Below are 125,527 nucleotides of genomic sequence, written 5' to 3' on the forward strand. Positions count from 1 at the left end.
CTACAGCGAGTATAAGAATTCTTATGCCCAGTCTGGGCTATGCTGCCGCTGAACTAAGAAGCGGACTTAGCTAATCATAAATTAGATTAAGCAATTATTTCTTCAGTTTTTTTCTAATTGAAATAACAGTTCAGTAGTCTGAAAAGTTTCCATTTTGTAACAATGGATATATATTGATTCAATATTTTTATACTCAGCTGAGCAGAGCTCGATATCGAAAATTTCGAAAAATCGAAAAAGTGCGATAATTCATTACCAAAGACGGATAAAGCGATGAAACTTGGTAGGTTGGTTGACCGTATGACGCAGAATAGAAAATTAGTAAAATTTTGGACAATGGGGGCGCCCACTTTTAAAAGAAGGTAATTTAAAGCTTTTGCAAGCTGTAATTTGGCAATCGTTGAAGATATCATGATGAAATTTGGCAGGAACGTTCCTACTATTACTGTATATACGCTAAAAAAAAATTAGCAAAATCGGTTGACGAGCACACCCACTTAAAAAAAAAAAAATTTAAAGTAAAATTTTGTATATAAGTATATTATGTCAATATTCAACTCCAGTAATGATATGGTGCAACAAAATGCAAAAATAAAAAAAAATTTCAAAATGGGCGTGGCTCCGTTCTTTTTCATTTAATTCGTCTAAAATACTTTTAATGCCATAAGTCGAACAAAAATTTACCAATCCATGTGAAATTTGGTAGGGGCATAGATTCTATGACAAAAACTGTTTTTTGTAAAAATAGTCGAAATCAGCTAAAGCCACGCCCAGTTTTTAAACACAGTCGACCGTCTGTCCTTCCGCTAGGCCGTTAATACGATAACTTGAGCAAAAATCGATATATCTTTGCGAAACTCAGTTCACGCACTTATCTGAACTCACTTTGTATTGGTATAAAAAATGGCCGAAATCCGAAAATGACCACGCCCACTTTTTCGATATCGAAAATTACGAGAAATGAAACAGTATTCCTGCCATGATTCCAAGGGCTTTTGATTTCCGTCCTGCAGAACTTTTTGATTTTCTGCTACTTAATATGGTAGGTGGCGGCCACCGTGGTGTGATGGTAGCGTGCTCCGCCTATCACACCGTATGCCCTGGGTTCGCACCCCGGGCAAAGCGACATCAAAATTTTAGAAATAAGGTTTTTCAATTAGAAGAAAATTTTTCTAAGCGGGGTCGCCCCTCGGCAGCGTTTGGCAAGCGCTCCGGGTGTATTTCTGCAAAGCTCTCGATGAAAACTCATCTGCCTTGCAGATGCCGTTCGGAGTCGGCATAAAACATGTAGGTCCAGTCCGGCCAATTTGTAGGGAAAATCAAGAGGAGCACGACGCAAATTGGAAGAGAAGCTCGGCCTTAGATCTCTTCGGCGGTTATCGCGCCTTACATTTATTTATTTATTTTTTTTAATATGGTAGGTGTCACACCTATTTTACAAAGTTACCATGTTTCATCTCTTTTTTCATATTTGGTATAGAATTATGGAATTTTTTTCATTTCTCGTAATTTTCGATATCGAAAAAGTGGGCGTGGTCATTGTCGGATTTCGGCTATTTTTATACATATATAAATAAATTAGCGGTACCCGACAGATGATGATCTGGGTCACCCTGGTCCACATTTTGGTCGATATCTCGAAAACGACCTCACATATACAACTTGGCGTCACTCCCTTTTAAAACCCTCATTAATACTTTAATTTGATACACATATCGTACACACACATTATAGAGTCAGCCTTGGTCCACCTTTATGGCGATATCTCGAAAAGGCGGCCACCTAGAGAACTAAGGCCCACTCCCTTTTAAAATATTCATTAACACCTTTCATTTGATACCCATATCCTACAAACACATTCTAGAGTCACCCCTGGCCCACCTTTACGGTGATATCTCGAAAAGGCGTCCACCTGTAGAACTAAGGCCCACTCCCTTTTAAAATACTCATTAACTCCTCTCATTTGATACCCCTATCGTACAAGCGCATTCTGGAGTCACCCTTGGTCCACCTTTATGGCGATATCTCGAAAAGGCGGCCACCTATAGAACTAAGGCTCACTCCCTTTTAAAATACTCATTAACACCTTTCATTTGATACCCATATCGTACAAACACATTCTAGAGTCGCCCCTGGTCCACCTATACGGCGATATCTCGAAAAGGCGTCCACCTATAGAACTAAGGCCCACGCCCTTTTAAAATACTCATTAACACCTTTTATTTGATACCCATATTCTACAAACACATCCTAGAGTCACCCCTGGTCCACCTTTACGGCGATATCTCGAAAAGGCGTCCACCTATAGAACTAAGGCCCACTACCTTTTAAAATAATCATTAACACCTCTCATTTGATACCCATATCGTGCAAACACATTCTAGAGTCACCCCTGGTCCACCTTTATGGCGATATCTCGAAAAGGCGCCCACCTATAGAACTAAGGCCCACTCCATTTTAAAATACTCATTAACACCTCTCATTTGATACCCATATCGTGCAAACACATTCTAGAGTCACCCTGGTCCACCTTTATGGCGATATCTCGAAAAGGCGGCCACCTATAGAACTAAGGCCCACTCCATTTTAAAATACTCATTAACACCTCTCATTTGATACCCATATCGTGCCAACACATTCTAGATTCACCCCTGGTCCACCTTTATGGCGATATCTCGAAAAGGCGCCCATCTATAGAACTAAGGCCAACTCCCTTTTAAAATACTCATTGACACCTCTCATTTGATACCCATGTCGTACAAACGCATTCTGGATTCACCCTTGGTCCACCTTTATGGCGATATCTCTAAAGGGCGGCCACCTATAGAACTAAGGCCCACTGCCTTTGAAAATACTCATTAACACCTTTCATTTGATACCCATATCGTGCAAACACATTCTAGAGTCACCCCTGGTCCACCTTTATGGCGATATCTCGAAAAGGCGCCCACCTATAGAACTAAGGCCCACTCCATTTTAAAATACTCATTAAAACCTCTCATTTGATACCCATACCGTGCAATCACATTCTAGAGTCGCCCCTGGTCCACCTTTATGGCGATATCTCGAAAAGGCGCCCACCTATAGAACTAAGGCCCACTTCCTTTAAAAATACTCATTAGCACCTTTCATTTGATACCCATATCGTACAAACACATTGTAGATTCACCCCTGGTCCACCTTTATGGCGATATCTCGAAAAGGCGTCCACCTATAGAACTAAGGCCCACTCCCTTTTAAAATACTCATTGACACCTTTCATTTGATACCCATATCGTGCAAACACATTCTAGAGTCACCCCTGGTCCACCTTTATGGCGATATCTCGAAAAGGCGCCCACCTATAGAACTAAGGCCCACTCCCTTTTAAAATACTCATTGACACCTCTCATTTGATACCCATGTCGTACAAACGCATTCTGGATTCACCCTTGGTCCACCTTTATGGCGATATCTCTAAAGGGCGGCCACCTATAGAACTAAGGCCCACTGCCTTTGAAAATACTCATTAACACCTTTCATTTGATACCCATATCGTACAAACACATTGTAGATTCACCCCTGGTCCACCTTTATGGCGATATCTCAAAAAGGCGTCCACCTATAGAACTAAGGCCCACTGCCTTTGAAAATACTCATTAACACCTTTCATTTGATACCCATATCGTGCAAACACATTCTAGAGTCACCCCTGGTCCACCTTTATGGCGATATCTCGAAAAGGCGCCCACCTATAGAACTAAGGCCCACTTCCTTTAAAAATACTCATTAGCACCTTTCATTTGATACCCATATCGTACAAACACATTGTAGATTCACCCCTGGTCCACCTTTATGGCGATATCTCGAAAAGGCGTCCACCTATAGAACTAAGGCCCACTCCCTTTTAAAATACTCATTGACACCTTTCATTTGATACCCATATCGTGCAAACACATTCTAGAGTCACCCCTGGTCCACCTTTATGGCGATATCTCGAAAAGGCGCCCACCTATAGAACTAAGGCCCACTCCCTTTTAAAATACTCATTGACACCTCTCATTTGATACCCATGTCGTACAAACGCATTCTGGATTCACCCTTGGTCCACCTTTATGGCGATATCTCTAAAGGGCGGCCACCTATAGAACTAAGGCCCACTGCCTTTGAAAATACTCATTAACACCTTTCATTTGATACCCATATCGTACAAACACATTGTAGATTCACCCCTGGTCCACCTTTATGGCGATATCTCAAAAAGGCGTCCACCTATAGAACTAAGGCCCACTACCTTTTAAAATAATCATTAGCACCTCTCATTTGATACCCATATCATGCAAACACATTCTAGAGTCACCCCTGGTCTACCTTTATGGCGATATCTCGAAAACGCGCCCACCTATAGAACTAAGGCCCACTACCTTTTAAAATACTCATTGACACCTCTCATTTGATACCCATGTCGTACAAACGCATTCTGTAGTCACCCTTGGTCCACCTTTATGGCATATCTCTAAAGGGCGGCCACCTATAGAACTAAGGCCCACTGCCTTTGAAAATACTCATTAACACCTTTCATTTGATACCCATATCGTACAAACACATTGTAGATTCACCCCTGGTCCACCTTTATGGCGATATCTCGAAAAGGCGTCCATCTATAGAACTAAGGCCCACTACCTTTTAAAATAATCATTAGCACCTCTCATTGATACCCATATCGTGCAAACACATTCTAGAGTCACCCCTGGTCCACCATTATGGCGATATCTCGAAAAGGCGCCCACCTATAGAACTAAGGCCCACTACCTTTTAAAATAATCATTAACACCTCTCATTTGATACCCATATCGTGCAAACACATTCTAGAGTCACCCCTGGTCCACCTTTATGGCGATATCTCGAAAAGGCGCCCACCTATAGAACTAAGGCCCACTCCCTTTTAAAATACTCATTGACACCTCCCATTTGATACCCATGTCGTACAAACGCATTCTGGAGTCACCCTTGGTCCACCTTTATGGCGATATCTCTAAAGGGCGGCCACCTATAGAACTAAGGCCCACTCCATTTTAAAATACTCATTAACACCTCTCATTTGATACCCATATCGTGCAAACACATTCTAGAGTCGCCCCTGGTCCACCTTTATGGCGATATCTCGAAAAGGCGCCCACCTATAGAACTAAGGCCCACTTCCTTTTAAAATACTCATTAACACCTTTCATTTGATACCCATATCGTACAAACACATTGTAGATTCACCCCTGGTCCACGTTTATGGCGATATCTCGAAAAGGCGTCCACCTATAGAACTAAGGCCCACTCCCTTTTAAAATACTCATTGACACCTCTCATTTGATACCCATATCGTGCAAACACATTCTAGAGTCACCCCTGGTCCACCTTTATGGCGATATCTCGAAAAGGCGCCCACCTATAGAACTAAGGCCCACTCCATTTTAAAATACTCATTAAAACCTCTCATTTGATACCCATATCGTGCAAACACATTCTAGAGTCGCCCCTGGTCCACCTTTATGGCGATATCTCGAAAAGGCGCCCACCTATAGAACTAAGGCCCACTTCCTTTTAAAATACTCATTAACACCTTTCATTTGATACCCATATCGTACAAACACATTGTAGATTCACCCCTGGTCCACCTTTATGGCGATATCTCGAAAAGGCGCCCACCTATAGAACTAAGGCCCACTCCCTTTTAAAATACTCATTGACACCTCTCATTTGATACCCATGTCGTACAAACGCATTCTGGAGTCACCCTTGGTCCACCTTTATGGCGATATCTCTAAAGGGCGGCCACCTATAGAACTAAGGCCCACTGCCTTTGAAAATACTCATTAACACCTTTCATTTGATACCCATATTGTACAAACACATTGTAGATGCACCCCTGGTCCACCTTTATGGCGATATCTCGAAAAGGCGTCCACCTATAGAACTAATGCCCACTACCTTTTAAAATAATCATTAACACCTCTCATTTGATACCCATATCGTGCAAACACATTCTAGAGTCGCCCGTGGTCCACCTTTATGGCGATATCTCGAAAAGGCGCCCACTTCCTTTTAAAATACTCATTAACACCTTTCATTTGATACCCATATCGTACAAACACATTGTAGATTCACCCCTGGTCCACCTTTATGGCGATATCTCGAAAAGGCGTCCACCTATAGAACTAAGGCCCACTCCCTTTTAAAATACTCATTGACACCTCTCATTTGATACTCATGTCGTACAAACGCATTCTGGAGTCACCCTTGGTCCACCTTTATGGCGATATCTCTAAAGGGCGGCCACCTATAGAACTAAGGCCCACTGCCTTTGAAAATACTCATTAACACCTTTCATTTGATACCCATATCGTACAAACACATTGTAGATTCACCCCTGGTCCACATTTATGGCGATATCTCGAAAAGGCGTCCACCTATAGAACTAAGGCCTACTCCCTTTTAAAATACTCATTGACACCTCTCATTTGATACCCATGTCGTACAAACGCATTCTGGAGTCACCCTTGGTCCACCTTTATGGCGATATCTCGAAAGGGCGGCCACCTATAGAACTAAGGCCCACTGCCTTTAAAAATACTCATTAACACCTTTCATTTGATACCCATATCGTATAAACACATTCTAGATTCGCCCCTGGTCCACCTTTACGGCGATATCTCGAAAAGCCGTCCACCTATAGAACTAAGGCCCACGCCCTTTTAAAATACTCATTAACACCTTTCATTTGATACCCATATCCTACAAACACATTCTAGAGTCACCCCTGGTCCACCTTTACGGCGATATCTCGAAAAGGCGTCCACCTATAGAACTAAGGCCCACTCCCTTTTAAAATACTCATTAACACCTCTCATTTGATACCCATATCGTGCAAACACATTCTAGAGTCACCCCTGGTCCACCTTTATGGCGATATCTCGAAAAGGCGCCCACCTATAGAACTAAGGCCCACTCCCTTTTAAAATACTCATTAACACCTCTCATTTGATACCCATATCGTGCAAACACATTCTAGAGTCACCCCTGGTCCACCTTTATGGCGATATCTCGAAAAGGCGCCCACCTATAGAACTAAAACTCACTCCCTTTGAAAATACTCATTAACACCTTTCATTTGATACCCATATCGTACAAACACATTCTAGATTCGCCCCGGGTCCACCTTTACGGCGATATCTCGAAAAGACGTCCACCTATAGAACTAAGGCCCACGCCCTTTTAAAATACTCATTAACACCTTTCATTTGATACCCATATCGTACAAACACATTCTAGATTCGCCCCTGGTCCACCTTTATGGCGATATCTCGAAAAGGCGTCCACCTATAGAACTAAGGCCCACGCCCTTTTAAAATACTCATTAACACCTTTCATTTGATACCCATATCGTACAAACACAATCTAGAGTCACCCTTGGTCCACCTTTATGGCGATATCTCGAAAGGGCGGCCACCTATAGAACTAAGGCCCACTGCCTTTGAAAATACTCATTGACACCTCTCATTTGATACCTATGTCGTACAAACGAATTCTGGAGTCACCCTTGGTCCACCTTTATGGCGATATTTCGAAAGGGCGTCCACCTATAGAACTTAGGTCCACGCCCTTTTAAAATACTCATTAACACCTTTCATTTGATACCCATATCGTACAAACACAATCTAGAGTCACCCTTAGTCCACCTTTATGGCGATATCTCGAAAGGGCGGCCACCTATAGAACTAAGGCCCACTGCCTTTGAAAATACTCATTGACACCTCTCATTTGATACCTATGTCGTACAAACGCATTCTGGAGTCACCCTTGGTCCACCTTTATGGCGATATCTCGAAAGGGCGTCCACCTATAGAACTAAGGCCCACGCCCTTTTAAAATACTCATTAACACCTTTCATTTGATACCCATATCGTACAAACACAATTAGAGTCACCCTTGGTCCACCTTTATGGCGATATCTCGAAAGGGCGGCCACCTATAGAACTAAGGCCCACTGCCTTTGAAAATACTCATTGATACCTCTCATTTGATACCTATGTCGTACAAACGCATTCTGGAGTCACCCTTGGTCCACCTTTATGGCGATATCTCGAAAGGGCGTCCACCTATAGACCTTAGGTCCACGCCCTTTTAAAATAATCATTAACACCTTTCATTTGATACCCATATCGTACAAACACATTCTAGAGTCGCCCCTGGTCCACCTTTATGGCGATATCTCGAAAAGGCGCCCACCTATAGAACTAAGGCTCACTCCCTTTTAAAATACTCATTAACACCTTTCATTTGATACCCATATCGTACAAAGACATTCTAGAGTCGCCCCGGGTCCACCTTTACGGCGATATCTCGAAAAGGCGTCCACCTATAGAACTAAGGCCCACGCCCTTTTAAAATACTCATTAACACCTTTCATTTGATACCCATATCGTGCAAACACATTCTGGAGTCACCCTTGGTCCACCTTTATGGCGATATCTCGAAAAGGCGCCCACCTATAGAACTAAGGCTCACTCCCTTTTAAAATACTCATTAACACCTTCCATTTGATACCCATATCGTACAAACACATTCTAGAGTCGCCCCGGGTCCACCTTTACGGCGATATCTCGAAAAGGCGTCCACCTATAGAACTAAGGCCCACGCCCTTTTAAAATATTCATTAACACCTCTCATTTGATACCCATATCGTGCAAACACATTCTAGAGTCACCCCTGGTCCACCTTTATGGCGATATCTCGAAAAGGCGCCCACCTATAGAACTAATGCCCACTCCCTTTTAAAATACTCATTAACACCTCTCATTTGATACCCATATCGTGCAAACACATTCTAGAGTCACCCCTGGTCCACCTTTATGGCGATATCTCGAAAAGGCGTCCACCAATAGAACTAAGGCCCACGCCCTTTTAAAATACTCATTAACACCTTTCATTTGATACCCATATCGTACAAACACATTCTAGAGTCGCCCCTGGTCCACCTTTATGGCGATATCTCGAAAAGGCGTCCACCTATAGAACTAAGGCCCACTCCCTTTTAAAATACTCATTGACACCTCTCATTTGATACCCATGTCGTACAAACGCATTCTGGAGTCACCCTTGGTCCACCTTTATGGCGATATCTCGAAAGGGCGGCCACCTATAGAACTAAGGCCCACTGCCTTTGAAAATACTCATTAACACCTTTCATTTGATACCCGTATCGTACAAACACATTCTAGAGTCGCTCCTGGTCCACCTTTACGGCGATATCTCGAAAAGGCGTCCACCTATAGAACTAAGGCCCATTCCCTTTTAAAATACTCATTAACACCTCTCATTTGATACCCATGTCGTACAAACGCATTCTGGAGTCACCCTTGGTCCACCTTTATGGCGATATCTCGAAAGGGCGGCCACCTATAGAACTAAGGCCCACTCCCTTTTAAAATACTCATTGACACCTCTCATTTGATACCCATGTCGTACAAACGCATTCTGGAGTCACCCTTGAGCCACCTTTATGGTGATATCTCGAAAGGGCGGCCACCTATAGAACTAAGGCCCACTGCCTTTGAAAATACTCATTAACACCTTTCATTTGATACCCGTATCGTAAAAACACATTCTAGAGTCGCTCCTGGTCCACCTTTACGGCGATATCTCGAAAAGGCGTCCACCTATAGAACTAAGGCCCATTCCCTTTTAAAATACTCATTAACACCTCTCATTTGATACCCATGTCGTACAAACGCATTCTGGAGTCACCCTTGGTCCACCTTTATGGCGATATCTCGAAAGGGCGGCCACCTATAGAACTAAGGCCCACTGCCTTTGAAAATACTCATTAACACCTTTCATTTGATACCCATATAGTACAAACATATTGGAGATTCACCCCTGGTCCACCTTTATGGCGATATCTCGAAAAGGCGTCCACCTGTAGAACTAAGGCCCACTCTCTTTTAAAATACTCATTGACACCTCTCATTTGATACCCATGTCATACAAACACATTCCAGGATTACCCTAGGTTCATTTTCCTACATGGTGATTTTTCCTTATTCTGTCTCCAAAGCTCTCAGCTGAGTATGTAATGTTCGGTTACACCCGAACTTAGCCTTCCTTACTTGTTTATATGGTTATGAGACCTAGTTTACATATAACGAGATTATCTTCATTATCGTACTTAACCTCAATCGTTAATTATATAACTAGATTCCCCAAATAAATTTTTCCCTCGATAATCGGTAATTATGAACAAATTTTGGGGATGCAGATTTTTTCATAGAAAAAGTTCCGCCTCTAGAATGTAATCTCTAATTGGAAGCACCAAATAATAGAGAAACGTGTACACTTGAAAAAAAATCTACATATTTCCAAGGGATGAAGTAAACACGTAGACTATCTATTGATGATTTATTGTAGATTAGGGCATGTGTAAACGTGGCCTTATGCACATTTTTTTAAAAAATAGGTTTCAAATGTGCCTTAGTTAGATGGTATAAAAACGCCAGACGAACTTTTTTGATTGGAGGCACGAGGATGGAAAATATAGGCGAATGGCCCGTAACGGTTCTTAGTATGAGAGCCAACGAGTGACATAAATGTCAAGTAAAGCTGTGGCTTAATACCACAATAGTCTTGAAATTCCTTGAAGTCATTGATTTGTTTCGGGCTATATGATCAATATGTTAATATGTCATTCTATTTATATTTAATTATTATCTTTATTTCATTTTGTTGTACTATAAAAGATGATAGATCTTGTTGTACTAATATCTTGGAAAATAAATGAAATTGAGCCGTTCTATTATTGAAACTAAAAATATTTGAAAAAGCTGTTTCGGTTCGCTTGAAGCACGCCTTTAGCAACTTTAAGATCGATGACTAAATGTCAACGTAGCCAATCAAATATATCCAAAAATAGATCTGATTAGATTTTTTTCTTTCTGTTCTCAGTGAAGTGTTGTACCTGATGAATTTTTTAAATTTCTTGATTTCAATGATTGGCATACAGGAGCCCTTAAAACTATCCCAACAGCAGCATTGCATGCCATTCTGCCACCTGCGGACATAATGGCCAAAAACATAGCGTTAGCAACTGCAAGAAGGCTTAAGCATCGTGGCAGCTTGAGTGGAGGCCGTATGGTCATAGAAACATAGCGCCATTAAATATAGCGCGAACGGATATGGTTCGTTGCCTGAGCTTCGAAAGAGATCTTGTGGCAAAAATACAGCAGGAAGGTTGGCAGCAGTGCAGAAATGGCAGAACATACTATACACGTGTATACCGATAGCTCCAAATTAACGGAAGAGGTTGGGTCTGCTATTTACTGTGTCGATACAAAAATAAGTAGATCATACATACTGCAAGATCTTTGTAGTGTCTCTCCAGCAGAAATTGTAGCCATGAAGAAAGCAGCAGAAATTCTGGAGGAAGCGTACTTAGCTGCAGTCGCGTCAATTCAAATATCGACAGTTAGGCGGTTATCAGGTCATAACCTCACACAGTGCTTCATCAATAACTGTCCTGAAATGCAAAGAAGCATTGAATAGACTTTGCTCAAGCCGGACCATACTTCTATACTGGGTTCCCGGTCATGATGGGATAGAAGGTAACGAGTAGGCCGAGGAGTTGGCCAAATTGGGTGCAGCATTCGATGGTGGGGTGTCATAAAGCCATAGGATATAAAGTCATATGGCCAGTACCGGTAGGGTACTTAAGTATTAAATGGATATATTTACTTGAATGCTTATAACTTTTGTATTAGTCCATCAATTTTGTTGAGTGAAAGCTTATGTTTTTTTTTGTAATAAAACAGAGCTTAGAGAGAAAAACACAAATCTGCAAAAAATAAAAAATTTTCGAGATCTTCCTCGCAAAGTACAAATTTTTTTTATATTTTTACAAAAAAATGGAAAAAATTCGTAATGATTGTTCGTTATCTTTGAATCTGCCTAGCAAAAGGTGTTGTATGCACAATTTATACCAAATTTTATTACCTTTTCAAAGCTTCAAACCGTTTTGGAATTGCTCAGTTCGTTCTTGAGATATATATGATTAAGTGGACCCAAATTTTTTTTTTTTTTTTTTAAACCGTTATTCGCAAATATCTCAAAAACGTAACCATAGAATGAAAAATAACTTTGATTTTCGAAATCAGGGGGTGATTTTACATAGCATTTCATAATGGCGTCTTATTTGAGCCTAACATAGGTAAATAGGCATATTATGTGAAATAAAGCATTTGTAGCGCAAAACATCAAACATAAAACCACATGGGCTTTATGTCCCATTAGACTAAAATTGGTATGAGACTTAAGGCCATATTAAAATTATGGCTTTATGCCCGTTTCGATTGAGACATAAAGCCATTATTATCGACGGTATACATCCCAATCCATTTGGGATAAATCAAAAGGAGACGGGAGAGCTATATAGAAAGTGCGAGCTGCAAGAAGAAACGGTTGAGCACGTTCTGTGTTCGTGTACTGCGCTCTTGAGGCTAAGGCTCCTGCTAGAAAACTTCTAGTATTTGCCAAGAGGACGGAGTTATTCTACAACATAAGTCCTGGTGCCTAATTGGGATTTTTACGTTTGGTCGTTAAACAAATTTTGGCATCACTATGGACACATACAGTCTATGTGAGGTTTTTACTGACGGGCCAGTTCAACCTAACCTAACATTGACACGTCTGACCATTTACATCAACTCATATTCTCCTTCTGTATGAACTATTTTCGTCAAAGAATTTCTGTTTTCTCAAAAAAATCTAGTTTTTCTATAAACAAGTCTTAGATTGGTATGCGTAATCTACATAATAATTATTCTATGGCGAAAAATCAGTCTCATTTTCCATGCTCTGAAGATTTAATTTTGAGTGGATGCAATCATATTCAAAACAGGAATCTCTAGGTGGAAGTTAGTTCGCCAGTTTGATTGGACATTGTTTAGTCGTATTTTTTCGTAGTGGCATACATAATAAGCCCACTGAAAATAGATTCTCTAGCGGAAATGTTACAACATACAGTTATCCCACATACCAAAATGGAAAGCCACACAAAAAACAACATACCTCAAAAAATTAGAGGGGGTATGCAGACTATCGATGCTTAGCATTACGGGAGCCCTGAAAACAACCCCGACGGCTGCACTGTATGCCATTTTGCACATCCCACCTGTAGACCTGGTAGCAAAGAACAAAGCGTTAACGACCGCAACCAGGCTCGGTGCTTCGGGGGTAGCTTGAGCGCCGACCATATGGCCATAGTAGTATAGCGTCATCAATCACAAGACGAACAGACTACATGATTCCCTATCTGCGCTTCGAGGGAGATCTTAAGGCCACAATAGAGGTGGACGGTTGGCGCAAGGGTGCGCAAATGGCGGACGAGGCGATACATGTGTACACCGATGGTTCCAAAGTAGTGGAAGGAGTAGGGTCTGCGGTATACTGCGCTGATCCGGAAATAAGTAGATCCTACAGGCTGCCGGATTACTGTAGCGTTTTCCAAGCGGAAATATTAGCCGTAACCAAAGCAGTAGAAACCCTGGAAGAGAATAGCTTAAGCTGCAACCGTGTTAACTTTTATATTGACAGTCAAGCAGCAATTAAGGCAATAATCTCGCATAGCACAGCATCTAAATGCGTGTTAGAGTGTAAGCAGTCTCTGGAGAGAATCGGGACAGGGAGAAGCATACATCTATATTGGGTCCCAGGGCATATGGGAATAGATGGGAATGAAAAAGCGGATGAACTAGCTAAAAAGGGCGCATCCCTTGAAGCTTGCTCCGTAGATGTCCCAATTAGATTGGGCGAGATTAAGCGAAGGCGAGAGGTGCACATGATCGACGAAGCGGGAAAGGCGTGGGTTCAAGCGCGTGGCTGTAAAGTGTCGAAAATTATGTGTAGGTCTTACAATCGTAGACTAACACAGTTGCTCCTATCATTAAAAAGAGAGGACTGTAGACTCATGACGGGTATTCTGACTGGATACTGCCTTCTGGCGTCACATGCCTTTAAACTAGGCTTGGTCAGTGATAGCAGATGTAGGAAGTGCGGGTTGGAGGAGGAAACGATCAAGCACGTTCTGTGCTCGTGCTCTGCACTTGCCAGGCTAAGACTCCAGCTATTAGGAGTGATACAGCTGTCAGATCTAGAAGCAGCAAGTGGCTTAAGTCCTAGGAAGCTTCTAGTATTTGCTAAGAGGACGGAGTTATTTTATAACATAGGTCCTGGTTTTTGATAGGGTTTTTCAGTTTGGTCGTTAAAACAAACTTCTGGTAACACTACGGACTCAATCAGTCTATGTGAGGTCCTCGTGGACCGGCCAGTTCAACTTACCTACCTACATACCAAAATGAGTGCTAAGAAAATTAAAAAAAAAAATGGCTCATATAAGCCGTTTATTTTGAAAGTGGCATAAGTCATTTCCAACTCATGGTCTTAAATGCATTGTTATTTTTGAACGAATGCATATATAGATGGTTCTACAATTATAAAATAATAATAAGAATTGCATCTTTTGGATATTGGACTCTAACAAACTGGAGGCGAGGAGAGATACAAACAAATTATCACTGAACCTAAACGACATGAAATGACTTATGCCACTTTCAAAATAAACGGCTCATATATTGCTTCTCGTTGAATCTCTGGTTTATTTGTAACAGAATCTTTATTTGAAAAATAGTACAAATTCATATCTTATTGTGATTTGAAACTTAATAATGATAAGCTATATGTATGTATTTGTATGTGCAATGCACAGAGTAGTAACGAAACGACAAACATTTATTTGTAGCCACATGACGCAGATACACATGCAATGTCTGTTTTTAGTTTACTCTCCAAACGTGCTTGGTTAACCACCTCTCAACAAAAATTTTTATGAATTATAAAACCGCGAAGTCGCTAAGTAACCACTTCAGTTGTTTGTTTGTTTCGCGTTCGAATTGAAGTAGTGGCATTCTTGAAAGAACGACGCGCTTGCGCAGTTAATTACTGTCTATATTTAATTGTACTTAATATTTATGTATATAAAACCGTACTTACATATATACGTATAAATACAACTATGGTTATATAGGCTTGTGTACATTTATAAATAAAAAGTACCCGCTTTGAAATAAAGAATTTAATGAAGTGAGCCGGGCTCTGTTACGGTTTCATATTTATACATACAACACACATTTGTATATTAGTAATTAATTAAATAAAGTTCCGCGTTTATTAAAAGTGAAAATGCATCAACACGCTTTAGACCGTCAAAACAGCATGAAGAATAAATATGGACAACCTGCTGCTCCAGGTGCGGCATTTACAAACGTTGGATTTGCCAATGATGAACACGGTGCAGAGACAATATTTCGACGTAAAAGTGGTAATGCGAACGGTCTGCAATTAGTAGAGAATATCTGCGCCAAGGAAACAGTTCCACAAATTTCACCTTCAATGGATTTCGATGACGTTCTACCATTGATTGGCGAATTTGGGAAATATCAAAAAATGCTCTTCCTCCTCATGATACCGTTCGCAACCTTTGTTGCTTTTGTTTATTTTTCACAAATTTTCATGACTTTGGTGCCCGAGCAACATTGGTGTTATGTTCCAGAATTAGAAGGTTTAACTGTTGAAGAAAGGTAAAGCCGCAAATAATTTAATTTAGGGGTTAATTACTCATCTGAATTAGTTCAATGTGCAACTATAAGAAAATTATTATTACTCAAAAATATATATTTATTACAATACTATCTAGGTAATAATGCATTTTATAAATTAAAAACTCTTATTATTAAGGATATATTTAAACAAAAAATGTCGCAAACATTAAATGATGTGAAAGCTGAACTAAACTGCTTAGACATTTGCAAATATCGTCTTCCATAAAAGGCTAGGACGATTTTTGTTTGACGTATGGCAATTAAAGGGTTGTTGTGAGATTGACTAAGAAATAAGTGCAAAATGATATTAACGACTTTTAAATTTTCTTTTACTAAATGTGGGCGGTGTTATTTGCCAAAATTTTTCTTAATTCATATTTTACGTCATAAAGTTAATTCATAGGCCAAATTTCCCTTTATTAGCATTTAATGCGACCATTTTTAATCCCAAAATGTTTTAAGTTCAGATAAGCTCGTGTACCAAATTATCTAAATTTTTGTTCAAACGATCGTGATAACGGATATACGGAAAGTCAGACGAAAGGCTGGTTAAAGTGGGTGCGGTTTCCAACCGATCTGGTCCAATTCCAGTTATTGTCATAGAAACAATGCTCTCTCCAAACTGGAGGGGCGACAGAGTGCGAAGTAAGGACGCCATTTCACTCTAAGCCGACGGTTCATAAATGAACTGCAGTGTGTGAGCGGGTATCTTCTGCGAACATGTGAGAGTGTCGCTGTCAGTCTGTTTACCCAATTTTGCTAGTATCTTCCAAGCGGAACCTCTAGGTATAGAGAAGGCCTGTATGCTCCTGCCGGAGGACTCGGTGGGCGAGTGCATTTACTCAAATAGCCAAGCAGCGCTCATGACGCTTAACTCCCTTATCACTTCGTCCAATACCGCCAGCAGCTTCAACCCGCAGCTTACTTCACAAACATAGCCCCTATCACCGAAACATTGAGGTTAACGAGATGCATACGAACTTGCAAGGGCAGGAGCACTGTTGCAAGCTGTGGAGGTGGTCGGCCATTTACATCAATCAAAGGAAACAAACATAGCAGATTCAAGGAGTTAGCAGTCTTCAACTACTGCTCCTCGAACGCTTGCAAGATAACCAAGCAAACCTGGCCGAACTACGAGAATAAGAGAACAGGTCCTACTAAATAGGTCAAGGAAGGAAACCTTTATGTTCACTGCCACAATCACGGGCCACTGGCCGCTTGGCCTACGAAATTTCAACAAGACAACTGTGTTCGATATAATAGCAGTGGCAAGTAAACAGGATTTCAAACAACGAAAACAAGTTTAATGTACTAATTTAAAAGATTGCAAGTAATATGGTTAGGTTTGTAAACAAAATTAAAGTTTTCTTTAGATTAATAAAAATATGTTTAATTAAGAGTTTAAGATGTCATTATTAATAACAGTATTGAGAATATAAATTCATTAGAATATTAAAACAAATGTCTCAAATGTTTAATACTTTGTCGATTGGCCATTGTTGGATAATACAACTGCGTATCTCCTCGGCATAGAATTCACCAAACGCTTGCATTTCTGTGGAGGTACGGCTTTCAACGCCTTCTTCACAACACTCCACAGCTGTTTCGTATTTGAAGGATTCGCTTTCCCTACTGCTTCCTTGAGCTCTACCTAGAGATGGAGTTAAGGCTAGGGGACTGCGTCGGCTAATCCAGGAACTAAACTTTATTTGAAAAAAACCAATTTTTTGACAACTTGCTGGTATGCTAAATGTCGTTGTCTTGTTGATAAACCCATTTCAGCGGCGCCTTCCAAACTGCGTGTGGTAGGAAAGACGACTCGTTATTTTACGTTCAATTTGGCAATCATATTCTCTTTTATCCAATATATCGGACCAGTGCCATAGTAACAGAGGCATCCCCATATATTGATTTTGCCTCCTCCATATTTTATCGTACAGGAAACATATCTGAAATCAAAAGAAGCTTTTCTGGCCTTCGTACATACTTTCGGCGTCCTCTCGAACCAGATAAAACGAGTTTGGTTTCGTCGAACCATAAAATGATGCGCCATTTTTCGACTGGTCAATACAGGTGCTCTTCTGCAAATTTAATTCTGGCTTGCACATGTAGAGGTGCCCTTCTTGTGATAGCTGCAGGAAATAAGCTTAGAATTGAGGCTTACTTTGGATGTTTTTGCTTGTGATTACTAAAATACAGGAAACAAAGTGTTTGTTGGAGTGCATATATGTATATACTTTCTATTATATTTAATTTGGAAACAAAGCACTTATATAGAAGTACATCTGTGACGAAATTCTCACGACTTATGTATTTTTTATTAAGGTAGCATAATACAAATCATATCATTTGTGTTTAAATAAAAGTTGATGTCAATATACATACCTCTAGGGCCGGAGAGAGACATCCGGGCCCGGGACTAAACAATTTATGGGCCCCTATAAAAAATGCACTAATACAATAATTGATGGATTACATCAAAAAAAATTTTGCCAAATCAACTAAATGATTTTTGGACTAAGAGCTGAAAATAAAATTAACACAGAATATTTACTATTTATCATATATGTATGTAATACTCCTATAATGCTACAACATGCTTGGTGCACTCACAAACATCAGAGTGCCGATATATTGGTTCCCCCCATTAATTCACAAAACAAAAATTCAGAAACACATATTTTCAGAAAACATTAGTCAGTACTCTTTTTTCAGAAAGCCAAAATTCAGAAGTCACAACTCCGAAACAAAACTCCAGAAATCAATATTCAGAAGTCAAATTCAGAATTCAAAATTCAGAAGACAAATTTCAGAATTCAAAATTCAGAAAGTAATCAGACATCAAAAAAACATTAAATGTTGCGCAAAAAACATTAAATGTTGTCGGCTAGAATTGAGGCATTCAGACCATTTGCAAACCATGTTCCAGGATTAAGGCAAGCACTAAACGCATTACTTAAGCTAAATTTGACTGCACAAGCATACGGAGATGTTACCGGCCTTCTCAAGTACATCAAAAAGTTCGAATGTATCTTGCTGTCCCCAATTTGATTCAAAATACTGACTACCATTAATGAAAGAAACATCGTACTCCAAGCTAGAGACGCCACCATAGTTGTTGAGGTCAAAATTCAGAAACAAAAATTCAGAAATCAACAATCAGAAGTCAAATTTCAGAAGTCAAAATGCAGAAGACAAATTTCAGAAAGTAATCAGACAGCAAAACAACATTAAATGTTGCGCAAAATTTAATGATTTTTGCTGTCTGATTACTTTCTGATTTTTGCCTTCTGAAATTTGAGCAAAGACTGAAATGCACTCTTATCTTTTTTAAAACATCATAATTTAGGGCTTCATTCCATATTGCGATAGCTCGGTCGAACGATTCTCCTCCAAATAATTTCGTTTAGCAATGGTATTCTTTATCATTTCCCTTCCGCCTTTACGTTTCCTACTTTATGTCAGACATAAAGGCGTAAGCAAATGTTATTTTGCCATCGTTCAGCATATTGCAAATATATATAAACATTTGTCTCTGAGGGGACACGAACGTTCCTTTCGTAATATTGAAGGAGGCCCTTAGTTTTTTCATTAAAGAATAAGAATTTAAGGTAAAGGAAAAAAATAAATATTGCTTAAGATGCAACACTCTAATGTAATGTGTTATATGTTATGTACCAACTATCACATCTACGTTGTTTTATTTTTCTCTAATATCAAAAAAAAAGATATTGCGATAATGAAGGGGCGTACCAAAGTAGTAAAAAGGAGCAAGAGTTTCTGATTCTGTTTAACTACTTGATGGTTCAATTTAGTGTATAACATCCAAAGAAAATGTTCATCATACGCCATGGCTGACAACCTTAAAATTAGCCGAATACTTTTTTTGTACAGGGCACACAATAAAAGCAAAGAAGTGAAGTCATAGTCCTGTCATAAATTTTAAAGTAGTAGGGAGGGAAAATTGTTGGTACTATTTAAATACTTTTTTTAATTCCTTAGTAATGTAATGTGCGGAAAAAGGGCAAATTTCCAAATTTCAATCATCTCATTGATGTCAGCAGTATGTTTCCATATACCTTAGTTATATGATAGTCAGAAGATGTTGTTGTTTTTGGTTTTGTAGCGATAACGAAACTCCCCAAAGGTTTTGGGGATGATAGTCCTTTGCCGGGTATATATCCGGTACGTTCCGGGAACAAGCATCATTGCGGTACTAGCCCGACCATCTCGGGAACGATTTAATATGACCACATTGATTTTCTAGGCCATCCCACACCCACACCCACCCCCTAGTTCCATGGGGAACATGGGGTCGCCAGAGCCCCGCCTGCTAAATATGTGAATGATACATATATATTTGTAACAGCATTCGCCTCGCGTAGGTGAGGTCGACAATTAGGTTGCAGAAACTTTTAACTCAGCCTATCAACCCCTTGCATACCTCACTCAGAAGATCTAGCCATACAGTTCTGTAAACTAAAACTTTTCCATTTACTATCAAGAAAAGGAAATTAGCCCTCCCATAAAGGGAAATACGGACCAAGCGTTATTTTCCTGCAGGTTACTTTATATTTCAGAAAGATATTAAAGTAATATTTGTTTATGATACCGAAAAAACCAATGCTGCAGATAAGTCAAGAAGAAACACTTTAATTTATGAGGGGGAGTGTTGTCAAGTGCGACTCCATTTTTTAATATTGACTTCACCTGTCTGATTTTTGGCTTCATGGAACAGATAGAAAAAGCCAAATCAACACAGAATCAAACGTCCCATCCTGGCACACTTTTTGGGTATAAAAGCTATAGGAACTGTATCAGACATTTGTCATTTGGAGACAATTATCCAAACCAATTAGTTGCAGTTCCGTCGTTCAGAAGCGTACCACATTTGAAGTGACATATATTTTCTTAGAATTTAGCGAAATGATTTAGACTGCATGAAAATATTGTAGGATGGTTCTTAAACGAATTTATAAGGATTCAAATTGCGTAAGTTTTATCTCTGGAACGATGTTGTCGTTGTAGCAATAAAGACACTTCCCGAGGGTTTTGGTCCTTTGCTGGATATAGATCCGGTACGTTCCGGTTACAATCACCATTAAGCTACTAGCCCGACCATCTCGGGTAAGATTAAATATGACCACATTGAATCATCTAGGCTATCCCATCACCCCAAAATTTACGATTTGTTAGCGAAAAAATTACCATCTGTAATAAAAAATATCGGATTTGTTAGCGAAAACCTGTCGATTTGTCATCGAAAATTTATCAATATGTTTCCAAAAAGTTATCGATTTACTATCAGAGTTTGACAAATTTGTTATTGGCGTGTTATCGATTTGTTATCAAAATGTTATCGAAAAGTTTTCGGTAATATATCGGAGTGTTACCAGTTTGTTTTCGGCATGTTATCGATTTATTATCAAATCATAACACATCTGTAACCCTTTGAAAGCAAGCTGATAGGAAACAAATAAGAAACCAGTGACTCCGCAATAACAAACCGATAACTCAAAGATATATTCGCTCTCGATAACACTGTATAACAAAACAAGCAAGGACGGTTAAGTTCGGGTGTAACCGAACATTACATACTCAGTTGAGAGCTATGTTGACAACATAAGGGAAAATAACCATGTAGGAAAATGAACCGAGGGTAACCCTGGAATGTGTTTGTATGGCATATGTATCAAATGAAAAGGTATGAGGGAGTGGGCCATAGTTCTATAGGTGGACGCCATTTAGGGATATCGCCATAAAGGTGGACCAGGGCTGACTCTAGAATTTGTTTGTACGATATGGGTATCAAATGAAAGGTTTTAATGAGTATTTTAAAAGAGAATGGGCCTTAGTTCTATAGGTGGACGCCGTTTCGAGATATCGCCATAAAGGTGGACCAGGGGTGACTCTAGAATTTGTTTGTACGATACGGGTATCAAATGAAAGGTGTTAATGAGTATTTTAAAAGGGAGTGATCCTTAGTTCCATAGGTGAACGCCGTTTCGAGATATCGCCATTAAGGTGGACCATTGTTTTTACGATATGGGTATCAAACGAAAGCTGTTAATGAGTATTTTAAAAGGAGTGGGCCTTAGTTCGATAGGTGGACGGCTTTTCGAGATATCGCCATAAAGGTAGACCCGGGATGACTCTAGGCTTTGTTTATACGATATGGGTATCAAATGAAAGGTGTTAATGAGTCTTTTTAAAAGAGAATGGGCCTTAGTTCTATAGGTGGTCGCCTTTTCGAGATATCGCCATAAAGGTGGACCAGGGGTGACTCTTGAATATGTTTGTACGATATGGGTATCAAACGAAAGCTGTTAATGAGTATTTTAAAAGGGCGTGGGGCTTAGTTCTAAAGAGGGACGCCTTTTCGAGATGTCGCCATAAAGGTGGACCAGGAGTGACTCTAGAATGTGTTTTTACGATATGGGTACCAAATTAAAGGTATTAATGAGGGTTTTAAAAGGGAGTGGTCGTAGTTATATATGTGAAGGTGTTTTCCAGATATCGACCAAAATGTGGACCAGAGTGACCCAGAACATCATCTGTTGGATACCGCTAATTTATTTATATATGTAATACCACGAACAGTATTCCTGCCAAGATTTCAAGGGTTTTTTATTTCGTCCTGCAGGACTTTTTCATTTTCTTCTACTTAATATGGTAGGTGTCACACCCATTTTACAAAGTTTTTTTCTAAAGTTATATTTTGCGTCAATTAACCAATCCAATAACCATGTTTCATCCCTTTTTTCGTATTTGGTATAGAATATGGCATTTTTTTCATTTTTCGTAAATTTCGATATCGAAAAAGTGGGCGTGGTATTATCGGATTTCGGCCATTTTTTATACCAATACAAAGTGAGTTCAGATAAGTACGTGAACTGAGTTTCGTAAAGATATATCGATTTTTGCTCAAGTTATCGTGTTAACGGCCGAGCGGAAGGACAGACGGTCGACTGTGTATAAAAACTGGGCGTGGCTTAAACCGATTTCGCCCTTTTTCACAGAAATAAGTTATCGTCCTTGAATCTAAGCCCCTACCAAATTTCACAAGGATTGGTAAATTTTTGTTCGACCTATGGCATTAAAAGTATCCTAGACAAATTAAATGAAAAAGGGCGGAGCCACGCCCATTTTGAAATTTTCTTTTATTTTTGTATTTTGTTGCACCATATCATTACTGGAGTTGAATGTTGACATAATTTACTTATATACTGTAAAGATATTAAATTTTTTGTTAAAATTTTACTTACAAATTTTTTTTTTTTTTTAAAGTGGGCTTGGTTGTTCTCTGATTTTGCTAATTTTTATTAAGCATACATATAGTAATAGGAGTAACATTCCTGCCAAATTTCATCATGATATCTTCAACGACTGCCAAATTACAGCTTGCAAAAATTTTAAATTACCTTCTTTTAAAAGTGGGCGGTGCCACGCCCATTGTCCGAAATTTTACTAATTTTCTATTCTGCGTCTTAATTTCAACTCACCTACCAAGTTTCATAGCTTTATCCATCTTTGGTAATGAATTATCGCACTTTTTCGGTTTTTCGAAATTTTCGATATCGAAAAAGTGGGCGTGGTTATAGTCCGATATCGTTCATTTTAAATAGCGATCTCAGATGAGTGCTCAGGAACCTACACACCAAACTTTATCAAGATACCTCAAAATTTACTCAAGTCATCGTGTTAACGGACAGACGGACGGACGCACGGACGGACGGACATGGCTCAATCAAATTTTTTTTCGATCCTGATGATTTTGATATATGGAAGTCTATATCTATCTCGATTCCTTTATACCTGTACAACCAACCGTTATCAAATCAAAGTTAATATACTCTGTGAGCTCTGCTCAACTGAGTATAAAAATTAATATATTTATTACGGGACATACAGTAAGTTGCAGGGCTAGTCGAGTATACAAAATTTCAAACAAACCTTCAAAAGGGACACAAAAACATTTTTTTCATAGATTGAGTTATTTTTATCATTTATCTATTTTGTTTAATTTGTATTACATCTCAGATATGTCTGCCCATAAAATTAACACTTGTGCATCGGTACACAAATTGTCGTCTTTTCAAAAAAAATTCTGTTTGTAGATTAAAGAGAAAAAAAGGTATAGGCCATTATATAATTCAACCTTAAATCTGAATGACATATATGTAAGTGATGTTATTTTTTTTTTTGCATTGTCCCAAAATATAAATTAATGTGAAATTTTTTAATAAGAGTAATACTTATGTATTTATTGACCGGCCAGTTCAACCTGACCTAATACTTATGAATTTTAGCATTTAACAATTAAGGGATACAACAGCCGTATAATATTTGGTCTATAATAAAATGATTATGGTGTAAGGTATGTATGTAGGTAAGAATATTGGGCCGTTGCCAAATATTAAATAAAATGTTAGCCAATATTTAGCAGTTAAATATTAATGAAGTTTGTTTCATGCTTACGCATGTACATATGTACATGATGTTTACTACAGGTTCTGTTTGAAATTAAATTTTTATTCATTTCACATTATCTTATAGATATATTTTGGTTATTCAACTCACATGTATGTGTATGTGTTCATGCCCTTTTCAATCAATAAGCTACATAATATAGAGCAATGACATTTTCAACCGTTCAACTTTAAGTAGTCACCAATGACACACGCCGTTGCCAATCAATCTTTTGATAAATTTATCATAGAGAACGCTATTCTAACAATGTTTTGTTTGAGAACCATATATTACATACATACGCCATTTTAAAAAATTGGCAGTACTTTATACTTAAAAACTTAAAAAAAGGTGTGAGTACCAAGAACTCATGAAGAAAACTAATGTTTTTAAGGTAACTAGAGCTCGGCCAGGGTTGAAGTAAAACCCCAACAAAGGCAACTTTACCAAAAAAAAATAGTGTCGGCCTTTTGAGAATAGACTCTTATCGGTAACAAACGATACCAACAAGTTACTGTTTTATTATCGGGTTATTTTTTATTGATAGCTAATTTTTATCGTCGATTTTTCGGTTTTTTGTCACCTAGTTATCGAAGGGTTACACATGTGTCATTGATTTTATATTGAAGTTTTATAGCTATTTGCTTCATAAAAAACCGAAGACACGTCGTTAACAAATCGATAGGATGCCAATAACAAATTGGTAAAACTCCGATCAAAAATCGATAGCTTCTCTATAACAAATCGATTCATTTTTTATAGTAAATTCGATAACTTTTTTACATCAAGCCGATAACCAATCTGTTAAGGATGGGGTAATCTGGCCGGTCAATAAAGACCTCCAAACGAAAGAACTCCAATTTGGTGCCGAGACTTATGTTTTAGAATAACTCCGTCCCCCTGGGAAATTTCAGAAGTTTTCTTGGACCTAGTTTAATTGCTGCCTCGAGATCTGGCAACCGTGCCGCCCCTAATAGCTGGAGCCTTGACCTGGCAAGCGCAGAAGATGAACACAGAACGTGATCAACACCGTTTTTTCTGCAGATCGCTCTTCCTTCACTTGCGACTGCAGCCTAAGCACGCTTCCTGCATAATTTCTGTTGGTTTCTTCACGGCTATAATTTCCGCCTGGAATACGTCGCAGTAATCTGGCAGCCTGAATTGGAGGTTCTGTCATTTCTACATTCTGGCGCCAATCCTCCGGCGCTGGACCATATATTCCGTTTTCCCGGTATTAAAACAAATTTGTAAAACTCCGATACCAAATCTATACGTTTCCGGAAACACTGATATCCTTTAAATAACACATCGATAATTTTACGACAATACTTCAATAAGAAATTGGTAACAATCTGATAACAAAGTGTAGCATATTGATACCATATCGATAGTTTTGCGGACTATAATCCATAACCTTTCGATAACAAACGGATAACTCGTTGACTGAAAATCGATCTCAATGAATTTAACTTCATGCAATTTGTTTTTTTTTTTTATTTCTATTCCTGTTTTTGTTTTTTTTTTATTATTACTTTCTTTATATTAGGTCGGTTGAATATTTGTCCACTTTTCATACAAATCTTGCAATCGATTTTTAAGTAACTTCTCTTGAGATACAAACGTGAAACTTTACACATAGGTTAGAACACCGTGACAATGGAACAAAGGGGAAAAACGTCCGTTAGGTGGCGCACGGATCGAAATAATTTGATAAGAATTTGAAAATTTTCAAACCAGCTTTTAAATAATTTCTCGATGAGCTAGAGACTTGAAATTTCAAACTTAATTCTATGCGACACATAGTAGTGGGAAGAAATCCATTTAAGTAAATGGAAGATTATATCGTCAGTCCCATGGAAGACTAACACTTTTCTGTTTTTCACGTAGAAAACTAGCACAGTTAATTATTGACGCGGAAAACTAGCCTAGTTTTTTGTTTGTGTGGAAAACTAGCACGCTTCAATTATTCGTTGCTCCACGCGAACATGTTAGTGTTCCATGTAAAATTGAAACGTGCTAGCAATTAACACGAAGCTCAACCAAGCAAATTTTGGTGTCGCGTTCTGCACTTTTACCGCAGAGAAGAAGAAAGAAAAATACCAAAATTGTGGCCCTTTGCTAAACAGAACCAAAACTGACAAAAAGAGACCAGCGGTCCAAACAGGGTTGGGAAGGACCATTCTTGGTCCAAATGGGTCCAAGTGGAAACCGTGGTGACAACGCTTGCATTCTCTATTACTCCATACAGCATACCAGTACCTCACTCTATGCCTGAATTTCCATTCTACATATACTCTCCACATATCACACCACTTACAAAGACTAAAGTTGTTGAACAAAGTATCACATTATCGCTTTTATGACTAACACGTCCACTGATATAAACATGATTCATAAACTAACTAGTGTGTCAATTAGTATGACTCTGATGCATATACTGGCAAGTATGTCCCCTAGTATGATGCTGATGCATAGACTGCTAATTGCTTTGTCAATCTGTATAGTGTTTAATATGGACAAAAAACCGGACTCGAACTAGATGGGATTTTTAGAAAACTAATATTCATCTAGTATACAACTAGTAGGATTGACTGCGGGGTATATATATATTCTCATTGTACGTACTACATGCATAAGCATGCAACGTGAACATTTTGTTTTCAATGTCAGTTGGCGTTTAACCATATTTTTGGCGGGGAATCGCTCATTCACAGCCGTGAACGAAAGTATCTGGCGTCGCAGTCTCGTTATTATCTTCCCAATTTGTCGGCGATGTGAGTCCTTGAATTCACGAAAATTTAAACCAGCCTGGTCGCAGTACCTTCCCATAAAAAATTTCAGATATTACAAATACCTACAAAACACTCCTCGAACCCCTGGAATCATACAGATACATGATGCTCCAAAATCATTACATTAAAAAATCTATAATCATAGTCCGCAAAACGTTGGCTTCGATCATCATCAGAAAAGGGAGTTCTCATCCACCCGGGGCTTCTTCTGCTTTTGTGATAGTGGTTTTTAAATGACAGGTCCAAGTGACAGCCGACTACAAGCACAAGTCCCTATTAAAATTTAACAAAACAATGAGCATCTTCAAAAAAACCTGGTTTTCTTTACATGAATAAGGAAATATTCCGTTCATATGTAGAACGGTATATAGGGACTTATTAGGCTCGGTGATTAGCTCCGAAAATTAGTTTCAATAAACTCCGTTTAAATAACTTAATTTAAGATATTATTAGCGCACCGCATTATCGGTTCAATCACGATAAAAGTTGCTTAATCCAACAGTCACTCAAAATTACCCTTTAAATAATGAACGTTAATAAAATAATGTATGTATTTCATGTTTGGGAAAGCTAATATAGCAGCTAACTTCACAAATTTCAATTTTTGAAATTCTATAGAGAAATTTAGCTTTTATTCAATTAGGATTTTTCGTTCAACTTTAAAATGTAAAGGTGTATCTTATTACCGTCAATTGGTCATATAATCACGTACAAAATTTTCTGTTGTGTAACCACATTGGCATGTATGCAAGCCCACATACATACATATGGGTATGGGTAAATTAAAGACACAATTATATTATGTATGCACGAAAAAAATATGCATCAACCAAAGATAAGTTTAATACACCAACGTTAAATAAGAAAATATATACATTTTATAATATCTGATGACAAATGCAACTTAAGAAACAAGCTTTTAATATACAATTTAGATAACTAACTTGTTTGGCATAATGACCAGAATAGTTAGCTATTTATGTATGTTTATAAATACATATTTACATGTATATAAACAGAAGTTTTTCTCTTGGCTAGAATTTATATTACCCACATGTGCCAAGTCGTTCAAGATCATTTCAAAGTTTTTTAAGCCTCATGCACCACCTAAGCATGTGCATGTCTATTGATTTACTGCTATATTATACTCAGTTGAGCAGAGCTCACAGAGTATATTAACTTTGATTGGATAACGGTTGGTTGTACAGGTATAAAGGAATCGAGATAGATATAGACTTCCATATATCAAAATCATCAGTATCGAAAAAAAATTCGATTGAGCCATGTCCGTCTGTCCGTTAACACGATAACTTGAGTAAATTTTGAGGTGTCTTGATGAAATTTGGTATGTAGGTTCCTGGGCACTTATCTCAGATCGCTATTTAAAATGAACGATATCGGACAATAACCACGCCCACTTTTTCGATATCGAAAATTTCGAAAAATCGAAAAAGTGCGATAATTCATTACCAAATACGGATTAAGCGATGAAACTTAGTAGGTGAGTTGAACTTATGACGCAGAATAGAAGACTAGTAAAATTTTGGAAAATGGGCGTGGCACCGCCCACTTTTAAAAGAAGGTAATTTAGAAGTTTTGCAAGCTGTAATTTAGCAGTCGTTGAAGATATCATGATGAAATTTGGCAGGAACGTTACTCTTATTACTATATGTCTGCTCAATAAAAGTTAGCAAAATCGGAGAACGACCACGCCCACTTTTTAAAACAATTTTTTTTTTAAATTCAAATTTTAAAAGAAAAGTTAATACCTTTACAGTATATAAGTAAATTATGCCAACATTCAACTCCAGTAATGATATGTTGCAACAAAATACAAAAATGAAAGAAAATTTCAAAATGGGCGTGGCTCCGCTCTTTTTCATTTAATTTGTCTAGGCTACTTTTAATGCCATAATTCGAACAAAAATTTACCAATCCTTGTGAAATTTGGTAGAGGCTTAGCTTCTAGGACGATTACTGTTTTCTGTGAAAAATGGCGAAATCGGTTGAAGCCACGCCCAGTTTTTATACACAGTCGACCGTCTGTCCTTCCGCTCGGCCGTTAACATGATAGCTTGAGCAAAAATCGATATATCTTTACTAAACTCAGTTCACGTACTTACCTGAACTCACTTTGTATTGGTGTAAAAAATGGCCGAAATCCGATTATGACCACGCCCACTTTTTCGATATCGAAAATTACGAAAAATGAAAAAAAATGCCAAAGTTTTGCAGGGCGAAATCAAAAGCCCTTGGAATCTTGGAAGGAATACGGTTCGTGGTATTACATATATAAATAAATTAGCGGTATCCGATAGATGATGTTCTGGATCATCCTGGTCCACATTTTGGTCGATATCTCGAAAACGCCTTCACATATACAACTAAGGACCACTCCCTTTTAAAACCCTCATTAATACCTTTAATTTGATACCCATATCGTACAAACACATTCTAGAGTCACCCCTGGTCCACGTTTATGGTGATATCTCGAAAAGGCGTCCACATATAGAACTAAGGCCAACTCCTTATTAAAATACTCATTAGCACCTTTAATTTGATACCCATATCGTACAAAAAAATTCTAGAGTCACCCCTGGCCCACCTTGGGTGAGCAATATCTCGAAAAGGCATCCACCTATAGAACTAAGGCCCACTCCCTTTTAAAATACTCATTAACACCTTTCATTTGATACCCATATCGTACAAACAAATTCTAGAGTCACCCTGGTCCACCTTTATGGCGATATCTCGAAAAGGCGTCCACCTATAGAACTAAGGCCCACGCCCTTTTAAAATACTCATTAACACGTTTCATTTGATACCCATATCGTACGTTTATGGCGATATCCCGAAAGGCGTCCACCCATAGAACTAAGGCCCACTCCCTTTTAAAACACTTATTAACACCTTTCGTTTGATACCCATATTGTACAAACGCATTCTAGAGTCAACCCTGGTGCACTTTTATAACGATATTCCGAAAAGGCGTCCACCTATAGAACTAAGAACCACTCCCTTTTAAAATACTCATTAACACCTTTCATTTGATACCCATAGAGTACAAACAAATTCTAGAGTCACCCCTGGTCCACCTTTATGGCGATATCTCGAAAAGGCGTCCACATATAGAACTAAGGCCCACGCCCTCTTAAAATACTCATTAACACCTTTCATTTGATACTCATATCGTACAAACAAATTCTAGAGTCATCCCTGGTCCATTTTTATGGCGATATCTCGAAAAGGCGTCCATCTATAGAACTTAGGCCCACGCCCTTTTAAAATACTTATTAATACCTTTCATTTGATACCCATATCGTACAAACAAATTCTAGAGTCAGGCCTGGTCCACCTTTATGGCGATATCCCTAAATCGCGTCCAGAGTATGTCATGTTCGGTTACAGCCGAACTTAGCTTTCCTTACTTGTTTTTAGGTACAGTAGAATCTCGAAACTGTTAACCGAAATGCCATAAAACTAACTTTTTCGAATTAAGTATTAAATTGTTTAAGCAGTTTTAAAATAAAGCATAATACCGTTACAGACAAGCCCCTTTTGCAAATAACACGATAAATTATGGCGAAAATCCGTACACGAAATTCATCCTGCATTTCTCAGTAAATCGGGTATTTTGGCTAATGACGGCATTTGCTCTCATGTCATTAGCAAAAAAAAAACATTTTTGATACCGAATAGCCGATTTGTAGCTTTTGAGTTAAGGTCGCGGTACAATGACATTTTTCATATAGATGCGTTTAACACAAGCTTATGCATTCCCATAACATCGCCACAATCAACCAAGATGTTGCGTTTATAAATATGAAGGAACTTCAGACTTGGCAATTGAGGTTTATTATGCCTTGCCCATTCACATACATAATTTCGCGAAGCACTGTTGTAAGCATTCTCCCTATAGAACAAAAATATTTGCTAACATATTTTGTGTCGTATTCGATTGTTATATTGCAGTTTTTTATTGTGAAAAATGTTAGAAAATTTACCAACCAGTGGGAAAAATAATTTCACTTGCAAAGTGTGCCAACACCCTTAGCCAAAGCAAATGTCAAATTCGTCTTCTTATGATTTGCTTGGAACAAAATTGGGGAGTTGGCTACTTTTCAATATGAGATGGCGCCAGTGTCGCTCATTGAACCATTCTCCATAAAAATACGTGCAATCTACTCATAATGTATAAGCATGTGTTAAACTCATCTATATGAAAAACTGCTTACGTGTCAGAGCTGTTAACCTCCTTGTGCATCTTCGTTTCCCAACAAAAAACAAAAGGTAATTTGAGCAAAAAACCCCTGGAAAATTGGGCGGATTCAAAGACTCAAAATTTCAATGAAATCGGTAATGCAAAATCTATCGGTAAATACGTATACATTAGGGTGGAGTGATACCCTATGGATTTTTTTTGTAATGGACTAGCAATGAAAAGTTGTCTTTATAAGAGTTAACCAAAACCACCAAATATTATTGTCGTAGGATGGCGTTTTGAGGTGCCCCCAGCCCCAAGAAGTTGAGCAAAATAATCGCGATTTTACAAAGTTCATTATTTACATATTTATTTTCATTTCTCTTTTAACTTAACTTTAGTAAAATTACATACTGTAACTAAAAACGACAAATTTTAAGTGGTGTTTTACAGTTTTTGTTGATAATAGTATGTTTCTAATCAAGTGTATAAGTAAAAGTTTTACTGGCTCATACTAGGCCATGAAAATCAGTAGGCTTTGAAATCAATGAGCAAAATGACAACAAGCGAAAGTAAATCAATGACCAAAAACAAAAAAAAAACAAAATTTTTTACCTACCTTTTTTCACAGTTTAGTTGCGTTGGCGCACCTCTAAACATACGATGAGTGAAATAAAAATTTTCAGCCTTATTTCTGGTATAGAAAGGCAACTTTCTGGAGGTCAGCCAGAAAGTTGTTTCGAAAAAAAATAAATTAACTCCACCCTAGAATGCATATTCACACAAACGTACGTATGTACGTCGTCCGCTGTGGTATTCGATTACTGTACTTGCCTACCATGCCAAAGGACATAGTTTAAAAATTAGGGTAAAAGTCTAGTTGAGGGGTCGACTGCTAATACTCTACCAAAAATATCGCGAGAGGTGTCAAAATACGGGTATTCACCTCGATAGAAATAATCCGAAGGCGGAGATATTTGCAGTTGAAGTTGGCGATTGCATGTGGTTGTTGTATTGTTGTAGTACCCACAAAAAAATTGTGAATATAAGTGTTTTGCGCGGATATAGTTTTGGTCTCCAAGGCCGGAGACCGCCAACGCAGAAAGGTGTTCTGCACAAAAATACTATGGATACCACCTCCGGTTTCGGAAGGACCCGCGGGTCATTTTTCGGTTTTTCGTAAATATCTTCTGAATGAGTTAAAATTTTTCTTTTCCGCCTTCGGATTATTAATACTGATATCAAGACGCGTCGTTTTACACCTCTCTCGATATTTTTGGTAGCGTATTAGCTAGACTATTATCTGAATTAGTCAAGTTACATTAAACTTGTAAATTTTGAGCAGCGTATTTCTGCCATAAAAAGGATTTATGAAATAAATTCACTAGGGGAGTTCAGGATTTTGTGCAAAAGCTGAGGTGAGGGTGAGGTCTAGCTTCATTGCATTTGCAGACAGGTGTAGTTTATTTTTAAACGGTTTTATTTAGCTTGACTTGACAGACAGGCCGCACGGCCGCATGCATGGCCGTTGTGAACGAATTTTGTAATTGAAATTTAAGTAACTTCCATAAGCTACAAGCTTGAAACTTGGAATATAGTTCAGAACCCGACGACAATGCAATAATAAGAAAAAATTGCCGCTAGGTGGCGCAAGGATCGAGATATTCACAAAAATCGTATTTGTGGTCCATATTTGGAACACATAATACATACATGAATAAAAACCGACCTATGATGTCCGATTTGGCTCATATTTGGAACAAATATTACACACAGTCCTGTAGAATTGACATCAAAATATTTTGGAGTTGGAGGAGGGACAAGCATACGTAGCGCAGAGTCGAGTAAAGTCTTTGGAAGTATTATGTATTGAGGACTTATATTGTAACAAATTTTCAGGAAAGAGTCCTTGTAATATTGAGTCACTAAATGAACTAAATAGAATGAGAAATAATAGGCAATTAAATAAAGACTAAAAACTTGAAAATAAAATAATTAAAAAAAAATTTTAAGTTAAACGGTTTTATTGAAAACAACACTTACATGAAGTAATAATAATACTAAAAGCTACAAAATAATTACGTAGGTCCTAGGTACTAGTCATCACACTCCTCATAAATCTAGGGCGCTAATCAGACAATTAAATGAAAGCGTTGGACGCTTAAAATTTCTATTGATAGTCATATATAAGACCAACTGAACCTTAATCAGGTTATGCTACGCCTCACATTTTTTGAAATTTCACGTGACCAACGCTTTTATTTAATTGTCTGATCAGCGCCCTAGATTGATGTGGAGTGTGATGACTAGTACCTAGGACCTACGCAGGCCCGACGAGAGGGAGGGGGGAATGGGGGGATTCCCCCGGGCCCGGGGTTTCTGAGGGGCCCGCGATTTAGAGGTACTAAGACATTTTTTTAAAATCAGGAGAGTCTTTAGTTGTTCCATGTGCAATTTTAAAGCCGAATTCCAAAAGCAACGAATATCTGCATTTCGTTTCAATATTATAGTGAAGTGTGAAAAACATTTTGAAAAGTCCTTTTCCTTAAAATTTAAGAATAAATATTTCATTTGGCAGCTGGCTCAAAACGCTTTATAAAGTGCAAAACACCTGAGGGAAACTATATTAGATCAACGCAAGAAAGCCAAGTATTTGATGCTACGCCTGATGCTAGTCACATTGAACAGACTACGTTCATTTTGCGCTACCTCCATTTCAATTCAAGAGCAACAAATTTTACAATTCAAGAACGGTTTATGGCTTTCGTGAATTTTACTAGAGCATACGATTTCTTCTCGAACACAAGCGAGAGTTTCGAGACCCGAGAAATCGAGAACTCGACTTCTCGCGATATTCTCGTGTCTCGAAGTACTCGTAAATCTCGCGAGTTTCTAGACATAAACTTAATAGCTATATGGACAGTATTTATACACTTGGTTTTTTTTCTTGTGACTGCTTGATTTAATTGGTTTCCAATGACACTTATCTCAAAACACGTTTATTATACATATAATTTTGTTCACAATATTTTATTTTTTTAACGAGATATCGAGAACATGGCTTCTCGCGAGATTCTCGACTTTCAATTAAGTCGCTGATTGGCAGTACTCTATAAATTTCGGCGTTTTTTACTTGTGGTTTTGTGCACATTTTCGCTTGTGCTCCAGAAGAAGGCGAGACTCGCGAAAAATTTCTTTTCGAACAAGCTCGAGAAATCGTAATTGTAACCAAAAAACTGGTCAGGAGATCGCTGATTTAATTTGCCATACTCTAGGTAAACATGAAATCATATTAAAAGATTGTCGTGCACAAGGGTACGAGAACGGCGCCTATATGAAAGGAGCTTACAACGGAGCACAACGTCACATTCTCGAAAAAAACTCGAATGCTGATTATTCGCCTTGTGCAACACACAGTCTCAATTTATGTGGTGTTGATGCTGCAGAATGTTGTACGGCTGCAATTACTTTCTTCGGAGTTGTACAAAAATATTTTACTATTTTCAGCAGCACTCCACATCGATGGGACATTCCAAAAAAAATGTACCGTACTCTCTTCATAGTCTTTCAGCCAAAAGCCTAATTTGACTGCGCAAGCATACGAAGATGTTACCGGCATTCTGAAGTACATCAACAAGTTCGAATGTATCTTGCTGTCCTCAATTTGGTTCAAAATACTGACTACCATTAATGAAATAAAGGTCGTACTCCAAGCTAGAGACGCCACCACAGATGTTGAGGTCCGACATATAGATGCCTTATTAGCTGATTTGAACTTAATCAGGAACCAACGGGAAACAATTTTAAACAAATTCAAAACTTACTTAATTGGCGCTTAACCGTCTAAACGGTTATGGCCGTCCAACAAGGCGCGCCAGTCGCTCCTTCGCTCCGCCAACCGGCGCCAATTGATCACACCAAGGGAGTTTAAATCGTTTTCCACCTGGTCCTTCCAACGGAGTGGGGGCCGCCCTCTACCTCTGCTTCCATAGGCGGGTTCCGATAGAAGCACTTTCTTGGCCGGAGCATCATCTTTCATTCGCATAACATGGCCTAGCCAGCGCAGCCGCTGCGTTTTAATTCGCTGGACTATGTTGATGTCTGCGTATACCTCGTACAGCTCATCATTAAATCTTCTTCGGTCATCGCCATCGCCAACGCGTAGAGGTCCATAAATCTTTCGAAGAACTTTTCTCTCGAACACTCCCAAATCCGCTTCATCTGCTGTTGTCATGGTCCATGCTTCTGCCCCATATAGCAGGACGGGTACGATAAGTGACTTGTAGAGTATGATTTTCGTTCGCCGAGAGAGGACTTTACTTTTCAATTGCCTACCTAGTCCAAAGTAGCATTTATTGGCAAGATTGATTCTTCGCTGGATTTCAGTGCTGATGTTGTTGCTAGTGTTGATGCTGGTTCCCAAATAAACGAAGTCTTTTACTATTTCGAAATTATGGCTGCCAACAGTAGCGTGGTTGCCAAGGCGCATATGCGCTGACTCTTTGCTCGATGACAGCAGGTACTTCGTTTTGTCCTCATTCACCATCAAACCCATCTTTACCGCTTCTTTTTCCAGCTTGGAGTAAGCAGAACTAACAGCGCGGGTGTTTAGGCCGATGATATCAATGTCATCAGCATATGCCAGTAATTGCACGCTTTTATAGTATATTGTTCCAGTTGCTGTTCAATTAAACATCTCGCCAAAGTTTCCGGACATTCGAAAGATAAAACCAAAAGACGTTTTGAAGATAATCGAAATGAGATGATTGCGGAGTGTCTGATTTCAAAAACCATACATTCTTGGTGATGGTTGATTCGGTAATCACTGGCATTACTGAACGATTTGCAGACATGGATGAAACTACGGTTCGGGAGAGCGCAGAAATTTTTCCGAAAAATACAGGTCAGACGGGTCTCAAAGCTTAGAATGCGAAATAATTCACTTGAAACATATTTACGAAGCAAATTTTGATAAAGGTCTGTCACCATTGGAATTGCTAAATGCCATCTATGTTCAAAATCTGGATACAATTTTCCCCAACATTTGTGTTGCTTTACGTATCTTTTGCACTTTACCTGGCACTGTAGCTAGTGTAGAACGTTTTGTCAGCGTCCTTGCAAGAATAAAAAACTTTCGTAGGTCGTGTTCATCTCAAGAGCGAGTTTCAGGACTTGCCACGCTTTGTGTTGAGTTCGTTTTGGCAAGACAGTTACATTTTGATATTATTATAAAAATTTTTCAGCGAAAAAAGCAAGTAAAGCTACTCTTTGATATCCGAACTTCCTATATTGAATAACTAAATTTATAATCATCATTAAATTTATCAGAAATGTATTAAAATGTTACCAAATAACTAGAAAAGATTATTTGAACAATATGTGGCTGTTAAAAGAGAATTTTATTTCTACATTACAATAAAATAGTATAAATAGTAAATATTCTGTGTTAATTTTATTTTCAGCTCTTATTCCCAAAAACATTTTGTTGATGTGGCAAAAAATTTGTTTGATGTAATCCATCAATAATGATTCATGAATTAGAGGTCATTAATTCAAATTAATCAAATGTATTAGTGGATTTCTTATAGGGGCCCGTAAATTGTTTAGTCCCGGGCCCGGATTTTCTCTCTACGGCCCTGGACCTACGTAATTATTTTGTAGCTTTTAGTATTATTATGACTTCATGTAAGTATTGTTTTCAATGAAACCGTTTAACTAAATTTTTTTTTTTTACTATTTTATTTAATAAAAATCTGTGATAGTACTATCCTCACAAAAGTTTAAATTAGGCGTTATTCTAAAGTTTTCTGAGACAGGGCGTATTTGACACCTCAGCCGTGATAGGGTGATGTTTAAGTATTTAAATAAAAAGAGTGAATAGATTTGAATGACAATGGGCGAAATCGGTTAATCGAAAACCCAGTCCGAACTTTCATAATGAAAATTTTAAGCTTAAAAAATATGTACTTCTACTTTGCTTAACCCATCAAAATATGTAGATAAGTATAAAGTAAATATGTATGTATCTCTATTAGCTCTTTGATTTCAGTGAATAATGAATGCTGCCTAGATATTTATTTAAAACACAATTACGAGCTTTATCTACGTTTATAATAACAGTTCCCAACGGTTTACCCTCTAAAGCCTCCCAACCGACAACAGGGGCGCGTCCACATGACGAGCGGATTTGATTTTAATTAAGAAGTACGATATATAATCAGATAAATAACAATTTAAACAAGCAAGGAAGGTTAAGTTCGGGTGAAACGGAACATTACATACTCAGTTGAGAGCTATGGTGACAACATAAGGGAAAATAACCATGTAGGAAAACGAATCGAGGGTAACCCTGGAATGTGTTTGTATGACATGTGTATCAAATGAAAGGTATTAAAGAGTATTTTATGAGGGACTGGGCCATAGTTCTATAGGTGGACGCCATTTAGGGATAACGCCATAAAGGTGAACCAGGGCTGACTCTAGAATTTGTTTGTACGATATGGGTATCAAATGATAGGTGTTAATAAGTTTTTTAAAAGGGAGTGGGCCTTAGTTCTATAGGTGGTCACCTTTTCGAGATATCGCCATAAAGGTGGGCCAGGGGTAACTCTAGAACATGTTTGTACAATATGGATATCAAATGAAAGGTGTTAATGAGTATTTTAAAAGGGCGTGGGGCTTAGTTCTATAGGTGGACGCCTTTTCGAGATGTCGTCATAAAGGTGGACCAGGGGTGACTCTAGAATGTGTCTGTACGATATGGGTACCAAATTAAAGGTACTAATGAGGGTTTTAAAAGGGAGTGGTGGTAGTTGTATAAGTGAAGGCGTTTTCCAGATATCGATCAAAATGTGGACCAGGGTCACCCAGAACATCATCTATTAGATACCGCTAATTTATTTATATATGTAATACCACGAACAGTATTCCTGCCAAGATTTCAAGGGTTTTTTATTTCGCCCTGCAGGACTTTTTCATTTTCTTCTATTTAATATGGTAAGTGGCACACCCATTTTACAAAGTTTTTTTCTAAAGTTATATTTTGCGTCAATTGACCAATGCAATTACCATGTTTCATCCCTTTTTTCGTATTTAGTATAGAATTATGGCATTTTTTTCATTTTTCGTAATTTTCGATATCGAAAGTGTGGGCGTGGTCATAGTCGGATTTCGGCCATTTTTTATACCAATACAAAGTAAGTTGAGATAAGTACGTGAACTGAGTTTCGTAAAGATATATCGATTTTTGCTCAAGTTATCGTGTTAACGGCCGAATGGAAGGACAGACGGTTGACCGTGTATAAAAACTGGGCGCGGCTTAAACCGATTTCGCCCTTTTTCACAGAAATAAGCTATCGTCCTAGAATCTAAGCCCCTACCAAATTTCACAAGGATTGGTAAATTTTTGTTCGACTTATGGCATTAAAATTATCCTAGACAAATAAAATGAAAAAGGGCGGAGCCACGCCCATTTTGAAATTTTCTTTTATTTTTGTATTTTGTTGCATATCATTACTAGAGTTGAATGTTGACAAAATTTACTTATATACTGTAAAGATATTAAATTTTTTGTTAAAATTTTACTTAAAGAATTTTTTTTCAAAAGTGGGCGTGGTTGTTCTCCGATTTTGCTAATTTTTATTAAGCGTACATATAGTAATAAGAGTAACGTTCCTGCCAAATTTCATCATAATATCTTCAACGACTGCCAAATTACAGCTTGCAAAAATTTTAAATTACCTTGTTTTAAAAGTGGTCGGTGCCACTCCCATTGTCCAAAATTTTACTAATTTTCTATTCTGCGTCATAAGTCCAACTCACCTACCAAGTTTCATCGCTTTATCCGTCTTTGATAATGAATTATCGCACTTTTTCGGTTTTTCGAAATTTTGGATATCGAAAAAGTGGGCGTGGTTATAGTCCGATATCGTTCATTTTAAATAGCGATCTCAGATGAGTGCTCAGGAACCTACATACCAAATTTCATCAAGATACCTCAAAATTTACTCAAGTTATCGTGTTAACGGACGGACGGACGGACGGACGGACATGGCTCAATCGAATTTTTTTTCGATACTGATGATTTTGATATATGGAAGTCTATATCTATCTCGATTCCTTTATACCTGTACAACCAACCGTTATGCAATCAAAGTTAATATACTCTGTGAGCTCTGCTCAACTGAGTATAATTACTGCGTTCTTCTTCGTTAGTTTTAATTATACATTTGTTTGTTTTCTGCATCAAAAATGGTGTGGAAAACATGGTCAAGAAATAGTTTTTAAGCAAATAACAAATACGGAAGATTCTATAAATTTTTTAAATTATTTAAAGTAAAGCAAAATGATCAAGTATACACGGCCTTGTTGTTTTTCAATCTGGTTATTGCTATTCTAACTTCGTCATAATCGGGCGGGGGGACATATATTCCATCATCATCGATTGCGGGATCGGGTTCTTCATCTCTGCGCGGTGAATTGCTGCCTCCATTTAGGAGAGCAGAGAAGTGTTCCCTCCATAATCTAAGCACTCTCTGGACATCAGTTACAAGGTCGCCGTTTTCATTCCTACAGGAGTTTGCCCCGGTCTTAAAACCTTCCGTCTGTCGCCGTATTTTTTGGTAGAATTTTCGGGCGTTATTCCTGGTGGCTAGCAGCTCAAGCTCCTCGCACTCATGCCTTTCTGCTCCTGCTTTTTTCTTCCTGAAAAGGCGTCTCGCTTCCCTTTTCAACTCACGATAGCGTTCACACACTCCTCTTGTCGCGCTCGCTTTTAACGTAGCCCTGTAGGCAGCGTCTTTTCTTTCGGTTGCAACGCGGCATTCTTCATCATACCAGTTGTTTTTTCGTGGCCGCCGGTAACCAATTTTTTCCTCGGCGGCAGCATGAAGTGCTTTGGAGATATGCTCCCACTGCTCCTGTATTCCTTCAGGATGAGTTGCGCCCTCAGAGAGCAGGTGTGAGAGTCAAGTTGCGAAATCATTGGCAGTCTGTTGTGATTGAAGCTTTTCGACGTCTAGCTTTCCTTGTGTTTTTTGTTCCTTGTTTTTAGCCGCGTTGAGGCGGGTGCGTATTTTGGCTGCAACGAGATAATGGTCCGAATCGATGTTAGGTCCTCGGATCGTTCGCACATCTAAAACACTGGAGGCATGCCGTCCGTCTATCACAACGTGATCGATCTGATTGCGAGTATTTCGATCAGGAGACAGCCATGTAGCTTGATTTATCTTTTATATATGGTGCAACAAAATACAAAAATAAAAGAAAATTTCAAAATGGGCGTGGCTCCGCCCTTTTTCATTTCATTTGTCTAGGATGCTTTTAATGCCATAAGTCGAACAAAAACTAACCAATCCTTGTGAAATTTGGTAGAGGCTTAGCTCCTAGGATGGTAACTGTTTTCTGTGAAAAAGGGCGAAATCGGTTGAAGCCACGCCCAGTTTTTATACACAGTCGACCGTCTGTCCTTCCGCTCGGCCGTTAACACGATAAATTGAGCAAAAATCGATATATCTTTACTAAACTCAGTTCACGTACTTATCTGAACTTACTTTGTATTGGTGTAAAAAATGGCCGAAATCCGACTATGACCACGCCCACTTTTTCGATATCGAAAATTACGGAAAATGAAAAAAATGCCATAATTATATACCAAATATGAAAAAAGGAATGAAACATGATAATTGTATTGGTCTATTGACGCAAAATATAACTTTAGAAAAAAACTTTGTAAAATGGGTGTGACACCTACCATATTAAGTAGAAGAAAATGAAAAATTTTTGCAGGGCGAAATCAAAAGCCCTTGGAATCTTGGAAGGAATACTGTACGTGGTATTACGTATATAAATAAATTAGCGGTAACCGACAGATGATGTTCTGGATCACCCTGGTCCACATTTTGGTAGATATCTCGAAAACGCCTTCACATATACAACTAAGGGCCACTCCCTTTTAAAACCCTCATTAATACCTTTAATTTGATACCCATATCCTACAAACACATTCTAGAGTCACCCCTGGTCCACGTTTATGGCGATATCTCGAAAAGGCGTCCACATATAGAACTAAGGCCCACTCCTTTTTAAAATACTCATTAACACCTTTCATTTGATACCCATATCGTAAAAACAAATTCTAGAGTCACCCCTGGTGCACCTTCATGTCGATATCTCGAAAAGGCGTCCACCTATAGAACTAAGGCCCACGCCTTTTTAAAATAATCATTAACACCTTTCATTTGATACCCATATCGTACAAAAAAATTCTAGAGTTACCCCTGGCCCACCTTTATGGCGATATCTCGAAAAGGCATCCACCTATAGAACTAAGGCCCACTCCCTTTTAAAATACTCATTAACACCTTTCATTTGATACCCATATCGTACACACAAATTCTAGAGTCACCCCTGGCCCACCTTTATGGCGATATCTCGAAAAGGCGTCCACCTATAGAACTAAGGCCCACACCCTTTTAAAATACTCATTAGCACCTTTCATTTGATACCCATATTGTACAAACGCATTCTAGAGTCACCCCTGGTCTACCTTTATGGAGATATCTCGAAAAGGCGTCCACCTATAGAACTAAGACCCACTCCCTTTTAAAATACTCATTAACACCTTTCATTTGATACCCATATCGTGCAAACAAATTCTAGAGTCACCCCTGGTGCACCTTCATGTCGATATCTCGAAAAGGCGTCCACCTATAGAACTAAGACCCACTCCCTTTTAAAATACTCATTAACACCTTTCATTTGATACCCATATCGTACACAAAAATTCTAGAGTCACCCCTGGCCCACCTTTATGGCGATATCTCGAAAGGGCATCCACCTATAGAACTAAGGCCCACACTCTTTTAAAATACTCATTAGCACCTTTCATTTGATACCCATATCGTACAAACAAATTCTAGAGTCACCCCTGGTCCACCTTTATGGCGATATCTCGAAAAGCCGTCCACCTATAGAACTAAGGCCTACGCCCTTTTAAAATACTCATTAACACCTCTCATTTGATACCCATATGGTACACAAAAATTCTAGAGTCACCCCTGGCCCACCTTTATGGCGATATCTCGAAAGGGCATCCACCTATAGAACTAAGGCCCACTCCCTTTTAAAATACTCATTAACACCTTTCATTTGATACACATATCGTACAAACAAATTCTAGAGTCACCCCTGGTCCACCTTTATGGCGATATCTTGAAAAGGCGTCCACCTATAGAACTAAGGCCCACGCCCTTTTAAAATACTCATTAACACCTTTCATTTGATACACATATCGTACAAACAAATTCTAGAGTCACCCCTGGTCCACCTTTATGACGATATCTCGAAAAGGCGTCCACCTATAGAACTAAGGCCTACGCCCTTTTAAAATACTCATTAACACCTTTCATTTGATACACATATCGTACAAACAAATTCTAGAGTCACCCCTGGTCCACCTTTATGGCGATATCTCGAAAAGGCGTCCACCTATAGAACTAAGGCCCACGCCCTTTTAAAATACTCATTAACACCTTTCATTTGATACCCATATCGTACACAAAAATTCTAGAGTCACCCCTGGCCCACCTTTATGGCGATATCTCGAAAGGGCATCCACCTATAGAACTAAGGTCCACTCCCTTTTAAAATACTCATTAACACCTTTCATTTGACACCCATATTGTACAAACGCATTCTAGAGTCACCCCTGGTCCACGTTTATGGCGATATCCCGAAAAGGCATCCACCCATAGAACAAAGGCCCACTCCCTTTTAAAACACTTATTGCACTTTTCGTTTGACACCCATATTGTACAAACGCATTCTAGAGTCAACCCAGGTCCACTTTTATAACGATATTCCGAAATGCGTCCACCTATAGAACTTAGGCCCACTCCCTTTTAAAATACTCATTAACACCTTTCATTTGATACCCATATAGCACAAACAAATTCTAGAGTCGCCCCTGGTCCACGTTTATGGCGATATCTCGAAAAGGCGTCCACATATAGAACTAAGGCCCACGCCCTCTTAAAATACTCAATACGTTTTATTTGATACCCATATCGTACAAACAAATTCTCGAGTCAAGCCTGGTTCACCTTTATGGCGATATCCCTAAATGGCGCCCATCTATAGATCTATGGCACACTCCCTCATAAAATACTCTTTAGTGCCTTTCATTTGATAGACATGTCATACAAACACATTCCAGGGTTACCCTAGGTTCCTTTTACAACATGGTGGTTTCCCTTACTTTGTCTCCACAGCTCTCAACTGAGTATGTAATGTTCGGTTACACCCGAACTTAGCCTTCCTTACTTGTTTTATTCTGTATTTACTTATATCTTGTAAATCCAAGCACAGCAGTGTTTAGCACAAAATTTATTTATTGTGATCGTTTCATGTAATAAACATTGAATGAGCATTAACAATAAGCATTTGCTTAGGTTAGGTTGAAGTGGACGGCCATAACGGTTTAAACGATTAAGCGCCAATTAAGTAAGTAAGTAAGGTTGAATTGGCCGGTCAGTAAAGACCTCACCTATACTGAATGTATCATTAGTGTTACCAGAAGGATTGGTTGGATTTAAACAAAACTATTCTATGAATAAACATACCCAGCAGGAAAAGAAGCTAGCTACGAGCTAACAACAAGTTAATTACCAATAAACCAATGTGAAACTAGTCACGTATCGGTTGTTTTGAAAAGGCGTCCACCTATAGAACTAAGGCCCACACCCTTTTAAAATACTCATTAGCACCTTATTTGATACCCATATTGTACAAACGCATTCTAGAGTCACCCCTGGTCTACCTTTATGGAGATATCTCGAAAAGGCGTCCACCTATAGAACTAAGACCCACTCCCTTTTAAAATACTCATTAACACCTTTCATTTGATACCCATATCGTAAAAACAAATTCTAGAGTCACTCCTGGTGCACCTTCATGTCGATATCTCGAAAAGGCGTCCACCTATAGAACTAAGACCCACTCCCTTTTAAAATACTCATTAACACCTTTCATTTGATACCCATATCGTACACAAAAATTCTAGAGTCACCCCTGGCCCACCTTTATGGCGATATCTCGAAAGGGCATCCACCTATAGAACTAAGGCCCACACCCTTTTAAAATACTCATTAGCACCTTTCATTTGATACCCATATCGTACAAACAAATTCTAGAGTCACCCCTGGTCCACCTTTATGGCCATATCTCGAAAAGGCGTCCACCTATAGAACTAAGGCCCACGCCCTTTTAAAATACTCATTAACACCTTTCATTTGATACCCATATCGTACAAACGCATTCTAGAGTCACCCCTGGTCTACCTTTATGGAGATATCTCGAAAAGGCGTCCACCTATAGAACTAAGACCCACTCCCTTTTAAAATACTCATTAACACCTTTCATTTGATACCCATATCGTATACAAAAATTCTAGAGTCACCCCTGGTCCACCTTTATGGCGATATCTCGAAAAGGTGTCCACCTATAGAACTAAGGCCCACACCCTTTTAAAATACTCATTAGCACCTTTCATTTGATACCCATATCGTACAAATAAATTCTAGAGTCACCCCTGGTCCACCTTTATGACGATATCTCGAAAAGGCGTCCACCTATAGAACTAAGGCCTACGCCCTTTTAAAATACTCATTAACACCTTTCATTTGATACCCATATCGTATGAGCATTAACAATAAGCATTTGCTTAGGTTAGGTTGAAGTGGACGGCCATAATGGTTTAAACGATTAAGCGCCAATTAAGTAAGTAAGGTTGAATTGGCCGGTCAGTAAAGACCTCACCTATACTGAATGTATCATTAGTGTTACCAGAAGGATTGGTTGGATTTAAACAAAAGTATTCTATGAAGAAACATACCCAGCAGGAAAAGAAGCTAGCTACGAGCTAACAACAAGTTAATTATCAATAAACCAATGTCAAACTAGTCACGTATCGGTTGTTTTGAAAAGTTTTTCATGAGATGTTTGCTCTGAGTCACACCGGCTTTCTTTTCTTTCGGCTTGGTTTTGAATCATTTGATTAAAACATAAGTAGTCTTTATCTGTTACAACCAAGAGCGTCATCGATTAATATGGGCGTGACAAAAGAAACGGTCACAAAAGTATATTAAGATCAGTATTAAATGTTCATATCCATACATAAACAAATTATAATGATGTGAGTAACGAGTTATATTTAAAGCCTGTATTTAGAATATAAGAGCTGCGTATTTTTATTTAGATGTAAATAAGCGGAAGGGTTTTAAAAGTACTTTCGCTTCCTATTCAAAATAGCGCACATTAGTATGTAAATAAATATCTACACACATAAGTAATTAATTATAACACGAATAAGTTTATTGATTTCCCATATGCACATATGTATGTATTTATATTGAAGCTAACTATTAAAAAAATTTAGAGCACTTTGGCAAAAATAATAATAAACATTTGTATATACGAATGTTGTAAAGAACTCGTTTTCGCATTTGATGTGCAAATTGTCGAGGTTAATGCCATGTTTAGTTGCAGCAATGTCGTTAGAAAGTATCTAGGCTTTTAGTAAAGACTAACTAATTTATAGTGTTACTTAATAAGAACTTTTATATGTACGTATGTATATTTTTTCATTGTAATACATGTTTTATAAATGCCAAAAATTATGTGCCTAAGCATACATACATACATATGTACATGTAAAACATATCCTCATATATACATACATACCTAATAATATACATACATAGTTTGAATGCGCACTCGCAAGGTCATTTAAGCTGGAGACATTGGTGCTTTATCGGTAACCTTTTAACAGCTGATTCGACCAACCTTATGAGAATCAATGCAATCGATTATTGGTGCCGCTAAAGTCGTAACCGTATCGTAGCCAACCAATTGGGTTTTGGTTTACCGTCGTAACGATAAACAGCTGATTACGTTAGGGATACGGATACAGCGATACGACATACGGCACCAATGACTCCAGCTTTAATCGTAAAATAAATACATAATTGAAGTGGTAAATGTTATTTCCGACTCAGTGATCCATGATTTGCAAGTTTATTGCCAACTGCTTTCAACTATGAAAAGCATCACAGCTGTCAACAATAAAATAGGTAATAATACTTCAAACATTAGTCAATGACCGTCTGCAACGATATGCATACATAAAACATGTATCTGTATGTACAAATAGTTTTTATTTTCAAGGTGTATATAATTGTCGCATCTATTGTTAATTTAAAAAAAATGCTATCTACAATAAATTTCGTGTAAATTGTTTTGACCATAAAGCCCCATAAGCTTGCATTCAAACAAATACATTAAATTTGTGGATGGCATCAACCGTAAATTAGTCTCTAGACATACCAGTTTCTTTTGATGCAGTGTATACCATATTTAAGTGATTACTTCTGTTATAGAAATGACCGAGCCACAATACAGTGTTTCATATAAACGCGTTTAACGCAATCTTGGAAGAAATAATTTCGTTGCAAAGTTCGAAAACACCCTTATCAAAAACAAATTAAAGCTTATCAATCGTCCATCTCTTGCTAATCGAAGGGATATGCTTGGTGTAATATTTATGACAAAACTTTTAGTTGGATCAATTTCAAGCTCATTCCTTCTGAACGAAGTGAACTTTTGTGTTCCCTCTCGGCCTTCGAGACACTTCTGCTGAAACAATGGAGAACGAATTTCGAGCTAAATGAACCTTTTCGGTGTTTATGCCAAGATTATAACTCTCACCCAAACACATTTGATAGCTCGGATTCCCTTTTTGCTCTCACCTCTCTTAATAACTAATGTATAATATGTTTGCTTCTGTTCTTTTTAAGTATTACGCTTGGCTGATGATATCTCTTCTGTAGCTTAGCAGTCTCAGATCTCGACGCTTGACAAACCGCTGCCCATCAAAGTCTCGGCAAAAACAAACAAACAAAAAAGGTATATATACATATATATAAATCGATCGCGTGAACAAGATTGGCCTGGTTTCATTAGGCCACTTGAGGATGCTTAGCTTACAACAAAAGTCGGAAGTTATCTACTCGTTCATGTCAGATGGGGCCAGTGTCACTCGACCTGCCGTTCTCCATAAAAATACGTGCATCTACTCATCATGCATAAGATTCCGTAAAACGCATCTTTACGAAAAACTAAATATATGACGGGGTTTTAGGGCCCGCTTGCAGAGAGGCAAGTTATTTTATTTTTTTATTTTTTTATATCAGAGTTAATTGAAAAGCATTGTGAAAAATGTTTGCATTATGAATTCCTACACGTAAAGAATCTGTATATTCCCCAATTGCCATACCTAGGTGTCAAATAGGCTGCAAGTCAAGCGAACATCTTAAAATATGTAAGTAATGCAATATACCAGTCGTTTACAAAAATATTTGAAAGGCACTTTTAACCAATGATTTAAGTAACAAACAGCGATATAACAGGTTATCAGACTATGTACTATTGTGAACGTTTTTTCAAGCATTCGATACTTATTGGAATCACAATGAATGTATGAGTTAGAGCACTCATTTCAGGTTTATCAAGGTTAAAAAGTAAACTTGCCGTTCTGCAAGTGAGCCTAGCCAAACAAAATTTGGATACACTCCACGTTAATGTATAAAAAAAAAATGTAAGGCGCGATAACCTCCGAAGAGATCTAAGGCCGAGCTTCTCTTCCAATTTGAGTCGTGCTCCTCTTGATTTTCCCTACAAATTGGCCGGACGGGACCTACATGTTTTATGCCGACTCCGAACGGCATCTGCAAGTCAGATGAGTTTTCACTTAGAGCTTTTCATGGCAGAAATACACTCGGAGCGCTTGCCAAACACTGCCGAGGGACGATCCCGCTTAGACAAATTTTCTTCTAATTGAAAAACCTTATTTCTAAAATTTTGATGTTGCTTTGCCCGGGGTGTGAACCCAGGGCATACGGGAAGAATATTTAAAAGTTTTGCAAACCGTAAATCAAAATTAGTTAAAGATACCATATTGAAATTTTGCATAGAGGTTTTTCTTGCTCCTTGGAAACCGCGCCCACTTTTATGCTCAGTTACATCACCAAATTTAGTTCACGGGCTTATCTGAACTCAAAATACATATATTGATATTGAATACGATTTACAATGGTTATTTGGTTACGGAGAACATTGAAGGTAAGATTTTATAGAACTCATTTTTTGCTAATAGGTATGGATTATATGTCAAGATAGTTGACGCTTGATTAAAAACTAAAATTTTTACTTTACAAAATTAATATTCATGGATATGTTTTCAATTCGATTTGTACATAACTACAGCAGTAAAATTATTTCAATTGGGGAATTCTCTCAGTCTAGAAAGCGTAGAAAATATTTCGCGTTCCTATACCAATTATACAACACTCACTTACACAAGAAATACTCTGTCGATCTGATTCTGCATTTAGCGCCAAAAGTTAATTATAAATTTATAATGTATACATTCAAAAAGTTTACAAAACTGCCGCGCTGAGAAAATTGTTATTTTTTATAAGCTTTTATTTAGTTTCACTTGGCTGTTGTTTGTAATCAAATCTTGCAAGTTAAGTTTGATACACTTCGCAGTGTGCGATTGAGCTGAAATTTTGTACGCATGTATAACTCCGATGACAATGCAATATTACTTTGCGAAAATTCGATAAATTTATCAATAACAGAGTTATCGGTAAAGATTTGTGCTCACCTTGGCATAAAAGCCTAAGTCCTCAAGAACCTAGGTAGTTTCGCTTTGTTTGTGAATGCAACCAACGTAGAAGTTAGGCTCTTATCGCTAAATGTTGCATACATTTCTACGCACTTGATTTTATTTTACAGATTTTTGGCGATGGAATTTTAGCTAAGCGAAAGTTGGAATTTTATTTCAAAACAGAGCAGAGATCTGTAAGCTGAACGCGACATAGGCAAAGTCACAGTAAAATATAATTTTAAGTTAGTTAACACTCGAATCGAAGAACTTGACTGTTCAAAGTGGACTTCGAAGAAACCTTGTAATGCATTAAAAGAAATGGATAGGATGAGAAACGTTACAAATAACTAAGTAAAGATTACATAACTAATTTTAAAATATTAAAAATTAAAAAAAAATTATTTTTAAATTAAATTTAAGAAAAAAGCTTTTCTAAGAACAAGCTTTTATTACTTGTTAATAAAACGACCTAAAAAGTAGAAAATAAAATTAAAGAAAAATAAATGTTTTTAAAAATACGCTTTTATTATTGCTTAATAAAATTAACTAAAGAGTAAAACAAAATTGACTGTAAAGAAATATAACACTTTATAAGTTCATTGTAACCTTTAAAAATAATTAGGCTTCTTCGTATGCTACAAAAAAATTCCATATTGTACATAATTATATATTTTTAACATTAAAACTTTACACCTAATTTATAAAATCTTACAGTTTATATCACAGTCCTAATTGTTCTTATACAAAGCGTGTTAACTTTTGATGGTATAATTAAGAATATTTAGGACCTCCTTTTCTTGCTATCACAATGTAACCCGCTTTTATTAGAACTATTAGGACTTATTAACCAATAATAAAAGCTTATTTCTAAAAAAGTTTTTTTTTTCTTTAATTTTATTTCAATGAAAAAATCAATTAAAATTCTTATCACATTTACATATAAATTTTCTATTCAAATATACATGAAATGTAGAAACCGTTGAAAATTTCAAGAAATGTATTTTGTTGATGCGGGCAGAAAACGTTTGACAGTATAATGGATAACTTTCTACGTTTTCAAGGGATTCTAGACAGAGAGAATACCCATAACGTGATCAGTTATTTTATGGATCAAAATTTCTTCCAGCCTAATTTTTTTGATACTTTCACAACCCAACTCATAGTCGTTATGAGAATAAAAGTAAATATTGTGTTGGTGTTCGTCAGGTGATTTGTTGAAGCATCTTTGCAGGCGTAATAAATATAGATATGTATGTCTTGATTAATTTAAAGCAATCTCAAGTTAAACCCGGTAACGGAGTAGTTTGTATTGCACTAGTTCTTTTAGAATATTGATTAATTGCAGAGAAAAAACTTTTGAGTGATCATAAAATTAGGCATTTTAAGAAATACAACAGGTTTAGTTATTAAGACTTATACATGAACGCACAAAAATTTGTAAGTTTGTATGTACAAACACATATACGAAAGTGTGTAGTAAATACAAATATAGCCGCACCTGCTAATCATGAGATTGTACTATTTTTGGTAAAGCCACAATTCGGCCCAATAAAAATACATTTGTCAATTATGTACGAAAATAATTCCTCTAGCTTGATCAAGGTCGCAACGCTTATTCTTAATTTCATGCTTTTAACTCAATACAAAATTTTGATATTATTTTAGCTACTTTTTAAATGATATTGTTGGATTGTCGAACTTAATGGATTGTCCATTCACCAATTTCAATTATTATTAGTAATACCAATAAATATGAGTTATGTACAAACGGATATGCACGTACTATGGATGTTGAAAATATAGAATACAGATCGTGGTGCGAATGTAAACCATTTTAAAGAAATAATTCAGCGAAAAATAACCGTCCATCAGTTGTTTCTTCTACTTCAGACACGCCCGATTAGGGCTCATTCAAAAAAGATAAGCTTGGACACAAAATGTCTAACATATAATTATTGTTGCGAATTTCAGGAAATTCTGATTATTTGCACCTGTTATAGTTCGAATCGCTGAACTGTCGAATAAATAACTCAAATATTCAGTATAGCAATAGGTCCTTTATTTATTACTTCACATTACAATACTCGCGTACTTTGCTAATAGTGTGTTAAAATCAAACTGAATTATCATTAATTAGTTTCCGCTGCTTTTATAGTCTCGGTTACCTCGTTCGCCCATTTCTCTCCTAAGGTCTAGACTTTTCACGAACAGCCTTTTCGAACAGCTGTATACTTCTTTCTCATTTCTATCTCTGATATTCACGTTTGCCTTTTAGTTATATGCGGTGCCACGCCCACTTTTCAAAATTTACAAAGCATGTATTTAATTTTTAAATTTTTGGGCATTGCTACACTGTGGTGAAATGTCGTTATATACTGTGGTGAAATGTCATTATGTGATACGTATCGCAGGGGTGTTGCATATTTTGTTGCTGTTAGGCCCGGTTTTTCAGTAAAAGTTCAATTCAGTTTTTCAATTAAACTACGCTTAAACTTTCTGCAGTTTTTCAGTCTACTTTAACTGAAGTTTAAGCTGAGCTTAAGCGTCCGATCTGGCAGGGTGGAACTCTAGTTAACCTATCGGTGATTTGCGTTCGTTCGAAAAGGCATCGAATATACCCAACAAGCATTTGGGCTTGAGTACCATTAGAGCTCATGTTGATAACTAGCATACCTCTAAAATCTCAAGAGTTGCTAGGAAACAGTGGCTCAACTTGAGAATCATAGTGTACTCAGCAAAAGAAGGAATTTTTTATACACCGAAAAATGCTATTAAAACTTAAATAAGTTTGAAAAATAATAGTTCTCACCTTGTGGTTCTTTGACTGGACTTAACTATAAGATTCCAATACTACAGTATTTTCGCGAAAATAAAATAGAGTATATATGATTTATTTTTGATAAAATGCTCTTCATTACTGATTTCAATCAGGTGTTTATTTTTCACAATAAATAGCTTTTGGCTTTGGTGGTACCACCTTGGACATTTTTTTCAACTTCACATCAACTCGATATCAACTGGACAAACGTGTTGCATATTCATTTGAGAACTGTATATTTCTCAAAATCTCTCAAAGGTTGGATAATGATTTGAAAATGCTAATGACGTTGGAAATCAACTCGAGAACTATAACTCAAAAGTAGGGTAGTGATTGGAGAATGAAATTGGATATCAACTTTAAAACTATCTGGTTTAAGAATAACTAGATAATGATGTTGGATATCACCTCCGGAACTAGATATATATTTCGCTGGAGAAATATCTTTTAAATGTTTATCGGGTAAGCAAAATCCAGCTGTTGACGTACCTACAAATTATATAGATAATAAAAAAGCAATGTTGCCGTACAAAAAAGCCTACCCCAAAGGCGGTTTTAAACTGTGACTGAAAAACTACTGAGCGTTTAACTGGAGTTTAAATTTGACTAGGGTTTGAGCGAACTTAGTTTGAGCTTATCTTAACCAACTACTGAAAAACCGGGCTTTAGAGTTTGAAAATTTTTTTTGTAAGTGGGCGTGGCCACGAACCAATTTTGTTAATTTATGGAGGTGTATATTGGCGTTTCCGTAAAATTGGCCCGATTTGCTGGCTGATATAAAAGATAGTAACGATTAATCAAATATACCTATTTATTTTAAAAAATCTTTTGGGCTAAGCTTCAACTTATCGCCTTAATATTGCAATATCTATAGCCATAACACAAGTAAGATTATCGATATGTATGATTAGCAACACCATGGCTGAGGTGTCTCTAAATATCGTGATTTCACAAGCGTTCGGACCCAAAATATATTTCATTATAAAAAAAAAGAAAAGTCTTAGCAGGGGGTTTACGTGTGCAAATTTTTAGCCTAAAGTGCATCTTATCGTATATTTGTGGTCCCATTATTTCTTTTTCGCATTTTCGAAGCATTTTCAGTCAAATTGGTAAGGATGTAAAAAGCTGGAACAACCGAACACTTAAATAAAATAATAAAAAAAAAAATTTAGTTAAACGTTTTTATTGAAAAAAATGCGTACATGAAGTAATAATAATACTAAAACCTAGAAAATAATTAGGTAGGTTCTAGGTACTAGTCATCACACTCCTCATCAACCTAGGGCGTTGATCAGACAATTAAATAAAAGCGTTGGGCGCGTGAAGTTTCTAAAAGTGTGATGGCTAGTACCTACCTAATTATTTTCTAGCTTCTAGTATTATTATTATTACTTCATGTAAGTATTATTTTCAATAAACCCGTCTAACTTAAAATTTAAAAATTTTTTTTTTCAATTTTTTATTCTTTATTTAATTGCCTTTTATTTCTCATTATATTTCGTTCATTTAGTGTCTCATTATTACAAGGACTCTTTCCTGAAAATTTGTTACAATCTCAGTCCTCCATACATAATCCTTCCAAAGACTGTACTCGACTTTGCGCCACGTATGCCTGTCCCTCCTCGAACTCCAAAGTAATATTTTTTCCAAATATGAGCCAAATCGGACCACAAATACGATTATTGTGAATATCTCGATCCTTGCGCCACCTAGCGGCGATTTTTTATTTCATATGTCTCTTTCTATTCTTGTATGTATTGTGTGTTCCAAATATGAGCCAAATCGGAGCACAAAAACGATTTTTTATTAATCTCGATACATGCGCCAACTAGAGGCGATTTTTTTCATAGGTCGCTTTCTATTCATGCATGTATTACGTGTTCCAAATATGAACCAAATCTGACCACAAATACGGTTTTTTAAATATTTCGATCCATGCGCCACATATCGGAGTTTTTTTCTTATTATTGCATTGTCATCGGGTTCTGAACTATATTCCAAGTCTCAAGCTTGTAGCTTATCGGGAATTTACTTAAATTTCAATTACAAAATTCGTGCCAGCCTGCCAAGTCAAGCTAAGCAAAACCATTTAAAATTTGTCTCTTATTCTTTTATAAATTTCACTGAAACAAAATCTAGTGGTCAAGCTGAAAAATAAATTTTGCAAGATTTGATGCGATTTTTGGCATAATTTTCAATAAAATAAGAACGTGCTATTTGTTATTTGCATGAAAAGTTCAGAGTTTACTACAAAACAAAAAAAAAAAATTGGAACGTCCGAAAAGGTTCAAATAGATTTTGGCCAACAAAGACATCGCTGCAGAGATAAAAGTTATGCAGTTATAATCCTTGTATATTCCATTATTTACCATTCCTACAACATTTTAATGCAGCAGAAATCGTTTCGCTAAATTCTAAGAAAAAAAAGTAAAGGTGTGGTGTCTAAGTTCGGGTGTAACCGAATATTATATACTCAGCGTGAGCTTCAATTGTACATTTGATTTCATTTAAATTACTTTTCTACATAATACGTGGCACCGACCGTTAAAAAAAAATGTCTCCCTATTTCCTCTTACAATAAAATTTGATAAGTGAAATATCATTGATTCAAAACTATTTTTTTGCTAAGTTATAGCTTATTATTCTAGTCTACGACCCTTTTAAATTTGTTTTATATCTAATTTGCCGTGGTCTTTAACCAATCCCGTCCATTTTTACTAGAAATATTTTCTGCTATAAGGAAAATACGTGAACACAATTTTATTACGATACTTTAATTTTTCTTCGAATTATGGCTCCCGAAACATAGAAAATTACTTAGTCATAAAAGGGGCGGTGCCACGTCCATTTTTTAAACTTAAAGTTTTTCCTATTTATTGTTATAAATTCACTTGGGAAATGAAATACCATTGATATAAAGCTCTTACTTGCAAAGATATAGCTTATTTTATTCGTCCACGACCCTTTTAAAAATCTTTTATATAAAACCTTAACCGATTCGTTAATTTTTCTTCAAATTATTCCTTATAGTAAAGGCAACCTCTCTGCCGAATATTGTTAAGATAGGTTTAACGGTTTTTGATTTATGATTAATACTATTAATACTATTTGTAATATTGATTTTATCACAAGTGGGCGGTGCCCACTTTTATTAAGAGTCTCAATATTAGTCCACATGTAAAATTTCAACATTCTAGGTGTATTATTTACTAAATAATCAGGTTTTTAGGGTTTTCCAAAATGTTATATACATTGTAACGAATTTAGTGCAAATCTCTTATTCGCAACCTTCTACTAATGTTCGTATCGCTTAACTGTTGAATAAATAACTCCAATATTTAATAATGCAAAATGGCCTTTATTGAAGTACTTCACAATAACACTACTATTGCTCGCCAGATAGCGTCTTAAATCAAACTGATTGTCGCGCCTCCACTGTTGCTGCTTTTATACTGTGCGGTTTCCTCGTTCACATATTTCTAGGCGCTTCGATTTCCAGAACTTACTAGTTAGTTATCAACTATAAAATTATAACTACAGATGCACGGGTTTTTTTTTTTTTTACGAGGAGGAAGCATCGAAGGCTCATAGTCAGTGTGGGACTTTAACCGCACTAAACCTCCTACCGTCTGAGTACCATTTACCCCCCGGTACTACCGTCAAGTATTCCGTCGGGAGGTAAGTTGAGCACTGAGCTCTACGTCTGTCGGGGTCACGTTGCTGTACTTAGATAGTGCCGCGGTATGGTTAACGCTGGGACTGACACGCCCTGCTTACTACCTGAATGTGCTTTACGCATACCACTTCTACGAATATTTCCAAGCCTACCTTAAACACTGTGCATATAGTGCTTGTGGCATGCTTGTGCGTTCGACTACTTGTATTGTAGGGTTTTGTTTTTTATATATGTATATATGTGTAAATAACTTATATATGTATAAATAGAAATTTTTTTTTTTTTATTTTTTTTTTTCAATATGTTTTTCCGTTTTTCATTAAATTTTTTTTTTTTTTCCCACAATACGTAACGGGGCTTTCCTCGTTGGAGAGGCCTTCTCTCCAATCCGAGTATAAACTCTGATTACATGTGAGACGTTTACCCTCATACTCGTTGTTTCTACAGTTGGAGAGGCCTTGTCTCCAATTCGTAGGTTTGTCGTTGCGTGTATGTTGACTGCTTTTGGTCGCACGGTTCAAGAGGCCGTGTCTCAATCCGTGCTTTATTCCTTCACCTGGGGCAGTATTCGAACGGTTGAAGAGGCCTTGTCTACAATCCGTCGCATGGTTTACTATTACATTACCTACATATATTACGGTATTTTCTTATTTTATCATTCCCACGCCGCTAATTGTACGGAGGCCTTGCATCCAATACGTGCTCAGCTCGATCCCCTCCTCCTTAGCAATTTGTTATCCACCCTCACAACTCGACTGGTCAATGTTCGCTGCTGCGCCGTAGCCTTTCAAGACTTCGTAGACACTTCATTATTTCCGCTATTACATCGCATGCCGCGGACCATTTTACCTTGCTTTGTAGCATGCATCCAACAATTGTTTCAGGAGTGTAATCCTCTCCAAATATTCTGCACAGTTTGCATCTCGAGCTATAGAACTTAGGACACTCGAAAAATACATGGTAAACATCTTCTACAGTATCGCCGCCGCAGTGATCGCATATGTTGTTAGGCTCGTGATTGAATCGGTGCAAATATTCCTTAAAGCATCCGTGACCACTCAGAAACTGTGTGAGGTAGAAATCTACCTCGCCGTGCTTTCTAGATATCCATATATTAATATCTGGGATACATCGGTGTGTCCAGCGACCATTTGTTGAGGCATTCCACCTGAGCTGCCAGTTCTGCACGCTTCGCTCTCGTGCTCCGTTACGTGAGCTTTGATCCCGATAAATCGTCGCTGCTTCTTTTGCTAATATGTCTATAGGACACATTCCAGCGATGATTAGTGCTGCGTCGTCAGAGACAGTTTTAAAGGCGCTACAGACGCGTAGTGCACACAGGCGGTAAGTCGACTTTACCCCGCGGAAGTATGATTTATACTCCGTGGCCTGATGCCAAACAGGAGCCCTGTAAAGTATTTGGCTTTTTACAACGCCAGCCAGAAGTTGACGCCGTCGTTGCTTTGGTCCTCTTGCATTTATCATTATCCTGGATAATGCTGCTACGGTTTTTGCTACCTTTCCATTGGCATACTCTAAGTGGGATTTGAATGACAGCCTCCTGTCTATCACAACACCCAAGTATTTTATTGCAGGCAGCGTGTCGATGTCATGGCGGCCGATTCTTATAGTGACCTGCTCCACCCTTTTCCTACTTGATATGAGTACAGCCTCTGTTTTTTGTTCCGCCAGCTGCAGTCCATTTTTCGTAAGCCACGATTGAACCATCGCTATGCTTGTATTAGATTTGGCGCATATTTCGCCTAGATGCTTGGCGGTGATTACCAATGCGATATCGTCCGCGAAGCCGATAATTTACACCACATTGGGTACCTTGAGTCGAAATACTCCGTCGTACATAATATTCCAAAGCAGTGGACCGAGCACGGAGCCTTGAGGAACACCGCCTGTGACGTGAACCTTTTCTACTCCAGCAGCCGTTTCATATTCCAACACTCTACCTTCAAAGTAGCTGCGTATGATCCTACGCAGATAAAGGGATATGCCTATCTGCTCCAGCGTATCTAGAATTTTTGCCCAATTGGCAGTGTTGAAGGCATTTTTTACATCTAAAGTAACGATAAGGCAATATTCCTTAGAGCCTTCGAGCCATCGGGTGCCACTTATGGCTTCTTGGGCCACTTCCTTCGCCATGTTCGCAGCTTGGATGGTAGATCTTCCTTTCCTAAACCCAAACTGGTTATCGGAAATACCACCCACATCTTCAATTTCTTTTTCGAGTCGATTATAGAGGACTCGCTCAAGAACGTTACCGGCGGAGTCGAGCAGGCAAATGGGCCTGTAGCTAGATGGTTCCGCCGTATTTTTACCAAACTTTGGCAGCAGGACCAGCTTTTGTCGTTTCCATATTGTAGGAAATGTCCCCTCAGCCAAGCATGCATTAAATAGTTCCGCAAATGTTGGCGTGTTATAAGTGAGAGCTAGTTTGAATGCTCTGTTTGGTACCCCGTCTGGGCCAGGAGACTTGTGGTCTTGCAGTCTATTCACCGCTTGAAGGACCTCGACGACGGTAACCTCGTCAAATGAGTATAGTACGGCGCCTGATGTGGGAGAAACTATCTCCCTTTGCGTGGGAAATAAAGTATCTACCACGTTTCTGAGAAAAGAGGGGCATGTTGGCATCGCCTCTCCTTTGTGTTTCAATTTCTTAAAAACCAATTTATAAGCTGTGCCCCAAGGGTCATTCTCGACGTCATCGCAAAGCTTGAGAAAACATTCGCGCTTACTATCTTTTATTGCTCTCTTAAGTGCGAGTCGCGCTCTTTTGTAGGTAGCTCTGCACTCTAGAAATTCCGGTCTCCCTCTGGCTCGTTGATAGCGCCTCCTAGCTGAAAACACTCTCTCCTTAGGGAGTGTATGCGCTCGTTCTACCAAAATGTGGAACAGTGTTGTTTGCGCTTGGGCATTCTAGTAATTGACGCATCGCATGCTGCTCTAATATCCGCCATTAATTTATTCGCCATGTCGTTAGCACTTCCTCTATGTTCGACTGTTGTCAACATTAGCTTGAATATGTCGGGGTCGAAGGTATTGATATTCCAACCTCTGTTTTTTAGGGGTGGCTGTATAGTGGGCCGCCCTCACCCCTCGAGGTTGATGTCCACCACAATCGCTGAGTGATCGCTTTGGGTATAGCAATCACTGATTTTCCACTCAGCCAACCTGTAGAGATTGGCGCTGACAAACGTTATGTCGATTACGGAACCGAACCCATTTCTTAAGAAGGTGTTTTGCCCACCCACGTTAAGGAGCGCTTCATCAAGGCATGCAAATGCTTCGAGCAGAGCCCTCCCTTTGGGAGATGTTCTCTGTGAGCCCCACTCTATAGCCCATACATTAAAGTCTCCAGCGATGACAAAACGCTCCCGCAACGTCACATCCATGGCTATTTTCCCGACGATTTCTTCGAACGCGTCCAGCGGCGTACTAGGTGGTATATAGCAACTGTAAACGTAAATGCCATCAATCTTACCGCATACGAATCCTCGTTCCTTAAGTATTAATTCCGCATATAAGGGATTATGTCTGCAGGACCAAATAGCAGTCTTGCTCAATTCGTCTTGTATCCAATTCGCAGTCTTCGCTCTGTAGGGCTCACTAAGAAGTGCTAAGTCAATCTTCAACTCCAAAACTGTTTGTGCCAGAAGGTCCTGGGCTGCTTCACAATGGTTAAGATTAAGTTGCAATAATCTCATAAAGGTCTTTGTTTCTGGACCACTTCTTTATATACTGGGCACTTATAGCCACAGTGTGATGGTATGTGCCGCTGAGCCCTCTTCTAGCGCACAATAAGCACTTAAGCGCGTTAGTGCATGATTTCGCCGCGTGCCCTTGGCCCCCGCACTTAAAGCAAAAGCCTTTGAGATTGGATTCGGTGCCGCAGTTTCTTGCTATGTGTCCGAACTCGAGACAGTTAAAGCATCGTTTCGGCTGAACTTTTGCTCGGACTCGGCATATGACCCATCCGATTCGGACTTTACCACTTCTCGTAAGTTCCCGAACTAACTCGGTGGGTAAAGAAATAGTCGCAGTCTGCGTACCGCCATACGCTTTGCGCAAGGATCGCACACAAGACGGCTTAGCATTGAAGCCTGCAAGCTGTGTGTTCAGCGCCTGGCAGACCTCTTCAACCGTCGTTACTTCGTCTATATCGCGTATTTCGCACAGAGACTCCACCTTGAGGGACTTGACATCGGCTTTCCCTGAGAGAGCTTGTCCTACAGCTGCTTCAAGTTTTGCAGTGTCATTGTCCGACTGCCTACTGAGTTGGAAGAGGAGTTCTCCTTTAGCAGTCTTGCGGATCTTACGAACCATTGTGTTCATTTCTTTCAGTGACTCTTCATTTTTAACAGCTTTAAGGATATCCGCGTATGAGCAATCGCCTGAGCTTTTGATCAGGATTGCGTCGGGGCGGGCTGGTCTCTGCTCCGGCGCTTTTGCTTTTTAACCGTCGCCCAAGCTCCTCCTTTTTCTGGTTCTTTTACTACTTCTGTTACTTCCTTCGTTGGTGCGTTCACGTCTTCTGAGGTCTTTTGCACGTTCTTCTTCTTCTTTGGTCACACCTGCGGTTATGGCGTACCCCCGGATGCGCACTCACGGCCACGTTTTGTAAATTTCTGTTGCACGCTTTGTGCCAGAGTTGGGGTAGTCTGTGACTGCTTCACTTCCCAACAAGAATTACTCGTCTTCTTGAGCGCATCCGTGGCTTGCTCGTAGGAGATCGCAATAGCCTTGACCAAATCCCGAAGGTTTTGGTTAATGGTGCGTTTTCCACTTCCTACAAACTCCTTCATCTCCTTAATGAGCTTTCAGAGGCACTGGAAAGCATTTTCGTCGTCTGATCCGCCCTCGGCCCCTGGCTCTGATTCGCTCAGTCTCTGCGAAGAAGCACTAATGGGTGGAGCGGAACGTGGAGGCGACTGCGCAAGTCTTGACCTCCTGGCGAATGGGTCCATACTGCTGTCTTCGCTTATTTCAACAGGGACAATTGGTGGTGTTCTCATATTGCCCTTCTTCTTATTCTTTTCAGTTATATTATTATTATGTTATATTTGTACTTATATTTTTCATTATATTTATGATTTTAATTTATTTAGTTAAATTTTTGTTTATTTATTTCTTTATTTATTTACTTATTTTTATTAGTTGTCGGTAAGTATTATTTTATGGTATATTTTGTTTTATTTTTCGCTTTATTTAACCTAATTTTAGTTGATTTTACTTTATTTTATTTTATTTTATTAATTTACTTTAATTTTTAGGTAATATTAGGTGTTTACAGATGCACGTGTATAGCCTCTCATATGCGCGTGTATTTGTGAGCGACACTTCCACAATTATAATTGCATACCTTTGGGAGCATCTCAGATAAGATATCTGCATGTGTTTGTGCATCTCTTATCCGCTGCGTGTACGTAGATATGTGTAGACATAATGATTGAATTATTGATGTGCATACAAGTCACTGCTTAGCATCGGCTTAGAGATGACAGTACCCCTGAGTGTTGCTAATATTCGTAACACTGCCCTCCACCTAAGTCTGATCGTCCCGATCATACAAATCTCTCGATCTAACCGCTGCTAGCATCTCCAATTGAACCACCCTTCTATTTCGTGGTTTCCCAATTGTTTGTATGTGGTGGATGACATCACTGATCTTCTTCACAACTTTGTACGGGCCTTTCCAACTGCACCGAAATTTGGATGGAACACCTTTTCGCCGGTGAGGGTTGTATAGCAGTACCAAATCTCCCTCCAAGAAATCTTTCGAATTATTGTTCTCATCGTACCTGCGTTTCATCTTACTACTCATTATCCTGGATCGTTCCCTCGCACTCTGTTGTTTGACCAATGAAGAACTACTTCGCAGAGCTTGATCTTGACGGATTGACTTTGCATCATCAGTATCGTCTTGACGTTTCACAACAGTAGTGCGCGCTGGCTCGAAACCACCCTTGCATCCTTTCTGGAAAATTCTTTCAGTCGTTTTAGTGCGTCCATTAGCATCGGCTTAGAGATGACAGTACCCCTGAGTGTTGCTAATATTCGTAACACTGCCCTCCACCTAAGCCTGATCGTCCCGATCAGACAAATCTCTCGATCTAACCGCTGCTAGCCTCTCCAATTGAACCACCCTTCTATTTCGTGGTTTCCCAATTGTTTGTATGTGGTGGATGACATCACTGATCTTCTTCACAACTTTGTACGGGCCTTTCCAACTGCACCGAAATTTGGATGGAACACCTTTTCGCCGGTGAGGGTTGTATAGCAGTACCAAATCTCCCTCCAAGAAATCTTTCGAATTATTGTTCTCATCGTACCTGCGTTTCATCTTACTGCTCATTATCCTGGATCGTTCCCTCGCACTCTGTTGTTTGACCAATGAAGAACTACTTCGCAGAGCTTGATCTTGACGGATTGACTTTGCATCATCAGTATCATCTTGACGTTTCACAACAGTAGTGCGCGCTGGCTCGAAACCACCCTTGCCTCCTTTCTGGAAAATTCTTTCAGTCCTTTTAGTGCGTCCATTAGGGTTTGTCAATGCCAGTGTTTCTCTCGCAGGTATCTTTGATTTTGCTTTGTTTTGCCCATTCGATCCATCAACCTTTACCTTTGACTTTCGTGGTCCTTGTCGAGTCTTCTCCATCAGTACCCGATTACTGCTTAAACTCTTTCTCCAAACTAAAGTTAAGTGGTATATCCTGGTTCTTATAGCGCATAATCTTTCTCCGCATATCGATCCTGATGTCATGGTCAACTAAGAAGTCCACTCCCAATATGACTTCATCAACAATCTCCGTCACAATGAATTTGTGTGGAACCATGACCTTTCCAATTAGTACCTCACATACCAATTCTCCTTGGACTTGGTTATACTCGCCAGTGACCGTACGCAACCTTGCTCCAGGTAATGGTTTTACTCTCCTGTTGACCAAGTCAGATCGGATTAAGGAATGAGATGCGCCCGTATCTACAGTCAGTACACGCTCTTTGCCATCGACATTCGCTCTGACGGTAAGACTGCTTGATTTCCTTCCAATTTGCGACATAGATATCGCAGGACATTCAATAGCTGGAGATAGCTCTCGATCTCTACATCTTACTCGCTCTTGCTCATCCCCTCCAGCTTTGTTATTAAAACCACTCATACTGTTGCACCTACTAGGATGAAGATCGCAATGACGTGCAATGTGGCCGGGCTTCCCGCATTTGAAGCATTTGATAACTCTCTCACTCCGCTTTTGCGATCCTTTCAGCGCCTCCAATATTGCGTCCACCCACTCTGGCCTTTCTTCTTCCACACGGCGTGCTTTGAAAACTGGCTTACACAGAAGCGACGCTGTTTCCTGAATCAGAGCTTGTGAAACCGTTTGTGCGAATGTTGGCTTTGGGTTTGCGTATGTAGCTCGCTTTGTTTCGACGTCCCGTATGCCATTTATAAAGCTCTGAATCTTTACCCTTTCAGTGTATTCCACGGGTGCGTCCGCATTCGCTAAATGTGCTAGCCTTTCAACATCCGACGCAAACTCTTGCAATGTTTCACCAGGCCTCTGGAAGCGGTTCAGCAACTCCATTTGGTATATCTGTCTCCTATGTTCTGTTCCGTATCGTCTCTCTAGAGCGCCCATCAATGCTTCATAACAGTTCCGTTCGCCCTCTGGAATGGTTTGTAAAATCTCAGCTGCAGGCCCTTTCAACGCCATGAACAGTGCAGCAACTTTACCTTCAGCATTCCAGTTGTTCACTGCTGCGGTCTTCTCAAATTGAAGCTTAAAGACCTGGAAAGGAACAGATCCGTCAAAGGATGGAGTTTTTACCTTCGGATTGCTTGCTGAAACAGCCGGGCGATTTAGTTGTAATTGCTCCATACGACCTTTTAAATCATCGAATTCTGCCTGAAATTTTGCGATTTTTGCATCCTGCGATTCAAGTTTTGATGATACCCTTGCTTCCTGTGCCTCCAGCTGCGAGGATATACGAGTTTCTTGTGCTTCCAACTGCTCAGCCATATATGTCTTCTGTTCTTCTAACTTTCCATCTTGGTTGTTATCTGTGTCGACATTTCTGAAATACGTGCCTCCTGTGCTTCCATCTTGGATGTTAAACGTGTCTCCTGCGATTCCAGCTGAGATGCCACTGTCGATATTTGAGCAGTTATTGCAGCCAATATCATGTTTAAGTCTGTGCTCGTAACTGTCTGCGATGTTTCGTTTTTCTCTTCAATTCTTGTTGTTGTCTCGTCGACATCAAGATGAAAGATATACTCTTCCACGTTAATTCCTTCTGCTTCCATTGCCTCTCATAGTCGTGCCTGAAGTTCGAGTTTAATGCCGGTTGTATTCAATCCACGGCTCTCCAACTCTTTCTTCAGTTGCTGGATCTTCAATTCACTGAACTTTGCCATGTCCTTGTTGTTCTCTGGAATTTATTCAACAATTCGTCTTCTGACACCAATTGTAACGAATTTAGTGCAAATCCTCTTATTCGCAACCTTCTACTAACGTTCGTATCGCTAAACTGTTGAATAAATAACTCCAATATTTAATAATGCAAAATGGCCTTTATTAAAGTACTTCACAATAACACTACTATTGCTCGCCAGATAGCGTCTTAAATCAAACTGATTGTCGCGCCTCTACTATTGCTGCTTTTATACTGTGCGGTTTCCTCGTTCAATATTTCTAGGTGCTTCCATTTCCAGAACTTACTAGTTAGTTATCAACTACAAAATTATAACTACAGATGCACGTGTATAGCCTCTCATATGCGCGTGTATTTGTGAGCGAAACTTCCACAATTATAATTGCATACTTTTGGGAGCATCTCAGATAAGATATCTGCATGCGTTTGTGCGTCTCTTCTCCGCTGCGTGTACATACATATGTGTAGACATAATGATTGAATTACTGATGTGCATGCAAGTCACTGCTTAGCATCGGCTTAGAGATGACAGTACCCGTTAGTGTTGCTAATATTCGTAACAATATAAAAAGTGGGTGTGGTTATCATCCGATTTCGCTAATTTTCAATACCAATCTATTCTGGGTCCAGATAAGCTCGTGTACCAAATTTGGTGAAGATATCGCAATATTTACTCAAGTTATCGTGTTAACGGAAGGACGGACGGACGGACGGACATAGCTCAATCAAATTTTTTTTCGATACTGATGATTTTGATATATGGAAGTCTATATCTATCTCTATTCCTTTATACCTGTACAACCAACCGTTATCCAATCAAAGTTAATATACTCTACGAATGTCGTTTAAAACAAAACAAAATTGTTTAATAGATTTCCTTCCACAGTTTTATTATCCAATAAAGTGTGCCCGCATGGTACGTCCGTAACGTTAGAAACATCTGTATTAATACAACCTTCATGCCAAATCCTCAATGGCTTTTGATTTTCTTCCTTTAAACATTTGCCCATTTTCCGAACTTTAAACGAGCTTATATTTTTCGCCAACCCACATATCAAGTTTCATCAATTTATCGCTCTTTGGCAATGCATTATAGCATTCTTTCCATTTTCGAAATTTCGATAGAGATATCTTTTAAAAAGGGCATGGTCGCCAACATATTCCGTTTATCTTCGCAAAGCATATATATATAATATTAAGGATAACCTTCGTGCTAAATTTCAACATGATTTCTTCAATGGCTTTTGATTAAGTCATAAAGTCAACCAACGTATTAAGTTCCAGCACCTTATCTATCTTTGGTAGTGAATAACCGAGTTTGTCCATTTCTTGAAATTTCGAGGTCGACTTTTATTTAAAGGTGGCGTGGTTGTCAACCGATTTAGTTGATTTTCATAAAGTAAAAACACCCTCCTTACCAAATTTCAACATGATATTTTTAGCGGGTTACGATTTTCCAAAATTTTCCCAAATTTCTAGGCCAGTTTACCAAACTTCGTAAAGATATCCCAATTTCTAATCAACCTATCGAGCTAACGGACGGACATGCCTAAATCAAAATTTTTTTCGATGCTGATAATTATGATTTATGAAAGTCTATATCTATCTCGTTTCCTTTATTAATTGTTTGTAACTCTCTAGGCTAAGCGCGCAAAGGAGAGTTAGACCCATCTAGCCGTAATTATTCAAGTGGTTAAATAACCCACTACAAAACGAGTTGTGCTTAATAGCGGAGACACGAACCTCTGTGCTACAGTGCTATCAGCATTAAATATCTAAATGATACTAAAACGGCACCTTATTTGCGTGTTTTTAGTATTTTTTAACTATATCTATATTATACCATTACGTACTACCGTTATCCAATCAAAGTTGGGTATATAAGCAAGCTATTCGGCAAATCGCGAGATTATAAATTCTATGCAAAATTTCTGTCATGAACACCAAAAATTACCTAGGCCACTTCAGTTAACTTGGTAGTTATTCCAAAGTTGAATGCATCAATTTTTTTCTGGAGACGATTTGTATTGTCAAACGATTTGATTTTATCTTCTAATGATCCATTTTTGGACTGGGTTTCATTTAACTTTTTCTTTTTTGTTAACGAATTATTTTGTTTGTTCTTAGCAGTCAGTACGTTAACAGGGTGTGCGTTCATATAAACTGATATGAAAAAGATCGACGGACCCCGATAAAGTTTCAAAGGGGATGGAACTATATCGTATATTTTTGGTCCATTTAGGGACTACTTCGGCACCGTTTCGTGAACTTTTCCAGATGACTTCACAATCATATAGAAACTATTTCAGGATCCCTTTCGAATTATTTTAGGTATCATTTAGTGACAACTTACGAAACAATTTCGAGAGAGTTACAGGATCACTTCATAATCATTTCGAGACTGTTTCGGGACCAATTGGGAACAATTTCGTAACAGTTACAGAATCATCTCAGAATAAGTTCGCGATTATTTCTAAACTTTTCAGAACCACTTTGTAAAAACGTCAGGATCACTTTGGGGTTGTTTGCGGAATAATTTCGCGTAGTTCCGTAATCGGGCACATTCCATCCCGAACTTGTTTAAGTCAATGGAGTTTTCCTTATTTGTTTATTTGGGCGTGGTTATCCTTCAATTTCGCCCATTCTCAAAACCAACCTATTCTTGGTCCAGACAAAGATATCTTAATTTCTACTCATTACGCCTGCGGGTTATGGAGTCTTAGAATATACCCGCGGTAGGTATGTATGCCTGTCGTAAAAGGCTGACTAAAATCCAAATACCGTTATGAGGACGACCACGGACTACCATTTTAAGGACCATGATTTGATCTTATTTACATACTCTTATAATATAAACAACACTTGAACGACATATTTAAATCTAAAAGCATTCTCTAAACATTTTTTTATTTACAGATTAGCTCTTTCGATACCCAAAATGAGTGGAATTAGAGAATATGACAACTGTAAAATGTATGACATTAATTATACAGAAATTTTGGCCAAGAATATTCGTATGGCTGATACAAAATGGCCCGTTACGGTTTGTAGGCATGGTTGGACCTATAATTTTACAGGTTACCCATACGCCACGGTAGCAACCGAACAAAATTGGGTTTGTGATGATGATGCTCTACCAACTTACGCTCAATCAATATTCTTCTTGGGTGCTATTGTTGGTGGTTTACTTTTTGGTTGGATCGCTGATAAATTTGGTCGCATACCTGCACTTGTTGGTTGTAATTTAATTGGTTTTGCTGCTGGCGTAGCTACCGCCTTTACAATGAATTTCTGGCAATTTGCATTGATGCGCTTTTTTGTTGGTTTTGCTTTCGATAATTGCTTTACAATGATGTACATTTTGGGTAAGCATGTATTAAACGATTTATTTGATATTAAGGCCCAGTTTTTCAGTGCGAATTTAAACTCCAGTCAAAGTTGACTAGAAATTAACCCTTCCACTTCGGCCGTTTAAGCTGAGACGAGCAGCAAAATTTTATATTATCGAACAAAGTAGCAAGGTTAAGCTCTAGTCAACTTAAACTAGAGTTTAAATCCGCACTGAAAAACCGGGCTTAAGGACTTTTTCTGAAAATACTAACATCACCTAGATTTATGTATTAAAACGCTCTTTACAATCATTACTTTCAATAGAAGTATCTTTGCTCCTTGACGGCCGTCGTGATATGAAATATTGTGCTCACCTGCCACATCGATTCCGTTTCTCCTTAGAAATATTGTTGCCAGCATCCGCAATACTTTCATAAGCCTTCCGATATTTTTTCGCGGTTAAAAACACAATATTAGCCTCAGTCCAATAGGTGAGGCCTCATCGTACAGGCTGAAATATTTGACGTCGCCCTCTCCCTAATTTCCTTATAATGTGGTCATGTTAATCGTTCCCGAGATGGTCGGTCTACGCTTTCCAAGACAGCCGGCTCTATGTACCGGAGCGACTCGGGTTTTTTCCTGACGAAGGGCTGTCACTTCAGTGTAACCTCATTTAATTTGTTGCGTCCCTCCCACAGCCTCTGAGCAGATCCTTGCAGTGGGACTGCGCCATATTCTCCTGCTCTGGGAAGGTATCGAACCCAATCCGGGGCCTGTATCTGATCCCGGTCTAGAGAAACTATTTTGCTGCGTTTGCCGGAAAATAATCTTTTACACCGGACGGGAGGTTCTGGGCTAGACCCAAAAACCCGTCGTCCTCGTAACTTTTACAAATCTTTTGTGTCACCTCGCTGTTCTCGCCCAAGGGCCTCTCGTGGTCTGCGCCTTTGCATGCAGTTCCTGCCTTGGACGGTGCCACTTTCCTAGATGTTCTGGTCTCAGCGACGGCAACCCCCCGACGGGTTTCATCGCGCAATGCTGCCAGGGCGCAAAGCCAACTACACCGGGAACTCCAATGCTTACCCAAGGACGTCCAGTCCCAAGGCCACAATAGCACTTGCATCCTGGCCTCCCTCAACTCACCTACCCCCAGAGGGACGACGTTTTCCCGTTGCACTTCATAATACTGCAGTTAAACTGTAATAGGTTAATTGGGAAGATCGCGGAGATAGTTGATTTTATGAAGCGGCACAACATCCGAGATCTGCGATCCAAGAGACTAAACTCACGGCAAGGTCTTCTTATATTGCACTGAGTGGTGGGTGATAAATGCGAGACCGCCTCTATTACCATTCTAACGTCCAAGAAAAGATCGCTGGAGTGGAAATAGAGGCGGTGTTGCATTTATCATCCACCACTCAGTACAGTATAATCTATTCGATCCCGACATCGACCGCAGTTACAGTGTCCTGGAACATCAAGGCATATCTGCCCGGTCAGGCGATGCAAATTTAGAAATCATCAACATCTACATCCCTCCTGTCACCTGTTGCCCCAGTGGACACTGTCCTGACATCAGCGCACTACTCACTGGCGATAATCGCATTATCTTAGGCGATTTCAATGCCCACCACGATCGTTCTAACCTACAGGTGGACAGCAGGGGGCAGATTTTGCAGACCAAATAAAAGAAACGAAGTTCTGCACGATAAACGGAGATGCCCCACACGTATGGTAGCAAGCTGTCACAGTTCGCCAGATATCTCAATCGTGAGCGCAGGACTCGCAAACTGCGTCAACTGGCACCCGATGGTAACATTGGCATCAGACCACCTACCCATACTATTTTCGCTCGAGCGGTCATCACCACAGAAAAACGCATAAACACTGCGCGTGCCCCATTACCATCACCGCCAAAGAGGTTGAAGATGCCATCGTTCATGCTAAACCATCTAAAGCAGTACCCGCAGACGGCATAGCCATGTCGATGTTTAAAAAACTAGGCATAGAGGGATTTAATTATCTAGCGCATGTCTTCAACCTGTCCACCTTCGTCATCCCCGAAAAATGGAATATGGCCAGAGTGCTTCCGCTATTAAACCAGCTAATATAGGAGAATCTTGTCGTCCGATATCTCTTCTATCGCCAGCAGCCAAGACACTTGAAGCCATTCTGCTTCCCTATTTCACTACAAATTTGCGTCTTTCCAATCATCAGCTTGGCTTTAGAAAACAACATAGTACTACCACCGCGCCAAACGCCATCAACACATAAATAAATTGCAGATTAAATCAAAAACCCCACTACAGGGCAATATCTTTGCGCTATACCCAAATTATCTGTCTGGTCGGCAAGCTTAAGCAAGGTGTACCACAGAGTGGTGTCCTATAACCGCTTTTGTTTAACTTCTACATATCGAAGATACCTTCACCACAAGAAGCAGTCACTATTGTATCCTACACCGATGACTGCACAATAATGGCCACAGGCCCAGGCCCAAACATCTATGAGCTTTGTAAGCAGCTACCTCCCAGATCTCTCCAGTTTTTTAGCCTCGCGAAATCTGACATTGTCACCGACCAAAACATCGGCGACCTTATTTACAACATGGACACGGCAAATGTCGATCATCCACGTCGATGGCACTACGCTACCGACTGTCTGACACCCAAAAATTTTGAGTTTGACGATCGATCAGGATCTAAATTTTGGAGAGCATGCAACCGCAATTGTACCTAAAATCCAGAGCCGTAATAAAATCCTCAAATCTCTTGCCGGCAGCACTTGGGACAAAGAAACGCTCATTACCACTTACAAAGGAATTGGCCGTCCGATTGCATGCTACGCGTCCCCGTTATGGTCGCCAAGCCTAAAGGTTACTCACTGGAATAAAATACAGGTCTGCCAAAACACTTCCCTCGGAACAGTTACCGGCTGACTTCTTATGTCCCCAGAACATCACCTACACAATAGATAGTACTCCCCATTAGGGAGAGAAATAAAATGCTGAACAAACTGTTTCTGTTGAATACCCAGAAACCTGGGCATCCCAACAAACATAAGAAGAACGCACTCTCCCTAAGGCAACGCGTGTCATTCTAGCCCAACTTCGATCTGCGTACTGTAACAGGTTAAACTCTTACCTATCCAGGATCAACCCCGACATACCAAATATATGTCCTGCTTGCAAATGTGCCCACATGACACCAACTATCTCTTCAATTGCAATGTGGAACCAACGCCTCTCATACCCCTCTCACTTTGGTCCACCCTTGCTGAAACTGCAAGTTTCCTTGAACTCCCTTTAGAAGATATTAATGACAATAGCCGTGTTTTTTTTACACGTAAACGTCTATACGCTTAAACTTTATATGGACTGCTAAGCGTCAAACTTTAAATACACCTCTGAAATTGCTGCGCATAAAATGTATACTACTAAATTTCAATACGCATTATACTCAGATGTAACTGAATTATGTGTATATGTTTCACCCTCTACACTAATTCTATGTATTCTATGTGTGTCCACAATTCATCGCAACTGATTCAGCTATACGTTATACCCTATGGCCATCAGAGGGTTGTGTCTCCGCTTTTCAGTACACCCCGTGGCTGTAGCTAGTTATTTAACCACTGCCGCTAGATGGGTCTCCTAAGCATTATCTAAGCGAGGATAGGCGTTTTTTTTACGCGCAAACGTAAACGTATACGCGTGTATAAAAAAACACGGTAAATTTGTGATCGGTCACGCCTATTGGATTAGGCGAAGCACTGCTACAACAACAGCAACAACATGGTCTTGCTAGTACCTTAATAGTGCTTTGTTGCCGGAACGCACCGGATCTATACCCGCAAAGGACCTGCAACATGGATAACACTTCCCAAATCTTCGGGGAGTTTCTTTATCGTTAATACAACAACAATTGAGAAAGTAGTATTTCTGCCACCACGATTCGCACGTAGAACCAACGCTTGTGTGTATTGACCATTTTAGTACATATGTATTGTTACGAATATTAGCAAAACTAAGGAGTGCTGCCATTTCCAGGCCGATGCTAAGCAGTGACGTGAATTCACATCAATAATTCAATCATTATGTATCTACATAAACGAATCAATAATTGCGTCTACACATATGTACACATTCCGACGAGCAACATTTACATACAAGGCAGCGAGAGATGAGATGTCACACACAGATGAATTTACTTATACGCTTATGTGTGTGCGGGAGACTGTAAACTACAAACTCACATATGTACATCTGAGAAGCGCTAAAAAGTAGACAATTGTAAACAAGTAGAAACTATATGAGAACTATCACACACGTATATAGTTGGTAAGTTCTGGAAATGGAAGAGCCTAGAAGTATGCAGCGTAAACTATAAAAGCGGGGCAGGCGAGTAAGAAGTAATTCAGTTTGAGTTGAGCAATCAATCAGTTATTGATTAAGCACGCGATCTGGCGGCCAATAGTAGAGTTTAATTTGAGTAATCAATCAGTTTGGTTATTAAGCCAGCGAGTAGCAAAGTATAAGTGTTATTGTGAAGTACTTTAATAAAGGCCATTTTTCCGTTATTCAATATTGGAGTTATTTATTCAACAGTTTAGTGATTCGAACTTAGCAGAGGATTGCAAATAAGAGGATTTGCAAGTAAATTCGTTACAATTGGTGTCAGAAGAGGAATTGTTGAATAAATTCCAGAGGACAACAAGGACATGGCAAAGTTCAGTGAATTGAAGATCCAGCAACTGAAGAGGGAGTTGGAGAGCCGTGGATTGAATACAAGCGGCGTTAAACTTGAACTTCAGGCACGGCTACGAGAGGCAATGGAAGTAGAAGGAATTGACGTGGAAGAGTATGACTTTAATCTTGATGGCGAGGAAACAACAAAAATGGAAGAGACAGTTACGCAGACAGTTACGAGCACAGACTTGAACATGATTTTGGCTGCAATATCTGCTCAAACATCGACAATGTCATCTCAACTAGAAGAACAGAAAACGTATATGTCATCTCAACTAGAAGAACAGAAAACGTATATGTCATCACAGATGGAATCCCAAGAGACACGAATAACATCGAAGATGGAAGAACAGAAAACACACATGGCGTCACAAATTGCAGAACAATTAAAAGAACAAGAGGCACGTATAACATTACAGCTCGAAGCACAAGAAGAGCGTAGCTCAACAAAGCTGGAGGCACAGGAAACAAAATTCTCATGCATCTGGAGGCTGTTAGTGAACGACAAAATAAAGTGGAGGCCGAGATGGATGCTTTGAAAGATCGGATTCAGGAGTTACAATTGAACCGTCCAATCTGAAGGTAAAATCCCCAACGTTTGATAGTTCTCTTCCATTCCAGGTATTTAAGCTCCAATTTGAGAAGACGTCGGCAGGGAATAACTGGAATGCTGAAGATAAAGTTGCAGCTCTGTTCGTGGCATTGAAAGGGCCAGCAGCCGAAATCCTACAGACGATTCCCGAAGGAGAGCGGAACAACTATGAAGCATTGATGGCCGCTGTCGAGAGACGTTATGGAAGCGAGCATAGAAAACAGATATTCCAAATTGAGTTGCAAAACCGCTACCAAAAAGCAAATGAGACATTGCAAGAGTTTGCTTCAGATGTTGAAAGGTTGGCTCATCTCGCAAATGCGGACGCACCCGTGGAATACACCGAGAGGGTAAAAATCCAGAGTTTTATAAATGTCATACGAGACGTGGAAACGAAGCGAGCTACATACGCAAACCCAAAACTGACATTTGCTGAAACGGTGTCACAAGCCCTGATTCAGGAAACAGCGTCGCTTCTGTGTAAGCCAGTTTTCAAAGCACGCCGTGTGGAAGTAGAAAGGCCAGAGTGGGTAGACGCAATATTGGAGGAATGAAAGGATCGCAAAAGCGGAGTGAAAAAGTTATCAAATGCTTCAAATGCGGGAAGTCCGGTCACATTGCACGTCATTGCGATCTTGGCCTTAATAGTTCCAACAATGTGGGTGGGCGTAAACGCAAAGCTGGAGGAGATGAGCAAGAGCGAGTAAGAGGTAGAGAGCTAGATCCAGCTATTGAATGCCCTGTGATATCTGTGTCGCAAATTGATAGAAAATCGAGCAGTCTTACCGTCAGAGGGAATGTGGATGGCAACGAACGAATACTGACTGTAGATACGGGCGCATCTCATTCCTTGATCCGATCTGACTTGGTCAACAGGAGAATAAAACCGTTACCTGGAGCAAAGTTGCGTACGGTCACTGGCGAGTATAACCAAGTTCAGGGAGAAGTGATATGTGAAGTATTGATTGGGAAGGTCATGGTTCTACACAAATTTGTTGTGGCGGAGATTGTTGATGAAGTTATATTGGGAGTGGATTTCTTGGTTGACCATGACATCAAGATCGATATGCAGAGAAGGGTGATGCGTTATGAGAACCAAGATGTGCCACTTAACTTTAGTTTGGAAAAAGGGTTCAGCAGTAATCGGGTACTGGTGGAGAAGACTCGACGAAGGCCACGAAATTCAAAGGTAAAGGTTGATGGAACAAATGGGCCAAACAAATCAAAACCGGAGGTACCTGCGAGAGAAATACTGGCATTGAAAAGCCCTAATGGACGTACTAAAACGAAGAAAGAATGCAAGGGTGGTTTCAAGCCAAGGCACACTACTGTTGTGAAGCGTCGGAACGATACTTATTATGCAAAGCAAATCCGTCCAGCGCAAGCTCTGCGAAGTAGTTCTTCATTGGCCGAGCAACAGAGTACGAGAGAACGATTCAGAATAATGAGTAGTAAGATGGAACACAGGTACGACAGGGAAAATAATTCGGAAGGTTTCCGGAATGGAGATTTGGTACTGTTAAACAACCCTCACCGGCGGAAAGGTGTTCCAGCCCAATTTCGGTGCAGTTGGGAAGGCCCGTACAAAGTTGTGAAGAAGATCAGTGATACCATCTACCGCATACAAACCACTGGGAAACCACGGATTAGAAGGGTGGTACATTTGGAAATGCTAGCGGCGTTTAGATTGGGAGATTTGTCTGATCGGGACGATCAGACTTAGGTGGAGCGCAGTGTTACGAATATTAGCAAAACTAAGGAGTGCTGCCATTTCCAGGCCGATGCTAAGCAGTGACGTGAATTCACATCAATAATTCAATCATTATGTATCTACATAAACGAATCAATAATTGCGTCTACACATATGTACACATTCCGACGAGCAACATTTACATACAAGGCAGCGAGAGATGAGATGTCACACACAGATGAATTTACTTATACGCTTATGTGTGTGCGGGAGACTGTAAACTACAAACTCACATATGTACATCTGAGAAGCGCTAAAAAGTAGACAATTGTAAACAAGTAGAAACTATATGAGAACTATACACACACGTATATAGTTGGTAAGTTCTGGAAATGGAAGAGCCTAGAAGTATGCAGCGTAAACTATAAAAGCGGGGCAGGCGAGTAAGAAGTAATTCAGTTTGAGTTGAGCAATCAATCAGTTATTGATTAAGCACGCGATCTGGCGGCCAATAGTAGAGTTTAATTTGAGTTATCAATCAGTTTGGTTATTAAGCCAGCGAGTAGCAAAGTATAAGTGTTATTGTGCAGTACTTTAATAAAGGCCATTTTTCCATTATTCAATATTGGAGTTATTTATTCAACAGTTTAGTGATTCGAACTTAGCAGAGGATTGCAAATAAGAGGATTTGCAAGTAAATTCGTTACAGTATCATACGATTACTGCTCTGACTTCCGTGCGCTGTCCATCGTATACAGGCCCGACGAGATTCCCCCAGGCCCGGGGCTTCGCAGGGGGCCCGCGATTTAGAGGTACTAAGACATTGTTTTTTTATTCAGGAGAGTCTTTAGTTGGAGACAATAAAAACATCAAACAAAAATGTATGTTTACATGAATCCGAAATCGTAAAGTTTTGTGGTGACACTGATGAAGGTTCATCTTCAAAAAGTCTTCCAACAATACCACCAACTCTGTATCAAAGTCCAGATTATTTTAACGACTTCGATACCGGTACCGTGAATAATGAGTTATTGCGATCTGAAGAAGTCAACGAAATAATTCGTCGAGGTCATCAAAAGTGTCCTGTTATTTTTCCACGTGATTTTCATGAAGAGGTATTTCCTACCTCGTTGATAAACAGAATCTTGCCAAATCGAGAGAAAGGGGAGAGTGACTGGTTAGTGTGGAGTGCCAGCAGCAATGCTTTTTATTGCCTACCATGTCGTCTGTTAAGCACCAATACTAAAATTAGTTGTCCTAGCGGATATTTGAAATTCCAGGTATGGAAGAAGCTATAAGATAAACTGCCATCACACGAAAATACTCAGGATCACATTAAATGTTATATTCAATGGCGATCTTTACAAAACCTAATTCAAAAGGAAGCTACAATTGATACACTTATCAATCAACACCTAATCACTGAAACTCAAAAGTGGAAAGAAATCTAATATATAAAATTCTTATGTCACGGTTTTAGAGGCTTAACTCCTCCGAAACGGCTGAACCGATTCTCATGAAATTCTGTGAGCATATTGGGTAGGTCTGAGAATCGGCCAACGTCTACTTTTTTTACGATACGTGCCTAGGGTCTTGAGATCAAAACGTGCACCCGGATACACCTGGAATGTGTTTTTACATTATGGGTATCAAATTGAAGCTGCTGATGTATGCTTTAGTACAGAGTATGTTTTACACCGCTGGGTGACTACGGTCTCGAGATATAGGCCAAAACATGGAGCCGGATACACCTAGAATATGTTCTTATATTATGGGTATCAAATTGAAGCTGTTGATGTGTGCTATAATACAGAGTAAGTCTTACACCGCTGAGTGACTAGGGTCCCGAGATATAGGCCAAAACATGGGCCTGGATACCCCTAGAATGTGTGTGTTATGGATATCAAATGAAAGCTGTTGCTGAGAGCTCTAAAGTTCATTGTGATATTCGATTTAGTCGCATCAACCTGGCAAAACTTATAAATATGCATGCCAAGCCGAAATAAGGACAATAATTAATAATAACCACATACCTATTTACATACGTCCTATTCGATTTGCCTGAAATTTCGTATATAAATTTGCGTATATTAATATTTACGATGCTTTTTTCCGGGAAGTATAACAGAGACGGACTGGGACTGGGATTAGGACTAGGACTGGGACTGAGACTGAGACTCGGAGTGTGACTGGGACTGAGACTCGGAATGGGACTGGAACAAAATACATACCACCCTCTGGGACTGGCAATAAGAGATGAAGAAAAATGAGAAAAACTTGAGAGAAGAGAAAACAGAGAAGGAGACTGAGAAAGAGATAGAATGAGACGAAGATGGAGATGAAGCCAAAAAGACGGAGGGGAGAGTGAATAAAAAGATTAGGAAAAAGTGTAGAGGGGTACGGCAGAGTTAGACGGAAAAAGCTTATTAAAATGTATGCAGATAGGCCAAATTTAAGGCAGAACAACGTCTGCCGGGTCTGCTAGTTTTATATAGAATTTTGGACACCATTTTATTTTTGGGTGAAAGAGGCCTAGCTTTCAAAGGCGAAAGTATATATCTTGGTGAACGAAACGATGCACATTTTTTGGGCATCTAAGATCTCATAAGCTAATATGATCTGATACTTAGAGATCATTTGGAGAAAGTTAGGATTTCACAACAGCAGCACAAACGTTTACAAGTTCAGAACGAGTTTATTGAAATTTGTGCAAAGCACGTTAGGGCAACTACATATATTAGATCAAGGCAAGAAAGCCAAGTATTTTGCAATTATCGTTGATGCTATGCCTGTTGCTTGTCACGTGGACTACGTTCATTTTGCGCTAACTCCATTTCAATTCGAAAGCAACAAATTTTACAATTCAAGAACGGTTTTTGGCTTTCGTGAATTGTAACCAAAACACTGGTCAGAAAATCGCTGATCTAATTTGCCATACTCTAGGTAAACATGAAATCCCGCAAAAGAATACAATAACGGCGCCAATATGAAAGAAGCTTACAACGGAGCACTACGTCACATTCTCGACAAAAACTCGAATGCTGATTACTCGCCTTGTGCAACCCACAGCCTCAATTTATGTGGTGTTGATGCTGCAGAATGTTGTACGGCTGCAATTACTTTCTTCGGAGTTGTACAACAATATTTTACCATTTTCAGCAGCACTCCACATCGATGGGACATCCTAAAAAAAATGTACCGAGCTCTCTTCATAGTCTTTCAGCCAAATGCCTAATTTGACTGCGCAAGCATACGGCCGGCATTCTGAAGTACATCAACAAGTTCGAATGTATCTTGCTGTCCTCAATTTGGTTCAAAATACTGTCTACCATTAATGAAAGAAACGTGGTCCTCCAAGCTAGAGACGCCAGCCAACATAGATGTTGAGGTCCGACATCTAGATGATTTATTAGCTGATTTGATTTCTGGAACCAATTGGAAACAATTTTAAACGAATGCAAAACAGTTGCTATTCAATTGAACATCTCGTCAAAGTTTCCGGACATTCGAAAGAGAAAACCCAAAAGACGTTCTGAAGATAATTTAAATGAGATGATTACGGATGATTCAGAGTCTGATTTTAAAAACAATACATTGCTGGTGATCTTTGATTCTGTAATCGCTGGCATTACTGAACGATAAGCAGCTATGAGAAATTTCAGCGAGACGTTTTCCTTTTTGTGGCAATTTGAAGACATGGATGAAACTACGGTTTGGGCGAGCGCAGCAAAATTTGTCGAAAAATACAAGTCGGACATTTCTCAAAGCTTAGAATGCGAAATAATTCACTTGAAACACATTTACGAAGCAAATTTTGATAAAGGTCTGTCACCATTGGAATTGCTAAATACCATCTACATATGTTCAAAATCTGGATACAATTTTCCCCAACATTTGTGTTGCTTTACGTCTCTTTTGCACTTTACCTGTCACTGTAGCTAGTACAGAACGTTCCTTCGGCGTTCCTTCAGCGTCCTTTTAAGAATCAAAAACTATCATAGATCGTGGTCATCTCAAGAGCGAGTTTCAGAACTTGCCACGCTTTGTGTTGAATCCGTTTTGGCAAGACAGTTATATTTGTATATTATTATAAAAAATTTTGAAGCGAAAAAAGCAAGAAAATCCACTCTTTGATATCCGAACCTTCTATATTGAATAATTAAAATTATAATCAGCATTATATTTATCAGAAATGTATTAAAATGTTACCAAATAACTAGAAAAGATTATTTGAAACAATATGTGGCTGATGAAAGAGAATTTTATTTCTACGTTACAATAAAATAGTATAAATAGTAAATATTCTGTGTTAGTTTTATTTTCAGCTCTTAGTCCAAAAATCATTTAGTTGATGTGGCAAAATTTTTTGATGTAATCCATCAAAAATGATTAATGCATGACACGTCATTCATTCAAACTAATCAAATGCATTAGTGGATTTTTTATAGGGGGCCCGTAAGTTATTTAGTCCCGGGCCCGGATTTTCTCTCTACGGCTCTGCCTGTTGTTGATGTTGTATTAACGATAAAGACACTCCCCGAAGGTTTTGGGGACTCTTATCGCTGTTGATGGTCCTTTGCCAGATATAGATCCGGTTCGTTCCGGTATCAAGCACCATTGAGGTACTAGCCCGACCATCTAAGGAACGATTTAGTATGACCAAATTTAACCTTCTAGGCCATCCCTCCCTCCCCCCCCCCCCCCCACCCTCTAGTTACATGAGGAACTTGGGGTCGCCAGAGCCTCGCTCACGAAATATGTGCACGATACATTCATATTTATAACAGTCTTCCCCTCGCGTAGGTGAGGTTGACAATTGGGCTGCGGATGCTCTGAAGCTATAAAGCTTTGTATTGCGCTTATCAGAGAATTTTATTTCTACGTTACAATAAAATAGTATAAATAGTAAATATTCTGTGTTAATTTTATTTTCAGCTCTTAGTCCAAAAATTATTTAGTGGATGTGGCTATATCAACATTCAAGTTGATATTTAAAAAATCTTTTATTTTGATTTTGTTTTTAAAAATTTATATTTTGTTTATTTTTGAGTTTAGATATTTTCTAACTAATTAGAATTTTCTTTTTTTGAAGTTATTCAAAATTTTAAGTTAACACGAAAACTCAATTAAAATTATTTTAAAAATTAAAGTAAAGAGTACAAAGTAGTTAACACTATATTTACTCCCCCTCCAAGAAAATTTGAAACAAACAAATTATTAATTAATATTAAATGTAACCTTTTTTGTTTTTTGTTGTTTAATGTATTTGTATTTAAATTAGTGTTAATAAGTATGTTTGCTGGTTTAAGTAAATCAATTGAAATATTTTTAATAGTATTATTGTATTGAATTGTAAATGTTTTATGTTTCTTAGATATAACTTTAAAAGGTCCTTCATAAGGTGATTCTAAATTAGATTTACGAAGAACTTTAACAAAAACATACTCACAATTTTCTAATTGTTTAGGAACGAAAACATTTTCTTTGTTATGATGAAAAACTTTAGAACGAACAAGTGAAAAATATTCTCTTATTTTATGAAGAGCGTCATTAGAAAAATCATGTTCTTTATTACTATTTGAAATAATTAATTCACCAGGTATTCTAAGTGTTTGGCCATAAACAAGTTCAGCAGATGAACATTTTAAATCTTCTTTAATAGAAGTTCGTAAACCAAGTAGAATGAATGGTAAAATGTCAGACCAATGAACCGAGTCGTTTGATGCTATAATTGCTGCTTTTAAAGTTCGATGAAATCTCTCTATCATGCCATTTGCTTGGGGATGGTAAGGAGATGTATGAATTTTATGAGAACCTAAAAGTTTAGTTAATTCTGTAAAAAATTTTGAGGTGAATTGTGAACCTTGATCTACTGTAATATTTAATGGTATACCAAATCGTGGTATATAATTTTGAATAAAAGTTTTTACTATAGTATTTGTTGAAATATCTTTAAGCGGATAAGCTTCAGGCCAACGTGAAAATCTATCAATAATTGTTAAAATATAAGAATTTTCATTTGAAACTGGAAGAGATCCAACAATATCCATATGAATATGTTCAAAACGGCCTGATGGTATTTGAATTTTTTGGATAGGAGATTTAGTATGTCTTGAAATTTTGGATTTTTGACAATTGATGCAAGATGAAGTCCAATCGTTAATCTCTTTACGCATGTTAGGCCAATAATATTTATTTTGAATTAATTTTCTAGTTGTTCTTATACTTGGATGAGATAATGAGTGAATTTTGTCAAATATAATTCTTCTCATAGAATGTGGAACATAAGGTCGAAAAGGTTGTAGAGAAACATCACACCATATGTTTAAATTAATAATTGGAATATGAATTTCTTTTAAATTATTTTTAGAATTTGGATCAGAAATGGTTTTTTGTAAAAATGTATCAGTTTGCTGTTCTTTATATAAAGTTTCTAAATTTATATCTTGAGTTGAAATTGCATTTATTTCTGGAATACGGGAAAGTGTGTCGGCAACTATGTTGTCTATTCCACGTATATATTGAATATCATTTGTAAATTGAGCAATATATTCAAGATGACGTAGTTGACGAGGAGATCTATCTACTTTAGAATTTAGAACATGAATTAAAGGTTTATGATCAGTATAAATTGTAAAAGTTCTACCTTCAAGAAAATGTTTAAAATGTTTAATTGAATTATAAATTGCCAAAAGTTCACGATCAAATGTTGAATATTTAGTTTCTGTTGTAGTTAGTTTTCTTGAAAAATAAGCTAAGGGTTCTAGTATATTATTGCTAGTTTGTTGAAGAACTGCTCCAATAGCAACATTTGATGCATCTACTGCTAATGATAAAGTACCATTTTTGTCGAAATGTGTAAGTAAAGTATTTTAAGCAAAAAGTTTTTTAACATTTTCGAAAGCTGTTGTGGTTTCATTTGTCCAATTTAATTGTTTGAGTTTGTTTTTAATTGCATGTGTTAACATTTCATGCAGAGGACTAAGTTCTGTTGCTAACATTTTAATATATCTGTGATAGTAATTTATCATACCTAAAAATTTTTGTAATTTATTTATAGAAATTGGTTTTTCAAAATTTGTTATGATTTCAATTCTATCTAAAGATGGTTTAATACCTTCGCCTGAAATTTCGTAACTTAAAAAATTTAATTTATTTACACCGAGAGTACATTTTGAAGGTTTGATATTTAAATTATATTCTTCAAGTCTTTTGAAAACTGATTTTAAATGATTTATATGTTGATCTTCATTATCACTGGCAATAAGAATGTCATCAATGTATGTAAATACAAAATCGAAATCAGAAAATACTTCATTAATAAAGCGTTGGAAAGTTTGAGCACTGTTTCGTAAACCGAAAGGCATTCTTACGAATTCAAACATTCCAAAAGGGGTAGTTATTGCAGTTTTATGAATGTCTTCTTCTGCCATTGGAATTTGGTGGTAAGCACGCACAAGATCAATTTTGGAAAAAAATTGTTTGTTTTTTAAATCAATTGTTAAATCGTGAATATGTGGTAAAGGATACCGATCTGGTGTAGTAATAAAATTAAGTCTTCGATAGTCTCCGCAAGGTCTCCAATCATTTGGTTCTTTTTTAGGAACGAGATGAAGTGGAGATGCAATAGGAGAATTTGAGGGTCTGCATATACCCGTTTTAACTAAAAATTCAAATTCAGCTTTAGCAATTTTAAGTTTGATTGGATCAAGACGTCTGGGTTTCGAAAATGGTAAAATACCTTTTGTTTCTATCCTGTGAACCGTATGGTGTTTAACTTTTTTAGTATAATCTGGTTCACAGGTAATAGATGGAAATTCATTAAGTAATTTTGAAAACTTATTTTCGACAATAGGAATTTTGAGTGAGAAAATATCAGAAAATCCAGAAGATCCAGTAACTTTAATTTTTGTAGTAGAATCCATTATTTCTTTATTTTTAATATTGACAATAATTCCGAATTTTTCTAAAAAGTTTGCTCCTAAAATTGGTGTATCAATATTCGCAATAATGAATGGAAATTCAAAATCTCTTCTTAAACCTAAATCAATTTTAAGTAGTTTTGTACCGAAAGTTTCAATTGAAGAACCGTTTGCTGCAGTCAGAGTAAGATCCGAATTTCTTTTATAAATTTTAAATTTAGAAAAAGGAATAACTGATACAACTGCACCGGTATCGATAAGAAAATTAAGTTTATTGAATTTATCAAATATGAATAGGCGACGAGTAGGTTTAATAATAGTTCCATTATCCGTCACCGTCATAATGGATCGTTTCAGTTTAAATTTTGTTCGGAATTTGAATTGAGATTTTGATTAAAATTGCATGGGGGTATACATTTAAGAGCGTTATTCTTAAATTTTTTATGATACCAACAAATATTTGTTTGTGAAGTAAAATTACGATTGTTTGAAACATTTCTTGATCCTGAAAAATTTCGAGATTTAGATCTATTTCTATCTTTAGATCTTGAACGGATTTGTAATTGATTAATATCATTAGAAATTTTATTTAAATTTTGAAAAATAGCCGTGGTTAATTCAGTTAAATTTTTAACGCATTGTTCTAAAATATTATTATTTATACTTGAGACTACAGGAGATTTGGAAGAATGAGGTTTATTGATTAAATCAAAAAGTTTGTCAGCTAAAATAATAATTTCATCTCTGTTTTGATTATTATTGGAAGTCAAATGAATTTGTATTTCTTGTGGTAATTTACGAATCCACAATTTAAAGAGTAATTCTTGACTAACTATGGAGTCAGAACCTATAAGTGATTTCATAAATCTGAATAATTCAGATGGTGAACGATCACCAAGTTCCGTTTTTGAAAATAATTGTTCTAATCGTTTTTCTTCGCTAAGAGAAAATCTTTCACATAGAATTTTTTTGATTGTATCATATTTATTAAAAAGAGGAGGAGGGTTAATAACATCTAAAATTTTAGATATAGTATCTCGTTGAAGAGTAATTAGAACATTTTGAAATTTTAAATTATCATCATTGATATTGTTAATTTCAAATTGTCCTTCAACAAGCAAAAACCAGGCATCAGGACAATCTTGCCAAAATTGTGGTAATTTAATAGATTTAGTAAAAGGAAAATTTGTAAAGTTATCTTGTGTTGAAGTATTTTGTGTTGTATTAGAGATGTTGTTTTGTGTTGTATTAATGTTAGAATTTTTAGTTGTATTGTGAGTCATGTAAAAAAAAAAAAAAAAAAAAAAATTGTGAGTCATGATGTTATTTGTATGGTTGATATTTTGATTTTCTGCATTTGTAAATTTACGAGTTCGTATTGGTGAACGTAGAACCATATGAAAAAAAAAAAAAATAAAATAAAATGAAAAATTTGAAAATTAGGAAATATTTAAGATTTTTTTTGGAAAGGGAGTTAACAATTTAAATAAAATATTTAATTTTATATAAAAAATAAGTAAATTTAAATAATTGTTAAAATATAAAAATAATCTTAAAATAAATTTGAAAGTTAAAAGGTTTAAAATTTTAATTTTAATTATAATTGAAAAATTTTAAATTTAATATTAGAATAAAAATTATACTTACATAAAATTAAATTTAATAAAAAAATATTAAAATTAATAAGTAGTTGATTGATGATTGTTTAAAAAATATCTTGAAATTAATATCTGGATTGTTTGATATCGTAATGCTTTTAAAATATGCAATGGCTTTGTTGTTTTATTTGTAAATCTCTTAATTTTCATCGTGATGTCTTCATTTTAAATCTGTTCTTGTGTGTATTGCGTGCAAAATTGTTGTTGTGGTTTGGATAACCCAATCGCTGCTTTTAAGAGTATTAGGTTGTAAATGTTTTAATTTTGTTTACACACACGTTTTTAGAGTTTTTTATGTTTTTAATTTGATTTTCAATATTTATTCTTTGTTTAATGTTTCGTATATATAATTTACAGCGACTGTTATATGAAATTTGCACAGAATGTTGTTGTATTGCTTCTTGTTCACAAATATATAGGGAACACAAATATAGTTAAATTATATGCACAAGAATTTCAATAGTGCTATTTATTAAATTTTTTATTTAGTTAATTCTTCAGCGCGTAGTATTCAGACACCCAATTCTTTCGGCAGATCGGAAAGTTGATTGCATGACAAATTCAGCAAAGTAAGGCGTGTAAATAGAGATACAAATGCTGGTACTTTAGTTAGTTGATTCTTGACAAACACCAAATCACCATCACAGTCCTTGAGAAGTTGAAGCAATTCAGGCAATGTACATTATAATGGATTGTTGATAGATATTGTATTGTAATAGTAGAGAATTTAATTTTGTTTTATTTTTGTTCACTATTGTATTAAAAATTTAAAGATTCTTGTTCAATTAATTTAATGATATTGAAGCGAAAATTTTGCACATAAACTATTTTGTAAATAATAGTCTAAATTATTTTAGATGTTTTTATACTATACACATTTTTAGTTTATTTTAGAATATGTTTCTGTTAATCAAATTCCTATATAAAATAGTTTTTGAGTTTTAAACTAATCACTGCCTTAATGATCTGGCTTTTCTTTAATCACATTTCCGTATCATTGTGTAAGCACATGTATGTGATAATTATAGTCACATTAACAACTATAATTCACTAGTTCTGCATTTAACAACGTTAATTTAAGTCCAAATTCGTTGTACAAGTATGCACGTTCAAATAATTTTAGGTCCGTTGGTAGGATCGCCAATATATCAACATTCAAGTTGATATTTAAAAAATCTTTTATTTTGATTTTGTTTTTAAAAATTTATATTTTGTTTATTTTTGAGTTTAGATATTTTCTAACTAATTAGAATTTTCTTTTTTTGAAGTTATTCAAAATTTTAAGTTAACACGAAAACTCAATTAAAATTATTTTAAAAGTTAAAGTAAAGAGTACAAAGTAGTTAACACTATAGTGGCAAAATTTAGTGATGTAGTCCATCAAAAATGATTAATGCATGACACGTCATTAATTCAAATTAATCAAATGCATTAGTGGATTTTTTATAGGGGTCCCGTAAGTTGTTTAGTCCCGGGCCCGGATTTTCTCTCTACGGCCCTGCCTGTTGTTGATGTTGTATTAACGATAAAGACACTCCCGAAGGTTTTGGGGACTCTTATCGATGTTGATGGTCCTTTGCCAGATATAGATCCGGTTCGTTCCGGTATCAAGCACCATTGAGGTACTAGCCCGACCATCTAAGGAACGATATAGTATGACCAAATTTAACCTTCTAGGCCATCCCTCCCCCCCCCCCCCCCCTCCCTCTAGTTACATGAGGAACTTGGGGTCGCCAGAGCCTCGCTCACTAAATATGTGCACGATACATTCATATTTACAACAGTATTCCCCTCGTGTAGGTGAGGTTGACAATTGGGCTGCGGATGCTCTGAAGCTATAAAGCTTTGTATTGCGCTTATCAACCTCTTGAATCCTAATCATACTTACTGAATTCTGATCAGTGATCGTATAACAAAAACCGCCTCTGGCAATCGAGCAAACCTCTTGTAAAGAGTAACAAACAAATTGCAATTTTTCTCAGGGGTAAAACTACGTTCATTCGATCATTTATCGCAGTACAAACAACAAGTTTCTATTGGCAAAAAGCAGTTCTTAGTATAAGTACAAAGCTGACTCAAACCAAACATGAAAAACAAAATTTTTAAAACAATACAAATAATTGAATTTATGTATATATATTTTTTTAAATTTCAGTACTTGAATATGTGGGGCCACGATATCGCACATTTGTCGCCAATATGTCAATAGCCATATTTTTCACAGCAGCAGCCTGTGCATTGCCTTGGATTGCATATTTTATTGCAAACTGGAAACTATTCGCAATCGCAACATCGGCTCCTCTTATTTTAGTTGTGCTAACACCATTCTTTATACCTGAATCGGCAAGGTATGTTTTCCCTAAGCTTAATTTACTTTACATATTATTGAAAATTTTATTCATAGATGGCTTGTATCACAAGGCAAAGTGGATAAAGCTATATCGATATTGAAGAGACTTGAAAAGGTTAATAGAAAGCACGTGCCCACAGGAACCTTTCAAACCTTCAGTGCCAGTTGTATGAAAATTAAACAGGAAGAAAATAAAAATAATAGTTATTCAATTATTGATCTCTTCAAAACACCTCGATTGAGAAGAACTACACTTCTTCTAATTGTAATTTGGATGGCGATCTCATTGGTATTTGACGGTCACGTACGAAATGTGAGCACTTTAGGAGTGAATGTGTTTGTCACCTTTACTGTAGCTTGCTTTACAGAGTTTCCAGCAGATACGATACTAACACTTATTCTTGACAAATGGGGACGCCGTTGGTTGGCATGTGGATCTATGATCGCTAGTGGAGTTTTCAGTTTGCTCGCAACACTAGTACCGCCTGGAATTTACTTCGCCGCTTTAGCTATTATGGGTCGTTTCTTTGTTAATATTTCATATAATATTGGCTTACAATATGCAGCTGAAATTTTACCAACTGTAGTCCGTGCCCAAGGTGTCGCTTTCATTCATATCATGGGGTACGTTGCAAGCATTATAGCGCCCTTTGTTGTATATTTAGAAAAAGTATCACCAGTCTTGCCGTTGGTTATATTGGGCGGCCTGGGAATTATTGGGGGCCTACTTGCTTTACTACTACCTGAGACGCTTAATCACGATCTTCCGCAAACACTATCCGATGGCGAGGAATTTGGACGAGGGCAGAGCATTTGGGATTTTCCGTGTTTAACAAAGAAAGTAGATGAAGACTCAGATTTAGAGGTGCGACCAACAAACTTTGTTCGTTCAGCACAAACCGGTGCCTCACTCCGATCCTCCACACGCGCTGAGCTGCGATCTAGTATATTAAGAAGATCAGTTAACTCTCGTTACTCATCAAAACTCTAAATGCATATACAGTGATAGTTTTAATAGTTTATAAGTTTCCTAAAATTAACTGAAGCAAAGCTTCCTAAACATTGTTCATGAAGTTATTTGAGACCATATGATTGTGATATTAGTAGTCAGTTTTCATACCAAACGCATTTTAATAAAGTACTACACACATATATACACATTATATACATTCATTTCATATCACTAATGGGAGCTTAACTTCCTAGGCAATTTTGGACGTCCTGGAATAAAACATACCCAAACCTGAGTGGTATATTTTAGAGCTACATCAAATATTAGGCCAATCGGACAACTAAAGCTGGCATCGCCAGTACAAAGCAATATTGCAACCTTGGATTTCAGATCAAACTGGGTATATTACAGTTAAATTAATAAATAAATACTTGGCGCGGTTTACCTCCGAAGAGAATTAAACCAAATTTCTCTTTCAATTTTGGTGGTGCTCCTTTTGATTTTCCCTACAAATTGGCACGACGGGAGTTTCTTGTTTTATACTCCAAACGGCATTGCCAAGGCAGATGAGTTTTCACTGAGAAGCTTTTCATCGCAGGAATACACTCGGAGTGTTTGCCAAATCACTTCTGAGGGGCGACCCCGCTTAGAAAAACTATTTTAGAATGAAATGGAAAAAAATACTTGAAACATATTCTGAACTTAAATTTTAATTTTCAGAGCTTGAATTGTAATATTCTTAACTTAAATTGGAAATTCTGAACTTGAACTGTAACTTTCTGAATTTAAATTGAGTTTCTAAACCTAAAATGTAATTTTCTGAACTCAATCTTGCAGTGGCGTAGTGAGGTTTTCTTGCGCCCAGGGCAAAATAATATACAAACCATCCAGGAAGTTCTGCTGTGTGGACCATTTGGCGCCCGCCTGTGAGAAGCGCCCGGCAAGATGAAGAGTTTAACCTGTTACATCACCCAGATCGAAGTTGAGCTAGAGCGGCGCGCCTTTCCCTATGGAGAGTGCGTTCCTCCTCTGCTAGTTCTGGATATTTTTCTTTAAGTACTGGATTCGCCGGACGATTCCCGGCATAGAGGTCCGACGACTGCCTGTGAATATCACTGAGAACCTGCTTGTGCTTTTTTGCTTCATACGGCTGTGTTCTCAGGTGCCGTATTTCCTCATAATGCTTACGGAGATGACCCCTTGAGCCCCTGGGAGGTGTAGCCTCATCAATCAGGTGTCTGTTGGGATGCTCAGGTTTCTGGGTATTTAACAGAAACTGTTTGTTCGCATTTCATTTCTCTCCGTAATGGGGAGTACTCTCGCCTTATTGTGTAGGTGGTGTTCTGGGGACATAAGAAGGCAGCCCGTAGCGGTTCTGAGAGCAGTATTTTGGCAGGTCTGTATTTTCTTCCAGTGAGTAACCTGTAGGCTTGGCGACCATATCGGGGACGCGTAGCATGCAATCGGCCGGCCAATTTTTTTGTAAGTGGTAATGAGCGTTTCTTTATCTTTACCCCAAGTGCTGCCGGCAAGAGATTTGAGAATTTTATTACGGCTCCGGATTTTTGGTACAATTGCGGCTGCATGCTCTCTACAATGTAGATCCTGAACGAACAGTCACACCCAAGATTTTAAAGTGCAAGATAGTCGGTAGCGTGGTGCCATCGACGTGGATGTTCGACATTTGGGGCGTCCATGTTGTAAATAAGGTCGCCGATGATTTGGTCGGTGACAATATTTCGCGTGGCGAAGAAACTGGAGGAATCAGGGAGATAGCTGTTTATTTTGTTAAAAGGTCGTCGATCTGTGGGCATGGGCATGTGGCCATTATTGTGCAGTCATCGGCGTAGGAAACAATAGTGACCCCTTTTGGTGGTGAAGATAGCTTTTTTGCGTAGAAGTTAAACAAAAGTGGGGATAGGACACCACCCTTTGACACCCCTTGTTTAATTCTTCTTGGTTTGGATGTTACGTTCCTGAATTACCCCGATGCTTGCCGACCATACAGATAATTTGTGGTCCATCTTTTGAGACTTGGGGGAAGACCCTTCCAGGTCTTGCAGTAACGTGCCATGGTTGACCGTATCAAAAGCTTTTGCCAGGTCCAACGCAACGAGTACTGTCCTATGGTGGTGTTTTTGATTTAATCCGCAATTTGTCTGAGGACTAATGGCATTTAGCGCGTTGGTGCTATGTAATTTTCGGAAACCATGCAAATGATTCCCCCCCCCCCGGCCCGGGGTTTCTGAAGGGGCCCGCGATTTAGAGGTACTAAGACATTTTTTTTAATTTACGAGAGTCTTTAGCTGTTCCATGTGCAATGTTTAAGCCGAATTTCAAAAGCAACGAATATCTGTATTTCGCTTTTATATTATAGTGAAGTGTGAAAAATAATTTGAAAAGTCCCTTTCCTTAAAATTTAAGAATAAATATTTCATTTGGCAGCTGGCTCAAAACCATTCAGGTTCCGCATCCTATTCGACTATTGATAATAATTTTTTGCCTGGGCATTCTTACAGTCAGGAGACAATAAAAACATCAAACAAAAATGTATGTTTACATGATTCCGAAATCGTAAAGTTTCGTGGTGACACTGATGAAGTTTCATCTTCAAAAGGTCTTCCAACAATACCACCAAAAGAAAAGACTTCGATATCGGTACCGTGAATAACGAGTTTTTGCGATCTGAAAATGTCAACGAAATAATTCGTCGAGGTCATCAAAAGTGTCCTGTTATTTTTCCACGTGCCAGAACAATACTTTTTATTGCCTACCATGTCGTCTGTTCAGCTCCTATACTTTAAATCGACCTAAAATTTGTTGTCCTGTCGGATATTCGAAATTGCAAGTGTGGAAGAAGCTATACGCTAAACTGCCAGCACAAGAAAATACTCAAGATCACATTAAATGTTATATTCATTGGCGATCTTTACAAAATTTAACTCAAAAGGAGGCTACAGTTGATACACTTATCAATGAACAGCTAATCACTGAAACTCAAAAGTGGAAAGAAATTTTATATAGAATTTTGGACACTATTTTATTTTTGGGTGAAAGAGGCCTAACTTTCAAAGGCGAAAGTATATATCTTGGTGAACGAATCAATGGAAATTTTTTGGGCAGCTTAGAACTCATAAGCCGATGATCCGATACTTAGAGATCTTTTGGAGAAAGTTACGATTTCACAACAGCAGCACAAACGTTTACAAGCTCACTACCTTTCCCCAGACATTTAGAACGAGTTTACAGAAATTTGTGCAAAACACGTGAAGGGAACTATATTAGGTCAACGCAAGAAATCCAAGAATTTTGCTAATATCGTTTATGTTACGTCCGATCCTGGTCACGTTGAACATACCACGTTCATTTTGCGCTACCTCCATTTCAGTTCGAAAGTAACAAATTTTACAATTCAAGGACGGGTTTTGGCTTTCGTGGATTGTAACCAAAAAACTGGTCAAGAAATCGCTAATTTGTCATACTCTAGGTAAACATAAAATCCCATTAAAAGATTGTCGTACAAGGGTGCGATAACGGCGCCAATAGAAAAGGAGCTTACAACGGAGGACAACGTCACATTCTCGACAAAAACTCGAATGCTGATTACTCGCCTTGTAAAACCCACAGTCTGAATTTATGTGGTGTTGATGCTGCAGAATGTTGTACGGCAGCAATTACTTTCTTCGGAGTTGCACAAAAATGTTTTACTATTTTCAGCAGCAGTCCACAACGATGGGACATCCTCAAAAAAATGTACCGAGCTCTCTTCCCAATCTTTCAGACACTAGGTGTTCGGCTAGAATTGAGGCAGAAAACCATGTTCCAGTATTATTACCACAAGCATAAACGCATTATTTAAGCTAAATTTGACTGCACAAGCATACGGAGATATTGCCGGCATTCTCAAGTACATCAACAAGTTCGAATGTATCTTGCTATCCTCAATTTTGTTCAAAATACTGACTACCATTAATGAAAAAAACGTCGTACTCCAACCTAGAGACGCCAACATAGATGTTGAGGTCCGACATCTAGTTCCCCCCATAAATTCAGAAAACAAAAATTCGAAAACATATTTTTCCAGAAAACATTAGTCAGAACGCTTTTTTCAGAAAGCCAAAATTCAGAAGTCAAAAATCCGGAAACAAAAAGTCAGAAATCAATATTCCGAAGACAAATTTCAGAAATTAAAATTAAGAAGTCAAATTTTGCGCAAAACGTTGTTTTTTTGCTGTCTGATTATTTTCTGAATTTTGACTTCTGAAATTTTGTTTAGCCTGGAACACAGCAACGTCGAAAGAAGGCGTCATATCCAATCGAATTATGGAATATATGTATATAATATCACCATTGGGTGAAGGCCGTACAAATAATTTTATCTAAAGCTGGCACAGCGTCATTCGATGTGCGTTTGAGACATACCCTAACATATTTAATTTCATAAATAAAATAAAAAACACCATGTATTTTGTGGTATTATAATTTATATAATTGGTCGATATTTCGGTTTCAATCTGAAACCATCATCAGGAAGAAATCAATGTACTTGATAGATCAATTATATAAATTATAATACCCCAAAATACATGGTGTTTTATTTATCCTTGCGGCCTTGAGCTCAATAATTAATCCAGAAAGTTAAGATAAACTTATAAGGCTATTAACAAAACCCTAAAATAAAAAACTAACATCCAATAACAGAAACAAAACAACTGGAGGCGAGCCATATCGGAAACGCAAGATAAAATATAAAGACTTCGTTTTTTTTTTAATATTGTAAATACATTTGAAAAAGATAAACGCAAAAGGATTTAATTAATTACATGCTTGCTATTGCACACAATATAAAATTTTAGATTTTACTACTTTTTTTTTATATGTACATAATTCCTTCCAAATAAATAAACGTTTCTGAATTTTGAGAAAAATTTAATGTTTTTTCTGTCGTCTGATTATTTTTTGAATTTTGACTTCTGAATTTTGCCTTCTAAAATTTGACTTCTGAATTTTGTCTTTCTGAAAATGGGTTCTGACTAATGTTTTCTGAAAAAATGTGTTTCGGAATTTTTGTTTTCTGATTTTATGGGGGGCACCGCGACATCTAGATGCCTTATAACCTGCTTTGAAGTTAATCAGGAACCAATGGGAGACAATTGTAAACGAATGCAAAACAGTTGTTATTCAATTGAACATCTCGACAAAGTTTCCGGATATTCGTAAGAGAAAACCCAAAATACGATTTGAAGATAATGGAAATGAGGTGATTACGGATGATCCAGTCTGATTTTAAAAACAATACATTCTTGGTGATCGTTGATTCGGTATTCACTGGCATTACTGAACGATTTGTATCTATGAGAAATTTGAACGAGACGTTTTCCTTTTTGTGGCAATTTGAAGACATGGATGAAACTACGGTTCGGGCTTTCTCAGCAAAATGTGTAGGAAAATACAAGTCCGACATTTCTCAAAGCTTAGAATGCGATATAATTCACTTGAAACACATTTACGATAAAGGTCTGTCACCATTGGAATTGCTAAATGCCATCTATGTTCAAAATCTGTATACAATTTTCCCCAACATTTGTGTTGCTTTACGCATCTTTTGCACTATACCTGTCACTGTAGCTAGTGCAGAATGTTCCTTCAGCGTCCTTTCAAGAATCAAAAACTTTCATAGATCGTGTTCATCTAAAGAGCCACTTTCGGGACTTGCCACGCTTTGTGTTGAATCCGTTTTGGCAAGACAGTTAAATTTTGATATTATTATAAAAAAATTTGCAGCGAAAAAAGCAAGAAAAGCCACTCTTTGATATTCGAACCTTCTATTTGAATAATTAAAATTTATAATCATCATTAAATTTATAAGAAATGTATTAAAATGTTACCAAATAACTAGAAAAGATTATTTGAAACAATATGTGGCTGTTAAAAGAGAATTTTATTTCTACGTTACAATAAAATAGTATAAATAGTATAAAAACTCGATTTTTTTAAGGGTTTTGTTGAATATATCTGTTTATTTAAATTTTTGCTCAGCTTATCCAATGTTATCCAGATCGTTCTACGTTGGTTTAAACTTATAAAGTGACGCCCTTCATATCCAGAAGTTAGTCGCAGTTTTATATTAATATATTTTAGTACATCTTCTCTATGAATGCAGGTATGCATTCTTGTTAGTATCAGCAGGGTTGCATTTTCTGGGCTGTACTTCACAACTCGGCCAATTCTGACAAAGGATCGACCTCGATCCCCAACGGATCACATTCTGGTTCATCAGCAGACTCTGCCGGTGGTTGCAGCCATTTTCGAATTCGATGTGCTTCAACTATACCATCGTATGGGAGTTGAGTCAGTTGGCAGTTACTTTGTGAGGACCAAATAAAACACCATTAATTTGGCCCACACAAAACGACCCCACAACATATTCAACACAGCCTTAACACAACACCCAGTCACAAAAGGCCCTAGCAACACGACAAATCAACAAGTCTCAGCAACACGACTAGCAATCACAACACTTAATAGCAACACAACAAACTAACAAGTCTCAGCAACACAACGAGCGTTCGTAACATTTAATAGTAACACGGTAACCATGGCAACGCAACCATTTGAGCTAGCAACACCAAACACAACAGCTATAAAAGGAGCGACACAGCAGTTCAGGAGTTAAGGCTCCATTACTGATACTTAGCATAGACTTGACTTGGCTTGCTAACTGTCACTTACAGTTCTGTTAAATGAACATTGCATGTTACTGATTACTCAAAACTTAACTTGACTTAGAAGTCTGTTGAATTTTGATTTTCTATGTAAGTTCTAAGTGACGTTTACATTTTGAGATGCCATTTGTTTGTTTCCATTTCATTTTGACATTTTGTCATACAAATTGACATTTATTTAAAAATAAATTTCAACACTGATTATGATGCCAGATTTTATGCGACAAGTGGAGTATAACCGTGGCTAAGTTGCCAAGTTTACGCCAAGTCAAGTCAAGTCTATGCTAAGTATCAGTAATGGGGGCTTTAGTTAGCACGGAGCTGTGGTCGTGACCGAAGCTACCAGTGGAGCGTCCCTCGAAGGTATCGGTTGTACCATCCGGAGAGGTCCTTTCATAGGAGTGTCGTGGCCTCAAGTGGTGAATGTGTCGGTTATACCACCAAAGACCGCTTGAGACTTCGTAAGCAACGGCCCTACCACAGTAACGCGCACCCGCGAACAGGCGACGTCGGCCCGCCTGTGCCGACGGTGACCGCGCCACAGCAGACCAGAGCTACCAGTGGAGCGCATCTCGAAGGTATCGGTTGTACCATCTGGAGATCGTTTCATAGGAGTAAGTCGTGGCCTCAAGTGGTGAATGTGTCGGTTATACCACCATACACCGCTTGAGACTTCGTAAGCAACGGCTCTGCCACAGTAACGCGAACAGGTGACGTCCGCCCGCCTGCGCCAACCGCCACAGCAGCCATACGCAAGCATACGACGTTGGCCATAGCAGAGTCACGCCAACATACGACGCGGCCCACAACAGCGCTACGTAAACACAATATGCTGGCCGCAACAGCACTACGCAAACATACTACGTTGGCCACAGTAGAGTCACGATAACCTACGACGCTGGCCGCAACAGCGCTACGCAAGCACACTACGTTGACCGCAGCAGAGTTACGCACACACACGACGTCAACCATCCTAGAGATACACACACGCACGCAGATGCATTGACATAAGCCGCAGCCGAGACAGCGCAGTCGCTATCCGTACGAGAGACACGCCGACGCAGGGCGTTTGAGAAACACATTTACACACACCCAGGCAACGACCAGCAAGGCGCCCTAACGGGACACGAGGACCGTTAGCCCACCACTAATCATAGAGCAAGCATAACGCGAAGTGAAGAACATATGCATACCTTTCTTTTATTACATTCTTTTCATTATAGTTATAAAATATATATAGTTAAAGAAATAAAGTGAATTATATGTGAAAACGATTTGGGGGAGTTAGCCGAAGTGGATCTCCTAACAAAAACCATGCCCGAGCTACTAGGGGGCCCCGCGCTGCAGTGGTATCGCAATAACAATGCACACTGGGAAAGGTGGACAAGCTTCAAAAAGGATTTTTTACGGTTCTTCCTACCAGTCAGGTATTTCGAGCGTCTCGAGGACGACATACGCCAACGGAAGCAGCATATCAAGGAGAAGTATAAGGACTACGTGCTAGCGATACAGAGCTTGATGAGACACGCAGGATACACCAGCGAACAGCGATTGGAACGAATCTTCCGTAACAGCCACCCCGACTACCAACTTTACATCCGTCGGAGGGACTTCACCAATCACGCGGAACTCTTAACCCTTGCCGAGGAATACGAGAGCATACGTGAGGATTATCGAAGACCATCAGGCGGGCACCACCGCGAAGTTACGTGACACATCGCAAGTGACACGAACCTGGTATCACCACCTAAACCTGCACCACCACCACCGAACAACCCAACGACCCCAACAACGTATGCAGGAGGTGCGGCGAAGAAGGACATTACGCCAATAGATGCCGAAACCCACTGAAAATTTTTGCTGTGTGGCCGCAGTGATATACGCACAATCGAATGCTGCCGTCGACGACAGGGAAACGACAGAGGGCTTCACGAAGAAGAAGGCGCAGTGACCCCAAAGAACCCAGCGCCGAATCGGCAGTGGTAATGTACCAAGGGCATGGGCGCCTTTACGCCGTAGCCAGGCTCGGCGCGGAATCAGCCGAGGCGGTCATCGATACAGGGGCATAGAGAAGCTTCGTTTCGAGCAGCCTTGCAGAACGTGTAGTAAACTCTGGAAACGGAGAAATGGTGAGAGTGGCCATCAAAATAACGATGGCAAACGGGACTAGCACCACAATCTTCGACGCCATAAGGACTGAGGTACGCCTCGGAGAAGCGTCACTCCACACAGTTTTACACGTCATGCCCGAGGCGATCGACGACGTCATACTGGGCCTGGATACGCTAGGAAGCATGGGAGCCACCATATCATGTGGATAAGGCTACCTCGTGCTAACCAGGCCCCTTGCTCAGCACACACCGCATCCTGGAGCCACGTTAGAAACTATTCAGAGTATAACACCAGCGAGAACGAGTACGAGGAACGCCAGGTACGACACCCCTGGGACTATTCAGAGTATAACACCAGCGAGAATGAGTAACGCCAGGTACGACACCCCTGGGACTATTCAGAGTATAACAGCAGCGAGAGCGAGTAACGCCAGGTACGACACCCCTGGGACTATTCAGAGTATAACACCAGCAAGAACGAGAACGAGCAACGCCAGGTACGACACCCCTGGGACTATTCAGAGTATAACACCAGCGAGAACAAGTACGAGTAACGCCAGGTACGACACCCCTGGGACTATTCAGAGCATAACACCAGCGAGAACGAGTAACGCCAGGTACGACACCCCTGGAACTATTCAGAGTATAACCCCAGCGAGTACGAGTAATGCCAGGTACAATACCCCTGGAGACACGTCAGGAACTATTCAGAGTATAACACCACCGAGAACGAGTAACGCCAGGTATGACACCCCTGGAGCCACGTCAGGAACCATTCAGAATGTAACACCACCAGCACGACAACTTTAATCGAATTAACGACGACACACAAGGCGAGGCGGATCGCATACGGCTTACAACGACAACAGAGCCACAATGCAAGTGGTGGCACAAGCGCGTCGGCGAAGTACGCACCAACCCGGAAAAATATGCCGACTACATAATACAAGATGGACAACTGTACCGCCATATTCCCTGCCGGTCACACGATGAAGAAGCGGTCCCTTGGAAATTTTTGTACCCACACCACTGCGACAACGAGTATTAGAAGAAAACCACGGCATCCCAAGCGCTGGACTCATGGGCATCCGCCGGACGTTAGCGCGGATTGCCAACCGGTATTACTGGCCCGGAATGTTTCGGGACATCAGTCGATATATACGACAGAGCGAGTCTTGCCAGAAATACAAGGAAGCACAGCAAAAGCCAGCTGGAAAGATGCTCACACAGGTGTCCCAAGAGCCATTCGCCACGGTATGCGTCGATTTCGTCGGACCACTCCCACGATCCACACACGGGAACCCGATGCTATTAGTATTTTTCGACCGCTTCAGCAAATGGGTGGAATTTGTCCCCATGAGGCGTGCTATAGCAGAGGGCCTTCGCCGCGCGTTCAGAGAACGCATCCTCGCAAGTTTGGTGCTCCCAAGATACTAATATCTGACAACGGCGTTCAGTTCACCAACACAATGTGGCAGCGTTACCTCAGGGAAATGGGGATACGACAACAATTCACGGCGCCCTACACACCACAAGAAAACCCAACGGGCGAACAGAATAGTCAAGAGGATCATAGCGCAACTCACCAGATCACAGCACAACAGATGGGACGACTTTCTCCCAGATATCGATCTGGCCATCAAAACCAGTGCGACCGCGTCCACGGGATACAGTCCAGCTTTCCTCGTACAAGGACGGGAGCCGCGACTACCAGGGGCATTGTTTGACGAAGTCAACCTGGGGACGGTCACAGCCCCCACCACGGCAGAAGAAAAATCCGACAGAATGCAAGAGGCATTCAGAATAGTGAGGCAGAACATGGAACGAGCGGCGGCAGATCAAGTACGGCATTAAAATCTACGACGGAGAAAATGAACCCCTGTAGTCGGCGAACTAGTGCTCGCAAAGGAACACCATCTCTACAAGGCCGGGGAAATTTCGCAGCAAAGTTGGCCCCCAAATATGACGGACCCTACCAAATCCTAGGATATGTGTCCACAGTGATACTTAAAATACGAAAACCCAACGGAGGAAAGCAGAAAATGGTCAACATCGCAGAGTTAAAGGCATATCATGCAGCAGAGATCATCGCGGGAAATTAAAATAAATTCAGGGAAAACAATTTTTAAATTATTAATTAATATCAAGGATAAGCAAGCACCGGTCATTCTATCGCAAACCACCGAGGTGACAACAACGTTTTCTTTTGCTACGAATTTTTTTTTTCATAAACCAACAATCTACAATGCAGAACTATAACGCTAAACTGGCCAACAGCGTCAAGCGTATGCGCCAGCGCTACGAGGAGGAGGAAGCAAAACGCTCTAGGGCCGTACTGCTGGAAGGAGCTACTGGCGCCGACGTCAGCAACATGCGTGCAACTATACGCGCAAACACGTACGCTGACGTCGCACGCATCATTACACCATTACACACTACAGGCGGCGACGACAACAACATGCGTGCAACTACACGCGCAAACACGTACTCTGACGTCGCACGCTTCATTAAACCACCACAAAGTACGGGACACACTCTGACGCATCGCCGAAGGCAAAGCCCACTCCCGAATACGATTCGTTACAGAGAAGTACCAGGTCACCATAGTGAAAAGCAAGGCGCGCATACGATTACTGGATACCGAGGGCCGACTCTCCGAAGTGGGGGGCCATTAATTTGGCCCACACAAAACGACCCCACAACGTATTCAACACAGCCTTAACACAACACCCAGTCACAAAAGGCCCTAGCAACACGACAAACCAACAAGTCTCAGCAACACGACTAGCAATCACAACACTTAATAGCAACACAACAAACTAACAAGTCTCAGCAACACAACGAGGGTTCGCAACATTTAATAGCAACACGGTAACCATGGCAACGCAACCAATTGAGCTAGCAACACCAAACACAACAGCTATAAAAGCAGCGACACAGCAGTACAGGAGTTAGTTAGCACGGAGCTGTGGTCGTGACCGGAGCTACAAGTGGAGCGTCCCTCGGAGGTATCGGTTGTACCATTCGGAGAGGTCCTTTCATAGGAGTGAGTCGTGGCCTCGAGTGGTGAATGTCAGTTATACCACCAAACACCGCTTGAGACTTCGTAAGCAACGGCCCTACCACAGTAACGCGCACCCGCGAACAGGCGACGTCCGCCCGCCTGTGCCGACGGTGACCGCGCCACAGCTGACCGGAGCTACCAGTGGAGCGCATCTCGAAGGTATCGGTTGTACCATCTGGAGAGATCTTTTCACAGGAGTAAGTCGTGGCCTCAAGTGGTGAATGTGTCGGTTATACCACCAAACACCGCTTGAGACTTCGTAAGCAACGGCTCTGCCACAGTAACGCGCACCCGCGAACAGGTGACGTCCGCCCGCCTGCGCCGAAGGTGACCGCGCCACAGCAGCCATACGCAAACATACGACGTTGGCCACAGCAGAGTCACGCCATCATACGACGCGGGCCACAACAGCGCTACGTAAACATACTACGCTGGCCGCAACAGCACTACGCGAACATACTACGTTGGCCACAACAGAGTCACGATAACCTACGACGCTGGCCGCAACAGCGCTACGCAACCGCACTACGCTAACATACGACGCTGGCCGCAGGCACACTACGTTGACCGCAGCAGAGTTATGCACATACACGACGTCAACCATACTACAGATACACACACGCACGCAGACGCACAGACATAAGCCGCAGCCGAGACAGCGCAGTCGCTAGCCGTACGAGAGACACGCCAAAGCAGGGCGTCAGAGAAATGCATTTACACACACCCAGGCAACGACCAGCAATGCGTCCTAACGGGAAACGAGGACCGTTAGCCCACCACTAAGCATAGAGCAAGCATAACGCGAAATGAAGAACATATGCATACCTTTCTTTCATTAGATTCTTTTCATAGATAAAAGAGAGTTAAAGAAATTAAGTGAATTATATGTGAAAACGATTTGCATGGTGTCCCGAATTACAAATTTATTGTAAGTGAACCTTGGACACGGCGAGTATATCCCAAGCACTTATTGAAGAAGCACCGGGGCAGGAGCATTCAGCTTCGTTACAACTTATATCTCTAATTACATATCTATCGTTTCCCAGTGCTTTTTGAATCACATATGGACCTTTATATCGTGGTATCAGTTTTTTTGTAAACTCCACCGGTTGTATCGACATTTCTTATGACAACGTATTCACCTACGCTATAAGTCTTAGTCGTGGGGTGCGTTTTGGGAGATCGCTTGCTATCGTACTTTTGTTTGGCTCTAATAAACTCGGAAGCCTCCTTGCGTATTTTCTCCAAATCTCGTTCCTCATCGTGACATACTTTGTCTTCAAAAAACTCAGTGAACTCGTCCACTATGACGCCTCTTTGTTCGACACCAAACAAAAGTCTGCTTGGCGAGTCACAACAAGTACTATGTTTAGAATTGTTAATGGCGTATTCTACCTCAAGTAATTTTCTAACCCAGTCATCATGGTTCACTTCATCCGCCATCTTTCCTAACATGGTTTTCAACACCCTATTTACCCTCTCAACCTGGCCGTTGGCTTTCGGAGACGCAACGGCAATCTTTGTGTGGCATATATTATTCTTCATGAGAAAGGAACCAAACTCCAAGGAAGTGAAGCATGTTCCCCTATCACTTATGATCCGCCTTGGTCGACTATAATAGTTAAAATATTTTTCGAGGCAAGCGATAACCTCTCGTGTGCTGGTGGAGTTAGTCGGATAAAGTTTGACAAATTTCGTAAAGGCGTGCTAACTACAAGAATATTTTTTCGCTTTGACTTAAGGGATGGTAACGGACCAAAGTGGTCTATATGGATAGTGTCGAATGGGAGCGGAGTTTTGGGAATGGGGTACAAAGTCCTCTCCCTGGCATGAGGGGGATTCGCATACATAATACACTTCAGCCAGTTCGCAATAAACCCTTACACTTTCGTCTTCATATTTGGGAACCAGTAGTAGAGGCACAGCTTATTCACCGTTTTGTCTACTGACAGGTGACCTAACTTCTAATGAATCGCACGTATAACGTTCTGTTCCATCTCGCTGGGTACGTAAAGGGCCTTTTTGTAATTTAATTTCGTCTTGTACACAACTCCGTCTACCAACTCGTACTCAATTAAATCTTCTTTCTCCCCGACCTTGATGTTCTCATCCCGCTCCTGAGCAACCTACCGTTGGAAATCTACATCACTTTTATTTATAATTACAGCAATCTCCCTTCTGCTCAATGCATCCACATGGCCCATGGAGGCCCCTTTTCCTATGCCGTATACTATAGTTATAGTTTTGAAGTTCAAGGGCCCACCTAGCTATTCGCGAGTTAAGTTGCCTTCTCTCTAGGGTCATTGTCAAGGAATTGCAATCTGTTATTATAATAAACGGTATACCCTCCAAGTAGGGTCTGAACCTCCTAAGAGCGTATATTATCGAGAGGGTTTCAAGTTCAAAACTGTGGTATTTGGATTCAGCACCCGAAGCGGTTTTAGAAAAATAAGATATGGGGTAGAATTTGTTGTCTTCCTGTCGCTGCAGAAGAATGGCTCCGAACCCGACGCTACTAGCATCGCAGTGGAGTTCAGTTACCCGTTTTGGATTATATATAGCCAGGGCTGGGCTCTTCACAAGCCTGGACTTAAGTTCGTAAAAGCCCGCAGTGCATTTGTCGTCAAAATGAAAATTCGAATTCCCCTAAGCAGGTTCTGCAGGGGTTTAGCGATCTGAGAGAAAGACGGCACAAACCGTGGGAAGTACGAAAACAGGCCAAGGCATGATTGAAGTTGTTTTGGGTTGGTTGGTATCGGAAAATTCTGTATACTTTTTATGTGGGAGTTATTCGGCAAGATTCCAGATCGGGCCACCGTATACCCTAAATAGTCGATTTCGCCATAACAGAACTTACATTTTTCCAAGTTAAGCTTCAAGCTTCGAAGGGAAAGTCGTTTTAACACTAACTGCAGTAAATTTTTATGTTGGTCGAAATTTTCAGTGGCGACAAGAATGTCATCCATGTAAATAATGATTTTGCTATCGTCAATCAAATCTCGGAAGATATTATTAATGAAGCGCTGGAATACGGCAGGAGCATTTTTCAAACCGAAAGGTATTTTGAAGTATTCGTATTGACCATTAGGAGTTACAAACGCTGTGAATTTGATCGCCTCCGGAGCCATTTGCACTTGGTGAAACCCACTCTTTAGATCAAGCACCGAGAAAAACGTCTCATCTTCTAGATATTCGATACAGTCTTCAATCAGAGGTAAGGGATAATTGTCTCTGGCGGTTATCTTATTTAATGTCCGATAATCCACGCACATTCGTGTTTGACCAGTATTCTTTTTTACCAATACAATAGCGGATGCATATGGAGAATCGCTGGGCCATATCACCCCCTCTTGTCTAAGTTCCTCGATAATAGTCTGTACTTGTGCACGCTCAGCATACGAAAGTCTGCTGGGATTTGATTCGGTAATCACTGGCATTACTGAACGACTTGTATCTATGAGAAATTTGAACGAGACGTTTTCCTTTTTGTGGCAATTTGAAGACATGGATGAAACTACGGTTCGGGCGATCGCAGCAAAATTTGTCGGAAAATACAAGTCCGATATTTCTCAAAGCTTATAATGCGATATAATTCACTTGAAACACATTTACGATAAAGGTCTGTCACCATTGGAATTGCTAAATGCCATCTATGTTCAAAATCTGTATACAATTTTCCCCAACATTTGTGTTGCTTTACGTATCTTTTGCACTATACCTGTCACTGTAGCTAGTGCAGAATGTTCCTTCAGCGTCCTTGCAAGAATCAAAAACTTTCATATATCGTGTTCATCTCAATAGCGAGTTTCAGGACTTCCCACGCTTTGTGTTGAATCCGTTTTGGCAAGGCAGTTAAATTTTGATAGTTTATAAAAAAATTTGCAGCGAAAAAAGCAATAAAAGCCACTCTTTGATATTGGAACCTTCTATATTGAATAATTAAAATTTATAATCATCATTAAATTTATAAGAAATGTATTAAAATGTTACCAAATAACTAGAAAAGATTATTTGAAACAATATGTGGCTGTTAAAAGAGAATTTTATATCTACGTTACAATAAAATAGTATAAATAGTATAAAAACTCGATTTTTAAGGGTTTTATTGAATATATCTGTTTATTTCAATTTTTGCTCAGCTTATCCAATTTTATCCATATCGTTCTTCGTTGGTTTAAACTTATAAAGTGACGCCCTTCATATCCAGAAGTTAGTCGCGGTTTTCTATAAATATATTTTAGTACATCTTCTCCATGAATGCAGGTATGCATTCTTGTTAATATCAGCAGGGTTGCATTTGCTGGGCTCTACTTTACATTAGTAAATATTCTGTTAATTTTATATTCAGCTCTTAGTCCAAAAATCATTTAGTTGATGTGGCAAACATTTTTTTTTGATGTAATCCATCAATAATGATTCATGAATGAGACGTCACTATTTCAAATTAATCAAATGTATTAGTGTTTTTTTATAGGGGCCCGTAAATTGTTTAGTCCCGGGCCCGGATTTTCTCTCTACGGCCCTGGGTGTAGGGCCCGGATTGGATTCGATACCTTCCCGGAGCAGGAGTATGGCGCAGTCCCCCTGCAAGGATCTGCTGGGAGGATGGCAATTTGTGGGAGGGACGTGACAAATTAAATGGGGTTACACTGAAATGATAGTCCTTGGTCGGGAAAAATTCCGAGTCGCTCCGGTACATAGAGCCGGCTGCCTTGGAAAGCGAGTATCAAGTGTACAGTCCATAGGAATGTTACTTTAAAATCGATTGGTAGATACCGTTTTCTTCGGTCCACTTGTAGAACAGCAAGATATCTTTTTAACTCGGAGTTAGCTTCAGTATGAGGGGTTAAAATATTTTAATTTCTTTTTCTGAATTAACTCTGTAAGCGTTCGTGTGGGGTGCCTTCGTCAGATCGTGGTGGGCATTTAAATCGCCAAGAATAAGCAAAGTTTCACCAGTGCGATGGCCACTGATGTAAGGGTGATATCCACTGGGGCTGCATTTAACAGAAGGGATGTAGATGTTGATAATTTCTAATGCCACATCGTCTGACCGAATATACGTTGGCGTTGACATTGCCCCTGCGGCCGATGTCGGGATAAAATAGGTTGTTCTACACAGAGTGGTATATGAGAAAAACCAATTTTCTGGACTGGGATTGGGATTGGGTTCGATGACTCCCCGGCACATGAGAACGGCGCAGTCCCGCTGAAAGAATCTGCTGGGAAGGAGACAATTAGTGGAGGGACGCAACAAATTAAATGGGGTTACACTGAAATGACAGCCCTTGGTCGGAAAAAACCCCAAGTCACTCCTGTACATAGATCGGGATCCTTGGTAAGCGCACTTATATCAATACATTGGCGGCGAAAATATCAAAACTTGCGATATATCGATTTAAGATACATTTACTTCAATAGTGTCATAACTCAAAAAAACATTTTTTCAGGAGACCCATTCAAAGATTTCAACTGCCATATTATGCACATATATAGGCAACTTTTACAACATAGATAATGATATTGAGTACGTTTATACATTAAGTCAAAAATCATGTTTTTGAGTTATGACATTATTGAAGTTAATGAGCGATATGTGTGCATGCTATTGTTAAAAAAGTAAAGATGCCCGAATACTTAAATACAAATATTTTAAAAATTTTAATATTTTTTTTTTTTTGATTATAACTTACATTTACTTAAATATAAAATCTTGGGTATATACACAAATTATGATAATATTTATCTCCTTTTTCTACCAACAGGTCCTTTTTTCCAGCAGCCATTTGATATTGAGCACGTTTATACGTTGTTAAGTCAAAAATCATGTTTTTGAGTTATGACACTATTGAAGTTAATGAGCGATATGTATGCATGCATGCAAACATTTGAATGTTTTTATTATATATATATTTTTTTATTACAACTTACATTTACTGAAATATAAAATCTTGTGTATGCACACAAATTATGATAATATTTATCTCCTTTTTCTACCAACGGTTCCTTTTTTTCCAGGAGCTCTTTGTCCTCTACCTCCTTTAGGTTTTTTGCCACCTTTTCCACTATGTTTAGCTTTCTTTCCTCCTTGTTTACCCTTTTTAGTCGTTGGATTAGCATCACGTCTGGAATTTAAATCATTAATTACACATACTATGTACAACGAATTTAACTCTCATGCCCGGATTTTTAGTGCAAGTTGAAACTTCAGCTAAATTTTTCCAAAAATTTTGCGCTCATCTTAGTATAAACTGCCAATGTGGCAGGCTTAGTCTAGTCAACTTCAACTGTAGTTTTAGACTCGCACTGAAAACCCGGATCTTAGTTTGATTAACTTACTCGAGTTTATCTTCATTCTTTTGTAAGGAAATTGCCTTTTCTATATCGAACTTTGGCGTCTTGTTAAGCACGCTCTTAATCAAGCCTAAATTTACTTCTTTTTCTGGCTGGGCACTAATATGTGAAGCTTTACGTTTTGCCCCAGGTATCAATTCTTTCACACCAATTCCACGCGCTTCTCTCTCTTTAGGTAATTTGTCTTGGAATTTCCCTACAGAAGCTGTAGATGACTTGGCGACAGTGACTGCAGTAAGCAACTGTCCTGATGAAGCAACTTCTGGGCCAAAATATCCACTTCGTGGGACTTCCACCTTCTTAGCTCGTACAATGTTTTTCATACGTTGTATCTCGTTCTTAGCGACTTTTTCATTACGTAAGTCTATTTTTTTCTGGAACATGTCTTCATTTGGATCAACATTCTTAGGAACTTCTAGAACCCATTCCTTCTCTCGTTCAGCGTCAGCACGTTTGTAGCCATAAGTTGGCACCCATTTCTGTATAGAAAAAAGAAAATCAGAAAATAATAAAAAGGAGGATGGATAGCCCTAAACATTGGTTTTTTACAATTGTAATGTTTAAAAATGTTGCCGGCGAATGATCTGAGCGAAGCACTTATTTCCGACATTTTTCTCGTCTTCTAGACCATCCCCTTCCCGTCGCGAAGATGAGGCTGTCAATTGGGTTGCGGAAGCTTTGAAGCTATAAAGCTTTGTATTGCGCTTATCAATTCCTTCAATCCCGTGCTTGCGTCTTTGCCAAGAACGCTATGATTCTCAGGTTGAGCCTAGATTGAAAAATAACGCTTGAGATTTGAGAAGCATACCAGTTATCAACTAGAGCTCGAACGTGACTTACGCAAATGCTTCTAACGTACAATTCATTAACCGTCTTATAAAATATCGAAATGGGTGATGAACATAATTCCCAAGCGTTAGTAGCAACCACTAAATACGCGTTTTTCAAACATATCTTAAATTAGGCTTCATCTTTTACTTTTTATAAACAAAATATTAAGGTATGTATATATAGCGAAAATCCGAGCTTCGGTGCAACTCTTTCGATTGAGGTTGTATGGAAAATATTGTTGAATACTCAGTTCCCTACGGAAGAATGGGTTAATTGGGCTTTAAGGTAAAAATGATATCCTACTCGTTCACACCATAGGGACGGTATCCCATGGACTTACCTATATGATGGCTTTCTCGGTTTTCAACGGTAATTCTATGACAGCACGACACTTTTAATACACGTCCAAAAATATCAAGAGGGGTCTCTAAAGTCGCGTTTTGGATCAGGAATCGCTAATCCGAAAGCGGAGGTCAAAAATGATGGGTCTGTCAAGAGATATTTGCAAAAGAAATTAAAAATTTGCATGTGTTTGTTGTAGTTTTGATGATTTTGTTTTACCCACAAAACAAAAACTGTCGGTATTATGCGCGGATATAGTTTCGGCCTCCAAACCGGTGTTGGACCCACCCAGGTAAATTTTTTTTAAGCGCGGCCGAAGGCCGCCAATGCAGAAAAGTGTTCTGCGCAAAAATACGATGGATCCCACCCCCTGTTTCAGAGCGCTCCAGGGTCATTTTGAACGAGCTAAAATTTTTATTTTCCGCCTTCGAATTATTGTTGTCGCTGTCAATACGCTTTTTACACCTCTTTCGATATTTTTGGACGCGTATTAGCATTGTCATGTTTTCGTATAGAATTACCCACGTTTTTATTAATAATAGGAGGTTGGTAGTAATTTAGACTTAAATGTGGTTCGGGCTTTTGCTAAAATTAATAATAATACTAAACTCACATCCAGCACTTCATCGTATTTCTTTTTATCTTTCTTCTTTTTCTTAATGCCTTTCTCTTTAGCAAATTTTTCCCATTTAGTTAGCGGCTTAGGTCCAGGAATTTTACGTAGGCGCGGTAAAACAGTTGTAGGCTGAGGCAACTTCGCTACAATACATTCATCTATGCGCTCAGTGGGCAGCTCCCATATTGCATTAATAAGCAACTGTGTGTTTTCGCGGGTTAAACGGAGTAAGTATTGCTCTTTGTTATTTCTAAAAAGCATACACATTTTAAAATATCAGGTTATTTTACCTTCTTTACTTTAGCTCACAACTCGTCCAAAAATATCGAGGTGTCAAAAGACGCGTTTTGAACCCTGGATCATAAATCCGAAAGCGGAAGTTGAAGATTTTATTATTTTCAGCAGTTATGAGCTGAAGTAAAGAATTACCAGTATTTTTACCTCAATTCTAGATCTTCTAAATCGTTGGGGTCCGTGCAAAGCAATGATCCAATATCCAGACGAACCTCCAAATGCTTATCAACAGTAATCGGTTTATATTTATCTAAAGCACGTTGCTGCTTTTCCAATACCTCCTTCACTATATCCATATTTTAAGTAAACCACAACAATAATTTTTTTTCCACGATCTCAAAAAATAAGAAAACTTTAATCACACGTGTGTTGCGCCCATTGTAAATTTTACCAAGTAGCGCAACTAACAGCTGATCGGTGAAAATTCGCACATTCACACGCACAGTTCTCGACTCAGTTTCAAAAAAAAACTTTAGATTATTTAATTCAAATTTTAAAGTGAGATAATCCTTACGAATTTATGTATATAGAATATATAAGGCGTTTTTTTTTTGTTATTAAAACAATAGTTTTATTTATATTAAAGCTTTTATCATTTTTTTATTTAACTTTGAAAAAACTCCGAACACCATTTCTTCATTATATGACATTCGACTGCCTAGTCCACTGCCTTCCACTCTATTCGCAACATAACCTCTACTTAAGCTGCCAAACTTTATAGTAAACAATGGTTGCGCCCATAGTACAGGTTTAAAAGTATGATATGTATGAGAAGGAAACAATTCCTTTCTCTTTCGAACACACTGCCGTTTGACACTCCGGTCAGTGTCAAACTATTGTGGAACTCAGTGGAACATGCGTTTGACACTGAATGAAGTGTCAAAATTACAGGGGTTGCTGTCGTGGAAAGCGACGCAGGGAAACAAAAAAGGAACGGATTATCAGATATGGGTTGCTGTGATGGTAAATTTTTTGAACGAATTTAGTATGAAAATGTAGTGCACCTATATGGGTCCTACAAAAAATTATACAAAAGTCTTGAATTGGGGTATCTGAGGACGCGTAGTTATTTCAGTATTAAGAGTACAAACGCGGCTGCTAAGTTTTTCTACCCGTTCAAAAGTTCTCCGCGAAAAACAGTTTGAAACCGAGGTCGACTGCAATAACCCGTCCAAAAATGTGGAAAGAGAAATGTAAATACTCATTTTATCCTGTTATCAATAGTCCAAAGGCGAAAAGTATTCGAATTATTGGAAGCGAGGCAAAAACGCGTCTACTAATACTTCCCCCAACGGGTTTGGTCATGTTTTAACAATCGTCCCCGGTAATAAAGTATCACAATTTGTTAACTAAAATTGTCAAAAACAAAGGATTTTAAAGAGAGATGTAATTAAGTGCTCATTTGAAAGTAAATAAGGATATTTCTTTGTAATTTTACAATAAAAATTTTACTCAGTTTTCGTTAGCTGCTACTACACTTTTCTTGGACCTAAGGAGTACAACAGTGCCAAATAGCATCCACAAAAAAAAACAAACAAGACCAAGCATTTTATCAGGTGAGCGTGGCTGTGTATGTGCGTGCTGCTACATATCCTACTTGTAGACTTGTAGTATGGTTGCGCCTTCTCATCCAAAATTGCGAGCAAGGTTGTATTGAAGATGTAAACAAAAGTATGTGCTGCCGAGTAATATCAATAAACGTGGTTCGCGCACGCAAATGTTGAATGGTAATAGTTCTGTTTTAATTATGGTTCAAGGCGAATTCATTATAGGTGGTGTTATCACATCAGCTGATTGCTTCTTCTTGATAATTTTCCATACAAAGCCTTGTACAACAAAGTGTCAGTTAATCAAAATCTATGAACATTTTCTTTTGACTTGACATTCATCTGTACGGCGAATTGATTGAATTCGCTTTGCTACCACCTGGTATAGATTCGCCTTGTTATGGTTCAACTATATGGTTGGCTGAGTTTTATAAAATCTGCGTGTTGGTGATGGGCGAATGGAATGGAGAGAAACACCAGCTCTTGTGTTTTGTGGGAAATAATTGGTAATAGTCTAGTTGAGGGGTCGACTGCTAATACGCTACCAAATATATCGAGAGAGATGTCAAGCGACGCGTCTTGACATCAGTATTGATAATCCGATGGCGGAAAATAAAAATAATAACGCGTTCAAAAGATATTAACGAAAAACCGAAAAGACCCGCGGGTACCTCCGAAACCGGGGGCCTTCGGCCGCGCATAAAAAAAATAACCATGGGCTACGCCGTGCCAATTCCGGGTGTGTGGTATAACCGTGGCTACCGCCACGGTGATGAAAATTTTTTTTTGTGGGTACAAACACAACAACAACCACATGAAAATCGCCAACTTCAGCTGCAAATATCTCCGGACATAGATAAAATTTTTATTTTCCGCCATCGGATTATTGTTCTCGAGATTAATACGCGTCTTTTGACACCTGTCTCGATATTTTTGGTAGCGTATTAGCAGTCGACCCCTCAACTAGCCTATTACCAAATAATGCGCTAAATTAAATGCATTTACTAAAAAAAAACATCGCGTCTTGACGTCAGCCCAGTCCAAAATTTTGAGAGTGGTGTCAAACGACGCGTCTTGACATCAGTATTAATAATCCGAAACCGAAAATTTTAACTAGTTCAAAATATATTAACGAAAAACCAAAAAAATGACCCTCGGGTCCCTCCGAAACCGGTGGTGGGATCCATAGTATTTTTGCGCAGAACACCTTTCTGCGTTGGCGGCTTTCGGCCGCACTTATAAAAAATTACCCTAGGTGGGTCCAACACTTTGGAGACCAAAACTATATCCGCGCCAAAGACTTCTGTCAAAGAGGATAGATATAGAAGGGTATACTACGCAGAAGGACATCACCGTGGCGGTAGCCACGGTTATACCACACACCCGGACTTGGCATGGCGTAGCCCAGGGTTATTTTTTATAAGCGCGGCCGAAGGCCGCCTATGCAGAAACGTGTTCTACGCAGAATTACTGTGCATGGCGCAGCCGGTGTTGGATCGGCTAAAGGTGTTCTACGCCGAATTACTGTGCATGTTTAGTTAAGCCTTGAACTGCTAACCCTTCAGACAATTACAAAAACAAAATACATAGAGCTTGATTGTTTATCTCTATTTATCACCTTCCATTATTCTGACTTGAGAAAAGCAAGAGTAATTTCTCGTTCAGTTAATTTCTATTATTGCTCATCTGGCAGCACTCTTCACCATCAGGTGTTTTTCTTCAACAACGAATCAAGTGATTAGAGTGCATTTTCTGTATTTTTATTACCTAATTGCATATTAATTAGAGAAATAAGACAACTTTTTTTCACTAATTCGTGAATATCAAATTGTATTAATCTATCGAAAAACAAAGCAGGACGTGATTTGTGCGCTTAAGATTGTAAATGTGCGGGAACCATATGTGCAAGACGAACCAGTTTTTCGCGCATAACTTTTAAACGGCTAAAAAAAAGTTAACTTCCGCTTTCGGATTCTTGATCTAGACGTGAATACGCGTCTTTTGATACCCCAATAAAAAAAAGGCCCAATTTTAGGGTGGGTTCCTATACTGTACAATTACCCTTCTTAATTTCATCGAATTTGGACCCAAATTATGTGCAATTTACTGAGCGACTCTACGTTCGATTACAATTTACACAAAATATTCGATGGTCTGCCCGCACTAGCTGTCAAATTTCAAAAAACATATGTTTGTATTGCCTTTAATTCAGGCATGCTTAACCAACGAACAGATATCATTTCGTTAAGATAATTAACGTTAATAAACGAAACAAAGTCATTTCGTTTCGTTTATTAACGTTAAGAACGTCAAATTAACGAAATGATTTTGTTTCGTTTTCTGCCATATCAAAACGAAATCAAATCGTTTATGTTGATTTTTAATTTCAAACTATGCTGGCAAAGCTGATTGATGGCGGAGTCATTAAAGGTGAAAGCATTAGCCAAGCTGATTGCAACTTTTCTCATGAATTTTGACAGTACGAACATTCCTCAGAGTATTTTTGACATTACCACCAACGAATTACACAAACAAATTACATGCAGTTTGTGTGTGTATGTCCGCTCGCTGTTACCACCTTACGGCTTCACCATGGCTATAGCATTGCCAGCACAATTCAAACATAAAGTATCACGGTTTTGTTAACGTTTTTAACGATAACGAAAGCTTTTCGTTTCGGTTAAAAACGAGATACAATTTATCTTGATAGTTTCTTTATCGATAATATTTCGAAGTGTTTCAACGGAAACGGTGGAAATTTTTTGATAAACGATTAGCTTAACGTTAAGGTGCATCCCTGCTTTAATTGTAACTATCAAGTTGTAAAATACAATATCGTTTTGTAATTATCTGTAAATATATTACCTTTTGCACCTCCACCCTAATGTGGCAGAAACATCACAATAAATCAATCATCATACAACCAAGGAAATACATCACTACCCAAGTACAACCATGGCAGAACGATACAAGGTGGCAGCATGGTGACATACCTACAAACATAAATAAAAATCCCATGTACTTTGTTTTTGTAAATTCGATGGACAAATGTCAAAATTGTACTGCGGCGGAAGTTGATGTATCAAATCAAATAAAAAAAGTTTATAATCAGCTGTTCCATGTTGCCACCTTGTGTCGTTCCACCATGAGTACAACCTGGCGCTATAGCGGACACATAAATATCCATGCCATTATCAATACTCACAAAACGAGTATTCAAAGCCCCAAAAAAAAAATATGTTTGTATTGAATGTTTTAATTCGGCATGCAAAAGAAGAAGCATAATCGTGTGGACAGGAATGTAATTTACGAAATCATACTACCGAAATCTTGGATCGTGTAGACATAGTATTAGTCGATTCTAAAATGTCGAAGATTTATTAATCCGTTTTCGACATAATGTGTCGATTATGTTATCCCTAGTAAAATCAAGAACTATCATAATCAAGGTTAATTTGGTCATAATTATTATAATAATATTATCCATATGTGAATGCGGGTCGAACAATTCTTTTGCCAATACAAGCAAAATATATTCAAAGACAATGTATATGTGACCGAGGCGCATAACAATTGATACTAAGATGGCCAACGCCGAAAAGAAGCAAAAAGGAAATTTTAAGCAATTAAATTTTTGCCGGCATGAATTTTGTATATATTTTGGGGTCTACATTGCCTATCTCATGTATGGAGTATATACATTATTGCAACTACGCGGAGTATTACAACAAAACTCAGGATTTTCGCGAGATCCTTACAACTACGAATTAGATATTTTCAACGATTATTTACGTCGTAATTGGCATTGGTACCTTTTTCATGCCATTGCTACAACCGTTGCGCGTTTGTTTTTAACTGCAAGCACAATGAGTATCGTATTTGCTTGTTTATCAGTTCCTTCACTGTTAAGTATTTTTCCTCTAAAAATGCTCTCCTATCTCTTGGCAATGCTTATCATATTCTATTTAGTTGCCTACATTGGAAGCAAAAAAATTATATGGCTTGTGACGGCGTTATGGGTGGCTGTGATGAATATCTTAGCATTTTATATTAAATCACCGTTCGAAGAAGAACAGACCATTTTTTACATGCTCAGCGTGATCCTTTTTTGGACATTGCTACGCTGTTGTAGTTTTGCTCATTTTTTCTTAGGACATAAACACAAAGAGAAGACATTCTGGGAACCTATAACGCTTACTCATTTTTTGGGATATACACTGTACTTTCCGACCTTAGCCAATGGTCCGTTTTTAGATTATAAGCGATATATTGTGATGCCTGACGTAGAGAAGCAGCCAACAGGACCCTATAGAAAACTTTCGCATTTCGGATATGAATTACTACGAGTTTTATTCTGGTGGCTATGTTTGGAGTTGGGAATGAGGTACTTGTTTGTACATTATATAGCCATGGTACCGAATATGGCAAAGCTGGTGAAGTCGCCATTCGGTCGTCACGCTATTGGTTACTTCCTGGGCCAGTTCTTTTTCTTGACTTACCTCGTAAAGTATGGATTAGGTATTGCCTTTGCCCGTTACGATGGAATGCAGCCACCAAGAAAACCACAATGCATTGGACATATTCACTATTATTCAAACATGTGGAAGCATTTTGATGAAGGGCTATACGAGTTTCTTTTCGACTATATATATCACCCTTTGGTTCAAGCAGGTTATACGAAATTTGTTTCCACTGTATTAACGTTTGCATTTATATTTATGTGGCATGGATGTCAGACTGATATACTGATATGGACAGTAATGAATTTTTTGTGCTTGATTACAGAGAAGTGTCTGAAATGTGCAGTGTGTTCTGAATTTTATAAAGGGTGGTTTGAAAAAAAGTTGGGCCAGCAATTGTCACAACGCTTTAATGCCATAATATTTAGTCAGCTCTTTATTGTTGCTGCATTTTCCAATGTTTTTTTTATTGGAAGTACGGAAATGGGTGTTTCTTTAATGATTAACGCTTACGGTAATGGTTTTATAAATTACCTAGCACTATCATTTTGTTGCTACTGTTTCTTTCAATGCTCTGAACTGATATCAATAAATCAAAACGATGAAGGCATAGGGAAGAAAAATGAATCATATACTGTTAAGAATATAACTAAAATAGATTAAGAAATGAATATTTTAATAATAAAAGCAGCGCATTTGTATGTATATCGCAGTAAAAGGTTTACTTTCGAATTCTTCAATATTTCTAATAAAGTATATTTTCAAATATTTTTTGCTATGCTTTAGAAGTACCCACTCGACATTCTTCATTTCCTCTTTTATTTTTTTTATTGATTATGATCTTGGGCTTAACAGCACTAACTGTATATGTCCCCGAAGGTTTTCGGGAGTGTTATCGATGTTGATCGCCCTTTGCCTAATATAAACTCAACGACTGGTATGTGTGCATAACGGGAGCTATTCGCATATGCCCTACAACAGCGCGTCGAAGCTTTCTCGATCTAACCCCGCGGCATATATTGATAGAGCAGTAAGCTAAACGAACCCTCCTGAATAATGCCAATGCGGGCTCGGGCAAAGGTAAAGTCATATCGTCCTGGAGCATGGACGAACTGAGAGAGAAGATCCCAATTAACGGAGACGCCCCCACACGTATGGTAGGAAGCTGTCATAGCTCGCCAGATATCTCAATCGTGAGCGCAGAACTCGTAAACTGCGTCAACTGGCAGCCGATGGTAACATTGGCATCCGACCACCTGCCCATACTTATTTCGTTCGAGCGTACCGCCGACTTCATCGTCACCGAAAAACGCACTTTCATAAACTTCAAAAAAGGAAAGTGGGAAGAATATAAATCTGCAACAGACAGCAGCTTTGCTGCCCTCCCTATCCCGACTGATGCCCGCCAAGGGGAGCGTGCCTTCCGTAAGGTCATTGAATCCGCCTCGGCACATTTCATTCCCGCCGGGAGAATTCCCGAAATCCGGCCCCACTTCCCGGCGGAGGCCGCGAGCTTAGCGAGGGAACACGACCTTATAAGACAGCTTGATCCAGGCGACCCCCAAATAAGGGATATAAACCAACGCATCAGATTGCTTGTGGACGAACACAAGCGGGCGAAATGGGAAGAGCACCTAAGAGGTTGTAACCTCTCTACCGGTGTAGGTAAACTTTGGTCCACCGCAAAGTCCCTATCGAATCCGACTAAGCACAAAGACAAAGTTTCCATCGCCTTTGGCGATAAGGTGCTGTCGGATGCGAAAAAAAGCGCGAGCGCTTTCTGCCGACAATATATAATGCATCCTACGGTCGACAAAGATAGACGGAGAGCCAATAGACGTGCACATAAACACAAACTCAGCGCGTCACCAATTACCATCACCGCTAGAGAGGTTGAGGACGCCATTGGTCGCGCTAAACCATCCAAAGCAGTGGGACCAGACTGCATAGCCATGCCGATGCTTAAAAACCTAGGGAAAGAGGGTTTAAAATATTTAGCGAATGTCTTCAACCTGTCTCTTTCCACCTTTGTCATACCCGAGAAATGGAAAATGGCCAAGGTGGTCCCGCTACTAAAGCCTGGGAAACCAGCTAACGTAGGTGAGTCATATCGTCCGATATCTCTCCTATCGCCAGTGGCAAAGACGCTTGAAGCCATTTTGCTCCCTCATTTCCAAGCACATTTGCAGCTAGCCCCTCATCAGCATGGCTTCAGAAAACTCCATAGCACTACCTCCGCGCTAAATGTCATTAGCACCCAGATAAATTGCGGTTTGAATCAATATCCCCACCATAGAACAGTACTCGTAGCGTTAGACCTATCAAAAGCTTTTGATACGGTCAACCATGGCTCGTTACTGGAAGACCCGGAAGGGTCTACCCTTCCCCCATGTCTTAAAAGGTGGACCGCAAATTATCTGGGTGGTCGGCAGGCATCGGTGCAATTCAGAAACGAAACATCAAAACAAAGGAGAATTAAACAAGGGGTGCCACAGGGTGGTGTCCTATCCCCGCTTTTGTTTAATTTCTACATATCTAAGCTACCTTCACCACCGGAAGGAGTCACAATCGTTTCCTACGCCGATGACTGCACAATAATGGCCACAGGCCCAGGCCCAAAGATCGATGAGCTATGCAATAAAATAAACGGCTATCTCCCTGATCTCTCCAGTTTTTTCGCCTCGCGAAACCTGTCATTGTCACCGACTAAATCTTCCGCGACCTTATTTACAACATGGACGCCCCAAATGTCGACCATATTGAACATCCACGTCGATGGCACTACGCTACCGACTGTCCTAAACCCCAAAATCTTGGGTGTGACGTTTGATCAGGATCTATATTTTGGTGCGCACGCAACCGCAATTGTTCCAAGAATTCAGAGCCGTAATAAAATCCTCAAATCCCTTGCTGGCAGTACCTGGGGAAAAGATAAAGAAACGCTCTTGACCCCATACAAAGCAATTAGCCAGCCGATTACGTGCTACGCGTCACCCATATGGTCGCCAAGCCTAAAAACCACCCACTGGAAGAAACTACAGGCCTGCCAAAATACTGCTCTCAGAATCGCCACGGGCTGTCTTCTTATGTCCCCAGAACACCATCTGCATAATGAGGCGAGAATACTCCCCATCAGGGAGAGAAATGAGATGCTGACCAAACAGTTTCTGTTGAATACCCAGAAACCTGGGCATCCCAACGGACATCTGATTGACGAACCAGCACCGCCTAGGGGCCTAAGGAGTTATCTCCGTAAGCATTTTGAGGAAATACGGCACCTGAGAACCCAGCCGTATGAAGCGGAAAAACACAAGCAGGTCCTTGGTGAACTCCATAGACAGGCGTCGGACCTTTATGTCGGGGATCGCCCGGTGAATCCAGTACTTGAAGAAAAATATCCAGAACTCGCAGAAGAGGAACGCATACTCCCCAGGGAAACGCGTGTCACTCTTGCTCAACTTCGTTCTGGATACTGTAACAGGTTAAACTCTTACCTATCCAGAATCAACCCCGACATACAAAATGTATGCCCTGCTTGCAATGTGTCCCCACATGACACCAACCATCTCTTTAATTGTAATGTGGAACCAACGCCTCTAACACCCCTTTCCTTATGGTCCACCCCTGTTGAAACGGCAAGTTTCCTTGGACTCCCGTTAGAGGATATTGATAAAAATTTGTGATCGGTCGCAGCTATTAGGTGGGGCGAGCTAAACCCAGCGGGTCAGGGGGTTAGAATATACCCGCGGTAGGTATGCCTGTCGTAAGAGGCGACTAAAATACCGGATTGGCCTGAAGGTTTAATGTGGCCATATAAATCGTTCCCGAGATGGTCGGGCCAGCACCTTAATGATGCTGTGTTACCGGAGCGTACCGGATCTGTAAACGGCAAAGGACCATCACATCGATCACTCCCTAAACCTTCGGGGAGCAACCGTATCGCTACAACAACAACAACAGCGAGCATTGCTACAACAACAACAACAACATCCCAATCTCTCAACTCCCGAGGGATGATATCTTCAGGCAGATAGTTTTTGAGAAAAAGTATAAAGTAAATTTGGGAGACAAAGGTACATGGAAGGAAAGCAGAATTGAAAGCATTCAGCAGCTACATGATTTTGTTGTAGCGATAAGGTTACTACCCGAAGGCTTTGGGGAGTGTTATCGATGTGATGGTCCTTTGCCGGATACAGATCCGGTACACAGCCCGACCATGTCGGGAACGATTTATATGGCCACATTAAACCTTCAGGTCATCCTTCCCTCCCCACCTACAAGTTCTTGAGTGCGTTGAAAAGCTAAATCAACTAGGAGCACACAACGAAATACTGTTGGCCTGGGTTGTTGTTGCAGTGCTTCGCCCCACGTAATAGCTGCGACCGATCACAAATTGTCATCAATATCCTCTAACGGGAGTCCAAGGAAACTTGCTGTTTCAACAGGGGTGGACCATAATGAAAGGGGTAAAAAAAACATAACATAATGAAAGGGGTGTTAGAGGCGTTGGTTCCACATTACAATTAAAGAGATGGTTGGTGTCATTTGTGGACACATTGCAAGCGGGGCATACATTTTGTATGTCGGGGTTGATTCTTGATAGGTAAGAGTTTAACCTGTTACAGTATCCAGAACGAAGTTGGGCTAGAGTGACTCGCGTTTCCCTGGGGAGTATGCGTTCCTCTTCTGCAAGTTTTGGGTACTGTTCTTTGAGTACTGGATTCACCGGGCAATTCCCGGCATAAAGGTCCGACGCCTGTTTGTGGAGTTCACAAAGGACCTGCTTGTGTTTTTTTGCTTCATACGGCTGAGTTCTGAGGCGCACTATTTCCTCAAAATGCTTACGGAGATGACTCCTTAAGCCCCTAGGCGGTGTTGGCTCAATCAGATGTCTGTTCGGATGCCCAGGTTTGTGGGTATTCAACAGGAACTGTTTGGTTAGCATCTCATTTCTCTCCATGATGGGGAGTATTCTCGTCTCATTATGTAGATGGTGTTTTGGGGACATAAGAAGACAGCCCGGCGCTTCTGAGAGCAGTGTTTTGGCAGGCCTGTAATTTATTCCAGTGGGTAGTTTTTAGGCTTGGCGGCCATATAGGGGACGCGTAGCATGCAATCGGCTGGCCAATTGATTGGTATGTGGTAACGAGCGTTTCTTTGTCTTTTCCTCAAGTACTGCCAGCAAGGGATTTGAGGATTTTATTACGGCTCTGTATTTTTGGTATAATTGCGGCTGCATGATCACCAAAATGTATATACTAATCAAACGCCACACCCAAGATTTTGGGGTGTAGGACAGTCGGTAGCGTAGTGCCATCGACGTGGATGTTCAAAATGGTCGACATTTGGGACGTCCATGTTGTAAATAAGGTCTCCGATGATTTAGTCGGTGATAATGCCAGGTTCCGCGAGGCGAAAAAACTGGGTAGATCAGGGAGGTAGTCGTTTATACTGTTGCAAAGCTCATCGATCTGTGGGCTTGGGCCTGTGACCATTATTGTGCAGTGATCGGCGAAGGAAACGATAGTAACTCCTGGTGGCGAAGGTAGCTTAGATATGTAGAAATTAAACAAAAGTGGGGATAGGACACCACCCTGTGGCACCCCTTAGTTAACTCTTCTTAGTTTTGAGGTTTCATTTCTAAATTGCACCGATGCCTGCCGAGCACCCAGATAATTTGCGATCCACCTTTTAAGACATGGAGGAAGGGTAGACCCTTCCAGGTCTTGCAGTAACTTGCCATGGTTGACCGTATCAAAAGCTTTTGACAGGTGTAGCGCAACGAGTACTGTTCTATGGTGGGGGCTTTGATTTAAACCGCAATTTATCTGTGTGCTGATGTCATTTAGCGCGGTGGTGGTGCTATGGAGTTTTCTGAAGCCATGCTGATGACAGGCTAGCTGCAAATTTGCTTTGAAGTAGGGGAGCAAAATGGCTTCAAGCGTCTTGGCTACTGGCGATAGGAGAGATATCGGGCGATATGACTCCTATGTTAGCTGGTTCCCAGGCTTTCGTAGCGGGACCACCTTGGCCATTTTCCATTTTTCGGGTCTGACAAAGGTGGAAAGAGACAGGTTGAAGACATGTGCTAAATATTTGAGACTCCTTTCCCTAGGCTTTTAAGCATCGGCATGGCTATGCCGTCTTGGCCCACTGCTTTGGATGGTTTAGCATGACCGATGGCATCCTCAACCTCATTGGCGGTGATGGTAATTGGTGACGCGCTGAATTTATGTTTATGTGCGTGTCGGGTGGCCCTCCGTCTATTATCTTTGTCGACCGTAGAATGCATTAAATATGTGGGGTTCAAAAGGATTAACACGCTCTTTTTCTTTAAAATTACGTCAAATTGTTTGTATTTCGTTTATTTCGGTTTTACAATTAACATTTTAAGTTTTTTTGTGTTGTACGCTACTATTTTAAGTTACATAGACACGTTTAGTTCACATTTACACATGTTTTAGTTCAAATTTATTTATTTAGTTTTTTTTTTTTTTTTGGGTTCAAAGTTCTATGGCCGCCAGGATCAATTGAATCTCTAATAGGCCAGGTTGTATTCCAAATGTGTTGTGATTCCAGTAGTGTTGTTGATTCCAGGTTTGCGTTTTAGTTTTAAGGTTCCAGGTTATATTCGACTCGTGTGAGATTTTGTAGTTTATTACAAAAAGTTTTTGTATGTACAAATGTGTTGAATGAAACGAAATGACATTTGGTCAATTGACGTTTGTTTAGCGAGCGCATTTCATATGACATGTTGAAGTCATAATGACCGAGTAACCGACGTGCATTGGTTTATGCTTGGTGGATGGCATACAGGACATAGTGTACCTATACAAGTGTGTTCACTAAGTGATAAACGTCAAAACTACAAACAGCCTCGCTCACCTGATGGAAATCTCAGGTCTAGAGTCGCATTTTTGGTCTCAACGACAACATTTTTGACTACCAATCGTATCGACTTTTTCAATTTTTCAATCATTCGGCGCACTCGGTAATGGTATCCATTTTGAATTCGCTGTCATTCGGAATCCAGCGAGTGCCTGTCAGAATGCTTGACAGATAAGTCAACACACTTGTACTTGTACACTATGATACAGGATTACAAACAAAATTTTGTTGTATCCTTAATACAAAAAATTATAATATGCATATACGGTACAAAACATGTTATTACATGAAATTTATTAAGCATTGATAGCTAGTCAAGTTGATTAAAATTTAAAAGTGGCTTTTTGGAAAAAATATATGAGCTCAGTGATTTTGGCTAAATTGTTATCACATAGAATATCTTTAAAATTATGATGATTTTTAAAAAGATTGAAGGTGTCACGGGTGTTGCTGAGAAGTCTACATACGAAAGTTTGATGAATGTAGTCATCAATATGGCCGCATCTACATCTTTCGGATCTATTGGCGCCAATTTTAAATAAATAGGACTTGTCATATGTGTGACCTGCCAAGATTCTGTTTAGTCTCTTCAGTTCCGTTGTCGGAAATTTTAATTTCCTGAACCAGCAGTGATTTTTCCTAGTTCTATGTATGTCTGCATATAAATTTGGATGTTCAATTGAAAATTCCAAAAATTCGTTGTACCAAGTGTCGTATATTTCATTTCGAATGAGTCTAAGACCCTCTTGTATGGTAAGTTTAACATCTTTGAAGATGTCAGTTTCGGTTGCTTTCTTGGCAATTGTATCGGCTCTCTCATTTCCTGGTATACCCATATGACTGGGTGTCCAGATTATGTGTACTTGATTGAAATTGTGATTTTGAATAGAACGAAAAATATTTTGAGCTATATAGTTGTTGGTTCGACGGTCTTTTAAAATGTGACAAACCGCTAGACTATCTGTGAAGATAGCTATACTTTCACTTTCGTTTGTAATGGCCAAATTAATGGCTTCCTTTATGGCTAATATTTCACCAAAGGCAGAAGAGGATTTGAAGGGCAAACAAAAAGAGTGTTCGCTGTTGGTGTTTAAATAAAAGATACCACAACCAGTTTTGTTTTCGCCAAGAGAAGCATCTGTAAATATAATGTCGAAAGCTAAATTTTTGTAATTGTCAATTATTTCATGGTAGTTTGCAACAGCATATTCATTTGTCATATTGGCTTTTTTTAAGTTTAAAATTTTGTCTCGGATGATGATCTTGGGGTAAGGGAAAGAAAAATCCACCGTACCAAGACTGTCGAAAATCCATTTGAATTGGTTGTAAATTGTTGTGTAATTAGTGTTTAAATGAGAATACTCAGTTATAGAAGATCTTATTGGATCATTTGTAGTGAATATCGTAACCATTTCTTTTGCCATAAGCCACTTACATCTTCCTTGGGGTGGAAGTTCGTTTGCGATAGCATAAAGTAGGGGTACCGGCGTAGACGGAGTGAGACCTAAAGCTCTACGTAAGAATTTGTTTTGCAGTGATCGAACTTTGTTGTGTGAAGATTGAGCAGCATTTACACAGGTTGTGCTACAGTACTCAATTTTGGACCTTACTAAGGACTTATATAAATTTAAACCAGTTTGCGGATGAAGTCCTGATTTGATATTTGTTAGACATTTGAATAAGTTGATATTGGATTTTGATTTTTCCATGACGTTTGAGAAATGTTCCTTCGCACTAAGGGATGAATTTATGTACCGCCCTAAGACTTTAATGTTACGGACTTGAGCTATATTGATGCCATTTACTTCAACTCTCAATTCTTTCTTACTGCTTTGGTTGATGTACATGGTTTTAGTTTTGTTTGGATTGAAACTGAGGTTAAGTAGATTGCATTTTTCCATTAGAATGTCCAATTTTGATTGAAGATTGAAATTTGCTTCAATGAAATTGTTTCCTGATGAGATTATAAACAAATCATCAGCAAACTGGTAAATATGTGTGTTGTCATCACTGAGATTGTGTAAGGAGGCTGTATATAAATTAAATAGAAGAGGCGACAGACAGCTGCCTTGAGGAAGGCCATTAAAAACTTCAGCTTCGTCATTACCTAGCCTTAATTTCCTATATGATAATAAATTACAAATCCATTCTATGTATGCTTCATTGATTTGCATGTCCAAGAGAATGTTTTTAAGAATATGTATATCTACACAGTTGTAAGCGTTACTGAAATCGACTGTACATAGAATGGAGTGAGCTTTATTACTTTTCAGGACTTTAAGTTGATGCAATATGTGATTTACACATGAGGTTGCCGATCTATTTTTCCTATAGGCAAACGTTGATAAAGGTAACTTGTTGTGTTTTTCTAAGAAGTTATATATTCTGTCTTTAATGCATGTATTTAATAATTTGAGAGGGACAGATATTAATGAGATAGGTCTAAAATTTTCGAAATTATTTAGGTCTTTCTCCTTTTTTGGGACTGGAACAATTTTTATTGTTCTCCAGCTGTCTGGTATTTTATTGGAAAGGAAAATGTCATTTAGTGCTGCTCGGAAATTATTTAAGGTAACATCAGGGAGTGACTTTATCATGCTGTAGGAAATTTTATCCGCTCCAGTAGCTGTGTCCTTTTTCTTTTTCTTAAGAGCATTTTGCAGATCTTCGTATGTTATGATTAAGTTTGGGTCTGTGTCTGTGGCAATGTTAATTTCTAGTCTGGTAGATATTTGATGAACTTGATTTTGTAACATGGTCAGGAAATTTAAGTTATTATCACTGTTCCATGCATTTTTACTATTGGAACTATAATCCCCCCTGATGGCTTTAACGAACTTCCACCCATTTTTATCAATACCGGAGTTCAGTTCTTTAATTTTATTATCAAAATTGGCTTTTTTGGCTCGCTTTATTTCTTTTTTCCAACGTTTCCTCGCTTCTGTTAGAGCATGATAGTTTTCGGGATTTGGATATCGTTTGGCTTTTTTGAAAGCAACAATGAGAAACCTATAAAATTTTTCAGTATTGTAATCCCACCAGCTTTTTAGTACTTTTGAATCACTTTTTGTGACAGTAGCATTCTTAATTTCTTCCTGGAATTTGTTTTCAAACATTTCTAAATTTGATTCGCATTCAAGATTGCTTAAGTTTTTTAATAACTTTTTTTTGGACAAAAAGGTGGTAATGTTTGTTTTGATGTTGTTTATGTCAATAGTTATAGGATAGTGGTGACTACCCCCAATTCTGATTTTATCCACTGACCATTTAAAAGGGGCATTGAAATTGGAGAAAGCGAGATCAAGTACAGATCCACCTGGTGATCTGATATCTTTTTGGAACGTGTAGTCTCCATTATTAAGTATTTGGAAAGTAGATTCCTGAATCAAATTGAAGAGATGCTTTCCTTTGCTGGAGCTTAATGTGTCACCCCAGTTGCTATGCCTGGCATTAAAATCTCCAATGAATAGAGTATTTGGAAGCGAGTCAAGAAAATTTAGAGTTCTTTGGATTTCAATGCTGAATTCGGAGGTATTTACGCTCGGTGGAAGGTATGCTGTGCAAACAGTTAGGTTTGGTTTAAGATTTGTTGTTTGTATAACTAAAATGTCAAAGTTGGTAGCAAAATTTATTTTTTTGAATTTTATGGTATTTTTGAGGGCTATTGCGACACCCCCATAACCATCTTCTCTATATTTTTTGATTAAATTGAATCCTATAAGTTTTCTATGAGTACTAACTCTAGTTAAAAAAATTTCATTAAAGCAAGCTATATCAAAGTTATATTTAGATAAATAAAATTCAATGGCATCTAAATTTGCTTTAAATGATTGGCAGTTTAGTTGTAAAATTAACATTAAGGTTTTTTGGAATGTGACAAGGTATTAATTTTTTCCTCGTCCAATTTTATCATTAGTCTGTCATATTTGGATTTAACTTGGAAAAAACCTTCCAATACTTCCTTGTTATTAATTTGGAGGGATATTGTTTGTGTGACTTTCATGAGATCAGTCATGACTTTTTCAAATTCTTTTACAATACCTTTTTGGTATTCATCGGTTTCAAATGCAGGTTTAGTTGATAGTTTCTTTTCTCGTTTTTCAGCAGATTTTTGGGTTATTTGTCTCCTGACAGCTATTTCGTCACCTTTGCTGGCTATTTCGCTATATAACTTTCTTGTTAAGCGTTTGTTTACTACTACTTCCCTGTCATGAAAATCATCAGAATTGTGTGGAATTGTTGGAAAATGTGTTTCCTCATCCAAATCAAATATGTCGAACCTGTTTTTGGTAGGGAAATACGTATTTAAAACTTCCTTCCTGCTGAGACTCTTGACTGTCTTGATACGGTTTATTGTAATTTCCCTCTCCCACATTGCACATTTGTTTTTTTCTTTGGCACTGTGGCCAGTTTTACCGCATAGAATGCAATTGTTACTTTGGCAATTTGCGTTTTTGCATTCATTACTGCCGCAGTTTATGCATCTTTCCTTGGCTTTGCATCCTAACATGGTGTGGCCAATACGACCACATTTTGAACATTGCCGTAAGGGCGGGATGTAGTAATCTACATCAAGTTTAGTATATTCGAAGAAAATTGATGTTGGCAGTTCTCTTCCAGTAAACCCAATTTTTATTGAATTTAATGGAGTTTGTTCACCAGTTGTGGGATCTTCTCTGATAAATCTGCGTACAGACACTATTGGTACACTCGACTCAGCTTCTTTTAAAATATCTTGTTCCGAGTAGCATGTGGGAACACCTCTAACTACCCCATATATTTCTAAGGCTGTTCTGGGAACAAATTGCCTTAATCCTCTTTTGGCTAGGCGTTCATCCATTATGAAGGAGTTTGCCGAATAGGTATTCTTGAAAATTACTTTATAGAGCGTTCTTCCTAAGGCCTTGACATGATCAATGTCACGAAAACGTAAGTCTTTTATTTGGCTACATAAAGTAAGCCCAGTTGTAAATTTTTCGTTTTTTAAGCTGGTGCATTGGGAGCTATCTACTAATACAAAAATTTCACCAGTAAATCTGGGAGGATATAAAATTTTTATTGAGTCATGGTTGTTGTTTTTTGGTACATCACTGTGCTGTTGTGTGTTGGCAACACTGCTTTCTGCAGTAGTTTTGTCATTTGTTATGTCCGTTGTTTTTGTGTTAATGTTTCGTTTGTCTTTGTTCCTGTAGCTAACGGAGTCTGAGAAGACGCAACAGAATCCCCGTTACCTACATTTTTTTCTTTTATT

At 38.8% G+C, this 125,527-nt stretch overlaps 3 protein-coding genes across 6 annotated transcripts; 2 read left to right on the forward strand and 1 right to left on the reverse strand.

Moving 5' to 3' along the window:
• Positions 1-14,668: 14,668 nt before the first annotated feature.
• LOC137254089 (ribosome biogenesis regulatory protein homolog) lies at positions 14,669-107,777 on the reverse strand. Of its 3 annotated transcripts, none has more exons than XM_067791796.1 (5): positions 107,529-107,777; positions 107,085-107,337; positions 105,284-105,777; positions 104,876-105,069; positions 14,669-15,643 (listed from the first exon to the last, which is right to left on the reverse strand). In XM_067791796.1, exons 1-4 carry the CDS (start codon positions 107,675-107,677, stop codon positions 104,925-104,927), a joined length of 1,041 nt encoding a protein of 346 aa, XP_067647897.1. In that variant the 5' UTR covers positions 107,678-107,777; the 3' UTR covers positions 14,669-15,643; positions 104,876-104,924. The 3 variants fall into 3 exon arrangements, with proteins under 3 accessions (XP_067647897.1, XP_067647896.1, XP_067647895.1); XM_067791795.1 differs by lacking the exon at positions 14,669-15,643 and adding an exon at positions 104,606-104,789; XM_067791794.1 differs by lacking the exon at positions 14,669-15,643 and having other exon boundaries at positions 104,799-105,069.
• On the forward strand, positions 14,927-87,255 carry LOC137254088 (organic cation transporter protein). Of its 2 annotated transcripts, none has more exons than XM_067791792.1 (4): positions 14,927-15,656; positions 66,720-67,168; positions 85,898-86,090; positions 86,147-87,255. In XM_067791792.1, exons 1-4 carry the CDS (start codon positions 15,259-15,261, stop codon positions 87,081-87,083), a joined length of 1,977 nt encoding a protein of 658 aa, XP_067647893.1. In that variant the 5' UTR covers positions 14,927-15,258; the 3' UTR covers positions 87,084-87,255. The 2 variants fall into 2 exon arrangements, with proteins under 2 accessions (XP_067647893.1, XP_067647894.1); XM_067791793.1 differs by lacking the exon at positions 14,927-15,656 and adding an exon at positions 52,119-52,144.
• A 4,313-nt stretch (positions 107,778-112,090) lies between the features above and the next one.
• On the forward strand, positions 112,091-114,093 carry rasp (protein-cysteine N-palmitoyltransferase Rasp). Its single transcript, XM_067792200.1, has one exon. It carries the CDS (start codon positions 112,513-112,515, stop codon positions 114,049-114,051), a length of 1,539 nt encoding a protein of 512 aa, XP_067648301.1. The 5' UTR covers positions 112,091-112,512; the 3' UTR covers positions 114,052-114,093.
• Positions 114,094-125,527: the final 11,434 nt, after the last annotated feature.

This window comes from Eurosta solidaginis, chromosome 5 (genome assembly GCF_040869045.1).
Source record: "Eurosta solidaginis isolate ZX-2024a chromosome 5, ASM4086904v1, whole genome shotgun sequence".
Taxonomy (NCBI): Eukaryota; Metazoa; Arthropoda; class Insecta; order Diptera; family Tephritidae; genus Eurosta; species Eurosta solidaginis.

Bases quoted from the DNA above. Each gene is read 5' to 3' on its own strand.
- LOC137254088 (XM_067791792.1), top strand. From the start codon at position 15,259: ATGCATCAACACGCTTTAGACCGTCAAAACAGCATGAAGAATAAATAT. The intron at 15,657-66,719 runs GTAAAGCCGCAA...TTTTATTTACAG, and splicing joins GGTTTAACTGTTGAAGAAAG to ATTAGCTCTTTCGATACCCA. The intron at 86,091-86,146 runs GTATGTTTTCCC...TTTTATTCATAG, and splicing joins TTTATACCTGAATCGGCAAG to ATGGCTTGTATCACAAGGCA.
- LOC137254089 (XM_067791796.1), bottom strand. From the start codon at position 107,677: ATGGATATAGTGAAGGAGGTATTGGAAAAGCAGCAACGTGCTTTAGAT. The intron at 105,778-107,084 runs GTGAGTTTAGTA...TTTTCTATACAG, and splicing joins AATACGATGAAGTGCTGGAT to AAATGGGTGCCAACTTATGG. The intron at 105,070-105,283 runs GTAAGTTAATCA...TTTAAATTCCAG, and splicing joins AAGAATGAAGATAAACTCGA to ACGTGATGCTAATCCAACGA.
- rasp (XM_067792200.1), top strand. From the start codon at position 112,513: ATGGCCAACGCCGAAAAGAAGCAAAAAGGAAATTTTAAGCAATTAAAT.